Source organism: Porites lutea, chromosome 4 (assembly GCF_958299795.1).
Source record: "Porites lutea chromosome 4, jaPorLute2.1, whole genome shotgun sequence".
NCBI classification, from domain to species: domain Eukaryota; kingdom Metazoa; phylum Cnidaria; class Anthozoa; order Scleractinia; family Poritidae; genus Porites; species Porites lutea.
In genome coordinates this window covers 13,085,352-13,228,928 of record NC_133204.1, presented here as the reverse complement: position 1 = coordinate 13,228,928, position 143,577 = coordinate 13,085,352, and positions in this window count along the sequence as shown.

Genomic DNA, 143,577 nt, shown 5'->3' with positions numbered 1-143,577 from the left:
GACTGACATTTTTTAGTAGCCCGGTTTTCAAAAAACCAGGTATATATCTCCAGGGATTCACCATCCAAATGCCTCTTTCACTGTAAAAAATAAAAATGTTAGTAGGAATTGACAGTTAAGATGCAGAAAGGTCAATAATTGGAGATAATTATCTCCAGGGATTCACCATCCAAATGCCTCTTTCACTGTAAAAAATAAAAATGTTAGTAGGAATTGACAGTTAAGATGCAGAAAGGTCAATAATTGGAGATATCTACCTGGAGTTTTGAAAACCGGGTTGCCTGAAATCTTAAGTCAAGTCCAGCACATTGCAGGCAATCTTTTAAAACTTAATTTGCTTAAAGCCCTGATACTTTTAGTGTAAAAATAACAATCTCGCTCTTCAGGACTAACCACCCTCACCTCTTAACCATGGGCTTCAAATAACTTCCTGGAAGTGACAGAAATCAGTGCAAATTCCAGAAAATTTGCACGAGGGGGGCAACAGTCCGTCCCGTAGGGACGGGCTGTTGCCCCCGTTGGCCCAGATAATATTTTTTGAGGGGGGCTTCCGTCAAACTAAGTGTCATGTTGTTGCACAGACACAGGGCTATCATCTGGTATGCATTTGGGGTAGCCTGGTTAAATTCCAGGGGGGTGGGGTTGTTGTAAAGACTATGCTTTGTGCTAGAGTGCAGATTCGCTGGGTTTTTGTACCTGGGCTTACCCCTGTCTTTCAAAGCTCAATGTCTCCCTCAAATTAAGGGGGGGTTGTGTCTGGCTGGGTGTCATGTTGTTGCACAGACACAGGGCTATCATCTGGTATGCATTTGGGGTAGCCTGGTTAAATTCCAGGGGGGTGGGGTTGTTGTAAAGACTATGCTTCGTGCTAGAGTGCAGATTCGCTGGGTTTTTGTACCTGGGCTTACCCCTGTCTTTCAAAGCTCAATGTCTCCCTCAAATTAAGGGGGGGTTGTGTCTGGCTGGGTGTCATGTTGTTGCACAGACACAGGGCTATCATCTGGTTTTGCATTTGGGGTAGCCTGGTTAAATTCCAGGGGGGTGGGGTTGTTGTAAAGACTATGCTTTGTGCTAGAGTGCAGATTCGCTGGGTTTTTGTACCGGGGCTTACCCCTGTCTTTCAAAGCTCAATGTCTCCCTCAAATTAAGGAAGGGTTGTGTCTGGCTGGGTGTCATGTTGTTGCACAGACACAGGGCTATCATCTGGTATGCATTTGGGGTAGCCTGGTTAAATTCCAGGGGGGTGGGGTTGTTGTAAAGACTATGCTTTGTGCTAGAGTGCAGATTCGCTGGGTTTTTGTACCTGGGCTTACCCCTGTCTTTCAAAGCTCAATGTCTCACTCAAATTAAGGGGGGGTTGTGTCTGGCTGGGTGTCATGTTGTTGCACAGACACAGGGCTATCATCTGGTATGCATTTGGGGTAGCCTGGTTAAATTCCAGGGGGGTGGGGTTGTTGTAAAGACTATGCTTTGTGCTAGAGTGCAGATTCGCTGGGTTTTTGCACCGGGGCTTACCCCTGTCTTTCAAAGCTCAATGTCTCACTCAAATTAAGAGGGGGGTTGTGTCTGGCTGGGTGTCATGTTGTTGCACAGACACAGGGCTATCATCTGGTATGCATTTGGGGTAGCCTGGTTAAATTCCAGGGGGGTGGGGTTGTTGTAAAGACTATGCTTTGTGCTAGAGTGCAGATTCGCTGGGTTTTTGAACCTGGGCTTACCCCTGTCTTTCAAAGCTCAATGTCTCCCTCAAATTAAGGGAGGGGGTTGTGTCTGGCATGGTGTCATGTTGTTGCACAGACACAGGGCTATCATCTGGTATGCATTTGGGGTAGCCTGGTTAAATTCCAGGGGGGTGGGGTTGTTGTAAAGACTATGCTTTGTGCTAGAGGGCGGATTCGCTGAGTTTTTGTACCGGGGCTACCCCTGTCTTTCAAAGGTCAATGTCTCACTCAAATTAAGGCGGGGTTGTGTCTGGCATGGTGCCATGTTGTTGCACAGACACGGGGCTATCGTCTGGTATGCATTTGGGGTAGCCTGGTTAAATTCCAGGGGAGTGGGGTTGTTGTAAAGTTTGATGTGTTTTTGCACTCTTATGCAGTTTGTTTGTGCTGTTTGCATGCAAGCAATGACCCACCCTGTTGATAATGTTCCTAGTCAGCAAGCAGTTGAACTGCTGGTTTTAGGACTTGGTATTGTTGAGCAGTGTTGGCTTAGATTGTTTTTGGGAGACCAGCTTCAATTAAAAATGGGGTGAACTGGGGAATTGGCTTTGCAATCGGTGACACCGACACTAAAAATTGCTTCTTAAAATGCCTTATTTTCCAGATTAATGAGGAAAACTTCACTTTTGTTACTTTCAAGACAGATGATTCTATCAAATGGAAGCTCATGTATTCAATAATTTCTTTTTGGGGTGAGATTTTACTTTTCAAGTAACAAGGGCCATCAAATTAACAATCAGTGTGAGAGACTGACATTTTTTAGTAGCCCGGTTTTCAAAAAACCAGGTATATATCTCCAGGGATTCACCATCCAAATGCCTCTTTCACTGTAAAAAATAAAAATGTTAGTAGGAATTGACAGTTATGATGCAGAAAGGTCAATAATTGGAGATATCTACCTGGAGTTTTGAAAACCGGGTTGCCTGAAATCTTAAGTCAAGTCCAGCACATTGCAGGCAATCTTTTAAAACTTAATTTGCTTAAAGCCCTGATACTTTTAGTGTAAAAATAACAATCTCGCTCTTCAGGACTAACCACCCTCACCTCTTAACCATGGGCTTCAAATAACTTCCTGGAAGTGACAGAAATCAGTGCAAATTCCAGAAAATTTGCACGAGGGGGGCAACAGTCCGTCCCGTAGGGACGGGCTGTTGCCCCCGTTGGCCCAGATAATATTTTTTGAGGGGGGCTTCCGTCAAACTAAGTGTCATGTTGTTGCACAGACACAGGGCTATCATCTGGTATGCATTTGGGGTAGCCTGGTTAAATTCCAGGGGGGTGGGGTTGTTGTAAAGACTATGCTTTGTGCTAGAGTGCAGATTCGCTGGGTTTTTGTACCTGGGCTTACCCCTGTCTTTCAAAGCTCAATGTCTCCCTCAAATTAAGGGGGGGTTGTGTCTGGCTGGGTGTCATGTTGTTGCACAGACACAGGGCTATCATCTGGTATGCATTTGGGGTAGCCTGGTTAAATTCCAGGGGGGTGGGGTTGTTGTAAAGACTATGCTTCGTGCTAGAGTGCAGATTCGCTGGGTTTTTGTACCTGGGCTTACCCCTGTCTTTCAAAGCTCAATGTCTCCCTCAAATTAAGGGGGGGTTGTGTCTGGCTGGGTGTCATGTTGTTGCACAGACACAGGGCTATCATCTGGTTTTGCATTTGGGGTAGCCTGGTTAAATTCCAGGGGGGTGGGGTTGTTGTAAAGACTATGCTTTGTGCTAGAGTGCAGATTCGCTGGGTTTTTGTACCGGGGCTTACCCCTGTCTTTCAAAGCTCAATGTCTCCCTCAAATTAAGGGGGGGTTGTGTCTGGCTGGGTGTCATGTTGTTGCACAGACACAGGGCTATCATCTGGTATGCATTTGGGGTAGCCTGGTTAAATTCCAGGGGGGTGGGGTTGTTGTAAAGACTATGCTTTGTGCTAGAGTGCAGATTCGCTGGGTTTTTGTACCTGGGCTTACCCCTGTCTTTCAAAGCTCCATGTCTCACTCAAATTAAGGGGGGGTTGTGTCTGGCTGGGTGTCATGTTGTTGCACAGACACAGGGCTATCATCTGGTATGCATTTGGGGTAGCCTGGTTAAATTCCAGGGGGGTGGGGTTGTTGTAAAGACTATGCTTTGTGCTAGAGTGCAGATTCGCTGGGTTTTTGTACCGGGGCTTACCCCTGTCTTTCAAAGCTCAATGTCTCACTCAAATTAAGAGGGGGGTTGTGTCTGGCTGGGTGTCATGTTGTTGCACAGACACAGGGCTATCATCTGGTATGCATTTGGGGTAGCCTGGTTAAATTCCAGGGGGGTGGGGTTGTTGTAAAGACTATGCTTTGTGCTAGAGTGCAGATTCGCTGGGTTTTTGTACCTGGGCTTACCCCTGTCTTTCAAAGCTCAATATCTCCCTCAAATTAAGGGGGGGGGTTGTGTCTGGCATGGTGTCATGTTGTTGCACAGACACAGGGCTATCATCTGGTATGCATTTGGGGTAGCCTGGTTAAATTCCAGGGGGGTGGGGTTGTTGTAAAGACTATGCTTTGTGCTAGAGGGCGGATTCGCTGAGTTTTTGTACCGGGGCTACCCCTGTCTTTCAAAGGTCAATGTCTCACTCAAATTAAGGCGGGGTTGTGTCTGGCATGGTGCCATGTTGTTGCACAGACACGGGGCTATCGTCTGGTATGCATTTGGGGTAGCCTGGTTAAATTCCAGGGGAGTGGGGTTGTTGTAAAGTTTGATGTGTTTTTGCACTCTTATGCAGTTTGTTTGTGCTGTTTGCATGCAAGCAATGACCCACCCTGTTGATAATGTTCCTAGTCAGCAAGCAGTTGAACTGCTGGTTTTAGGACTTGGTATTGTTGAGCAGTGTTGGCTTAGATTGTTTTTGGGAGACCAGCTTCAATTAAAAATGGGGTGAACTGGGGAATTGGCTTTGCAATCGGTGACACCGACACTAAAAATTGCTTCTTAAAATGCCTTATTTTCCAGATTAATGAGGAAAACTTCACTTTTGTTACTTTCAAGACAGATGATTCTATCAAATGGAAGCTCATGTATTCAATAATTTCTTTTTGGGGTGAGATTTTACTTTTCAAGTAACAAGGGCCATCAAATTAACAATCAGTGTGAGAGACTGACATTTTTTAGTAGCCCGGTTTTCAAAAAACCAGGTATATATCTCCAGGGATTCACCATCCAAATGCCTCTTTCACTGTAAAAAATAAAAATGTTAGTAGGAATTGACAGTTAAGATGCAGAAAGGTCAATAATTGGAGATAATTATCTCCAGGGATTCACCATCCAAATGCCTCTTTCACTGTAAAAAATAAAAATGTTAGTAGGAATTGACAGTTAAGATGCAGAAAGGTCAATAATTGGAGATATCTACCTGGAGTTTTGAAAACCGGGTTGCCTGAAATCTTAAGTCAAGTCCAGCACATTGCAGGCAATCTTTTAAAACTTAATTTGCTTAAAGCCCTGATACTTTTAGTGTAAAAATAACAATCTCGCTCTTCAGGACTAACCACCCTCACCTCTTAACCATGGGCTTCAAATAACTTCCTGGAAGTGACAGAAATCAGTGCAAATTCCAGAAAATTTGCACGAGGGGGGCAACAGTCCGTCCCGTAGGGACGGGCTGTTGCCCCCGTTGGCCCAGATAATATTTTTTGAGGGGGGCTTCCGTCAAACTAAGTGTCATGTTGTTGCACAGACACAGGGCTATCATCTGGTATGCATTTGGGGTAGCCTGGTTAAATTCCAGGGGGGTGGGGTTGTTGTAAAGACTATGCTTTGTGCTAGAGTGCAGATTCGCTGGGTTTTTGTACCTGGGCTTACCCCTGTCTTTCAAAGCTCAATGTCTCCCTCAAATTAAGGGGGGGTTGTGTCTGGCTGGGTGTCATGTTGTTGCACAGACACAGGGCTATCATCTGGTATGCATTTGGGGTAGCCTGGTTAAATTCCAGGGGGGTGGGGTTGTTGTAAAGACTATGCTTCGTGCTAGAGTGCAGATTCGCTGGGTTTTTGTACCTGGGCTTACCCCTGTCTTTCAAAGCTCAATGTCTCCCTCAAATTAAGGGGGGGTTGTGTCTGGCTGGGTGTCATGTTGTTGCACAGACACAGGGCTATCATCTGGTTTTGCATTTGGGGTAGCCTGGTTAAATTCCAGGGGGGTGGGGTTGTTGTAAAGACTATGCTTTGTGCTAGAGTGCAGATTCGCTGGGTTTTTGTACCGGGGCTTACCCCTGTCTTTCAAAGCTCAATGTCTCCCTCAAATTAAGGGGGGGTTGTGTCTGGCTGGGTGTCATGTTGTTGCACAGACACAGGGCTATCATCTGGTATGCATTTGGGGTAGCCTGGTTAAATTCCAGGGGGGTGGGGTTGTTGTAAAGACTATGCTTTGTGCTAGAGTGCAGATTCGCTGGGTTTTTGTACCTGGGCTTACCCCTGTCTTTCAAAGCTCAATGTCTCACTCAAATTAAGGGGGGGTTGTGTCTGGCTGGGTGTCATGTTGTTGCACAGACACAGGGCTATCATCTGGTATGCATTTGGGGTAGCCTGGTTAAATTCCAGGGGGGTGGGGTTGTTGTAAAGACTATGCTTTGTGCTAGAGTGCAGATTCGCTGGGTTTTTGTACCGGGGCTTACCCCTGTCTTTCAAAGCTCAATGTCTCACTCAAATTAAGAGGGGGGTTGTGTCTGGCTGGGTGTCATGTTGTTGCACAGACACAGGGCTATCATCTGGTATGCATTTGGGGTAGCCTGGTTAAATTCCAGGGGGGTGGGGTTGTTGTAAAGACTATGCTTTGTGCTAGAGTGCAGATTCGCTGGGTTTTTGTACCTGGGCTTACCCCTGTCTTTCAAAGCTCAATATCTCCCTCAAATTAAGGGGGGGGGTTGTGTCTGGCATGGTGTCATGTTGTTGCACAGACACAGGGCTATCATCTGGTATGCATTTGGGGTAGCCTGGTTAAATTCCAGGGGGGTGGGGTTGTTGTAAAGACTATGCTTTGTGCTAGAGGGCGGATTCGCTGAGTTTTTGTACCGGGGCTACCCCTGTCTTTCAAAGGTCAATGTCTCACTCAAATTAAGGCGGGGTTGTGTCTGGCATGGTGCCATGTTGTTGCACAGACACGGGGCTATCGTCTGGTATGCATTTGGGGTAGCCTGGTTAAATTCCAGGGGAGTGGGGTTGTTGTAAAGTTTGATGTGTTTTTGCACTCTTATGCAGTTTGTTTGTGCTGTTTGCATGCAAGCAATGACCCACCCTGTTGATAATGTTCCTAGTCAGCAAGCAGTTGAACTGCTGGTTTTAGGACTTGGTATTGTTGAGCAGTGTTGGCTTAGATTGTTTTTGGGAGACCAGCTTCAATTAAAAATGGGGTGAACTGGGGAATTGGCTTTGCAATCGGTGACACCGACACTAAAAATTGCTTCTTAAAATGCCTTATTTTCCAGATTAATGAGGAAAACTTCACTTTTGTTACTTTCAAGACAGATGATTCTATCAAATGGAAGCTCATGTATTCAATAATTTCTTTTTGGGGTGAGATTTTACTTTTCAAGTAACAAGGGCCATCAAATTAACAATCAGTGTGAGAGACTGACATTTTTTAGTAGCCCGGTTTTCAAAAAACCAGGTATATATCTCCAGGGATTCACCATCCAAATGCCTCTTTCACTGTAAAAAATAAAAATGTTAGTAGGAATTGACAGTTAAGATGCAGAAAGGTCAATAATTGGAGATAATTATCTCCAGGGATTCACCATCCAAATGCCTCTTTCACTGTAAAAAATAAAAATGTTAGTAGGAATTGACAGTTAAGATGCAGAAAGGTCAATAATTGGAGATATCTACCTGGAGTTTTGAAAACCGGGTTGCCTGAAATCTTAAGTCAAGTCCAGCACATTGCAGGCAATCTTTTAAAACTTAATTTGCTTAAAGCCCTGATACTTTTAGTGTAAAAATAACAATCTCGCTCTTCAGGACTAACCACCCTCACCTCTTAACCATGGGCTTCAAATAACTTCCTGGAAGTGACAGAAATCAGTGCAAATTCCAGAAAATTTGCACGAGGGGGGCAACAGTCCGTCCCGTAGGGACGGGCTGTTGCCCCCGTTGGCCCAGATAATATTTTTTGAGGGGGGCTTCCGTCAAACTAAGTGTCATGTTGTTGCACAGACACAGGGCTATCATCTGGTATGCATTTGGGGTAGCCTGGTTAAATTCCAGGGGGGTGGGGTTGTTGTAAAGACTATGCTTTGTGCTAGAGTGCAGATTCGCTGGGTTTTTGTACCTGGGCTTACCCCTGTCTTTCAAAGCTCAATGTCTCCCTCAAATTAAGGGGGGGTTGTGTCTGGCTGGGTGTCATGTTGTTGCACAGACACAGGGCTATCATCTGGTATGCATTTGGGGTAGCCTGGTTAAATTCCAGGGGGGTGGGGTTGTTGTAAAGACTATGCTTTGTGCTAGAGTGCAGATTCGCTGGGTTTTTGTACCTGGGCTTACCCCTGTCTTTCAAAGCTCAATGTCTCACTCAAATTAAGGGGGGGTTGTGTCTGGCTGGGTGTCATGTTGTTGCACAGACACAGGGCTATCATCTGGTATGCATTTGGGGTAGCCTGGTTAAATTCCAGGGGGGTGGGGTTGTTGTAAAGACTATGCTTTGTGCTAGAGTGCAGATTCGCTGGGTTTTTGTACCTGGGCTTACCCCTGTCTTTCAAAGCTCAATATCTCCCTCAAATTAAGGGGGGGGTTGTGTCTGGCTGGGTGTCATGTTGTTGCACAGACACAGGGCTATCATCTGGTATGCATTTGGGGTAGCCTGGTTAAATTCCAGGGGGGTGGGGTTGTTGTAAAGACTATGCTTTGTGCTAGAGGGCGGATTCGCTGAGTTTTTGTACCGGGGCTACCCCTGTCTTTCAAAGGTCAATGTCTCACTCAAATTAAGGCGGGGTTGTGTCTGGCATGGTGCCATGTTGTTGCACAGACACGGGGCTATCGTCTGGTATGCATTTGGGGTAGCCTGGTTAAATTCCAGGGGAGTGGGGTTGTTGTAAAGTTTGATGTGTTTTTGCACTCTTATGCAGTTTGTTTGTGCTGTTTGCATGCAAGCAATGACCCACCCTGTTGATAATGTTCCTAGTCAGCAAGCAGTTGAACTGCTGGTTTTAGGACTTGGTATTGTTGAGCAGTGTTGGCTTAGATTGTTTTTGGGAGACCAGCTTCAATTAAAAATGGGGTGAACTGGGGAATTGGCTTTGCAATCGGTGACACCGACACTAAAAATTGCTTCTTAAAATGCCTTATTTTCCAGATTAATGAGGAAAACTTCACTTTTGTTACTTTCAAGACAGATGATTCTATCAAATGGAAGCTCATGTATTCAATAATTTCTTTTTGGGGTGAGATTTTACTTTTCAAGTAACAAGGGCCATCAAATTAACAATCAGTGTGAGAGACTGACATTTTTTAGTAGCCCGGTTTTCAAAAAACCAGGTATATATCTCCAGGGATTCACCATCCAAATGCCTCTTTCACTGTAAAAAATAAAAATGTTAGTAGGAATTGACAGTTATGATGCAGAAAGGTCAATAATTGGAGATATCTACCTGGAGTTTTGAAAAACGGGTTGCCTGAAATCTTAAGTCAAGTCCAGCACATTGCAGGCAATCTTTTAAAACTTAATTTGCTTAAAGCCCTGATACTTTTAGTGTAAAAATAACAATCTCGCTCTTCAGGACTAACCACCCTCACCTCTTAACCATGGGCTTCAAATAACTTCCTGGAAGTGACAGAAATCAGTGCAAATTCCAGAAAATTTGCACGAGGGGGGCAACAGTCCGTCCCGTAGGGACGGGCTGTTGCCCCCGTTGGCCCAGATAATATTTTTTGAGGGGGGCTTCCGTCAAACTAAGTGTCATGTTGTTGCACAGACACAGGGCTATCATCTGGTATGCATTTGGGGTAGCCTGGTTAAATTCCAGGGGGGTGGGGTTGTTGTAAAGACTATGCTTTGTGCTAGAGTGCAGATTCGCTGGGTTTTTGTACCTGGGCTTACCCCTGTCTTTCAAAGCTCAATGTCTCCCTCAAATTAAGGGGGGGTTGTGTCTGGCTGGGTGTCATGTTGTTGCACAGACACAGGGCTATCATCTGGTATGCATTTGGGGTAGCCTGGTTAAATTCCAGGGGGGTGGGGTTGTTGTAAAGACTATGCTTTGTGCTAGAGTGCAGATTCGCTGGGTTTTTGTACCTGGGCTTACCCCTGTCTTTCAAAGCTCAATGTCTCACTCAAATTAAGGGGGGGTTGTGTCTGGCTGGGTGTCATGTTGTTGCACAGACACAGGGCTATCATCTGGTATGCATTTGGGGTAGCCTGGTTAAATTCCAGGGGGGTGGGGTTGTTGTAAAGACTATGCTTTGTGCTAGAGTGCAGATTCGCTGGGTTTTTGTACCTGGGCTTACCACTGTCTTTCAAAGCTCAATGTCTCCCTCAAATTAAGGGGGGGGTTGTGTCTGGCTGGGTGTCATGTTGTTGCACAGACACAGGGCTATCATCTGGTATGCATTTGGGGTAGCCTGGTTAAATTCCAGGGGGGTGGGGTTGTTGTAAAGACTATGCTTTGTGCTAGAGGGCGGATTCGCTGAGTTTTTGTACCGGGGCTACCCCTGTCTTTCAAAGGTCAATGTCTCACTCAAATTAAGGCGGGGTTGTGTCTGGCATGGTGCCATGTTGTTGCACAGACACGGGGCTATCGTCTGGTATGCATTTGGGGTAGCCTGGTTAAATTCCAGGGGAGTGGGGTTGTTGTAAAGTTTGATGTGTTTTTGCACTCTTATGCAGTTTGTTTGTGCTGTTTGCATGCAAGCAATGACCCACCCTGTTGATAATGTTCCTAGTCAGCAAGCAGTTGAACTGCTGGTTTTAGGACTTGGTATTGTTGAGCAGTGTTGGCTTAGATTGTTTTTGGGAGACCAGCTTCAATTAAAAATGGGGTGAACTGGGGAATTGGCTTTGCAATCGGTGACACCGACACTAAAAATTGCTTCTTAAAATGCCTTATTTTCCAGATTAATGAGGAAAACTTCACTTTTGTTACTTTCAAGACAGATGATTCTATCAAATGGAAGCTCATGTATTCAATAATTTCTTTTTGGGGTGAGATTTTACTTTTCAAGTAACAAGGGCCATCAAATTAACAATCAGTGTGAGAGACTGACATTTTTTAGTAGCCCGGTTTTCAAAAAACCAGGTATATATCTCCAGGGATTCACCATCCAAATGCCTCTTTCACTGTAAAAAATAAAAATGTTAGTAGGAATTGACAGTTAAGATGCAGAAAGGTCAATAATTGGAGATAATTATCTCCAGGGATTCACCATCCAAATGCCTCTTTCACTGTAAAAAATAAAAATGTTAGTAGGAATTGACAGTTAAGATGCAGAAAGGTCAATAATTGGAGATATCTACCTGGAGTTTTGAAAACCGGGTTGCCTGAAATCTTAAGTCAAGTCCAGCACATTGCAGGCAATCTTTTAAAACTTAATTTGCTTAAAGCCCTGATACTTTTAGTGTAAAAATAACAATCTCGCTCTTCAGGACTAACCACCCTCACCTCTTAACCATGGGCTTCAAATAACTTCCTGGAAGTGACAGAAATCAGTGCAAATTCCAGAAAATTTGCACGAGGGGGGCAACAGTCCGTCCCGTAGGGACGGGCTGTTGCCCCCGTTGGCCCAGATAATATTTTTTGAGGGGGGCTTCCGTCAAACTAAGTGTCATGTTGTTGCACAGACACAGGGCTATCATCTGGTATGCATTTGGGGTAGCCTGGTTAAATTCCAGGGGGGTGGGGTTGTTGTAAAGACTATGCTTTGTGCTAGAGTGCAGATTCGCTGGGTTTTTGTACCTGGGCTTACCCCTGTCTTTCAAAGCTCAATGTCTCCCTCAAATTAAGAGGGGGGTTGTGTCTGGCTGGGTGTCATGTTGTTGCACAGACACAGGGCTATCATCTGGTATGCATTTGGGGTAGCCTGGTTAAATTCCAGGGGGGTGGGGTTGTTGTAAAGACTATGCTTCGTGCTAGAGTGCAGATTCGCTGGGTTTTTGTACCTGGGCTTACCCCTGTCTTTCAAAGCTCAATGTCTCCCTCAAATTAACGGGGGGTTGTGTCTGGCTGGGTGTCATGTTGTTGCACAGACACAGGGCTATCATCTGGTTTTGCATTTGGGGTAGCCTGGTTAAATTCCAGGGGGGTGGGGTTGTTGTAAAGACTATGCTTTGTGCTAGAGTGCAGATTCGCTGGGTTTTTGTACCGGGGCTTACCCCTGTCTTTCAAAGCTCAATGTCTCCCTCAAATTAAGGGGGGGTTGTGTCTGGCTGGGTGTCATGTTGTTGCACAGACACAGGGCTATCATCTGGTATGCATTTGGGGTAGCCTGGTTAAATTCCAGGGGGGTGGGGTTGTTGTAAAGACTATGCTTTGTGCTAGAGTGCAGATTCGCTGGGTTTTTGTACCTGGGCTTACCCCTGTCTTTCAAAGCTCAATGTCTCACTCAAATTAAGGGGGGGTTGTGTCTGGCTGGGTGTCATGTTGTTGCACAGACACAGGGCTATCATCTGGTATGCATTTGGGGTAGCCTGGTTAAATTCCAGGGGGGTGGGGTTGTTGTAAAGACTATGCTTTGTGCTAGAGTGCAGATTCGCTGGGTTTTTGTACCGGGGCTTACCCCTGTCTTTCAAAGCTCAATGTCTCACTCAAATTAAGAGGGGGGTTGTGTCTGGCTGGGTGTCATGTTGTTGCACAGACACAGGGCTATCATCTGGTATGCATTTGGGGTAGCCTGGTTAAATTCCAGGGGGGTGGGGTTGTTGTAAAGACTATGCTTTGTGCTAGAGTGCAGATTCGCTGGGTTTTTGTACCTGGGCTTACCCCTGTCTTTCAAAGCTCAATGTCTCACTCAAATTAAGGGGGGGTTGTGTCTGGCTGGGTGTCATGTTGTTGCACAGACACAGGGCTATCATCTGGTATGCATTTGGGGTAGCCTGGTTAAATTCCAGGGGGGTGGGGTTGTTGTAAAGACTATGCTTTGTGCTAGAGTGCAGATTCGCTGGGTTTTTGTACCTGGGCTTACCCCTGTCTTTCAAAGCTCAATGTCTCCCTCAAATTAAGGGGGGGGTTGTGTCTGGCTGGGTGTCATGTTGTTGCACAGACACAGGGCTATCATCTGGTATGCATTTGGGGTAGCCTGGTTAAATTCCAGGGGGGTGGGGTTGTTGTAAAGACTATGCTTTGTGCTAGAGGGCGGATTCGCTGAGTTTTTGTACCGGGGCTACCCCTGTCTTTCAAAGGTCAATGTCTCACTCAAATTAAGGCGGGGTTGTGTCTGGCATGGTGCCATGTTGTTGCACAGACACGGGGCTATCGTCTGGTATGCATTTGGGGTAGCCTGGTTAAATTCCAGGGGAGTGGGGTTGTTGTAAAGTTTGATGTGTTTTTGCACTCTTATGCAGTTTGTTTGTGCTGTTTGCATGCAAGCAATGACCCACCCTGTTGATAATGTTCCTAGTCAGCAAGCAGTTGAACTGCTGGTTTTAGGACTTGGTATTGTTGAGCAGTGTTGGCTTAGATTGTTTTTGGGAGACCAGCTTCAATTAAAAATGGGGTGAACTGGGGAATTGGCTTTGCAATCGGTGACACCGACACTAAAAATTGCTTCTTAAAATGCCTTATTTTCCAGATTAATGAGGAAAACTTCACTTTTGTTACTTTCAAGACAGATGATTCTATCAAATGGAAGCTCATGTATTCAATAATTTCTTTTTGGGGTGAGATTTTACTTTTCAAGTAACAAGGGCCATCAAATTAACAATCAGTGTGAGAGACTGACATTTTTTAGTAGCCCGGTTTTCAAAAAACCAGGTATATATCTCCAGGGATTCACCATCCAAATGCCTCTTTCACTGTAAAAAATAAAAATGTTAGTAGGAATTGACAGTTATGATGCAGAAAGGTCAATAATTGGAGATATCTACCTGGAGTTTTGAAAACCGGGTTGCCTGAAATCTTAAGTCAAGTCCAGCACATTGCAGGCAATCTTTTAAAACTTAATTTGCTTAAAGCCCTGATACTTTTAGTGTAAAAATAACAATCTCGCTCTTCAGGACTAACCACCCTCACCTCTTAACCATGGGCTTCAAATAACTTCCTGGAAGTGACAGAAATCAGTGCAAATTCCAGAAAATTTGCACGAGGGGGGCAACAGTCCGTCCCGTAGGGACGGGCTGTTGCCCCCGTTGGCCCAGATAATATTTTTTGAGGGGGGCTTCCGTCAAACTAAGTGTCATGTTGTTGCACAGACACAGGGCTATCATCTGGTATGCATTTGGGGTAGCCTGGTTAAATTCCAGGGGGGTGGGGTTGTTGTAAAGACTATGCTTTGTGCTAGAGTGCAGATTCGCTGGGTTTTTGTACCTGGGCTTACCCCTGTCTTTCAAAGCTCAATGTCTCCCTCAAATTAAGGGGGGGTTGTGTCTGGCTGGGTGTCATGTTGTTGCACAGACACAGGGCTATCATCTGGTATGCATTTGGGGTAGCCTGGTTAAATTCCAGGGGGGTGGGGTTGTTGTAAAGACTATGCTTTGTGCTAGAGTGCAGATTCGCTGGGTTTTTGTACCTGGGCTTACCCCTGTCTTTCAAAGCTCAATGTCTCACTCAAATTAAGGGGGGGTTGTGTCTGGCTGGGTGTCATGTTGTTGCACAGACACAGGGCTATCATCTGGTATGCATTTGGGGTAGCCTGGTTAAATTCCAGGGGGGTGGGGTTGTTGTAAAGACTATGCTTTGTGCTAGAGTGCAGATTCGCTGGGTTTTTGTACCTGGGCTTACCCCTGTCTTTCAAAGCTCAATGTCTCCCTCAAATTAAGGGGGGGGTTGTGTCTGGCTGGGTGTCATGTTGTTGCACAGACACAGGGCTATCATCTGGTATGCATTTGGGGTAGCCTGGTTAAATTCCAGGGGGGTGGGGTTGTTGTAAAGACTATGCTTTGTGCTAGAGGGCGGATTCGCTGAGTTTTTGTACCGGGGCTACCCCTGTCTTTCAAAGGTCAATGTCTCACTCAAATTAAGGCGGGGTTGTGTCTGGCATGGTGCCATGTTGTTGCACAGACACGGGGCTATCGTCTGGTATGCATTTGGGGTAGCCTGGTTAAATTCCAGGGGAGTGGGGTTGTTGTAAAGTTTGATGTGTTTTTGCACTCTTATGCAGTTTGTTTGTGCTGTTTGCATGCAAGCAATGACCCACCCTGTTGATAATGTTCCTAGTCAGCAAGCAGTTGAACTGCTGGTTTTAGGACTTGGTATTGTTGAGCAGTGTTGGCTTAGATTGTTTTTGGGAGACCAGCTTCAATTAAAAATGGGGTGAACTGGGGAATTGGCTTTGCAATCGGTGACACCGACACTAAAAATTGCTTCTTAAAATGCCTTATTTTCCAGATTAATGAGGAAAACTTCACTTTTGTTACTTTCAAGACAGATGATTCTATCAAATGGAAGCTCATGTATTCAATAATTTCTTTTTGGGGTGAGATTTTACTTTTCAAGTAACAAGGGCCATCAAATTAACAATCAGTGTGAGAGACTGACATTTTTTAGTAGCCCGGTTTTCAAAAAACCAGGTATATATCTCCAGGGATTCACCATCCAAATGCCTCTTTCACTGTAAAAAATAAAAATGTTAGTAGGAATTGACAGTTATGATGCAGAAAGGTCAATAATTGGAGATATCTACCTGGAGTTTTGAAAACCGGGTTGCCTGAAATCTTAAGTCAAGTCCAGCACATTGCAGGCAATCTTTTAAAACTTAATTTGCTTAAAGCCCTGATACTTTTAGTGTAAAAATAACAATCTCGCTCTTCAGGACTAACCACCCTCACCTCTTAACCATGGGCTTCAAATAACTTCCTGGAAGTGACAGAAATCAGTGCAAATTCCAGAAAATTTGCACGAGGGGGGCAACAGTCCGTCCCGTAGGGACGGGCTGTTGCCCCCGTTGGCCCAGATAATATTTTTTGAGGGGGGCTTCCGTCAAACTAAGTGTCATGTTGTTGCACAGACACAGGGCTATCATCTGGTATGCATTTGGGGTAGCCTGGTTAAATTCCAGGGGGGTGGGGTTGTTGTAAAGACTATGCTTTGTGCTAGAGTGCAGATTCGCTGGGTTTTTGTACCTGGGCTTACCCCTGTCTTTCAAAGCTCAATGTCTCCCTCAAATTAAGGGGGGGTTGTGTCTGGCTGGGTGTCATGTTGTTGCACAGACACAGGGCTATCATCTGGTATGCATTTGGGGTAGCCTGGTTAAATTCCAGGGGGGTGGGGTTGTTGTAAAGACTATGCTTTGTGCTAGAGTGCAGATTCGCTGGGTTTTTGTACCTGGGCTTACCCCTGTCTTTCAAAGCTCAATGTCTCACTCAAATTAAGGGGGGGTTGTGTCTGGCTGGGTGTCATGTTGTTGCACAGACACAGGGCTATCATCTGGTATGCATTTGGGGTAGCCTGGTTAAATTCCAGGGGGTGGGGTTGTTGTAAAGACTATGCTTTGTGCTAGAGTGCAGATTCGCTGGGTTTTTGTACCTGGGCTTACCCCTGTCTTTCAAAGCTCAATGTCTCCCTCAAATTAAGGGCGGGGTTGTGTCTGGCTGGGTGTCATGTTGTTGCACAGACACAGGGCTATCATCTGGTATGCATTTGGGGTAGCCTGGTTAAATTCCAGGGGGGTGGGGTTGTTGTAAAGACTATGCTTTGTGCTAGAGGGCGGATTCGCTGAGTTTTTGTACCGGGGCTACCCCTGTCTTTCAAAGGTCAATGTCTCACTCAAATTAAGGCGGGGTTGTGTCTGGCATGGTGCCATGTTGTTGCACAGACACGGGGCTATCGTCCTGGTATGCATTTGGGGTAGCCTGGTTAAATTCCAGGGGAGTGGGGTTGTTGTAAAGTTTGATGTGTTTTTGCACTCTTATGCAGTTTGTTTGTGCTGTTTGCATGCAAGCAATGACCCCACCCTGTTGATAATGTTCCTAGTCAGCAAGCAGTTGAACTGCTGGTTTTAGGACTTGGTATTGTTGAGCAGTGTTGGCTTAGATTGTTTTTGGGAGACCAGCTTCAATTAAAAATGGGGGTGAACTGGGGAATTGGCTTTGCAATCGGTGACACCGACACTAAAAATTGCTTCTTAAAATGCCTTATTTTCCAGATTAATGAGGAAAACTTCACTTTTGTTACTTTCAAGACAGATGATTCTATCAAATGGAAGCTCATGTATTCAATAATTTCTTTTTGGGGTGAGATTTTACTTTTCAAGTAACAAGGGCCATCAAATTAACAATCAGTGTGAGAGACTGACATTTTTTAGTAGCCCGGTTTTCAAAAAACCAGGTATATATCTCCAGGGATTCACCATCCAAATGCCTCTTTCACTGTAAAAAATAAAAATGTTAGTAGGAATTGACAGTTATGATGCAGAAAGGTCAATAATTGGAGATATCTACCTGGAGTTTTGAAAACCGGGTTGCCTGAAATCTTAAGTCAAGTCCAGCACATTGCAGGCAATCTTTTAAAACTTAATTTGCTTAAAGCCCTGATACTTTTAGTGTAAAAATAACAATCTCGCTCTTCAGGACTAACCACCCTCACCTCTTAACCATGGGCTTCAAATAACTTCCTGGAAGTGACAGAAATCAGTGCAAATTCCAGAAAATTTGCACGAGGGGGGCAACAGTCCGTCCCGTAGGGACGGGCTGTTGCCCCCGTTGGCCCAGATAATATTTTTTGAGGGGGGCTTCCGTCAAACTAAGTGTCATGTTGTTGCACAGACACAGGGCTATCATCTGGTATGCATTTGGGGTAGCCTGGTTAAATTCCAGGGGGGTGGGGTTGTTGTAAAGACTATGCTTTGTGCTAGAGTGCAGATTCGCTGGGTTTTTGTACCTGGGCTTACCCCTGTCTTTCAAAGCTCAATGTCTCACTCAAATTAAGGGGGGGTTGTGTCTGGCTGGGTGTCATGTTGTTGCACAGACACAGGGCTATCATCTGGTATGCATTTGGGGTAGCCTGGTTAAATTCCAGGGGGGTGGGGTTGTTGTAAAGACTATGCTTTGTGCTAGAGTGCAGATTCGCTGGGTTTTTGTACCTGGGCTTACCCCTGTCTTTCAAAGCTCAATGTCTCACTCAAATTAAGGGGGGGTTGTGTCTGGCTGGGTGTCATGTTGTTGCACAGACACAGGGCTATCATCTGGTATGCATTTGGGGTAGCCTGGTTAAATTCCAGGGGGGTGGGGTTGTTGTAAAGACTATGCTTTGTGCTAGAGTGCAGATTCGCTGGGTTTTTGTACCTGGGCTTACCCCTGTCTTTCAAAGCTCAATGTCTCCCTCAAATTAAGGGCGGGGTTGTGTCTGGCTGGGTGTCATGTTGTTGCACAGACACAGGGCTATCATCTGGTATGCATTTGGGGTAGCCTGGTTAAATTCCAGGGGGGTGGGGTTGTTGTAAAGACTATGCTTTGTGCTAGAGGGCGGATTCGCTGAGTTTTTGTACCGGGGCTACCCCTGTCTTTCAAAGGTCAATGTCTCACTCAAATTAAGGCGGGGTTGTGTCTGGCATGGTGCCATGTTGTTGCACAGACACGGGGCTATCGTCTGGTATGCATTTGGGGTAGCCTGGTTAAATTCCAGGGGAGTGGGGTTGTTGTAAAGTTTGATGTGTTTTTGCACTCTTATGCAGTTTGTTTGTGCTGTTTGCATGCAAGCAATGACCCACCCTGTTGATAATGTTCCTAGTCAGCAAGCAGTTGAACTGCTGGTTTTAGGACTTGGTATTGTTGAGCAGTGTTGGCTTAGATTGTTTTTGGGAGACCAGCTTCAATTAAAAATGGGGTGAACTGGGGAATTGGCTTTGCAATCGGTGACACCGACACTAAAAATTGCTTCTTAAAATGCCTTATTTTCCAGATTAATGAGGAAAACTTCACTTTTGTTACTTTCAAGACAGATGATTCTATCAAATGGAAGCTCATGTATTCAATAATTTCTTTTTGGGGTGAGATTTTACTTTTCAAGTAACAAGGGCCATCAAATTAACAATCAGTGTGAGAGACTGACATTTTTTAGTAGCCCGGTTTTCAAAAAACCAGGTATATATCTCCAGGGATTCACCATCCAAATGCCTCTTTCACTGTAAAAAATAAAAATGTTAGTAGGAATTGACAGTTATGATGCAGAAAGGTCAATAATTGGAGATATCTACCTGGAGTTTTGAAAACCGGGTTGCCTGAAATCTTAAGTCAAGTCCAGCACATTGCAGGCAATCTTTTAAAACTTAATTTGCTTAAAGCCCTGATACTTTTAGTGTAAAAATAACAATCTCGCTCTTCAGGACTAACCACCCTCACCTCTTAACCATGGGCTTCAAATAACTTCCTGGAAGTGACAGAAATCAGTGCAAATTCCAGAAAATTTGCACGAGGGGGGCAACAGTCCGTCCCGTAGGGACGGGCTGTTGCCCCCGTTGGCCCAGATAATATTTTTTGAGGGGGGCTTCCGTCAAACTAAGTGTCATGTTGTTGCACAGACACAGGGCTATCATCTGGTATGCATTTGGGGTAGCCTGGTTAAATTCCAGGGGGGTGGGGTTGTTGTAAAGACTATGCTTTGTGCTAGAGTGCAGATTCGCTGGGTTTTTGTACCTGGGCTTACCCCTGTCTTTCAAAGCTCAATGTCTCCCTCAAATTAAGGGGGGGTTGTGTCTGGCTGGGTGTCATGTTGTTGCACAGACACAGGGCTATCATCTGGTATGCATTTGGGGTAGCCTGGTTAAATTCCAGGGGGGTGGGGTTGTTGTAAAGACTATGCTTTGTGCTAGAGTGCAGATTCGCTGGGTTTTTGTACCTGGGCTTACCCCTGTCTTTCAAAGCTCAATGTCTCACTCAAATTAAGGGGGGGTTGTGTCTGGCTGGGTGTCATGTTGTTGCACAGACACAGGGCTATCATCTGGTATGCATTTGGGGTAGCCTGGTTAAATTCCAGGGGGGTGGGGTTGTTGTAAAGACTATGCTTTGTGCTAGAGTGCAGATTCGCTGGCTTTTTGTACCTGGGCTTACCCCTGTCTTTCAAAGCTCAATGTCTCCCTCAAATTAAGGGGGGGGTTGTGTCTGGCTGGGTGTCATGTTGTTGCACAGACACAGGGCTATCATCTGGTATGCATTTGGGGTAGCCTGGTTAAATTCCAGGGGGGTGGGGTTGTTGTAAAGACTATGCTTTGTGCTAGAGGGCGGATTCGCTGAGTTTTTGTACCGGGGCTACCCCTGTCTTTCAAAGGTCAATGTCTCACTCAAATTAAGGCGGGGTTGTGTCTGGCATGGTGCCATGTTGTTGCACAGACACGGGGCTATCGTCTGGTATGCATTTGGGGTAGCCTGGTTAAATTCCAGGGGAGTGGGGTTGTTGTAAAGTTTGATGTGTTTTTGCACTCTTATGCAGTTTGTTTGTGCTGTTTGCATGCAAGCAATGACCCACCCTGTTGATAATGTTCCTAGTCAGCAAGCAGTTGAACTGCTGGTTTTAGGACTTGGTATTGTTGAGCAGTGTTGGCTTAGATTGTTTTTGGGAGACCAGCTTCAATTAAAAATGGGGTGAACTGGGGAATTGGCTTTGCAATCGGTGACACCGACACTAAAAATTGCTTCTTAAAATGCCTTATTTTCCAGATTAATGAGGAAAACTTCACTTTTGTTACTTTCAAGACAGATGATTCTATCAAATGGAAGCTCATGTATTCAATAATTTCTTTTTGGGGTGAGATTTTACTTTTCAAGTAACAAGGGCCATCAAATTAACAATCAGTGTGAGAGACTGACATTTTTTAGTAGCCCGGTTTTCAAAAAACCAGGTATATATCTCCAGGGATTCACCATCCAAATGCCTCTTTCACTGTAAAAAATAAAAATGTTAGTAGGAATTGACAGTTATGATGCAGAAAGGTCAATAATTGGAGATATCTACCTGGAGTTTTGAAAACCGGGTTGCCTGAAATCTTAAGTCAAGTCCAGCACATTGCAGGCAATCTTTTAAAACTTAATTTGCTTAAAGCCCTGATACTTTTAGTGTAAAAATAACAATCTCGCTCTTCAGGACTAACCACCCTCACCTCTTAACCATGGGCTTCAAATAACTTCCTGGAAGTGACAGAAATCAGTGCAAATTCCAGAAAATTTGCACGAGGGGGGCAACAGTCCGTCCCGTAGGGACGGGCTGTTGCCCCCGTTGGCCCAGATAATATTTTTTGAGGGGGGCTTCCGTCAAACTAAGTGTCATGTTGTTGCACAGACACAGGGCTATCATCTGGTATGCATTTGGGGTAGCCTGGTTAAATTCCAGGGGGGTGGGGTTGTTGTAAAGACTATGCTTTGTGCTAGAGTGCAGATTCGCTGGGTTTTTGTACCTGGGCTTACCCCTGTCTTTCAAAGCTCAATGTCTCCCTCAAATTAAGGGGGGGTTGTGTCTGGCTGGGTGTCATGTTGTTGCACAGACACAGGGCTATCATCTGGTATGCATTTGGGGTAGCCTGGTTAAATTCCAGGGGGGTGGGGTTGTTGTAAAGACTATGCTTTGTGCTAGAGTGCAGATTCGCTGGGTTTTTGTACCTGGGCTTACCCCTGTCTTTCAAAGCTCAATGTCTCACTCAAATTAAGGGGGGGTTGTGTCTGGCTGGGTGTCATGTTGTTGCACAGACACAGGGCTATCATCTGGTATGCATTTGGGGTAGCCTGGTTAAATTCCAGGGGGGTGGGGTTGTTGTAAAGACTATGCTTTGTGCTAGAGTGCAGATTCGCTGGGTTTTTGTACCTGGGCTTACCCCTGTCTTTCAAAGCTCAATGTCTCCCTCAAATTAAGGGGGGGGTTGTGTCTGGCTGGGTGTCATGTTGTTGCACAGACACAGGGCTATCATCTGGTATGCATTTGGGGTAGCCTGGTTAAATTCCAGGGGGGTGGGGTTGTTGTAAAGACTATGCTTTGTGCTAGAGGGCGGATTCGCTGAGTTTTTGTACCGGGGCTACCCCTGTCTTTCAAAGGTCAATGTCTCACTCAAATTAAGGCGGGGTTGTGTCTGGCATGGTGCCATGTTGTTGCACAGACACGGGGCTATCGTCTGGTATGCATTTGGGGTAGCCTGGTTAAATTCCAGGGGAGTGGGGTTGTTGTAAAGTTTGATGTGTTTTTGCACTCTTATGCAGTTTGTTTGTGCTGTTTGCATGCAAGCAATGACCCACCCTGTTGATAATGTTCCTAGTCAGCAAGCAGTTGAACTGCTGGTTTTAGGACTTGGTATTGTTGAGCAGTGTTGGCTTAGATTGTTTTTGGGAGACCAGCTTCAATTAAAAATGGGGTGAACTGGGGAATTGGCTTTGCAATCGGTGACACCGACACTAAAAATTGCTTCTTAAAATGCCTTATTTTCCAGATTAATGAGGAAAACTTCACTTTTGTTACTTTCAAGACAGATGATTCTATCAAATGGAAGCTCATGTATTCAATAATTTCTTTTTGGGGTGAGATTTTACTTTTCAAGTAACAAGGGCCATCAAATTAACAATCAGTGTGAGAGACTGACATTTTTTAGTAGCCCGGTTTTCAAAAAACCAGGTATATATCTCCAGGGATTCACCATCCAAATGCCTCTTTCACTGTAAAAAATAAAAATGTTAGTAGGAATTGACAGTTATGATGCAGAAAGGTCAATAATTGGAGATATCTACCTGGAGTTTTGAAAACCGGGTTGCCTGAAATCTTAAGTCAAGTCCAGCACATTGCAGGCAATCTTTTAAAACTTAATTTGCTTAAAGCCCTGATACTTTTAGTGTAAAAATAACAATCTCGCTCTTCAGGACTAACCACCCTCACCTCTTAACCATGGGCTTCAAATAACTTCCTGGAAGTGACAGAAATCAGTGCAAATTCCAGAAAATTTGCACGAGGGGGGCAACAGTCCGTCCCGTAGGGACGGGCTGTTGCCCCCGTTGGCCCAGATAATATTTTTTGAGGGGGGCTTCCGTCAAACTAAGTGTCATGTTGTTGCACAGACACAGGGCTATCATCTGGTATGCATTTGGGGTAGCCTGGTTAAATTCCAGGGGGGTGGGGTTGTTGTAAAGACTATGCTTTGTGCTAGAGTGCAGATTCGCTGGGTTTTTGTACCTGGGCTTACCCCTGTCTTTCAAAGCTCAATGTCTCCCTCAAATTAAGGGGGGGTTGTGTCTGGCTGGGTGTCATGTTGTTGCACAGACACAGGGCTATCATCTGGTATGCATTTGGGGTAGCCTGGTTAAATTCCAGGGGGGTGGGGTTGTTGTAAAGACTATGCTTTGTGCTAGAGTGCAGATTCGCTGGGTTTTTGTACCTGGGCTTACCCCTGTCTTTCAAAGCTCAATGTCTCACTCAAATTAAGGGGGGGTTGTGTCTGGCTGGGTGTCATGTTGTTGCACAGACACAGGGCTATCATCTGGTATGCATTTGGGGTAGCCTGGTTAAATTCCAGGGGGGTGGGGTTGTTGTAAAGACTATGCTTTGTGCTAGAGTGCAGATTCGCTGGGTTTTTGTACCTGGGCTTACCCCTGTCTTTCAAAGCTCAATGTCTCCCTCAAATTAAGGGCGGGGTTGTGTCTGGCTGGGTGTCATGTTGTTGCACAGACACAGGGCTATCATCTGGTATGCATTTGGGGTAGCCTGGTTAAATTCCAGGGGGGTGGGGTTGTTGTAAAGACTATGCTTTGTGCTAGAGGGCGGATTCGCTGAGTTTTTGTACCGGGGCTACCCCTGTCTTTCAAAGGTCAATGTCTCACTCAAATTAAGGCGGGGTTGTGTCTGGCATGGTGCCATGTTGTTGCACAGACACGGGGCTATCGTCTGGTATGCATTTGGGGTAGCCTGGTTAAATTCCAGGGGAGTGGGGTTGTTGTAAAGTTTGATGTGTTTTTGCACTCTTATGCAGTTTGTTTGTGCTGTTTGCATGCAAGCAATGACCCACCCTGTTGATAATGTTCCTAGTCAGCAAGCAGTTGAACTGCTGGTTTTAGGACTTGGTATTGTTGAGCAGTGTTGGCTTAGATTGTTTTTGGGAGACCAGCTTCAATTAAAAATGGGGTGAACTGGGGAATTGGCTTTGCAATCGGTGACACCGACACTAAAAATTGCTTCTTAAAATGCCTTATTTTCCAGATTAATGAGGAAAACTTCACTTTTGTTACTTTCAAGACAGATGATTCTATCAAATGGAAGCTCATGTATTCAATAATTTCTTTTTGGGGTGAGATTTTACTTTTCAAGTAACAAGGGCCATCAAATTAACAATCAGTGTGAGAGACTGACATTTTTTAGTAGCCCGGTTTTCAAAAAACCAGGTATATATCTCCAGGGATTCACCATCCAAATGCCTCTTTCACTGTAAAAAATAAAAATGTTAGTAGGAATTGACAGTTATGATGCAGAAAGGTCAATAATTGGAGATATCTACCTGGAGTTTTGAAAACCGGGTTGCCTGAAATCTTAAGTCAAGTCCAGCACATTGCAGGCAATCTTTTAAAACTTAATTTGCTTAAAGCCCTGATACTTTTAGTGTAAAAATAACAATCTCGCTCTTCAGGACTAACCACCCTCACCTCTTAACCATGGGCTTCAAATAACTTCCTGGAAGTGACAGAAATCAGTGCAAATTCCAGAAAATTTGCACGAGGGGGGCAACAGTCCGTCCCGTAGGGACGGGCTGTTGCCCCCGTTGGCCCAGATAATATTTTTTGAGGGGGGCTTCCGTCAAACTAAGTGTCATGTTGTTGCACAGACACAGGGCTATCATCTGGTATGCATTTGGGGTAGCCTGGTTAAATTCCAGGGGGGTGGGGTTGTTGTAAAGACTATGCTTTGTGCTAGAGTGCAGATTCGCTGGGTTTTTGTACCTGGGCTTACCCCTGTCTTTCAAAGCTCAATGTCTCCCTCAAATTAAGGGGGGGTTGTGTCTGGCTGGGTGTCATGTTGTTGCACAGACACAGGGCTATCATCTGGTATGCATTTGGGGTAGCCTGGTTAAATTCCAGGGGGGTGGGGTTGTTGTAAAGACTATGCTTTGTGCTAGAGTGCAGATTCGCTGGGTTTTTGTACCTGGGCTTACCCCTGTCTTTCAAAGCTCAATGTCTCACTCAAATTAAGGGGGGGTTGTGTCTGGCTGGGTGTCATGTTGTTGCACAGACACAGGGCTATCATCTGGTATGCATTTGGGGTAGCCTGGTTAAATTCCAGGGGGGTGGGGTTGTTGTAAAGACTATGCTTTGTGCTAGAGTGCAGATTCGCTGGGTTTTTGTACCTGGGCTTACCCCTGTCTTTCAAAGCTCAATGTCTCCCTCAAATTAAGGGCGGGGTTGTGTCTGGCTGGGTGTCATGTTGTTGCACAGACACAGGGCTATCATCTGGTATGCATTTGGGGTAGCCTGGTTAAATTCCAGGGGGGTGGGGTTGTTGTAAAGACTATGCTTTGTGCTAGAGGGCGGATTCGCTGAGTTTTTGTACCGGGGCTACCCCTGTCTTTCAAAGGTCAATGTCTCACTCAAATTAAGGCGGGGTTGTGTCTGGCATGGTGCCATGTTGTTGCACAGACACGGGGCTATCGTCTGGTATGCATTTGGGGTAGCCTGGTTAAATTCCAGGGGAGTGGGGTTGTTGTAAAGTTTGATGTGTTTTTGCACTCTTATGCAGTTTGTTTGTGCTGTTTGCATGCAAGCAATGACCCACCCTGTTGATAATGTTCCTAGTCAGCAAGCAGTTGAACTGCTGGTTTTAGGACTTGGTATTGTTGAGCAGTGTTGGCTTAGATTGTTTTTGGGAGACCAGCTTCAATTAAAAATGGGGTGAACTGGGGAATTGGCTTTGCAATCGGTGACACCGACACTAAAAATTGCTTCTTAAAATGCCTTATTTTCCAGATTAATGAGGAAAACTTCACTTTTGTTACTTTCAAGACAGATGATTCTATCAAATGGAAGCTCATGTATTCAATAATTTCTTTTTGGGGTGAGATTTTACTTTTCAAGTAACAAGGGCCATCAAATTAACAATCAGTGTGAGAGACTGACATTTTTTAGTAGCCCGGTTTTCAAAAAACCAGGTATATATCTCCAGGGATTCACCATCCAAATGCCTCTTTCACTGTAAAAAATAAAAATGTTAGTAGGAATTGACAGTTATGATGCAGAAAGGTCAATAATTGGAGATATCTACCTGGAGTTTTGAAAACCGGGTTGCCTGAAATCTTAAGTCAAGTCCAGCACATTGCAGGCAATCTTTTAAAACTTAATTTGCTTAAAGCCCTGATACTTTTAGTGTAAAAATAACAATCTCGCTCTTCAGGACTAACCACCCTCACCTCTTAACCATGGGCTTCAAATAACTTCCTGGAAGTGACAGAAATCAGTGCAAATTCCAGAAAATTTGCACGAGGGGGGCAACAGTCCGTCCCGTAGGGACGGGCTGTTGCCCCCGTTGGCCCAGATAATATTTTTTGAGGGGGGCTTCCGTCAAACTAAGTGTCATGTTGTTGCACAGACACAGGGCTATCATCTGGTATGCATTTGGGGTAGCCTGGTTAAATTCCAGGGGGGTGGGGTTGTTGTAAAGACTATGCTTTGTGCTAGAGTGCAGATTCGCTGGGTTTTTGTACCTGGGCTTACCCCTGTCTTTCAAAGCTCAATGTCTCCCTCAAATTAAGGGGGGGTTGTGTCTGGCTGGGTGTCATGTTGTTGCACAGACACAGGGCTATCATCTGGTATGCATTTGGGGTAGCCTGGTTAAATTCCAGGGGGGTGGGGTTGTTGTAAAGACTATGCTTTGTGCTAGAGTGCAGATTCGCTGGCTTTTTGTACCTGGGCTTACCCCTGTCTTTCAAAGCTCAATGTCTCACTCAAATTAAGGGGGGGTTGTGTCTGGCTGGGTGTCATGTTGTTGCACAGACACAGGGCTATCATCTGGTATGCATTTGGGGTAGCCTGGTTAAATTCCAGGGGGGTGGGGTTGTTGTAAAGACTATGCTTTGTGCTAGAGTGCAGATTCGCTGGGTTTTTGTACCTGGGCTTACCCCTGTCTTTCAAAGCTCAATGTCTCCCTCAAATTAAGGGGGGGGTTGTGTCTGGCTGGGTGTCATGTTGTTGCACAGACACAGGGCTATCATCTGGTATGCATTTGGGGTAGCCTGGTTAAATTCCAGGGGGGTGGGGTTGTTGTAAAGACTATGCTTTGTGCTAGAGGGCGGATTCGCTGGGTTTTTGTACCGGGGCTACCCCTGTCTTTCAAAGGTCAATGTCTCACTCAAATTAAGGCGGGGTTGTGTCTGGCATGGTGCCATGTTGTTGCACAGACACGGGGCTATCGTCTGGTATGCATTTGGGGTAGCCTGGTTAAATTCCAGGGGAGTGGGGTTGTTGTAAAGTTTGATGTGTTTTTGCACTCTTATGCAGTTTGTTTGTGCTGTTTGCATGCAAGCAATGACCCACCCTGTTGATAATGTTCCTAGTCAGCAAGCAGTTGAACTGCTGGTTTTAGGACTTGGTATTGTTGAGCAGTGTTGGCTTAGATTGTTTTTGGGAGACCAGCTTCAATTAAAAATGGGGTGAACTGGGGAATTGGCTTTGCAATCGGTGACACCGACACTAAAAATTGCTTCTTAAAATGCCTTATTTTCCAGATTAATGAGGAAAACTTCACTTTTGTTACTTTCAAGACAGATGATTCTATCAAATGGAAGCTCATGTATTCAATAATTTCTTTTTGGGGTGAGATTTTACTTTTCAAGTAACAAGGGCCATCAAATTAACAATCAGTGTGAGAGACTGACATTTTTTAGTAGCCCGGTTTTCAAAAAACCAGGTATATATCTCCAGGGATTCACCATCCAAATGCCTCTTTCACTGTAAAAAATAAAAATGTTAGTAGGAATTGACAGTTATGATGCAGAAAGGTCAATAATTGGAGATATCTACCTGGAGTTTTGAAAACCGGGTTGCCTGAAATCTTAAGTCAAGTCCAGCACATTGCAGGCAATCTTTTAAAACTTAATTTGCTTAAAGCCCTGATACTTTTAGTGTAAAAATAACAATCTCGCTCTTCAGGACTAACCACCCTCACCTCTTAACCATGGGCTTCAAATAACTTCCTGGAAGTGACAGAAATCAGTGCAAATTCCAGAAAATTTGCACGAGGGGGGCAACAGTCCGTCCCGTAGGGACGGGCTGTTGCCCCCGTTGGCCCAGATAATATTTTTTGAGGGGGGCTTCCGTCAAACTAAGTGTCATGTTGTTGCACAGACACAGGGCTATCATCTGGTATGCATTTGGGGTAGCCTGGTTAAATTCCAGGGGGGTGGGGTTGTTGTAAAGACTATGCTTTGTGCTAGAGTGCAGATTCGCTGGGTTTTTGTACCTGGGCTTACCCCTGTCTTTCAAAGCTCAATGTCTCCCTCAAATTAAGGGGGGGTTGTGTCTGGCTGGGTGTCATGTTGTTGCACAGACACAGGGCTATCATCTGGTATGCATTTGGGGTAGCCTGGTTAAATTCCAGGGGGGTGGGGTTGTTGTAAAGACTATGCTTTGTGCTAGAGTGCAGATTCGCTGGGTTTTTGTACCTGGGCTTACCCCTGTCTTTCAAAGCTCAATGTCTCACTCAAATTAAGGGGGGGTTGTGTCTGGCTGGGTGTCATGTTGTTGCACAGACACAGGGCTATCATCTGGTATGCATTTGGGGTAGCCTGGTTAAATTCCAGGGGGGTGGGGTTGTTGTAAAGACTATGCTTTGTGCTAGAGTGCAGATTCGCTGGGTTTTTGTACCTGGGCTTACCCCTGTCTTTCAAAGCTCAATATCTCCCTCAAATTAAGGGGGGGGTTGTGTCTGGCTGGGTGTCATGTTGTTGCACAGACACAGGGCTATCATCTGGTATGCATTTGGGGTAGCCTGGTTAAATTCCAGGGGGGTGGGGTTGTTGTAAAGACTATGCTTTGTGCTAGAGGGCGGATTCGCTGAGTTTTTGTACCGGGGCTACCCCTGTCTTTCAAAGGTCAATGTCTCACTCAAATTAAGGCGGGGTTGTGTCTGGCATGGTGCCATGTTGTTGCACAGACACGGGGCTATCGTCTGGTATGCATTTGGGGTAGCCTGGTTAAATTCCAGGGGAGTGGGGTTGTTGTAAAGTTTGATGTGTTTTTGCACTCTTATGCAGTTTGTTTGTGCTGTTTGCATGCAAGCAATGACCCACCCTGTTGATAATGTTCCTAGTCAGCAAGCAGTTGAACTGCTGGTTTTAGGACTTGGTATTGTTGAGCAGTGTTGGCTTAGATTGTTTTTGGGAGACCAGCTTCAATTAAAAATGGGGTGAACTGGGGAATTGGCTTTGCAATCGGTGACACCGACACTAAAAATTGCTTCTTAAAATGCCTTATTTTCCAGATTAATGAGGAAAACTTCACTTTTGTTACTTTCAAGACAGATGATTCTATCAAATGGAAGCTCATGTATTCAATAATTTCTTTTTGGGGTGAGATTTTACTTTTCAAGTAACAAGGGCCATCAAATTAACAATCAGTGTGAGAGACTGACATTTTTTAGTAGCCCGGTTTTCAAAAAACCAGGTATATATCTCCAGGGATTCACCATCCAAATGCCTCTTTCACTGTAAAAAATAAAAATGTTAGTAGGAATTGACAGTTATGATGCAGAAAGGTCAATAATTGGAGATATCTACCTGGAGTTTTGAAAACCGGGTTGCCTGAAATCTTAAGTCAAGTCCAGCACATTGCAGGCAATCTTTTAAAACTTAATTTGCTTAAAGCCCTGATACTTTTAGTGTAAAAATAACAATCTCGCTCTTCAGGACTAACCACCCTCACCTCTTAACCATGGGCTTCAAATAACTTCCTGGAAGTGACAGAAATCAGTGCAAATTCCAGAAAATTTGCACGAGGGGGGCAACAGTCCGTCCCGTAGGGACGGGCTGTTGCCCCCGTTGGCCCAGATAATATTTTTTGAGGGGGGCTTCCGTCAAACTAAGTGTCATGTTGTTGCACAGACACAGGGCTATCATCTGGTATGCATTTGGGGTAGCCTGGTTAAATTCCAGGGGGGTGGGGTTGTTGTAAAGACTATGCTTTGTGCTAGAGTGCAGATTCGCTGGGTTTTTGTACCTGGGCTTACCCCTGTCTTTCAAAGCTCAATGTCTCCCTCAAATTAAGGGGGGGTTGTGTCTGGCTGGGTGTCATGTTGTTGCACAGACACAGGGCTATCATCTGGTATGCATTTGGGGTAGCCTGGTTAAATTCCAGGGGGGTGGGGTTGTTGTAAAGACTATGCTTTGTGCTAGAGTGCAGATTCGCTGGGTTTTTGTACCTGGGCTTACCCCTGTCTTTCAAAGCTCAATGTCTCACTCAAATTAAGGGGGGGTTGTGTCTGGCTGGGTGTCATGTTGTTGCACAGACACAGGGCTATCATCTGGTATGCATTTGGGGTAGCCTGGTTAAATTCCAGGGGGGTGGGGTTGTTGTAAAGACTATGCTTTGTGCTAGAGTGCAGATTCGCTGGGTTTTTGTACCTGGGCTTACCCCTGTCTTTCAAAGCTCAATGTCTCCCTCAAATTAAGGGGGGGGTTGTGTCTGGCTGGGTGTCATGTTGTTGCACAGACACAGGGCTATCATCTGGTATGCATTTGGGGTAGCCTGGTTAAATTCCAGGGGGGTGGGGTTGTTGTAAAGACTATGCTTTGTGCTAGAGGGCGGATTCGCTGAGTTTTTGTACCGGGGCTACCCCTGTCTTTCAAAGGTCAATGTCTCACTCAAATTAAGGCGGGGTTGTGTCTGGCATGGTGCCATGTTGTTGCACAGACACGGGGCTATCGTCTGGTATGCATTTGGGGTAGCCTGGTTAAATTCCAGGGGAGTGGGGTTGTTGTAAAGTTTGATGTGTTTTTGCACTCTTATGCAGTTTGTTTGTGCTGTTTGCATGCAAGCAATGACCCACCCTGTTGATAATGTTCCTAGTCAGCAAGCAGTTGAACTGCTGGTTTTAGGACTTGGTATTGTTGAGCAGTGTTGGCTTAGATTGTTTTTGGGAGACCAGCTTCAATTAAAAATGGGGTGAACTGGGGAATTGGCTTTGCAATCGGTGACACCGACACTAAAAATTGCTTCTTAAAATGCCTTATTTTCCAGATTAATGAGGAAAACTTCACTTTTGTTACTTTCAAGACAGATGATTCTATCAAATGGAAGCTCATGTATTCAATAATTTCTTTTTGGGGTGAGATTTTACTTTTCAAGTAACAAGGGCCATCAAATTAACAATCAGTGTGAGAGACTGACATTTTTTAGTAGCCCGGTTTTCAAAAAACCAGGTATATATCTCCAGGGATTCACCATCCAAATGCCTCTTTCACTGTAAAAAATAAAAATGTTAGTAGGAATTGACAGTTAAGATGCAGAAAGGTCAATAATTGGAGATAATTATCTCCAGGGATTCACCATCCAAATGCCTCTTTCACTGTAAAAAATAAAAATGTTAGTAGGAATTGACAGTTAAGATGCAGAAAGGTCAATAATTGGAGATATCTACCTGGAGTTTTGAAAACCGGGTTGCCTGAAATCTTAAGTCAAGTCCAGCACATTGCAGGCAATCTTTTAAAACTTAATTTGCTTAAAGCCCTGATACTTTTAGTGTAAAAATAACAATCTCGCTCTTCAGGACTAACCACCCTCACCTCTTAACCATGGGCTTCAAATAACTTCCTGGAAGTGACAGAAATCAGTGCAAATTCCAGAAAATTTGCACGAGGGGGGCAACAGTCCGTCCCGTAGGGACGGGCTGTTGCCCCCGTTGGCCCAGATAATATTTTTTGAGGGGGGCTTCCGTCAAACTAAGTGTCATGTTGTTGCACAGACACAGGGCTATCATCTGGTATGCATTTGGGGTAGCCTGGTTAAATTCCAGGGGGGTGGGGTTGTTGTAAAGACTATGCTTTGTGCTAGAGTGCAGATTCGCTGGGTTTTTGTACCTGGGCTTACCCCTGTCTTTCAAAGCTCAATGTCTCCCTCAAATTAAGAGGGGGGTTGTGTCTGGCTGGGTGTCATGTTGTTGCACAGACACAGGGCTATCATCTGGTATGCATTTGGGGTAGCCTGGTTAAATTCCAGGGGGGTGGGGTTGTTGTAAAGACTATGCTTCGTGCTAGAGTGCAGATTCGCTGGGTTTTTGTACCTGGGCTTACCCCTGTCTTTCAAAGCTCAATGTCTCCCTCAAATTAACGGGGGGTTGTGTCTGGCTGGGTGTCATGTTGTTGCACAGACACAGGGCTATCATCTGGTTTTGCATTTGGGGTAGCCTGGTTAAATTCCAGGGGGGTGGGGTTGTTGTAAAGACTATGCTTTGTGCTAGAGTGCAGATTCGCTGGGTTTTTGTACCGGGGCTTACCCCTGTCTTTCAAAGCTCAATGTCTCCCTCAAATTAAGGAGGGGTTGTGTCTGGCTGGGTGTCATGTTGTTGCACAGACACAGGGCTATCATCTGGTATGCATTTGGGGTAGCCTGGTTAAATTCCAGGGGGGTGGGGTTGTTGTAAAGACTATGCTTTGTGCTAGAGTGCAGATTCGCTGGGTTTTTGTACCTGGGCTTACCCCTGTCTTTCAAAGCTCAATGTCTCACTCAAATTAAGGGGGGGTTGTGTCTGGCTGGGTGTCATGTTGTTGCACAGACACAGGGCTATCATCTGGTATGCATTTGGGGTAGCCTGGTTAAATTCCAGGGGGGTGGGGTTGTTGTAAAGACTATGCTTTGTGCTAGAGTGCAGATTCGCTGGGTTTTTGTACCGGGGCTTACCCCTGTCTTTCAAAGCTCAATGTCTCACTCAAATTAAGAGGGGGGTTGTGTCTGGCTGGGTGTCATGTTGTTGCACAGACACAGGGCTATCATCTGGTATGCATTTGGGGTAGCCTGGTTAAATTCCAGGGGGGTGGGGTTGTTGTAAAGACTATGCTTTGTGCTAGAGTGCAGATTCGCTGGGTTTTTGTACCTGGGCTTACCCCTGTCTTTCAAAGCTCAATGTCTCACTCAAATTAAGGGGGGGTTGTGTCTGGCTGGGTGTCATGTTGTTGCACAGACACAGGGCTATCATCTGGTATGCATTTGGGGTAGCCTGGTTAAATTCCAGGGGGGTGGGGTTGTTGTAAAGACTATGCTTTGTGCTAGAGTGCAGATTCGCTGGGTTTTTGTACCGGGGCTTACCCCTGTCTTTCAAAGCTCAATGTCTCACTCAAATTAAGAGGGGGGTTGTGTCTGGCTGGGTGTCATGTTGTTGCACAGACACAGGGCTATCATCTGGTATGCATTTGGGGTAGCCTGGTTAAATTCCAGGGGGGTGGGGTTGTTGTAAAGACTATGCTTTGTGCTAGAGTGCAGATTCGCTGGGTTTTTGTACCTGGGCTTACCCCTGTCTTTCAAAGCTCAATGTCTCACTCAAATTAAGGGGGGGGTTGTGTCTGGCTGGGTGTCATGTTGTTGCACAGACACAGGGCTATCATCTGGTATGCATTTGGGGTAGCCTGGTTAAATTCCAGGGGGGTGGGGTTGTTGTAAAGACTATGCTTTGTGCTAGAGTGCAGATTCGCTGGGTTTTTGTACCTGGGCTTACCCCTGTCTTTCAAAGCTCAATGTCTCCCTCAAATTAAGGGGGGGGTTGTGTCTGGCTGGGTGTCATGTTGTTGCACAGATACAGGGCTATCATCTGGTATGCATTTGGGGTAGCCTGGTTAAATTCCAGGGGGGTGGGGTTGTTGTAAAGACTATGCTTTGTGCTAGAGGGCGGATTCGCTGAGTTTTTGTACCGGGGCTACCCCTGTCTTTCAAAGGTCAATGTCTCACTCAAATTAAGGCGGGGTTGTGTCTGGCATGGTGCCATGTTGTTGCACAGACACGGGGCTATCGTCTGGTATGCATTTGGGGTAGCCTGGTTAAATTCCAGGGGAGTGGGGTTGTTGTAAAGTTTGATGTGTTTTTGCACTCTTATGCAGTTTGTTTGTGCTGTTTGCATGCAAGCAATGACCCACCCTGTTGATAATGTTCCTAGTCAGCAAGCAGTTGAACTGCTGGTTTTAGGACTTGGTATTGTTGAGCAGTGTTGGCTTAGATTGTTTTTGGGAGACCAGCTTCAATTAAAAATGGGGTGAACTGGGGAATTGGCTTTGCAATCGGTGACACCGACACTAAAAATTGCTTCTTAAAATGCCTTATTTTCCAGATTAATGAGGAAAACTTCACTTTTGTTACTTTCAAGACAGATGATTCTATCAAATGGAAGCTCATGTATTCAATAATTTCTTTTTGGGGTGAGATTTTACTTTTCAAGTAACAAGGGCCATCAAATTAACAATCAGTGTGAGAGACTGACATTTTTTAGTAGCCCGGTTTTCAAAAAACCAGGTATATATCTCCAGGGATTCACCATCCAAATGCCTCTTTCACTGTAAAAAATAAAAATGTTAGTAGGAATTGACAGTTATGATGCAGAAAGGTCAATAATTGGAGATATCTACCTGGAGTTTTGAAAACCGGGTTGCCTGAAATCTTAAGTCAAGTCCAGCACATTGCAGGCAATCTTTTAAAACTTAATTTGCTTAAAGCCCTGATACTTTTAGTGTAAAAATAACAATCTCGCTCTTCAGGACTAACCACCCTCACCTCTTAACCATGGGCTTCAAATAACTTCCTGGAAGTGACAGAAATCAGTGCAAATTCCAGAAAATTTGCACGAGGGGGGCAACAGTCCGTCCCGTAGGGACGGGCTGTTGCCCCCGTTGGCCCAGATAATATTTTTTGAGGGGGGCTTCCGTCAAACTAAGTGTCATGTTGTTGCACAGACACAGGGCTATCATCTGGTATGCATTTGGGGTAGCCTGGTTAAATTCCAGGGGGGTGGGGTTGTTGTAAAGACTATGCTTTGTGCTAGAGTGCAGATTCGCTGGGTTTTTGTACCTGGGCTTACCCCTGTCTTTCAAAGCTCAATGTCTCCCTCAAATTAAGGGGGGGTTGTGTCTGGCTGGGTGTCATGTTGTTGCACAGACACAGGGCTATCATCTGGTATGCATTTGGGGTAGCCTGGTTAAATTCCAGGGGGGTGGGGTTGTTGTAAAGACTATGCTTTGTGCTAGAGTGCAGATTCGCTGGGTTTTTGTACCTGGGCTTACCCCTGTCTTTCAAAGCTCAATGTCTCACTCAAATTAAGGGGGGGTTGTGTCTGGCTGGGTGTCATGTTGTTGCACAGACACAGGGCTATCATCTGGTATGCATTTGGGGTAGCCTGGTTAAATTCCAGGGGGGTGGGGTTGTTGTAAAGACTATGCTTTGTGCTAGAGTGCAGATTCGCTGGGTTTTTGTACCTGGGCTTACCCCTGTCTTTCAAAGCTCAATGTCTCCCTCAAATTAAGGGGGGGGTTGTGTCTGGCTGGGTGTCATGTTGTTGCACAGACACAGGGCTATCATCTGGTATGCATTTGGGGTAGCCTGGTTAAATTCCAGGGGGGTGGGGTTGTTGTAAAGACTATGCTTTGTGCTAGAGGGCGGATTCGCTGAGTTTTTGTACCGGGGCTACCCCTGTCTTTCAAAGGTCAATGTCTCACTCAAATTAAGGCGGGGTTGTGTCTGGCATGGTGCCATGTTGTTGCACAGACACGGGGCTATCGTCTGGTATGCATTTGGGGTAGCCTGGTTAAATTCCAGGGGAGTGGGGTTGTTGTAAAGTTTGATGTGTTTTTGCACTCTTATGCAGTTTGTTTGTGCTGTTTGCATGCAAGCAATGACCCACCCTGTTGATAATGTTCCTAGTCAGCAAGCAGTTGAACTGCTGGTTTTAGGACTTGGTATTGTTGAGCAGTGTTGGCTTAGATTGTTTTTGGGAGACCAGCTTCAATTAAAAATGGGGTGAACTGGGGAATTGGCTTTGCAATCGGTGACACCGACACTAAAAATTGCTTCTTAAAATGCCTTATTTTCCAGATTAATGAGGAAAACTTCACTTTTGTTACTTTCAAGACAGATGATTCTATCAAATGGAAGCTCATGTATTCAATAATTTCTTTTTGGGGTGAGATTTTACTTTTCAAGTAACAAGGGCCATCAAATTAACAATCAGTGTGAGAGACTGACATTTTTTAGTAGCCCGGTTTTCAAAAAACCAGGTATATATCTCCAGGGATTCACCATCCAAATGCCTCTTTCACTGTAAAAAATAAAAATGTTAGTAGGAATTGACAGTTATGATGCAGAAAGGTCAATAATTGGAGATATCTACCTGGAGTTTTGAAAACCGGGTTGCCTGAAATCTTAAGTCAAGTCCAGCACATTGCAGGCAATCTTTTAAAACTTAATTTGCTTAAAGCCCTGATACTTTTAGTGTAAAAATAACAATCTCGCTCTTCAGGACTAACCACCCTCACCTCTTAACCATGGGCTTCAAATAACTTCCTGGAAGTGACAGAAATCAGTGCAAATTCCAGAAAATTTGCACGAGGGGGGCAACAGTCCGTCCCGTAGGGACGGGCTGTTGCCCCCGTTGGCCCAGATAATATTTTTTGAGGGGGGCTTCCGTCAAACTAAGTGTCATGTTGTTGCACAGACACAGGGCTATCATCTGGTATGCATTTGGGGTAGCCTGGTTAAATTCCAGGGGGGTGGGGTTGTTGTAAAGACTATGCTTTGTGCTAGAGTGCAGATTCGCTGGGTTTTTGTACCTGGGCTTACCCCTGTCTTTCAAAGCTCAATGTCTCCCTCAAATTAAGGGGGGGTTGTGTCTGGCTGGGTGTCATGTTGTTGCACAGACACAGGGCTATCATCTGGTATGCATTTGGGGTAGCCTGGTTAAATTCCAGGGGGGTGGGGTTGTTGTAAAGACTATGCTTTGTGCTAGAGTGCAGATTCGCTGGGTTTTTGTACCTGGGCTTACCCCTGTCTTTCAAAGCTCAATGTCTCACTCAAATTAAGGGGGGGTTGTGTCTGGCTGGGTGTCATGTTGTTGCACAGACACAGGGCTATCATCTGGTATGCATTTGGGGTAGCCTGGTTAAATTCCAGGGGGGTGGGGTTGTTGTAAAGACTATGCTTTGTGCTAGAGTGCAGATTCGCTGGGTTTTTGTACCTGGGCTTACCCCTGTCTTTCAAAGCTCAATGTCTCCCTCAAATTAAGAGGGGGGTTGTGTCTGGCTGGGTGTCATGTTGTTGCACAGACACAGGGCTATCATCTGGTATGCATTTGGGGTAGCCTGGTTAAATTCCAGGGGGGTGGGGTTGTTGTAAAGACTATGCTTTGTGCTAGAGGGCGGATTCGCTGAGTTTTTGTACCGGGGCTACCCCTGTCTTTCAAAGGTCAATGTCTCACTCAAATTAAGGCGGGGTTGTGTCTGGCATGGTGCCATGTTGTTGCACAGACACGGGGCTATCGTCTGGTATGCATTTGGGGTAGCCTGGTTAAATTCCAGGGGAGTGGGGTTGTTGTAAAGTTTGATGTGTTTTTGCACTCTTATGCAGTTTGTTTGTGCTGTTTGCATGCAAGCAATGACCCACCCTGTTGATAATGTTCCTAGTCAGCAAGCAGTTGAACTGCTGGTTTTAGGACTTGGTATTGTTGAGCAGTGTTGGCTTAGATTGTTTTTGGGAGACCAGCTTCAATTAAAAATGGGGTGAACTGGGGAATTGGCTTTGCAATCGGTGACACCGACACTAAAAATTGCTTCTTAAAATGCCTTATTTTCCAGATTAATGAGGAAAACTTCACTTTTGTTACTTTCAAGACAGATGATTCTATCAAATGGAAGCTCATGTATTCAATAATTTCTTTTTGGGGTGAGATTTTACTTTTCAAGTAACAAGGGCCATCAAATTAACAATCAGTGTGAGAGACTGACATTTTTTAGTAGCCCGGTTTTCAAAAAACCAGGTATATATCTCCAGGGATTCACCATCCAAATGCCTCTTTCACTGTAAAAAATAAAAATGTTAGTAGGAATTGACAGTTATGATGCAGAAAGGTCAATAATTGGAGATATCTACCTGGAGTTTTGAAAACCGGGTTGCCTGAAATCTTAAGTCAAGTCCAGCACATTGCAGGCAATCTTTTAAAACTTAATTTGCTTAAAGCCCTGATACTTTTAGTGTAAAAATAACAATCTCGCTCTTCAGGACTAACCACCCTCACCTCTTAACCATGGGCTTCAAATAACTTCCTGGAAGTGACAGAAATCAGTGCAAATTCCAGAAAATTTGCACGAGGGGGGCAACAGTCCGTCCCGTAGGGACGGGCTGTTGCCCCCGTTGGCCCAGATAATATTTTTTGAGGGGGGCTTCCGTCAAACTAAGTGTCATGTTGTTGCACAGACACAGGGCTATCATCTGGTATGCATTTGGGGTAGCCTGGTTAAATTCCAGGGGGGTGGGGTTGTTGTAAAGACTATGCTTTGTGCTAGAGTGCAGATTCGCTGGGTTTTTGTACCTGGGCTTACCCCTGTCTTTCAAAGCTCAATGTCTCCCTCAAATTAAGGGGGGGTTGTGTCTGGCTGGGTGTCATGTTGTTGCACAGACACAGGGCTATCATCTGGTATGCATTTGGGGTAGCCTGGTTAAATTCCAGGGGGGTGGGGTTGTTGTAAAGACTATGCTTTGTGCTAGAGTGCAGATTCGCTGGCTTTTTGTACCTGGGCTTACCCCTGTCTTTCAAAGCTCAATGTCTCACTCAAATTAAGGGGGGGTTGTGTCTGGCTGGGTGTCATGTTGTTGCACAGACACAGGGCTATCATCTGGTATGCATTTGGGGTAGCCTGGTTAAATTCCAGGGGGGTGGGGTTGTTGTAAAGACTATGCTTTGTGCTAGAGTGCAGATTCGCTGGGTTTTTGTACCTGGGCTTACCCCTGTCTTTCAAAGCTCAATGTCTCCCTCAAATTAAGGGGGGGGTTGTGTCTGGCTGGGTGTCATGTTGTTGCACAGACACAGGGCTATCATCTGGTATGCATTTGGGGTAGCCTGGTTAAATTCCAGGGGGGTGGGGTTGTTGTAAAGACTATGCTTTGTGCTAGAGGGCGGATTCGCTGGGTTTTTGTACCGGGGCTACCCCTGTCTTTCAAAGGTCAATGTCTCACTCAAATTAAGGCGGGGTTGTGTCTGGCATGGTGCCATGTTGTTGCACAGACACGGGGCTATCGTCTGGTATGCATTTGGGGTAGCCTGGTTAAATTCCAGGGGAGTGGGGTTGTTGTAAAGTTTGATGTGTTTTTGCACTCTTATGCAGTTTGTTTGTGCTGTTTGCATGCAAGCAATGACCCACCCTGTTGATAATGTTCCTAGTCAGCAAGCAGTTGAACTGCTGGTTTTAGGACTTGGTATTGTTGAGCAGTGTTGGCTTAGATTGTTTTTGGGAGACCAGCTTCAATTAAAAATGGGGTGAACTGGGGAATTGGCTTTGCAATCGGTGACACCGACACTAAAAATTGCTTCTTAAAATGCCTTATTTTCCAGATTAATGAGGAAAACTTCACTTTTGTTACTTTCAAGACAGATGATTCTATCAAATGGAAGCTCATGTATTCAATAATTTCTTTTTGGGGTGAGATTTTACTTTTCAAGTAACAAGGGCCATCAAATTAACAATCAGTGTGAGAGACTGACATTTTTTAGTAGCCCGGTTTTCAAAAAACCAGGTATATATCTCCAGGGATTCACCATCCAAATGCCTCTTTCACTGTAAAAAATAAAAATGTTAGTAGGAATTGACAGTTATGATGCAGAAAGGTCAATAATTGGAGATATCTACCTGGAGTTTTGAAAACCGGGTTGCCTGAAATCTTAAGTCAAGTCCAGCACATTGCAGGCAATCTTTTAAAACTTAATTTGCTTAAAGCCCTGATACTTTTAGTGTAAAAATAACAATCTCGCTCTTCAGGACTAACCACCCTCACCTCTTAACCATGGGCTTCAAATAACTTCCTGGAAGTGACAGAAATCAGTGCAAATTCCAGAAAATTTGCACGAGGGGGGCAACAGTCCGTCCCGTAGGGACGGGCTGTTGCCCCCGTTGGCCCAGATAATATTTTTTGAGGGGGGCTTCCGTCAAACTAAGTGTCATGTTGTTGCACAGACACAGGGCTATCATCTGGTATGCATTTGGGGTAGCCTGGTTAAATTCCAGGGGGGTGGGGTTGTTGTAAAGACTATGCTTTGTGCTAGAGTGCAGATTCGCTGGGTTTTTGTACCTGGGCTTACCCCTGTCTTTCAAAGCTCAATGTCTCCCTCAAATTAAGGGGGGGTTGTGTCTGGCTGGGTGTCATGTTGTTGCACAGACACAGGGCTATCATCTGGTATGCATTTGGGGTAGCCTGGTTAAATTCCAGGGGGGTGGGGTTGTTGTAAAGACTATGCTTTGTGCTAGAGTGCAGATTCGCTGGCTTTTTGTACCTGGGCTTACCCCTGTCTTTCAAAGCTCAATGTCTCACTCAAATTAAGGGGGGGTTGTGTCTGGCTGGGTGTCATGTTGTTGCACAGACACAGGGCTATCATCTGGTATGCATTTGGGGTAGCCTGGTTAAATTCCAGGGGGGTGGGGTTGTTGTAAAGACTATGCTTTGTGCTAGAGTGCAGATTCGCTGGGTTTTTGTACCTGGGCTTACCCCTGTCTTTCAAAGCTCAATGTCTCCCTCAAATTAAGGGGGGGGTTGTGTCTGGCTGGGTGTCATGTTGTTGCACAGACACAGGGCTATCATCTGGTATGCATTTGGGGTAGCCTGGTTAAATTCCAGGGGGGTGGGGTTGTTGTAAAGACTATGCTTTGTGCTAGAGGGCGGATTCGCTGGGTTTTTGTACCGGGGCTACCCCTGTCTTTCAAAGGTCAATGTCTCACTCAAATTAAGGCGGGGTTGTGTCTGGCATGGTGCCATGTTGTTGCACAGACACGGGGCTATCGTCTGGTATGCATTTGGGGTAGCCTGGTTAAATTCCAGGGGAGTGGGGTTGTTGTAAAGTTTGATGTGTTTTTGCACTCTTATGCAGTTTGTTTGTGCTGTTTGCATGCAAGCAATGACCCACCCTGTTGATAATGTTCCTAGTCAGCAAGCAGTTGAACTGCTGGTTTTAGGACTTGGTATTGTTGAGCAGTGTTGGCTTAGATTGTTTTTGGGAGACCAGCTTCAATTAAAAATGGGGTGAACTGGGGAATTGGCTTTGCAATCGGTGACACCGACACTAAAAATTGCTTCTTAAAATGCCTTATTTTCCAGATTAATGAGGAAAACTTCACTTTTGTTACTTTCAAGACAGATGATTCTATCAAATGGAAGCTCATGTATTCAATAATTTCTTTTTGGGGTGAGATTTTACTTTTCAAGTAACAAGGGCCATCAAATTAACAATCAGTGTGAGAGACTGACATTTTTTAGTAGCCCGGTTTTCAAAAAACCAGGTATATATCTCCAGGGATTCACCATCCAAATGCCTCTTTCACTGTAAAAAATAAAAATGTTAGTAGGAATTGACAGTTATGATGCAGAAAGGTCAATAATTGGAGATATCTACCTGGAGTTTTGAAAACCGGGTTGCCTGAAATCTTAAGTCAAGTCCAGCACATTGCAGGCAATCTTTTAAAACTTAATTTGCTTAAAGCCCTGATACTTTTAGTGTAAAAATAACAATCTCGCTCTTCAGGACTAACCACCCTCACCTCTTAACCATGGGCTTCAAATAACTTCCTGGAAGTGACAGAAATCAGTGCAAATTCCAGAAAATTTGCACGAGGGGGGCAACAGTCCGTCCCGTAGGGACGGGCTGTTGCCCCCGTTGGCCCAGATAATATTTTTTGAGGGGGGCTTCCGTCAAACTAAGTGTCATGTTGTTGCACAGACACAGGGCTATCATCTGGTATGCATTTGGGGTAGCCTGGTTAAATTCCAGGGGGGTGGGGTTGTTGTAAAGACTATGCTTTGTGCTAGAGTGCAGATTCGCTGGGTTTTTGTACCTGGGCTTACCCCTGTCTTTCAAAGCTCAATGTCTCCCTCAAATTAAGGGGGGGTTGTGTCTGGCTGGGTGTCATGTTGTTGCACAGACACAGGGCTATCATCTGGTATGCATTTGGGGTAGCCTGGTTAAATTCCAGGGGGGTGGGGTTGTTGTAAAGACTATGCTTTGTGCTAGAGTGCAGATTCGCTGGGTTTTTGTACCTGGGCTTACCCCTGTCTTTCAAAGCTCAATGTCTCACTCAAATTAAGGGGGGGTTGTGTCTGGCTGGGTGTCATGTTGTTGCACAGACACAGGGCTATCATCTGGTATGCATTTGGGGTAGCCTGGTTAAATTCCAGGGGGGTGGGGTTGTTGTAAAGACTATGCTTTGTGCTAGAGTGCAGATTCGCTGGGTTTTTGTACCTGGGCTTACCCCTGTCTTTCAAAGCTCAATGTCTCCCTCAAATTAAGGGGGGGGTTGTGTCTGGCTGGGTGTCATGTTGTTGCACAGACACAGGGCTATCATCTGGTATGCATTTGGGGTAGCCTGGTTAAATTCCAGGGGGGTGGGGTTGTTGTAAAGACTATGCTTTGTGCTAGAGGGCGGATTCGCTGAGTTTTTGTACCGGGGCTACCCCTGTCTTTCAAAGGTCAATGTCTCACTCAAATTAAGGCGGGGTTGTGTCTGGCATGGTGCCATGTTGTTGCACAGACACGGGGCTATCGTCTGGTATGCATTTGGGGTAGCCTGGTTAAATTCCAGGGGAGTGGGGTAGTTGTAAAGTTTGATGTGTTTTTGCACTCTTATGCAGTTTGTTTGTGCTGTTTGCATGCAAGCAATGACCCACCCTGTTGATAATGTTCCTAGTCAGCAAGCAGTTGAACTGCTGGTTTTAGGACTTGGTATTGTTGAGCAGTGTTGGCTTAGATTGTTTTTGGGAGACCAGCTTCAATTAAAAATGGGGTGAACTGGGGAATTGGCTTTGCAATCGGTGACACCGACACTAAAAATTGCTTCTTAAAATGCCTTATTTTCCAGATTAATGAGGAAAACTTCACTTTTGTTACTTTCAAGACAGATGATTCTATCAAATGGAAGCTCATGTATTCAATAATTTCTTTTTGGGGTGAGATTTTACTTTTCAAGTAACAAGGGCCATCAAATTAACAATCAGTGTGAGAGACTGACATTTTTTAGTAGCCCGGTTTTCAAAAAACCAGGTATATATCTCCAGGGATTCACCATCCAAATGCCTCTTTCACTGTAAAAAATAAAAATGTTAGTAGGAATTGACAGTTATGATGCAGAAAGGTCAATAATTGGAGATATCTACCTGGAGTTTTGAAAACCGGGTTGCCTGAAATCTTAAGTCAAGTCCAGCACATTGCAGGCAATCTTTTAAAACTTAATTTGCTTAAAGCCCTGATACTTTTAGTGTAAAAATAACAATCTCGCTCTTCAGGACTAACCACCCTCACCTCTTAACCATGGGCTTCAAATAACTTCCTGGAAGTGACAGAAATCAGTGCAAATTCCAGAAAATTTGCACGAGGGGGGCAACAGTCCGTCCCGTAGGGACGGGCTGTTGCCCCCGTTGGCCCAGATAATATTTTTTGAGGGGGGCTTCCGTCAAACTAAGTGTCATGTTGTTGCACAGACACAGGGCTATCATCTGGTATGCATTTGGGGTAGCCTGGTTAAATTCCAGGGGGGTGGGGTTGTTGTAAAGACTATGCTTTGTGCTAGAGTGCAGATTCGCTGGGTTTTTGTACCTGGGCTTACCCCTGTCTTTCAAAGCTCAATGTCTCCCTCAAATTAAGGGGGGGTTGTGTCTGGCTGGGTGTCATGTTGTTGCACAGACACAGGGCTATCATCTGGTATGCATTTGGGGTAGCCTGGTTAAATTCCAGGGGGGTGGGGTTGTTGTAAAGACTATGCTTTGTGCTAGAGTGCAGATTCGCTGGGTTTTTGTACCTGGGCTTACCCCTGTCTTTCAAAGCTCAATGTCTCACTCAAATTAAGGGGGGGTTGTGTCTGGCTGGGTGTCATGTTGTTGCACAGACACAGGGCTATCATCTGGTATGCATTTGGGGTAGCCTGGTTAAATTCCAGGGGGGTGGGGTTGTTGTAAAGACTATGCTTTGTGCTAGAGTGCAGATTCGCTGGGTTTTTGTACCGGGGCTTACCCCTGTCTTTCAAAGCTCAATGTCTCCCTCAAATTAAGGGGGGGGTTGTGTCTGGCTGGGTGTCATGTTGTTGCACAGACACAGGGCTATCATCTGGTATGCATTTGGGGTAGCCTGGTTAAATTCCAGGGGGGTGGGGTTGTTGTAAAGACTATGCTTTGTGCTAGAGGGCGGATTCGCTGAGTTTTTGTACCGGGGCTACCCCTGTCTTTCAAAGGTCAATGTCTCACTCAAATTAAGGCGGGGTTGTGTCTGGCATGGTGCCATGTTGTTGCACAGACACGGGGCTATCGTCTGGTATGCATTTGGGGTAGCCTGGTTAAATTCCAGGGGAGTGGGGTTGTTGTAAAGTTTGATGTGTTTTTGCACTCTTATGCAGTTTGTTTGTGCTGTTTGCATGCAAGCAATGACCCACCCTGTTGATAATGTTCCTAGTCAGCAAGCAGTTGAACTGCTGGTTTTAGGACTTGGTATTGTTGAGCAGTGTTGGCTTAGATTGTTTTTGGGAGACCAGCTTCAATTAAAAATGGGGTGAACTGGGGAATTGGCTTTGCAATCGGTGACACCGACACTAAAAATTGCTTCTTAAAATGCCTTATTTTCCAGATTAATGAGGAAAACTTCACTTTTGTTACTTTCAAGACAGATGATTCTATCAAATGGAAGCTCATGTATTCAATAATTTCTTTTTGGGGTGAGATTTTACTTTTCAAGTAACAAGGGCCATCAAATTAACAATCAGTGTGAGAGACTGACATTTTTTAGTAGCCCGGTTTTCAAAAAACCAGGTATATATCTCCAGGGATTCACCATCCAAATGCCTCTTTCACTGTAAAAAATAAAAATGTTAGTAGGAATTGACAGTTAAGATGCAGAAAGGTCAATAATTGGAGATAATTATCTCCAGGGATTCACCATCCAAATGCCTCTTTCACTGTAAAAAATAAAAATGTTAGTAGGAATTGACAGTTAAGATGCAGAAAGGTCAATAATTGGAGATATCTACCTGGAGTTTTGAAAACCGGGTTGCCTGAAATCTTAAGTCAAGTCCAGCACATTGCAGGCAATCTTTTAAAACTTAATTTGCTTAAAGCCCTGATACTTTTAGTGTAAAAATAACAATCTCGCTCTTCAGGACTAACCACCCTCACCTCTTAACCATGGGCTTCAAATAACTTCCTGGAAGTGACAGAAATCAGTGCAAATTCCAGAAAATTTGCACGAGGGGGGCAACAGTCCGTCCCGTAGGGACGGGCTGTTGCCCCCGTTGGCCCAGATAATATTTTTTGAGGGGGGCTTCCGTCAAACTAAGTGTCATGTTGTTGCACAGACACAGGGCTATCATCTGGTATGCATTTGGGGTAGCCTGGTTAAATTCCAGGGGGGTGGGGTTGTTGTAAAGACTATGCTTTGTGCTAGAGTGCAGATTCGCTGGGTTTTTGTACCTGGGCTTACCCCTGTCTTTCAAAGCTCAATGTCTCCCTCAAATTAAGGGGGGGTTGTGTCTGGCTGGGTGTCATGTTGTTGCACAGACACAGGGCTATCATCTGGTATGCATTTGGGGTAGCCTGGTTAAATTCCAGGGGGGTGGGGTTGTTGTAAAGACTATGCTTCGTGCTAGAGTGCAGATTCGCTGGGTTTTTGTACCTGGGCTTACCCCTGTCTTTCAAAGCTCAATGTCTCCCTCAAATTAAGGGGGGGTTGTGTCTGGCTGGGTGTCATGTTGTTGCACAGACACAGGGCTATCATCTGGTTTTGCATTTGGGGTAGCCTGGTTAAATTCCAGGGGGGTGGGGTTGTTGTAAAGACTATGCTTTGTGCTAGAGTGCAGATTCGCTGGGTTTTTGTACCGGGGCTTACCCCTGTCTTTCAAAGCTCAATGTCTCCCTCAAATTAAGGAAGGGTTGTGTCTGGCTGGGTGTCATGTTGTTGCACAGACACAGGGCTATCATCTGGTATGCATTTGGGGTAGCCTGGTTAAATTCCAGGGGGGTGGGGTTGTTGTAAAGACTATGCTTTGTGCTAGAGTGCAGATTCGCTGGGTTTTTGTACCTGGGCTTACCCCTGTCTTTCAAAGCTCAATGTCTCACTCAAATTAAGGGGGGGTTGTGTCTGGCTGGGTGTCATGTTGTTGCACAGACACGGGGCTATCGTCTGGTATGCATTTGGGGTAGCCTGGTTAAATTCCAGGGGAGTGGGGTTGTTGTAAAGTTTGATGTGTTTTTGCACTCTTATGCAGTTTGTTTGTGCTGTTTGCATGCAAGCAATGACCCACCCTGTTGATAATGTTCCTAGTCAGCAAGCAGTTGAACTGCTGGTTTTAGGACTTGGTATTGTTGAGCAGTGTTGGCTTAGATTGTTTTTGGGAGACCAGCTTCAATTAAAAATGGGGTGAACTGGGGAATTGGCTTTGCAATCGGTGACACCGACACTAAAAATTGCTTCTTAAAATGCCTTATTTTCCAGATTAATGAGGAAAACTTCACTTTTGTTACTTTCAAGACAGATGATTCTATCAAATGGAAGCTCATGTATTCAATAATTTCTTTTTGGGGTGAGATTTTACTTTTCAAGTAACAAGGGCCATCAAATTAACAATCAGTGTGAGAGACTGACATTTTTTAGTAGCCCGGTTTTCAAAAAACCAGGTATATATCTCCAGGGATTCACCATCCAAATGCCTCTTTCACTGTAAAAAATAAAAATGTTAGTAGGAATTGACAGTTATGATGCAGAAAGGTCAATAATTGGAGATATCTACCTGGAGTTTTGAAAACCGGGTTGCCTGAAATCTTAAGTCAAGTCCAGCACATTGCAGGCAATCTTTTAAAACTTAATTTGCTTAAAGCCCTGATACTTTTAGTGTAAAAATAACAATCTCGCTCTTCAGGACTAACCACCCTCACCTCTTAACCATGGGCTTCAAATAACTTCCTGGAAGTGACAGAAATCAGTGCAAATTCCAGAAAATTTGCACGAGGGGGGCAACAGTCCGTCCCGTAGGGACGGGCTGTTGCCCCCGTTGGCCCAGATAATATTTTTTGAGGGGGGCTTCCGTCAAACTAAGTGTCATGTTGTTGCACAGACACAGGGCTATCATCTGGTATGCATTTGGGGTAGCCTGGTTAAATTCCAGGGGGGTGGGGTTGTTGTAAAGACTATGCTTTGTGCTAGAGTGCAGATTCGCTGGGTTTTTGTACCTGGGCTTACCCCTGTCTTTCAAAGCTCAATGTCTCCCTCAAATTAAGGGGGGGTTGTGTCTGGCTGGGTGTCATGTTGTTGCACAGACACAGGGCTATCATCTGGTATGCATTTGGGGTAGCCTGGTTAAATTCCAGGGGGGTGGGGTTGTTGTAAAGACTATGCTTTGTGCTAGAGTGCAGATTCGCTGGGTTTTTGTACCTGGGCTTACCCCTGTCTTTCAAAGCTCAATGTCTCACTCAAATTAAGGGGGGGTTGTGTCTGGCTGGGTGTCATGTTGTTGCACAGACACAGGGCTATCATCTGGTATGCATTTGGGGTAGCCTGGTTAAATTCCAGGGGGGTGGGGTTGTTGTAAAGACTATGCTTTGTGCTAGAGTGCAGATTCGCTGGGTTTTTGTACCTGGGCTTACCCCTGTCTTTCAAAGCTCAATGTCTCCCTCAAATTAAGGGGGGGGTTGTGTCTGGCTGGGTGTCATGTTGTTGCACAGACACAGGGCTATCATCTGGTATGCATTTGGGGTAGCCTGGTTAAATTCCAGGGGGGTGGGGTTGTTGTAAAGACTATGCTTTGTGCTAGAGGGCGGATTCGCTGAGTTTTTGTACCGGGGCTACCCCTGTCTTTCAAAGGTCAATGTCTCACTCAAATTAAGGCGGGGTTGTGTCTGGCATGGTGCCATGTTGTTGCACAGACACGGGGCTATCGTCTGGTATGCATTTGGGGTAGCCTGGTTAAATTCCAGGGGAGTGGGGTTGTTGTAAAGTTTGATGTGTTTTTGCACTCTTATGCAGTTTGTTTGTGCTGTTTGCATGCAAGCAATGACCCACCCTGTTGATAATGTTCCTAGTCAGCAAGCAGTTGAACTGCTGGTTTTAGGACTTGGTATTGTTGAGCAGTGTTGGCTTAGATTGTTTTTGGGAGACCAGCTTCAATTAAAAATGGGGTGAACTGGGGAATTGGCTTTGCAATCGGTGACACCGACACTAAAAATTGCTTCTTAAAATGCCTTATTTTCCAGATTAATGAGGAAAACTTCACTTTTGTTACTTTCAAGACAGATGATTCTATCAAATGGAAGCTCATGTATTCAATAATTTCTTTTTGGGGTGAGATTTTACTTTTCAAGTAACAAGGGCCATCAAATTAACAATCAGTGTGAGAGACTGACATTTTTTAGTAGCCCGGTTTTCAAAAAACCAGGTATATATCTCCAGGGATTCACCATCCAAATGCCTCTTTCACTGTAAAAAATAAAAATGTTAGTAGGAATTGACAGTTATGATGCAGAAAGGTCAATAATTGGAGATATCTACCTGGAGTTTTGAAAACCGGGTTGCCTGAAATCTTAAGTCAAGTCCAGCACATTGCAGGCAATCTTTTAAAACTTAATTTGCTTAAAGCCCTGATACTTTTAGTGTAAAAATAACAATCTCGCTCTTCAGGACTAACCACCCTCACCTCTTAACCATGGGCTTCAAATAACTTCCTGGAAGTGACAGAAATCAGTGCAAATTCCAGAAAATTTGCACGAGGGGGGCAACAGTCCGTCCCGTAGGGACGGGCTGTTGCCCCCGTTGGCCCAGATAATATTTTTTGAGGGGGGCTTCCGTCAAACTAAGTGTCATGTTGTTGCACAGACACAGGGCTATCATCTGGTATGCATTTGGGGTAGCCTGGTTAAATTCCAGGGGGGTGGGGTTGTTGTAAAGACTATGCTTTGTGCTAGAGTGCAGATTCGCTGGGTTTTTGTACCTGGGCTTACCCCTGTCTTTCAAAGCTCAATGTCTCCCTCAAATTAAGGGGGGGTTGTGTCTGGCTGGGTGTCATGTTGTTGCACAGACACAGGGCTATCATCTGGTATGCATTTGGGGTAGCCTGGTTAAATTCCAGGGGGGTGGGGTTGTTGTAAAGACTATGCTTTGTGCTAGAGTGCAGATTCGCTGGGTTTTTGTACCTGGGCTTACCCCTGTCTTTCAAAGCTCAATGTCTCACTCAAATTAAGGGGGGGTTGTGTCTGGCTGGGTGTCATGTTGTTGCACAGACACAGGGCTATCATCTGGTATGCATTTGGGGTAGCCTGGTTAAATTCCAGGGGGGTGGGGTTGTTGTAAAGACTATGCTTTGTGCTAGAGTGCAGATTCGCTGGGTTTTTGTACCTGGGCTTACCCCTGTCTTTCAAAGCTCAATGTCTCCCTCAAATTAAGGGGGGGGTTGTGTCTGGCTGGGTGTCATGTTGTTGCACAGACACAGGGCTATCATCTGGTATGCATTTGGGGTAGCCTGGTTAAATTCCAGGGGGGTGGGGTTGTTGTAAAGACTATGCTTTGTGCTAGAGGGCGGATTCGCTGAGTTTTTGTACCGGGGCTACCCCTGTCTTTCAAAGGTCAATGTCTCACTCAAATTAAGGCGGGGTTGTGTCTGGCATGGTGCCATGTTGTTGCACAGACACGGGGCTATCGTCTGGTATGCATTTGGGGTAGCCTGGTTAAATTCCAGGGGAGTGGGGTTGTTGTAAAGTTTGATGTGTTTTTGCACTCTTATGCAGTTTGTTTGTGCTGTTTGCATGCAAGCAATGACCCACCCTGTTGATAATGTTCCTAGTCAGCAAGCAGTTGAACTGCTGGTTTTAGGACTTGGTATTGTTGAGCAGTGTTGGCTTAGATTGTTTTTGGGAGACCAGCTTCAATTAAAAATGGGGTGAACTGGGGAATTGGCTTTGCAATCGGTGACACCGACACTAAAAATTGCTTCTTAAAATGCCTTATTTTCCAGATTAATGAGGAAAACTTCACTTTTGTTACTTTCAAGACAGATGATTCTATCAAATGGAAGCTCATGTATTCAATAATTTCTTTTTGGGGTGAGATTTTACTTTTCAAGTAACAAGGGCCATCAAATTAACAATCAGTGTGAGAGACTGACATTTTTTAGTAGCCCGGTTTTCAAAAAACCAGGTATATATCTCCAGGGATTCACCATCCAAATGCCTCTTTCACTGTAAAAAATAAAAATGTTAGTAGGAATTGACAGTTATGATGCAGAAAGGTCAATAATTGGAGATATCTACCTGGAGTTTTGAAAACCGGGTTGCCTGAAATCTTAAGTCAAGTCCAGCACATTGCAGGCAATCTTTTAAAACTTAATTTGCTTAAAGCCCTGATACTTTTAGTGTAAAAATAACAATCTCGCTCTTCAGGACTAACCACCCTCACCTCTTAACCATGGGCTTCAAATAACTTCCTGGAAGTGACAGAAATCAGTGCAAATTCCAGAAAATTTGCACGAGGGGGGCAACAGTCCGTCCCGTAGGGACGGGCTGTTGCCCCCGTTGGCCCAGATAATATTTTTTGAGGGGGGCTTCCGTCAAACTAAGTGTCATGTTGTTGCACAGACACAGGGCTATCATCTGGTATGCATTTGGGGTAGCCTGGTTAAATTCCAGGGGGGTGGGGTTGTTGTAAAGACTATGCTTTGTGCTAGAGTGCAGATTCGCTGGGTTTTTGTACCTGGGCTTACCCCTGTCTTTCAAAGCTCAATGTCTCCCTCAAATTAAGGGGGGGTTGTGTCTGGCTGGGTGTCATGTTGTTGCACAGACACAGGGCTATCATCTGGTATGCATTTGGGGTAGCCTGGTTAAATTCCAGGGGGGTGGGGTTGTTGTAAAGACTATGCTTTGTGCTAGAGTGCAGATTCGCTGGGTTTTTGTACCTGGGCTTACCCCTGTCTTTCAAAGCTCAATGTCTCACTCAAATTAAGGGGGGGTTGTGTCTGGCTGGGTGTCATGTTGTTGCACAGACACAGGGCTATCATCTGGTATGCATTTGGGGTAGCCTGGTTAAATTCCAGGGGGGTGGGGTTGTTGTAAAGACTATGCTTTGTGCTAGAGTGCAGATTCGCTGGGTTTTTGTACCTGGGCTTACCCCTGTCTTTCAAAGCTCAATGTCTCCCTCAAATTAAGGGGGGGGTTGTGTCTGGCTGGGTGTCATGTTGTTGCACAGACACAGGGCTATCATCTGGTATGCATTTGGGGTAGCCTGGTTAAATTCCAGGGGGGTGGGGTTGTTGTAAAGACTATGCTTTGTGCTAGAGTGCAGATTCGCTGGGTTTTTGTACCTGGGCTTACCCCTGTCTTTCAAAGCTCAATGTCTCACTCAAATTAAGGGGGGGTTGTGTCTGGCTGGGTGTCATGTTGTTGCACAGACACAGGGCTATCATCTGGTATGCATTTGGGGTAGCCTGGTTAAATTCCAGGGGGGTGGGGTTGTTGTAAAGACTATGCTTTGTGCTAGAGTGCAGATTCGCTGGGTTTTTGTACCTGGGCTTACCCCTGTCTTTCAAAGCTCAATGTCTCCCTCAAATTAAGGGGGGGGTTGTGTCTGGCTGGGTGTCATGTTGTTGCACAGACACAGGGCTATCATCTGGTATGCATTTGGGGTAGCCTGGTTAAATTCCAGGGGGGTGGGGTTGTTGTAAAGACTATGCTTTGTGCTAGAGGGCGGATTCGCTGAGTTTTTGTACCGGGGCTACCCCTGTCTTTCAAAGGTCAATGTCTCACTCAAATTAAGGCGGGGTTGTGTCTGGCATGGTGCCATGTTGTTGCACAGACACGGGGCTATCGTCTGGTATGCATTTGGGGTAGCCTGGTTAAATTCCAGGGGAGTGGGGTTGTTGTAAAGTTTGATGTGTTTTTGCACTCTTATGCAGTTTGTTTGTGCTGTTTGCATGCAAGCAATGACCCACCCTGTTGATAATGTTCCTAGTCAGCAAGCAGTTGAACTGCTGGTTTTAGGACTTGGTATTGTTGAGCAGTGTTGGCTTAGATTGTTTTTGGGAGACCAGCTTCAATTAAAAATGGGGTGAACTGGGGAATTGGCTTTGCAATCGGTGACACCGACACTAAAAATTGCTTCTTAAAATGCCTTATTTTCCAGATTAATGAGGAAAACTTCACTTTTGTTACTTTCAAGACAGATGATTCTATCAAATGGAAGCTCATGTATTCAATAATTTCTTTTTGGGGTGAGATTTTACTTTTCAAGTAACAAGGGCCATCAAATTAACAATCAGTGTGAGAGACTGACATTTTTTAGTAGCCCGGTTTTCAAAAAACCAGGTATATATCTCCAGGGATTCACCATCCAAATGCCTCTTTCACTGTAAAAAATAAAAATGTTAGTAGGAATTGACAGTTATGATGCAGAAAGGTCAATAATTGGAGATATCTACCTGGAGTTTTGAAAACCGGGTTGCCTGAAATCTTAAGTCAAGTCCAGCACATTGCAGGCAATCTTTTAAAACTTAATTTGCTTAAAGCCCTGATACTTTTAGTGTAAAAATAACAATCTCGCTCTTCAGGACTAACCACCCTCACCTCTTAACCATGGGCTTCAAATAACTTCCTGGAAGTGACAGAAATCAGTGCAAATTCCAGAAAATTTGCACGAGGGGGGCAACAGTCCGTCCCGTAGGGACGGGCTGTTGCCCCCGTTGGCCCAGATAATATTTTTTGAGGGGGGCTTCCGTCAAACTAAGTGTCATGTTGTTGCACAGACACAGGGCTATCATCTGGTATGCATTTGGGGTAGCCTGGTTAAATTCCAGGGGGGTGGGGTTGTTGTAAAGACTATGCTTTGTGCTAGAGTGCAGATTCGCTGGGTTTTTGTACCTGGGCTTACCCCTGTCTTTCAAAGCTCAATGTCTCCCTCAAATTAAGGGGGGGTTGTGTCTGGCTGGGTGTCATGTTGTTGCACAGACACAGGGCTATCATCTGGTATGCATTTGGGGTAGCCTGGTTAAATTCCAGGGGGGTGGGGTTGTTGTAAAGACTATGCTTTGTGCTAGAGTGCAGATTCGCTGGGTTTTTGTACCTGGGCTTACCCCTGTCTTTCAAAGCTCAATGTCTCACTCAAATTAAGGGGGGGTTGTGTCTGGCTGGGTGTCATGTTGTTGCACAGACACAGGGCTATCATCTGGTATGCATTTGGGGTAGCCTGGTTAAATTCCAGGGGGGTGGGGTTGTTGTAAAGACTATGCTTTGTGCTAGAGTGCAGATTCGCTGGGTTTTTGTACCGGGGCTTACCCCTGTCTTTCAAAGCTCAATGTCTCCCTCAAATTAAGGGGGGGGTTGTGTCTGGCTGGGTGTCATGTTGTTGCACAGACACAGGGCTATCATCTGGTATGCATTTGGGGTAGCCTGGTTAAATTCCAGGGGGGTGGGGTTGTTGTAAAGACTATGCTTTGTGCTAGAGGGCGGATTCGCTGAGTTTTTGTACCGGGGCTACCCCTGTCTTTCAAAGGTCAATGTCTCACTCAAATTAAGGCGGGGTTGTGTCTGGCATGGTGCCATGTTGTTGCACAGACACGGGGCTATCGTCTGGTATGCATTTGGGGTAGCCTGGTTAAATTCCAGGGGAGTGGGGTTGTTGTAAAGTTTGATGTGTTTTTGCACTCTTATGCAGTTTGTTTGTGCTGTTTGCATGCAAGCAATGACCCACCCTGTTGATAATGTTCCTAGTCAGCAAGCAGTTGAACTGCTGGTTTTAGGACTTGGTATTGTTGAGCAGTGTTGGCTTAGATTGTTTTTGGGAGACCAGCTTCAATTAAAAATGGGGTGAACTGGGGAATTGGCTTTGCAATCGGTGACACCGACACTAAAAATTGCTTCTTAAAATGCCTTATTTTCCAGATTAATGAGGAAAACTTCACTTTTGTTACTTTCAAGACAGATGATTCTATCAAATGGAAGCTCATGTATTCAATAATTTCTTTTTGGGGTGAGATTTTACTTTTCAAGTAACAAGGGCCATCAAATTAACAATCAGTGTGAGAGACTGACATTTTTTAGTAGCCCGGTTTTCAAAAAACCAGGTATATATCTCCAGGGATTCACCATCCAAATGCCTCTTTCACTGTAAAAAATAAAAATGTTAGTAGGAATTGACAGTTAAGATGCAGAAAGGTCAATAATTGGAGATAATTATCTCCAGGGATTCACCATCCAAATGCCTCTTTCACTGTAAAAAATAAAAATGTTAGTAGGAATTGACAGTTATGATGCAGAAAGGTCAATAATTGGAGATATCTACCTGGAGTTTTGAAAACCGGGTTGCCTGAAATCTTAAGTCAAGTCCAGCACATTGCAGGCAATCTTTTAAAACTTAATTTGCTTAAAGCCCTGATACTTTTAGTGTAAAAATAACAATCTCGCTCTTCAGGACTAACCACCCTCACCTCTTAACCATGGGCTTCAAATAACTTCCTGGAAGTGACAGAAATCAGTGCAAATTCCAGAAAATTTGCACGAGGGGGGCAACAGTCCGTCCCGTAGGGACGGGCTGTTGCCCCCGTTGGCCCAGATAATATTTTTTGAGGGGGGCTTCCGTCAAACTAAGTGTCATGTTGTTGCACAGACACAGGGCTATCATCTGGTATGCATTTGGGGTAGCCTGGTTAAATTCCAGGGGGGTGGGGTTGTTGTAAAGACTATGCTTTGTGCTAGAGTGCAGATTCGCTGGGTTTTTGTACCTGGGCTTACCCCTGTCTTTCAAAGCTCAATGTCTCCCTCAAATTAAGGGGGGGTTGTGTCTGGCTGGGTGTCATGTTGTTGCACAGACACAGGGCTATCATCTGGTATGCATTTGGGGTAGCCTGGTTAAATTCCAGGGGGGTGGGGTTGTTGTAAAGACTATGCTTTGTGCTAGAGTGCAGATTCGCTGGCTTTTTGTACCTGGGCTTACCCCTGTCTTTCAAAGCTCAATGTCTCACTCAAATTAAGGGGGGGTTGTGTCTGGCTGGGTGTCATGTTGTTGCACAGACACAGGGCTATCATCTGGTATGCATTTGGGGTAGCCTGGTTAAATTCCAGGGGGGTGGGGTTGTTGTAAAGACTATGCTTTGTGCTAGAGTGCAGATTCGCTGGGTTTTTGTACCTGGGCTTACCCCTGTCTTTCAAAGCTCAATGTCTCCCTCAAATTAAGGGGGGGGTTGTGTCTGGCTGGGTGTTATGTTGTTGCACAGACACAGGGCTATCATCTGGTATGCATTTGGGGTAGCCTGGTTAAATTCCAGGGGGGTGGGGTTGTTGTAAAGACTATGCTTTGTGCTAGAGGGCGGATTCGCTGGGTTTTTGTACCGGGGCTACCCCTGTCTTTCAAAGGTCAATGTCTCACTCAAATTAAGGCGGGGTTGTGTCTGGCATGGTGCCATGTTGTTGCACAGACACGGGGCTATCGTCTGGTATGCATTTGGGGTAGCCTGGTTAAATTCCAGGGGAGTGGGGTTGTTGTAAAGTTTGATGTGTTTTTGCACTCTTATGCAGTTTGTTTGTGCTGTTTGCATGCAAGCAATGACCCACCCTGTTGATAATGTTCCTAGTCAGCAAGCAGTTGAACTGCTGGTTTTAGGACTTGGTATTGTTGAGCAGTGTTGGCTTAGATTGTTTTTGGGAGACCAGCTTCAATTAAAAATGGGGTGAACTGGGGAATTGGCTTTGCAATCGGTGACACCGACACTAAAAATTGCTTCTTAAAATGCCTTATTTTCCAGATTAATGAGGAAAACTTCACTTTTGTTACTTTCAAGACAGATGATTCTATCAAATGGAAGCTCATGTATTCAATAATTTCTTTTTGGGGTGAGATTTTACTTTTCAAGTAACAAGGGCCATCAAATTAACAATCAGTGTGAGAGACTGACATTTTTTAGTAGCCCGGTTTTCAAAAAACCAGGTATATATCTCCAGGGATTCACCATCCAAATGCCTCTTTCACTGTAAAAAATAAAAATGTTAGTAGGAATTGACAGTTAAGATGCAGAAAGGTCAATAATTGGAGATAATTATCTCCAGGGATTCACCATCCAAATGCCTCTTTCACTGTAAAAAATAAAAATGTTAGTAGGAATTGACAGTTAAGATGCAGAAAGGTCAATAATTGGAGATATCTACCTGGAGTTTTGAAAACCGGGTTGCCTGAAATCTTAAGTCAAGTCCAGCACATTGCAGGCAATCTTTTAAAACTTAATTTGCTTAAAGCCCTGATACTTTTAGTGTAAAAATAACAATCTCGCTCTTCAGGACTAACCACCCTCACCTCTTAACCATGGGCTTCAAATAACTTCCTGGAAGTGACAGAAATCAGTGCAAATTCCAGAAAATTTGCACGAGGGGGGCAACAGTCCGTCCCGTAGGGACGGGCTGTTGCCCCCGTTGGCCCAGATAATATTTTTTGAGGGGGGCTTCCGTCAAACTAAGTGTCATGTTGTTGCACAGACACAGGGCTATCATCTGGTATGCATTTGGGGTAGCCTGGTTAAATTCCAGGGGGGTGGGGTTGTTGTAAAGACTATGCTTTGTGCTAGAGTGCAGATTCGCTGGGTTTTTGTACCTGGGCTTACCCCTGTCTTTCAAAGCTCAATGTCTCCCTCAAATTAAGGGGGGGTTGTGTCTGGCTGGGTGTCATGTTGTTGCACAGACACAGGGCTATCATCTGGTATGCATTTGGGGTAGCCTGGTTAAATTCCAGGGGGGTGGGGTTGTTGTAAAGACTATGCTTTGTGCTAGAGTGCAGATTCGCTGGCTTTTTGTACCTGGGCTTACCCCTGTCTTTCAAAGCTCAATGTCTCACTCAAATTAAGGGGGGGTTGTGTCTGGCTGGGTGTCATGTTGTTGCACAGACACAGGGCTATCATCTGGTATGCATTTGGGGTAGCCTGGTTAAATTCCAGGGGGGTGGGGTTGTTGTAAAGACTATGCTTTGTGCTAGAGTGCAGATTCGCTGGGTTTTTGTACCTGGGCTTACCCCTGTCTTTCAAAGCTCAATATCTCCCTCAAATTAAGGGGGGGGTTGTGTCTGGCTGGGTGTTATGTTGTTGCACAGACACAGGGCTATCATCTGGTATGCATTTGGGGTAGCCTGGTTAAATTCCAGGGGGGTGGGGTTGTTGTAAAGACTATGCTTTGTGCTAGAGGGCGGATTCGCTGGGTTTTTGTACCGGGGCTACCCCTGTCTTTCAAAGGTCAATGTCTCACTCAAATTAAGGCGGGGTTGTGTCTGGCATGGTGCCATGTTGTTGCACAGACACGGGGCTATCGTCTGGTATGCATTTGGGGTAGCCTGGTTAAATTCCAGGGGAGTGGGGTTGTTGTAAAGTTTGATGTGTTTTTGCACTCTTATGCAGTTTGTTTGTGCTGTTTGCATGCAAGCAATGACCCACCCTGTTGATAATGTTCCTAGTCAGCAAGCAGTTGAACTGCTGGTTTTAGGACTTGGTATTGTTGAGCAGTGTTGGCTTAGATTGTTTTTGGGAGACCAGCTTCAATTAAAAATGGGGTGAACTGGGGAATTGGCTTTGCAATCGGTGACACCGACACTAAAAATTGCTTCTTAAAATGCCTTATTTTCCAGATTAATGAGGAAAACTTCACTTTTGTTACTTTCAAGACAGATGATTCTATCAAATGGAAGCTCATGTATTCAATAATTTCTTTTTGGGGTGAGATTTTACTTTTCAAGTAACAAGGGCCATCAAATTAACAATCAGTGTGAGAGACTGACATTTTTTAGTAGCCCGGTTTTCAAAAAACCAGGTATATATCTCCAGGGATTCACCATCCAAATGCCTCTTTCACTGTAAAAAATAAAAATGTTAGTAGGAATTGACAGTTAAGATGCAGAAAGGTCAATAATTGGAGATAATTATCTCCAGGGATTCACCATCCAAATGCCTCTTTCACTGTAAAAAATAAAAATGTTAGTAGGAATTGACAGTTAAGATGCAGAAAGGTCAATAATTGGAGATATCTACCTGGAGTTTTGAAAACCGGGTTGCCTGAAATCTTAAGTCAAGTCCAGCACATTGCAGGCAATCTTTTAAAACTTAATTTGCTTAAAGCCCTGATACTTTTAGTGTAAAAATAACAATCTCGCTCTTCAGGACTAACCACCCTCACCTCTTAACCATGGGCTTCAAATAACTTCCTGGAAGTGACAGAAATCAGTGCAAATTCCAGAAAATTTGCACGAGGGGGGCAACAGTCCGTCCCGTAGGGACGGGCTGTTGCCCCCGTTGGCCCAGATAATATTTTTTGAGGGGGGCTTCCGTCAAACTAAGTGTCATGTTGTTGCACAGACACAGGGCTATCATCTGGTATGCATTTGGGGTAGCCTGGTTAAATTCCAGGGGGGTGGGGTTGTTGTAAAGACTATGCTTTGTGCTAGAGTGCAGATTCGCTGGGTTTTTGTACCTGGGCTTACCCCTGTCTTTCAAAGCTCAATGTCTCCCTCAAATTAAGGGGGGGTTGTGTCTGGCTGGGTGTCATGTTGTTGCACAGACACAGGGCTATCATCTGGTATGCATTTGGGGTAGCCTGGTTAAATTCCAGGGGGGTGGGGTTGTTGTAAAGACTATGCTTCGTGCTAGAGTGCAGATTCGCTGGGTTTTTGTACCTGGGCTTACCCCTGTCTTTCAAAGCTCAATGTCTCCCTCAAATTAAGGGGGGGTTGTGTCTGGCTGGGTGTCATGTTGTTGCACAGACACAGGGCTATCATCTGGTTTTGCATTTGGGGTAGCCTGGTTAAATTCCAGGGGGGTGGGGTTGTTGTAAAGACTATGCTTTGTGCTAGAGTGCAGATTCGCTGGGTTTTTGTACCGGGGCTTACCCCTGTCTTTCAAAGCTCAATGTCTCCCTCAAATTAAGGGGGGGTTGTGTCTGGCTGGGTGTCATGTTGTTGCACAGACACAGGGCTATCATCTGGTATGCATTTGGGGTAGCCTGGTTAAATTCCAGGGGGGTGGGGTTGTTGTAAAGACTATGCTTTGTGCTAGAGTGCAGATTCGCTGGGTTTTTGTACCTGGGCTTACCCCTGTCTTTCAAAGCTCAATGTCTCACTCAAATTAAGGGGGGGTTGTGTCTGGCTGGGTGTCATGTTGTTGCACAGACACAGGGCTATCATCTGGTATGCATTTGGGGTAGCCTGGTTAAATTCCAGGGGGGTGGGGTTGTTGTAAAGACTATGCTTTGTGCTAGAGTGCAGATTCGCTGGGTTTTTGTACCGGGGCTTACCCCTGTCTTTCAAAGCTCAATGTCTCACTCAAATTAAGAGGGGGGTTGTGTCTGGCTGGGTGTCATGTTGTTGCACAGACACAGGGCTATCATCTGGTATGCATTTGGGGTAGCCTGGTTAAATTCCAGGGGGGTGGGGTTGTTGTAAAGACTATGCTTTGTGCTAGAGTGCAGATTCGCTGGGTTTTTGTACCTGGGCTTACCCCTGTCTTTCAAAGCTCAATATCTCCCTCAAATTAAGGGGGGGGGTTGTGTCTGGCATGGTGTCATGTTGTTGCACAGACACAGGGCTATCATCTGGTATGCATTTGGGGTAGCCTGGTTAAATTCCAGGGGGGTGGGGTTGTTGTAAAGACTATGCTTTGTGCTAGAGGGCGGATTCGCTGAGTTTTTGTACCGGGGCTACCCCTGTCTTTCAAAGGTCAATGTCTCACTCAAATTAAGGCGGGGTTGTGTCTGGCATGGTGCCATGTTGTTGCACAGACACGGGGCTATCGTCTGGTATGCATTTGGGGTAGCCTGGTTAAATTCCAGGGGAGTGGGGTTGTTGTAAAGTTTGATGTGTTTTTGCACTCTTATGCAGTTTGTTTGTGCTGTTTGCATGCAAGCAATGACCCACCCTGTTGATAATGTTCCTAGTCAGCAAGCAGTTGAACTGCTGGTTTTAGGACTTGGTATTGTTGAGCAGTGTTGGCTTAGATTGTTTTTGGGAGACCAGCTTCAATTAAAAATGGGGTGAACTGGGGAATTGGCTTTGCAATCGGTGACACCGACACTAAAAATTGCTTCTTAAAATGCCTTATTTTCCAGATTAATGAGGAAAACTTCACTTTTGTTACTTTCAAGACAGATGATTCTATCAAATGGAAGCTCATGTATTCAATAATTTCTTTTTGGGGTGAGATTTTACTTTTCAAGTAACAAGGGCCATCAAATTAACAATCAGTGTGAGAGACTGACATTTTTTAGTAGCCCGGTTTTCAAAAAACCAGGTATATATCTCCAGGGATTCACCATCCAAATGCCTCTTTCACTGTAAAAAATAAAAATGTTAGTAGGAATTGACAGTTATGATGCAGAAAGGTCAATAATTGGAGATATCTACCTGGAGTTTTGAAAACCGGGTTGCCTGAAATCTTAAGTCAAGTCCAGCACATTGCAGGCAATCTTTTAAAACTTAATTTGCTTAAAGCCCTGATACTTTTAGTGTAAAAATAACAATCTCGCTCTTCAGGACTAACCACCCTCACCTCTTAACCATGGGCTTCAAATAACTTCCTGGAAGTGACAGAAATCAGTGCAAATTCCAGAAAATTTGCACGAGGGGGGCAACAGTCCGTCCCGTAGGGACGGGCTGTTGCCCCCGTTGGCCCAGATAATATTTTTTGAGGGGGGCTTCCGTCAAACTAAGTGTCATGTTGTTGCACAGACACAGGGCTATCATCTGGTATGCATTTGGGGTAGCCTGGTTAAATTCCAGGGGGGTGGGGTTGTTGTAAAGACTATGCTTTGTGCTAGAGTGCAGATTCGCTGGGTTTTTGTACCTGGGCTTACCCCTGTCTTTCAAAGCTCAATGTCTCCCTCAAATTAAGGGGGGGTTGTGTCTGGCTGGGTGTCATGTTGTTGCACAGACACAGGGCTATCATCTGGTATGCATTTGGGGTAGCCTGGTTAAATTCCAGGGGGGTGGGGTTGTTGTAAAGACTATGCTTTGTGCTAGAGTGCAGATTCGCTGGGTTTTTGTACCTGGGCTTACCCCTGTCTTTCAAAGCTCAATGTCTCACTCAAATTAAGGGGGGGTTGTGTCTGGCTGGGTGTCATGTTGTTGCACAGACACAGGGCTATCATCTGGTATGCATTTGGGGTAGCCTGGTTAAATTCCAGGGGGGTGGGGTTGTTGTAAAGACTATGCTTTGTGCTAGAGTGCAGATTCGCTGGGTTTTTGTACCTGGGCTTACCCCTGTCTTTCAAAGCTCAATATCTCCCTCAAATTAAGGGGGGGGTTGTGTCTGGCTGGGTGTCATGTTGTTGCACAGACACAGGGCTATCATCTGGTATGCATTTGGGGTAGCCTGGTTAAATTCCAGGGGGGTGGGGTTGTTGTAAAGACTATGCTTTGTGCTAGAGGGCGGATTCGCTGAGTTTTTGTACCGGGGCTACCCCTGTCTTTCAAAGGTCAATGTCTCACTCAAATTAAGGCGGGGTTGTGTCTGGCATGGTGCCATGTTGTTGCACAGACACGGGGCTATCGTCTGGTATGCATTTGGGGTAGCCTGGTTAAATTCCAGGGGAGTGGGGTTGTTGTAAAGTTTGATGTGTTTTTGCACTCTTATGCAGTTTGTTTGTGCTGTTTGCATGCAAGCAATGACCCACCCTGTTGATAATGTTCCTAGTCAGCAAGCAGTTGAACTGCTGGTTTTAGGACTTGGTATTGTTGAGCAGTGTTGGCTTAGATTGTTTTTGGGAGACCAGCTTCAATTAAAAATGGGGTGAACTGGGGAATTGGCTTTGCAATCGGTGACACCGACACTAAAAATTGCTTCTTAAAATGCCTTATTTTCCAGATTAATGAGGAAAACTTCACTTTTGTTACTTTCAAGACAGATGATTCTATCAAATGGAAGCTCATGTATTCAATAATTTCTTTTTGGGGTGAGATTTTACTTTTCAAGTAACAAGGGCCATCAAATTAACAATCAGTGTGAGAGACTGACATTTTTTAGTAGCCCGGTTTTCAAAAAACCAGGTATATATCTCCAGGGATTCACCATCCAAATGCCTCTTTCACTGTAAAAAATAAAAATGTTAGTAGGAATTGACAGTTATGATGCAGAAAGGTCAATAATTGGAGATATCTACCTGGAGTTTTGAAAACCGGGTTGCCTGAAATCTTAAGTCAAGTCCAGCACATTGCAGGCAATCTTTTAAAACTTAATTTGCTTAAAGCCCTGATACTTTTAGTGTAAAAATAACAATCTCGCTCTTCAGGACTAACCACCCTCACCTCTTAACCATGGGCTTCAAATAACTTCCTGGAAGTGACAGAAATCAGTGCAAATTCCAGAAAATTTGCACGAGGGGGGCAACAGTCCGTCCCGTAGGGACGGGCTGTTGCCCCCGTTGGCCCAGATAATATTTTTTGAGGGGGGCTTCCGTCAAACTAAGTGTCATGTTGTTGCACAGACACAGGGCTATCATCTGGTATGCATTTGGGGTAGCCTGGTTAAATTCCAGGGGGGTGGGGTTGTTGTAAAGACTATGCTTTGTGCTAGAGTGCAGATTCGCTGGGTTTTTGTACCTGGGCTTACCCCTGTCTTTCAAAGCTCAATGTCTCCCTCAAATTAAGGGGGGGTTGTGTCTGGCTGGGTGTCATGTTGTTGCACAGACACAGGGCTATCATCTGGTATGCATTTGGGGTAGCCTGGTTAAATTCCAGGGGGGTGGGGTTGTTGTAAAGACTATGCTTTGTGCTAGAGTGCAGATTCGCTGGGTTTTTGTACCTGGGCTTACCCCTGTCTTTCAAAGCTCAATGTCTCACTCAAATTAAGGGGGGGTTGTGTCTGGCTGGGTGTCATGTTGTTGCACAGACACAGGGCTATCATCTGGTATGCATTTGGGGTAGCCTGGTTAAATTCCAGGGGGGTGGGGTTGTTGTAAAGACTATGCTTTGTGCTAGAGTGCAGATTCGCTGGGTTTTTGTACCTGGGCTTACCCCTGTCTTTCAAAGCTCAATGTCTCCCTCAAATTAAGGGGGGGGTTGTGTCTGGCTGGGTGTCATGTTGTTGCACAGACACAGGGCTATCATCTGGTATGCATTTGGGGTAGCCTGGTTAAATTCCAGGGGGGTGGGGTTGTTGTAAAGACTATGCTTTGTGCTAGAGGGCGGATTCGCTGAGTTTTTGTACCGGGGCTACCCCTGTCTTTCAAAGGTCAATGTCTCACTCAAATTAAGGCGGGGTTGTGTCTGGCATGGTGCCATGTTGTTGCACAGACACGGGGCTATCGTCTGGTATGCATTTGGGGTAGCCTGGTTAAATTCCAGGGGAGTGGGGTTGTTGTAAAGTTTGATGTGTTTTTGCACTCTTATGCAGTTTGTTTGTGCTGTTTGCATGCAAGCAATGACCCACCCTGTTGATAATGTTCCTAGTCAGCAAGCAGTTGAACTGCTGGTTTTAGGACTTGGTATTGTTGAGCAGTGTTGGCTTAGATTGTTTTTGGGAGACCAGCTTCAATTAAAAATGGGGTGAACTGGGGAATTGGCTTTGCAATCGGTGACACCGACACTAAAAATTGCTTCTTAAAATGCCTTATTTTCCAGATTAATGAGGAAAACTTCACTTTTGTTACTTTCAAGACAGATGATTCTATCAAATGGAAGCTCATGTATTCAATAATTTCTTTTTGGGGTGAGATTTTACTTTTCAAGTAACAAGGGCCATCAAATTAACAATCAGTGTGAGAGACTGACATTTTTTAGTAGCCCGGTTTTCAAAAAACCAGGTATATATCTCCAGGGATTCACCATCCAAATGCCTCTTTCACTGTAAAAAATAAAAATGTTAGTAGTAATTGACAGTTAAGATGCAGAAAGGTCAATAATTGGAGATAATTATCTCCAGGGATTCACCATCCAAATGCCTCTTTCACTGTAAAAAATAAAAATGTTAGTAGGAATTGACAGTTAAGATGCAGAAAGGTCAATAATTGGAGATATCTACCTGGAGTTTTGAAAACCGGGTTGCCTGAAATCTTAAGTCAAGTCCAGCACATTGCAGGCAATCTTTTAAAACTTAATTTGCTTAAAGCCCTGATACTTTTAGTGTAAAAATAACAATCTCGCTCTTCAGGACTAACCACCCTCACCTCTTAACCATGGGCTTCAAATAACTTCCTGGAAGTGACAGAAATCAGTGCAAATTCCAGAAAATTTGCACGAGGGGGGCAACAGTCCGTCCCGTAGGGACGGGCTGTTGCCCCCGTTGGCCCAGATAATATTTTTTGAGGGGGGCTTCCGTCAAACTAAGTGTCATGTTGTTGCACAGACACAGGGCTATCATCTGGTATGCATTTGGGGTAGCCTGGTTAAATTCCAGGGGGGTGGGGTTGTTGTAAAGACTATGCTTTGTGCTAGAGTGCAGATTCGCTGGGTTTTTGTACCTGGGCTTACCCCTGTCTTTCAAAGCTCAATGTCTCCCTCAAATTAAGAGGGGGGTTGTGTCTGGCTGGGTGTCATGTTGTTGCACAGACACAGGGCTATCATCTGGTATGCATTTGGGGTAGCCTGGTTAAATTCCAGGGGGGTGGGGTTGTTGTAAAGACTATGCTTCGTGCTAGAGTGCAGATTCGCTGGGTTTTTGTACCTGGGCTTACCCCTGTCCTTCAAAGCTCAATGTCTCCCTCAAATTAACGGGGGGTTGTGTCTGGCTGGGTGTCATGTTGTTGCACAGACACAGGGCTATCATCTGGTTTTGCATTTGGGGTAGCCTGGTTAAATTCCAGGGGGGTGGGGTTGTTGTAAAGACTATGCTTTGTGCTAGAGTGCAGATTCGCTGGGTTTTTGTACCGGGGCTTACCCCTGTCTTTCAAAGCTCAATGTCTCCCTCAAATTAAGGGGGGGTTGTGTCTGGCTGGGTGTCATGTTGTTGCACAGACACAGGGCTATCATCTGGTATGCATTTGGGGTAGCCTGGTTAAATTCCAGGGGGGTGGGGTTGTTGTAAAGACTATGCTTTGTGCTAGAGTGCAGATTCGCTGGGTTTTTGTACCTGGGCTTACCCCTGTCTTTCAAAGCTCAATGTCTCACTCAAATTAAGGGGGGGTTGTGTCTGGCTGGGTGTCATGTTGTTGCACAGACACAGGGCTATCATCTGGTATGCATTTGGGGTAGCCTGGTTAAATTCCAGGGGGGTGGGGTTGTTGTAAAGACTATGCTTTGTGCTAGAGTGCAGATTCGCTGGGTTTTTGTACCGGGGCTTACCCCTGTCTTTCAAAGCTCAATGTCTCACTCAAATTAAGAGGGGGGTTGTGTCTGGCTGGGTGTCATGTTGTTGCACAGACACAGGGCTATCATCTGGTATGCATTTGGGGTAGCCTGGTTAAATTCCAGGGGGGTGGGGTTGTTGTAAAGACTATGCTTTGTGCTAGAGTGCAGATTCGCTGGGTTTTTGTACCTGGGCTTACCCCTGTCTTTCAAAGCTCAATGTCTCACTCAAATTAAGGGGGGGTTGTGTCTGGCTGGGTGTCATGTTGTTGCACAGACACAGGGCTATCATCTGGTATGCATTTGGGGTAGCCTGGTTAAATTCCAGGGGGGTGGGGTTGTTGTAAAGACTATGCTTTGTGCTAGAGTGCAGATTCGCTGGGTTTTTGTACCTGGGCTTACCCCTGTCTTTCAAAGCTCAATGTCTCCCTCAAATTAAGGGGGGGGTTGTGTCTGGCTGGGTGTCATGTTGTTGCACAGACACAGGGCTATCATCTGGTATGCATTTGGGGTAGCCTGGTTAAATTCCAGGGGGGTGGGGTTGTTGTAAAGACTATGCTTTGTGCTAGAGGGCGGATTCGCTGAGTTTTTGTACCGGGGCTACCCCTGTCTTTCAAAGGTCAATGTCTCACTCAAATTAAGGCGGGGTTGTGTCTGGCATGGTGCCATGTTGTTGCACAGACACGGGGCTATCGTCTGGTATGCATTTGGGGTAGCCTGGTTAAATTCCAGGGGAGTGGGGTTGTTGTAAAGTTTGATGTGTTTTTGTACTCTTATGCAGTTTGTTTGTGCTGTTTGCATGCAAGCAATGACCCACCCTGTTGATAATGTTCCTAGTCAGCAAGCAGTTGAACTGCTGGTTTTAGGACTTGGTATTGTTGAGCAGTGTTGGCTTAGATTGTTTTTGGGAGACCAGCTTCAATTAAAAATGGGGTGAACTGGGGAATTGGCTTTGCAATCGGTGACACCGACACTAAAAATTGCTTCTTAAAATGCCTTATTTTCCAGATTAATGAGGAAAACTTCACTTTTGTTACTTTCAAGACAGATGATTCTATCAAATGGAAGCTCATGTATTCAATAATTTCTTTTTGGGGTGAGATTTTACTTTTCAAGTAACAAGGGCCATCAAATTAACAATCAGTGTGAGAGACTGACATTTTTTAGTAGCCCGGTTTTCAAAAAACCAGGTATATATCTCCAGGGATTCACCATCCAAATGCCTCTTTCACTGTAAAAAATAAAAATGTTAGTAGGAATTGACAGTTATGATGCAGAAAGGTCAATAATTGGAGATATCTACCTGGAGTTTTGAAAACCGGGTTGCCTGAAATCTTAAGTCAAGTCCAGCACATTGCAGGCAATCTTTTAAAACTTAATTTGCTTAAAGCCCTGATACTTTTAGTGTAAAAATAACAATCTCGCTCTTCAGGACTAACCACCCTCACCTCTTAACCATGGGCTTCAAATAACTTCCTGGAAGTGACAGAAATCAGTGCAAATTCCAGAAAATTTGCACGAGGGGGGCAACAGTCCGTCCCGTAGGGACGGGCTGTTGCCCCCGTTGGCCCAGATAATATTTTTTGAGGGGGGCTTCCGTCAAACTAAGTGTCATGTTGTTGCACAGACACAGGGCTATCATCTGGTATGCATTTGGGGTAGCCTGGTTAAATTCCAGGGGGGTGGGGTTGTTGTAAAGACTATGCTTTGTGCTAGAGTGCAGATTCGCTGGGTTTTTGTACCTGGGCTTACCCCTGTCTTTCAAAGCTCAATGTCTCCCTCAAATTAAGGGGGGGTTGTGTCTGGCTGGGTGTCATGTTGTTGCACAGACACAGGGCTATCATCTGGTATGCATTTGGGGTAGCCTGGTTAAATTCCAGGGGGGTGGGGTTGTTGTAAAGACTATGCTTTGTGCTAGAGTGCAGATTCGCTGGGTTTTTGTACCTGGGCTTACCCCTGTCTTTCAAAGCTCAATGTCTCCCTCAAATTAAGGGCGGGGTTGTGTCTGGCTGGGTGTCATGTTGTTGCACAGACACAGGGCTATCATCTGGTATGCATTTGGGGTAGCCTGGTTAAATTCCAGGGGGGTGGGGTTGTTGTAAAGACTATGCTTTGTGCTAGAGGGCGGATTCGCTGAGTTTTTGTACCGGGGCTACCCCTGTCTTTCAAAGGTCAATGTCTCACTCAAATTAAGGCGGGGTTGTGTCTGGCATGGTGCCATGTTGTTGCACAGACACGGGGCTATCGTCTGGTATGCATTTGGGGTAGCCTGGTTAAATTCCAGGGGAGTGGGGTTGTTGTAAAGTTTGATGTGTTTTTGCACTCTTATGCAGTTTGTTTGTGCTGTTTGCATGCAAGCAATGACCCACCCTGTTGATAATGTTCCTAGTCAGCAAGCAGTTGAACTGCTGGTTTTAGGACTTGGTATTGTTGAGCAGTGTTGGCTTAGATTGTTTTTGGGAGACCAGCTTCAATTAAAAATGGGGTGAACTGGGGAATTGGCTTTGCAATCGGTGACACCGACACTAAAAATTGCTTCTTAAAATGCCTTATTTTCCAGATTAATGAGGAAAACTTCACTTTTGTTACTTTCAAGACAGATGATTCTATCAAATGGAAGCTCATGTATTCAATAATTTCTTTTTGGGGTGAGATTTTACTTTTCAAGTAACAAGGGCCATCAAATTAACAATCAGTGTGAGAGACTGACATTTTTTAGTAGCCCGGTTTTCAAAAAACCAGGTATATATCTCCAGGGATTCACCATCCAAATGCCTCTTTCACTGTAAAAAATAAAAATGTTAGTAGGAATTGACAGTTATGATGCAGAAAGGTCAATAATTGGAGATATCTACCTGGAGTTTTGAAAACCGGGTTGCCTGAAATCTTAAGTCAAGTCCAGCACATTGCAGGCAATCTTTTAAAACTTAATTTGCTTAAAGCCCTGATACTTTTAGTGTAAAAATAACAATCTCGCTCTTCAGGACTAACCACCCTCACCTCTTAACCATGGGCTTCAAATAACTTCCTGGAAGTGACAGAAATCAGTGCAAATTCCAGAAAATTTGCACGAGGGGGGCAACAGTCCGTCCCGTAGGGACGGGCTGTTGCCCCCGTTGGCCCAGATAATATTTTTTGAGGGGGGCTTCCGTCAAACTAAGTGTCATGTTGTTGCACAGACACAGGGCTATCATCTGGTATGCATTTGGGGTAGCCTGGTTAAATTCCAGGGGGGTGGGGTTGTTGTAAAGACTATGCTTTGTGCTAGAGTGCAGATTCGCTGGGTTTTTGTACCTGGGCTTACCCCTGTCTTTCAAAGCTCAATGTCTCCCTCAAATTAAGGGGGGGTTGTGTCTGGCTGGGTGTCATGTTGTTGCACAGACACAGGGCTATCATCTGGTATGCATTTGGGGTAGCCTGGTTAAATTCCAGGGGGGTGGGGTTGTTGTAAAGACTATGCTTTGTGCTAGAGTGCAGATTCGCTGGCTTTTTGTACCTGGGCTTACCCCTGTCTTTCAAAGCTCAATGTCTCACTCAAATTAAGGGGGGGTTGTGTCTGGCTGGGTGTCATGTTGTTGCACAGACACAGGGCTATCATCTGGTATGCATTTGGGGTAGCCTGGTTAAATTCCAGGGGGGTGGGGTTGTTGTAAAGACTATGCTTTGTGCTAGAGTGCAGATTCGCTGGGTTTTTGTACCTGGGCTTACCCCTGTCTTTCAAAGCTCAATGTCTCCCTCAAATTAAGGGGGGGGTTGTGTCTGGCTGGGTGTCATGTTGTTGCACAGACACAGGGCTATCATCTGGTATGCATTTGGGGTAGCCTGGTTAAATTCCAGGGGGGTGGGGTTGTTGTAAAGACTATGCTTTGTGCTAGAGGGCGGATTCGCTGGGTTTTTGTACCGGGGCTACCCCTGTCTTTCAAAGGTCAATGTCTCACTCAAATTAAGGCGGGGTTGTGTCTGGCATGGTGCCATGTTGTTGCACAGACACGGGGCTATCGTCTGGTATGCATTTGGGGTAGCCTGGTTAAATTCCAGGGGAGTGGGGTTGTTGTAAAGTTTGATGTGTTTTTGCACTCTTATGCAGTTTGTTTGTGCTGTTTGCATGCAAGCAATGACCCACCCTGTTGATAATGTTCCTAGTCAGCAAGCAGTTGAACTGCTGGTTTTAGGACTTGGTATTGTTGAGCAGTGTTGGCTTAGATTGTTTTTGGGAGACCAGCTTCAATTAAAAATGGGGTGAACTGGGGAATTGGCTTTGCAATCGGTGACACCGACACTAAAAATTGCTTCTTAAAATGCCTTATTTTCCAGATTAATGAGGAAAACTTCACTTTTGTTACTTTCAAGACAGATGATTCTATCAAATGGAAGCTCATGTATTCAATAATTTCTTTTTGGGGTGAGATTTTACTTTTCAAGTAACAAGGGCCATCAAATTAACAATCAGTGTGAGAGACTGACATTTTTTAGTAGCCCGGTTTTCAAAAAACCAGGTATATATCTCCAGGGATTCACCATCCAAATGCCTCTTTCACTGTAAAAAATAAAAATGTTAGTAGGAATTGACAGTTATGATGCAGAAAGGTCAATAATTGGAGATATCTACCTGGAGTTTTGAAAACCGGGTTGCCTGAAATCTTAAGTCAAGTCCAGCACATTGCAGGCAATCTTTTAAAACTTAATTTGCTTAAAGCCCTGATACTTTTAGTGTAAAAATAACAATCTCGCTCTTCAGGACTAACCACCCTCACCTCTTAACCATGGGCTTCAAATAACTTCCTGGAAGTGACAGAAATCAGTGCAAATTCCAGAAAATTTGCACGAGGGGGGCAACAGTCCGTCCCGTAGGGACGGGCTGTTGCCCCCGTTGGCCCAGATAATATTTTTTGAGGGGGGCTTCCGTCAAACTAAGTGTCATGTTGTTGCACAGACACAGGGCTATCATCTGGTATGCATTTGGGGTAGCCTGGTTAAATTCCAGGGGGGTGGGGTTGTTGTAAAGACTATGCTTTGTGCTAGAGTGCAGATTCGCTGGGTTTTTGTACCTGGGCTTACCCCTGTCTTTCAAAGCTCAATGTCTCCCTCAAATTAAGGGGGGGTTGTGTCTGGCTGGGTGTCATGTTGTTGCACAGACACAGGGCTATCATCTGGTATGCATTTGGGGTAGCCTGGTTAAATTCCAGGGGGGTGGGGTTGTTGTAAAGACTATGCTTTGTGCTAGAGTGCAGATTCGCTTGGTTTTTGTACCTGGGCTTACCCCTGTCTTTCAAAGCTCAATGTCTCACTCAAATTAAGGGGGGGTTGTGTCTGGCTGGGTGTCATGTTGTTGCACAGACACAGGGCTATCATCTGGTATGCATTTGGGGTAGCCTGGTTAAATTCCAGGGGGGTGGGGTTGTTGTAAAGACTATGCTTTGTGCTAGAGTGCAGATTCGCTGGGTTTTTGTACCTGGGCTTACCCCTGTCTTTCAAAGCTCAATATCTCCCTCAAATTAAGGGGGGGGTTGTGTCTGGCTGGGTGTCATGTTGTTGCACAGACACAGGGCTATCATCTGGTATGCATTTGGGGTAGCCTGGTTAAATTCCAGGGGGGTGGGGTTGTTGTAAAGACTATGCTTTGTGCTAGAGGGCGGATTCGCTGAGTTTTTGTACCGGGGCTACCCCTGTCTTTCAAAGGTCAATGTCTCACTCAAATTAAGGCGGGGTTGTGTCTGGCATGGTGCCATGTTGTTGCACAGACACGGGGCTATCGTCTGGTATGCATTTGGGGTAGCCTGGTTAAATTCCAGGGGAGTGGGGTTGTTGTAAAGTTTGATGTGTTTTTGCACTCTTATGCAGTTTGTTTGTGCTGTTTGCATGCAAGCAATGACCCACCCTGTTGATAATGTTCCTAGTCAGCAAGCAGTTGAACTGCTGGTTTTAGGACTTGGTATTGTTGAGCAGTGTTGGCTTAGATTGTTTTTGGGAGACCAGCTTCAATTAAAAATGGGGTGAACTGGGGAATTGGCTTTGCAATCGGTGACACCGACACTAAAAATTGCTTCTTAAAATGCCTTATTTTCCAGATTAATGAGGAAAACTTCACTTTTGTTACTTTCAAGACAGATGATTCTATCAAATGGAAGCTCATGTATTCAATAATTTCTTTTTGGGGTGAGATTTTACTTTTCAAGTAACAAGGGCCATCAAATTAACAATCAGTGTGAGAGACTGACATTTTTTAGTAGCCCGGTTTTCAAAAAACCAGGTATATATCTCCAGGGATTCACCATCCAAATGCCTCTTTCACTGTAAAAAATAAAAATGTTAGTAGGAATTGACAGTTATGATGCAGAAAGGTCAATAATTGGAGATATCTACCTGGAGTTTTGAAAACCGGGTTGCCTGAAATCTTAAGTCAAGTCCAGCACATTGCAGGCAATCTTTTAAAACTTAATTTGCTTAAAGCCCTGATACTTTTAGTGTAAAAATAACAATCTCGCTCTTCAGGACTAACCACCCTCACCTCTTAACCATGGGCTTCAAATAACTTCCTGGAAGTGACAGAAATCAGTGCAAATTCCAGAAAATTTGCACGAGGGGGGCAACAGTCCGTCCCGTAGGGACGGGCTGTTGCCCCCGTTGGCCCAGATAATATTTTTTGAGGGGGGCTTCCGTCAAACTAAGTGTCATGTTGTTGCACAGACACAGGGCTATCATCTGGTATGCATTTGGGGTAGCCTGGTTAAATTCCAGGGGGGTGGGGTTGTTGTAAAGACTATGCTTTGTGCTAGAGTGCAGATTCGCTGGGTTTTTGTACCTGGGCTTACCCCTGTCTTTCAAAGCTCAATGTCTCCCTCAAATTAAGGGGGGGTTGTGTCTGGCTGGGTGTCATGTTGTTGCACAGACACAGGGCTATCATCTGGTATGCATTTGGGGTAGCCTGGTTAAATTCCAGGGGGGTGGGGTTGTTGTAAAGACTATGCTTTGTGCTAGAGTGCAGATTCGCTGGGTTTTTGTACCTGGGCTTACCCCTGTCTTTCAAAGCTCAATGTCTCCCTCAAATTAAGGGGGGGGTTGTGTCTGGCTGGGTGTCATGTTGTTGCACAGACACAGGGCTATCATCTGGTATGCATTTGGGGTAGCCTGGTTAAATTCCAGGGGGGTGGGGTTGTTGTAAAGACTATGCTTTGTGCTAGAGTGCAGATTCGCTGGGTTTTTGTACCTGGGCTTACCCCTGTCTTTCAAAGCTCAATGTCTCCCTCAAATTAAGGGGGGGGTTGTGTCTGGCTGGGTGTCATGTTGTTGCACAGACACAGGGCTATCATCTGGTATGCATTTGGGGTAGCCTGGTTAAATTCCAGGGGGGTGGGGTTGTTGTAAAGACTATGCTTTGTGCTAGAGGGCGGATTCGCTGAGTTTTTGTACCGGGGCTACCCCTGTCTTTCAAAGGTCAATGTCTCACTCAAATTAAGGCGGGGTTGTGTCTGGCATGGTGCCATGTTGTTGCACAGACACGGGGCTATCGTCTGGTATGCATTTGGGGTAGCCTGGTTAAATTCCAGGGGAGTGGGGTTGTTGTAAAGTTTGATGTGTTTTTGCACTCTTATGCAGTTTGTTTGTGCTGTTTGCATGCAAGCAATGACCCACCCTGTTGATAATGTTCCTAGTCAGCAAGCAGTTGAACTGCTGGTTTTAGGACTTGGTATTGTTGAGCAGTGTTGGCTTAGATTGTTTTTGGGAGACCAGCTTCAATTAAAAATGGGGTGAACTGGGGAATTGGCTTTGCAATCGGTGACACCGACACTAAAAATTGCTTCTTAAAATGCCTTATTTTCCAGATTAATGAGGAAAACTTCACTTTTGTTACTTTCAAGACAGATGATTCTATCAAATGGAAGCTCATGTATTCAATAATTTCTTTTTGGGGTGAGATTTTACTTTTCAAGTAACAAGGGCCATCAAATTAACAATCAGTGTGAGAGACTGACATTTTTTAGTAGCCCGGTTTTCAAAAAACCAGGTATATATCTCCAGGGATTCACCATCCAAATGCCTCTTTCACTGTAAAAAATAAAAATGTTAGTAGGAATTGACAGTTAAGATGCAGAAAGGTCAATAATTGGAGATAATTATCTCCAGGGATTCACCATCCAAATGCCTCTTTCACTGTAAAAAATAAAAATGTTAGTAGGAATTGACAGTTAAGATGCAGAAAGGTCAATAATTGGAGATATCTACCTGGAGTTTTGAAAACCGGGTTGCCTGAAATCTTAAGTCAAGTCCAGCACATTGCAGGCAATCTTTTAAAACTTAATTTGCTTAAAGCCCTGATACTTTTAGTGTAAAAATAACAATCTCGCTCTTCAGGACTAACCACCCTCACCTCTTAACCATGGGCTTCAAATAACTTCCTGGAAGTGACAGAAATCAGTGCAAATTCCAGAAAATTTGCACGAGGGGGGCAACAGTCCGTCCCGTAGGGACGGGCTGTTGCCCCCGTTGGCCCAGATAATATTTTTTGAGGGGGGCTTCCGTCAAACTAAGTGTCATGTTGTTGCACAGACACAGGGCTATCATCTGGTATGCATTTGGGGTAGCCTGGTTAAATTCCAGGGGGGTGGGGTTGTTGTAAAGACTATGCTTTGTGCTAGAGTGCAGATTCGCTGGGTTTTTGTACCTGGGCTTACCCCTGTCTTTCAAAGCTCAATGTCTCCCTCAAATTAAGAGGGGGGTTGTGTCTGGCTGGGTGTCATGTTGTTGCACAGACACAGGGCTATCATCTGGTATGCATTTGGGGTAGCCTGGTTAAATTCCAGGGGGGTGGGGTTGTTGTAAAGACTATGCTTCGTGCTAGAGTGCAGATTCGCTGGGTTTTTGTACCTGGGCTTACCCCTGTCTTTCAAAGCTCAATGTCTCCCTCAAATTAACGGGGGGTTGTGTCTGGCTGGGTGTCATGTTGTTGCACAGACACAGGGCTATCATCTGGTTTTGCATTTGGGGTAGCCTGGTTAAATTCCAGGGGGGTGGGGTTGTTGTAAAGACTATGCTTTGTGCTAGAGTGCAGATTCGCTGGGTTTTTGTACCGGGGCTTACCCCTGTCTTTCAAAGCTCAATGTCTCCCTCAAATTAAGGGGGGGTTGTGTCTGGCTGGGTGTCATGTTGTTGCACAGACACAGGGCTATCATCTGGTATGCATTTGGGGTAGCCTGGTTAAATTCCAGGGGGGTGGGGTTGTTGTAAAGACTATGCTTTGTGCTAGAGTGCAGATTCGCTGGGTTTTTGTACCTGGGCTTACCCCTGTCTTTCAAAGCTCAATGTCTCACTCAAATTAAGGGGGGGTTGTGTCTGGCTGGGTGTCATGTTGTTGCACAGACACAGGGCTATCATCTGGTATGCATTTGGGGTAGCCTGGTTAAATTCCAGGGGGGTGGGGTTGTTGTAAAGACTATGCTTTGTGCTAGAGTGCAGATTCGCTGGGTTTTTGTACCGGGGCTTACCCCTGTCTTTCAAAGCTCAATGTCTCACTCAAATTAAGAGGGGGGTTGTGTCTGGCTGGGTGTCATGTTGTTGCACAGACACAGGGCTATCATCTGGTATGCATTTGGGGTAGCCTGGTTAAATTCCAGGGGGGTGGGGTTGTTGTAAAGACTATGCTTTGTGCTAGAGTGCAGATTCGCTGGGTTTTTGTACCTGGGCTTACCCCTGTCTTTCAAAGCTCAATGTCTCACTCAAATTAAGGGGGGGTTGTGTCTGGCTGGGTGTCATGTTGTTGCACAGACACAGGGCTATCATCTGGTATGCATTTGGGGTAGCCTGGTTAAATTCCAGGGGGGTGGGGTTGTTGTAAAGACTATGCTTTGTGCTAGAGTGCAGATTCGCTGGGTTTTTGTACCTGGGCTTACCCCTGTCTTTCAAAGCTCAATGTCTCCCTCAAATTAAGGGGGGGGTTGTGTCTGGCTGGGTGTCATGTTGTTGCACAGATACAGGGCTATCATCTGGTATGCATTTGGGGTAGCCTGGTTAAATTCCAGGGGGGTGGGGTTGTTGTAAAGACTATGCTTTGTGCTAGAGGGCGGATTCGCTGAGTTTTTGTACCGGGGCTACCCCTGTCTTTCAAAGGTCAATGTCTCACTCAAATTAAGGCGGGGTTGTGTCTGGCATGGTGCCATGTTGTTGCACAGACACGGGGCTATCGTCTGGTATGCATTTGGGGTAGCCTGGTTAAATTCCAGGGGAGTGGGGTTGTTGTAAAGTTTGATGTGTTTTTGCACTCTTATGCAGTTTGTTTGTGCTGTTTGCATGCAAGCAATGACCCACCCTGTTGATAATGTTCCTAGTCAGCAAGCAGTTGAACTGCTGGTTTTAGGACTTGGTATTGTTGAGCAGTGTTGGCTTAGATTGTTTTTGGGAGACCAGCTTCAATTAAAAATGGGGTGAACTGGGGAATTGGCTTTGCAATCGGTGACACCGACACTAAAAATTGCTTCTTAAAATGCCTTATTTTCCAGATTAATGAGGAAAACTTCACTTTTGTTACTTTCAAGACAGATGATTCTATCAAATGGAAGCTCATGTATTCAATAATTTCTTTTTGGGGTGAGATTTTACTTTTCAAGTAACAAGGGCCATCAAATTAACAATCAGTGTGAGAGACTGACATTTTTTAGTAGCCCGGTTTTCAAAAAACCAGGTATATATCTCCAGGGATTCACCATCCAAATGCCTCTTTCACTGTAAAAAATAAAAATGTTAGTAGGAATTGACAGTTATGATGCAGAAAGGTCAATAATTGGAGATATCTACCTGGAGTTTTGAAAACCGGGTTGCCTGAAATCTTAAGTCAAGTCCAGCACATTGCAGGCAATCTTTTAAAACTTAATTTGCTTAAAGCCCTGATACTTTTAGTGTAAAAATAACAATCTCGCTCTTCAGGACTAACCACCCTCACCTCTTAACCATGGGCTTCAAATAACTTCCTGGAAGTGACAGAAATCAGTGCAAATTCCAGAAAATTTGCACGAGGGGGGCAACAGTCCGTCCCGTAGGGACGGGCTGTTGCCCCCGTTGGCCCAGATAATATTTTTTGAGGGGGGCTTCCGTCAAACTAAGTGTCATGTTGTTGCACAGACACAGGGCTATCATCTGGTATGCATTTGGGGTAGCCTGGTTAAATTCCAGGGGGGTGGGGTTGTTGTAAAGACTATGCTTTGTGCTAGAGTGCAGATTCGCTGGGTTTTTGTACCTGGGCTTACCCCTGTCTTTCAAAGCTCAATGTCTCCCTCAAATTAAGGGGGGGTTGTGTCTGGCTGGGTGTCATGTTGTTGCACAGACACAGGGCTATCATCTGGTATGCATTTGGGGTAGCCTGGTTAAATTCCAGGGGGGTGGGGTTGTTGTAAAGACTATGCTTTGTGCTAGAGTGCAGATTCGCTGGGTTTTTGTACCTGGGCTTACCCCTGTCTTTCAAAGCTCAATGTCTCACTCAAATTAAGGGGGGGTTGTGTCTGGCTGGGTGTCATGTTGTTGCACAGACACAGGGCTATCATCTGGTATGCATTTGGGGTAGCCTGGTTAAATTCCAGGGGGGTGGGGTTGTTGTAAAGACTATGCTTTGTGCTAGAGTGCAGATTCGCTGGGTTTTTGTACCTGGGCTTACCCCTGTCTTTCAAAGCTCAATGTCTCCCTCAAATTAAGGGGGGGGTTGTGTCTGGCTGGGTGTCATGTTGTTGCACAGACACAGGGCTATCATCTGGTATGCATTTGGGGTAGCCTGGTTAAATTCCAGGGGGGTGGGGTTGTTGTAAAGACTATGCTTTGTGCTAGAGGGCGGATTCGCTGAGTTTTTGTACCGGGGCTACCCCTGTCTTTCAAAGGTCAATGTCTCACTCAAATTAAGGCGGGGTTGTGTCTGGCATGGTGCCATGTTGTTGCACAGACACGGGGCTATCGTCTGGTATGCATTTGGGGTAGCCTGGTTAAATTCCAGGGGAGTGGGGTTGTTGTAAAGTTTGATGTGTTTTTGCACTCTTATGCAGTTTGTTTGTGCTGTTTGCATGCAAGCAATGACCCACCCTGTTGATAATGTTCCTAGTCAGCAAGCAGTTGAACTGCTGGTTTTAGGACTTGGTATTGTTGAGCAGTGTTGGCTTAGATTGTTTTTGGGAGACCAGCTTCAATTAAAAATGGGGTGAACTGGGGAATTGGCTTTGCAATCGGTGACACCGACACTAAAAATTGCTTCTTAAAATGCCTTATTTTCCAGATTAATGAGGAAAACTTCACTTTTGTTACTTTCAAGACAGATGATTCTATCAAATGGAAGCTCATGTATTCAATAATTTCTTTTTGGGGTGAGATTTTACTTTTCAAGTAACAAGGGCCATCAAATTAACAATCAGTGTGAGAGACTGACATTTTTTAGTAGCCCGGTTTTCAAAAAACCAGGTATATATCTCCAGGGATTCACCATCCAAATGCCTCTTTCACTGTAAAAAATAAAAATGTTAGTAGGAATTGACAGTTATGATGCAGAAAGGTCAATAATTGGAGATATCTACCTGGAGTTTTGAAAACCGGGTTGCCTGAAATCTTAAGTCAAGTCCAGCACATTGCAGGCAATCTTTTAAAACTTAATTTGCTTAAAGCCCTGATACTTTTAGTGTAAAAATAACAATCTCGCTCTTCAGGACTAACCACCCTCACCTCTTAACCATGGGCTTCAAATAACTTCCTGGAAGTGACAGAAATCAGTGCAAATTCCAGAAAATTTGCACGAGGGGGGCAACAGTCCGTCCCGTAGGGACGGGCTGTTGCCCCCGTTGGCCCAGATAATATTTTTTGAGGGGGGCTTCCGTCAAACTAAGTGTCATGTTGTTGCACAGACACAGGGCTATCATCTGGTATGCATTTGGGGTAGCCTGGTTAAATTCCAGGGGGGTGGGGTTGTTGTAAAGACTATGCTTTGTGCTAGAGTGCAGATTCGCTGGGTTTTTGTACCTGGGCTTACCCCTGTCTTTCAAAGCTCAATGTCTCCCTCAAATTAAGGGGGGGTTGTGTCTGGCTGGGTGTCATGTTGTTGCACAGACACAGGGCTATCATCTGGTATGCATTTGGGGTAGCCTGGTTAAATTCCAGGGGGGTGGGGTTGTTGTAAAGACTATGCTTTGTGCTAGAGTGCAGATTCGCTGGGTTTTTGTACCTGGGCTTACCCCTGTCTTTCAAAGCTCAATGTCTCACTCAAATTAAGGGGGGGTTGTGTCTGGCTGGGTGTCATGTTGTTGCACAGACACAGGGCTATCATCTGGTATGCATTTGGGGTAGCCTGGTTAAATTCCAGGGGGGTGGGGTTGTTGTAAAGACTATGCTTTGTGCTAGAGTGCAGATTCGCTGGGTTTTTGTACCTGGGCTTACCCCTGTCTTTCAAAGCTCAATGTCTCCCTCAAATTAAGGGGGGGGTTGTGTCTGGCTGGGTGTCATGTTGTTGCACAGACACAGGGCTATCATCTGGTATGCATTTGGGGTAGCCTGGTTAAATTCCAGGGGGGTGGGGTTGTTGTAAAGACTATGCTTTGTGCTAGAGGGCGGATTCGCTGAGTTTTTGTACCGGGGCTACCCCTGTCTTTCAAAGGTCAATGTCTCACTCAAATTAAGGCGGGGTTGTGTCTGGCATGGTGCCATGTTGTTGCACAGACACGGGGCTATCGTCTGGTATGCATTTGGGGTAGCCTGGTTAAATTCCAGGGGAGTGGGGTTGTTGTAAAGTTTGATGTGTTTTTGCACTCTTATGCAGTTTGTTTGTGCTGTTTGCATGCAAGCAATGACCCACCCTGTTGATAATGTTCCTAGTCAGCAAGCAGTTGAACTGCTGGTTTTAGGACTTGGTATTGTTGAGCAGTGTTGGCTTAGATTGTTTTTGGGAGACCAGCTTCAATTAAAAATGGGGTGAACTGGGGAATTGGCTTTGCAATCGGTGACACCGACACTAAAAATTGCTTCTTAAAATGCCTTATTTTCCAGATTAATGAGGAAAACTTCACTTTTGTTACTTTCAAGACAGATGATTCTATCAAATGGAAGCTCATGTATTCAATAATTTCTTTTTGGGGTGAGATTTTACTTTTCAAGTAACAAGGGCCATCAAATTAACAATCAGTGTGAGAGACTGACATTTTTTAGTAGCCCGGTTTTCAAAAAACCAGGTATATATCTCCAGGGATTCACCATCCAAATGCCTCTTTCACTGTAAAAAATAAAAATGTTAGTAGGAATTGACAGTTATGATGCAGAAAGGTCAATAATTGGAGATATCTACCTGGAGTTTTGAAAACCGGGTTGCCTGAAATCTTAAGTCAAGTCCAGCACATTGCAGGCAATCTTTTAAAACTTAATTTGCTTAAAGCCCTGATACTTTTAGTGTAAAAATAACAATCTCGCTCTTCAGGACTAACCACCCTCACCTCTTAACCATGGGCTTCAAATAACTTCCTGGAAGTGACAGAAATCAGTGCAAATTCCAGAAAATTTGCACGAGGGGGGCAACAGTCCGTCCCGTAGGGACGGGCTGTTGCCCCCGTTGGCCCAGATAATATTTTTTGAGGGGGGCTTCCGTCAAACTAAGTGTCATGTTGTTGCACAGACACAGGGCTATCATCTGGTATGCATTTGGGGTAGCCTGGTTAAATTCCAGGGGGGTGGGGTTGTTGTAAAGACTATGCTTTGTGCTAGAGTGCAGATTCGCTGGGTTTTTGTACCTGGGCTTACCCCTGTCTTTCAAAGCTCAATGTCTCCCTCAAATTAAGGGGGGGTTGTGTCTGGCTGGGTGTCATGTTGTTGCACAGACACAGGGCTATCATCTGGTATGCATTTGGGGTAGCCTGGTTAAATTCCAGGGGGGTGGGGTTGTTGTAAAGACTATGCTTTGTGCTAGAGTGCAGATTCGCTGGCTTTTTGTACCTGGGCTTACCCCTGTCTTTCAAAGCTCAATGTCTCACTCAAATTAAGGGGGGGTTGTGTCTGGCTGGGTGTCATGTTGTTGCACAGACACAGGGCTATCATCTGGTATGCATTTGGGGTAGCCTGGTTAAATTCCAGGGGGGTGGGGTTGTTGTAAAGACTATGCTTTGTGCTAGAGTGCAGATTCGCTGGGTTTTTGTACCTGGGCTTACCCCTGTCTTTCAAAGCTCAATGTCTCCCTCAAATTAAGGGGGGGGTTGTGTCTGGCTGGGTGTCATGTTGTTGCACAGACACAGGGCTATCATCTGGTATGCATTTGGGGTAGCCTGGTTAAATTCCAGGGGGGTGGGGTTGTTGTAAAGACTATGCTTTGTGCTAGAGGGCGGATTCGCTGGGTTTTTGTACCGGGGCTACCCCTGTCTTTCAAAGGTCAATGTCTCACTCAAATTAAGGCGGGGTTGTGTCTGGCATGGTGCCATGTTGTTGCACAGACACGGGGCTATCGTCTGGTATGCATTTGGGGTAGCCTGGTTAAATTCCAGGGGAGTGGGGTTGTTGTAAAGTTTGATGTGTTTTTGCACTCTTATGCAGTTTGTTTGTGCTGTTTGCATGCAAGCAATGACCCACCCTGTTGATAATGTTCCTAGTCAGCAAGCAGTTGAACTGCTGGTTTTAGGACTTGGTATTGTTGAGCAGTGTTGGCTTAGATTGTTTTTGGGAGACCAGCTTCAATTAAAAATGGGGTGAACTGGGGAATTGGCTTTGCAATCGGTGACACCGACACTAAAAATTGCTTCTTAAAATGCCTTATTTTCCAGATTAATGAGGAAAACTTCACTTTTGTTACTTTCAAGACAGATGATTCTATCAAATGGAAGCTCATGTATTCAATAATTTCTTTTTGGGGTGAGATTTTACTTTTCAAGTAACAAGGGCCATCAAATTAACAATCAGTGTGAGAGACTGACATTTTTTAGTAGCCCGGTTTTCAAAAAACCAGGTATATATCTCCAGGGATTCACCATCCAAATGCCTCTTTCACTGTAAAAAATAAAAATGTTAGTAGGAATTGACAGTTATGATGCAGAAAGGTCAATAATTGGAGATATCTACCTGGAGTTTTGAAAACCGGGTTGCCTGAAATCTTAAGTCAAGTCCAGCACATTGCAGGCAATCTTTTAAAACTTAATTTGCTTAAAGCCCTGATACTTTTAGTGTAAAAATAACAATCTCGCTCTTCAGGACTAACCACCCTCACCTCTTAACCATGGGCTTCAAATAACTTCCTGGAAGTGACAGAAATCAGTGCAAATTCCAGAAAATTTGCACGAGGGGGGCAACAGTCCGTCCCGTAGGGACGGGCTGTTGCCCCCGTTGGCCCAGATAATATTTTTTGAGGGGGGCTTCCGTCAAACTAAGTGTCATGTTGTTGCACAGACACAGGGCTATCATCTGGTATGCATTTGGGGTAGCCTGGTTAAATTCCAGGGGGGTGGGGTTGTTGTAAAGACTATGCTTTGTGCTAGAGTGCAGATTCGCTGGGTTTTTGTACCTGGGCTTACCCCTGTCTTTCAAAGCTCAATGTCTCCCTCAAATTAAGGGGGGGTTGTGTCTGGCTGGGTGTCATGTTGTTGCACAGACACAGGGCTATCATCTGGTATGCATTTGGGGTAGCCTGGTTAAATTCCAGGGGGGTGGGGTTGTTGTAAAGACTATGCTTTGTGCTAGAGTGCAGATTCGCTGGGTTTTTGTACCTGGGCTTACCCCTGTCTTTCAAAGCTCAATGTCTCACTCAAATTAAGGGGGGGTTGTGTCTGGCTGGGTGTCATGTTGTTGCACAGACACAGGGCTATCATCTGGTATGCATTTGGGGTAGCCTGGTTAAATTCCAGGGGGGTGGGGTTGTTGTAAAGACTATGCTTTGTGCTAGAGTGCAGATTCGCTGGGTTTTTGTACCTGGGCTTACCCCTGTCTTTCAAAGCTCAATGTCTCCCTCAAATTAAGGGGGGGGTTGTGTCTGGCTGGGTGTCATGTTGTTGCACAGACACAGGGCTATCATCTGGTATGCATTTGGGGTAGCCTGGTTAAATTCCAGGGGGGTGGGGTTGTTGTAAAGACTATGCTTTGTGCTAGAGGGCGGATTCGCTGAGTTTTTGTACCGGGGCTACCCCTGTCTTTCAAAGGTCAATGTCTCACTCAAATTAAGGCGGGGTTGTGTCTGGCATGGTGCCATGTTGTTGCACAGACACGGGGCTATCGTCTGGTATGCATTTGGGGTAGCCTGGTTAAATTCCAGGGGAGTGGGGTTGTTGTAAAGTTTGATGTGTTTTTGCACTCTTATGCAGTTTGTTTGTGCTGTTTGCATGCAAGCAATGACCCACCCTGTTGATAATGTTCCTAGTCAGCAAGCAGTTGAACTGCTGGTTTTAGGACTTGGTATTGTTGAGCAGTGTTGGCTTAGATTGTTTTTGGGAGACCAGCTTCAATTAAAAATGGGGTGAACTGGGGAATTGGCTTTGCAATCGGTGACACCGACACTAAAAATTGCTTCTTAAAATGCCTTATTTTCCAGATTAATGAGGAAAACTTCACTTTTGTTACTTTCAAGACAGATGATTCTATCAAATGGAAGCTCATGTATTCAATAATTTCTTTTTGGGGTGAGATTTTACTTTTCAAGTAACAAGGGCCATCAAATTAACAATCAGTGTGAGAGACTGACATTTTTTAGTAGCCCGGTTTTCAAAAAACCAGGTATATATCTCCAGGGATTCACCATCCAAATGCCTCTTTCACTGTAAAAAATAAAAATGTTAGTAGGAATTGACAGTTATGATGCAGAAAGGTCAATAATTGGAGATATCTACCTGGAGTTTTGAAAACCGGGTTGCCTGAAATCTTAAGTCAAGTCCAGCACATTGCAGGCAATCTTTTAAAACTTAATTTGCTTAAAGCCCTGATACTTTTAGTGTAAAAATAACAATCTCGCTCTTCAGGACTAACCACCCTCACCTCTTAACCATGGGCTTCAAATAACTTCCTGGAAGTGACAGAAATCAGTGCAAATTCCAGAAAATTTGCACGAGGGGGGCAACAGTCCGTCCCGTAGGGACGGGCTGTTGCCCCCGTTGGCCCAGATAATATTTTTTGAGGGGGGCTTCCGTCAAACTAAGTGTCATGTTGTTGCACAGACACAGGGCTATCATCTGGTATGCATTTGGGGTAGCCTGGTTAAATTCCAGGGGGGTGGGGTTGTTGTAAAGACTATGCTTTGTGCTAGAGTGCAGATTCGCTGGGTTTTTGTACCTGGGCTTACCCCTGTCTTTCAAAGCTCAATGTCTCCCTCAAATTAAGGGGGGGTTGTGTCTGGCTGGGTGTCATGTTGTTGCACAGACACAGGGCTATCATCTGGTATGCATTTGGGGTAGCCTGGTTAAATTCCAGGGGGGTGGGGTTGTTGTAAAGACTATGCTTTGTGCTAGAGTGCAGATTCGCTGGCTTTTTGTACCTGGGCTTACCCCTGTCTTTCAAAGCTCAATGTCTCACTCAAATTAAGGGGGGGTTGTGTCTGGCTGGGTGTCATGTTGTTGCACAGACACAGGGCTATCATCTGGTATGCATTTGGGGTAGCCTGGTTAAATTCCAGGGGGGTGGGGTTGTTGTAAAGACTATGCTTTGTGCTAGAGTGCAGATTCGCTGGGTTTTTGTACCTGGGCTTACCCCTGTCTTTCAAAGCTCAATGTCTCCCTCAAATTAAGGGGGGGGTTGTGTCTGGCTGGGTGTCATGTTGTTGCACAGACACAGGGCTATCATCTGGTATGCATTTGGGGTAGCCTGGTTAAATTCCAGGGGGGTGGGGTTGTTGTAAAGACTATGCTTTGTGCTAGAGGGCGGATTCGCTGGGTTTTTGTACCGGGGCTACCCCTGTCTTTCAAAGGTCAATGTCTCACTCAAATTAAGGCGGGGTTGTGTCTGGCATGGTGCCATGTTGTTGCACAGACACGGGGCTATCGTCTGGTATGCATTTGGGGTAGCCTGGTTAAATTCCAGGGGAGTGGGGTTGTTGTAAAGTTTGATGTGTTTTTGCACTCTTATGCAGTTTGTTTGTGCTGTTTGCATGCAAGCAATGACCCACCCTGTTGATAATGTTCCTAGTCAGCAAGCAGTTGAACTGCTGGTTTTAGGACTTGGTATTGTTGAGCAGTGTTGGCTTAGATTGTTTTTGGGAGACCAGCTTCAATTAAAAATGGGGTGAACTGGGGAATTGGCTTTGCAATCGGTGACACCGACACTAAAAATTGCTTCTTAAAATGCCTTATTTTCCAGATTAATGAGGAAAACTTCACTTTTGTTACTTTCAAGACAGATGATTCTATCAAATGGAAGCTCATGTATTCAATAATTTCTTTTTGGGGTGAGATTTTACTTTTCAAGTAACAAGGGCCATCAAATTAACAATCAGTGTGAGAGACTGACATTTTTTAGTAGCCCGGTTTTCAAAAAACCAGGTATATATCTCCAGGGATTCACCATCCAAATGCCTCTTTCACTGTAAAAAATAAAAATGTTAGTAGGAATTGACAGTTATGATGCAGAAAGGTCAATAATTGGAGATATCTACCTGGAGTTTTGAAAACCGGGTTGCCTGAAATCTTAAGTCAAGTCCAGCACATTGCAGGCAATCTTTTAAAACTTAATTTGCTTAAAGCCCTGATACTTTTAGTGTAAAAATAACAATCTCGCTCTTCAGGACTAACCACCCTCACCTCTTAACCATGGGCTTCAAATAACTTCCTGGAAGTGACAGAAATCAGTGCAAATTCCAGAAAATTTGCACGAGGGGGGCAACAGTCCGTCCCGTAGGGACGGGCTGTTGCCCCCGTTGGCCCAGATAATATTTTTTGAGGGGGGCTTCCGTCAAACTAAGTGTCATGTTGTTGCACAGACACAGGGCTATCATCTGGTATGCATTTGGGGTAGCCTGGTTAAATTCCAGGGGGGTGGGGTTGTTGTAAAGACTATGCTTTGTGCTAGAGTGCAGATTCGCTGGGTTTTTGTACCTGGGCTTACCCCTGTCTTTCAAAGCTCAATGTCTCCCTCAAATTAAGGGGGGGTTGTGTCTGGCTGGGTGTCATGTTGTTGCACAGACACAGGGCTATCATCTGGTATGCATTTGGGGTAGCCTGGTTAAATTCCAGGGGGGTGGGGTTGTTGTAAAGACTATGCTTTGTGCTAGAGTGCAGATTCGCTGGGTTTTTGTACCTGGGCTTACCCCTGTCTTTCAAAGCTCAATGTCTCACTCAAATTAAGGGGGGGTTGTGTCTGGCTGGGTGTCATGTTGTTGCACAGACACAGGGCTATCATCTGGTATGCATTTGGGGTAGCCTGGTTAAATTCCAGGGGGGTGGGGTTGTTGTAAAGACTATGCTTTGTGCTAGAGTGCAGATTCGCTGGGTTTTTGTACCTGGGCTTACCCCTGTCTTTCAAAGCTCAATGTCTCCCTCAAATTAAGGGGGGGGTTGTGTCTGGCTGGGTGTCATGTTGTTGCACAGACACAGGGCTATCATCTGGTATGCATTTGGGGTAGCCTGGTTAAATTCCAGGGGGGTGGGGTTGTTGTAAAGACTATGCTTTGTGCTAGAGGGCGGATTCGCTGAGTTTTTGTACCGGGGCTACCCCTGTCTTTCAAAGGTCAATGTCTCACTCAAATTAAGGCGGGGTTGTGTCTGGCATGGTGCCATGTTGTTGCACAGACACGGGGCTATCGTCTGGTATGCATTTGGGGTAGCCTGGTTAAATTCCAGGGGAGTGGGGTTGTTGTAAAGTTTGATGTGTTTTTGCACTCTTATGCAGTTTGTTTGTGCTGTTTGCATGCAAGCAATGACCCACCCTGTTGATAATGTTCCTAGTCAGCAAGCAGTTGAACTGCTGGTTTTAGGACTTGGTATTGTTGAGCAGTGTTGGCTTAGATTGTTTTTGGGAGACCAGCTTCAATTAAAAATGGGGTGAACTGGGGAATTGGCTTTGCAATCGGTGACACCGACACTAAAAATTGCTTCTTAAAATGCCTTATTTTCCAGATTAATGAGGAAAACTTCACTTTTGTTACTTTCAAGACAGATGATTCTATCAAATGGAAGCTCATGTATTCAATAATTTCTTTTTGGGGTGAGATTTTACTTTTCAAGTAACAAGGGCCATCAAATTAACAATCAGTGTGAGAGACTGACATTTTTTAGTAGCCCGGTTTTCAAAAAACCAGGTATATATCTCCAGGGATTCACCATCCAAATGCCTCTTTCACTGTAAAAAATAAAAATGTTAGTAGGAATTGACAGTTATGATGCAGAAAGGTCAATAATTGGAGATATCTACCTGGAGTTTTGAAAACCGGGTTGCCTGAAATCTTAAGTCAAGTCCAGCACATTGCAGGCAATCTTTTAAAACTTAATTTGCTTAAAGCCCTGATACTTTTAGTGTAAAAATAACAATCTCGCTCTTCAGGACTAACCACCCTCACCTCTTAACCATGGGCTTCAAATAACTTCCTGGAAGTGACAGAAATCAGTGCAAATTCCAGAAAATTTGCACGAGGGGGGCAACAGTCCGTCCCGTAGGGACGGGCTGTTGCCCCCGTTGGCCCAGATAATATTTTTTGAGGGGGGCTTCCGTCAAACTAAGTGTCATGTTGTTGCACAGACACAGGGCTATCATCTGGTATGCATTTGGGGTAGCCTGGTTAAATTCCAGGGGGGTGGGGTTGTTGTAAAGACTATGCTTTGTGCTAGAGTGCAGATTCGCTGGGTTTTTGTACCTGGGCTTACCCCTGTCTTTCAAAGCTCAATGTCTCCCTCAAATTAAGGGGGGGTTGTGTCTGGCTGGGTGTCATGTTGTTGCACAGACACAGGGCTATCATCTGGTATGCATTTGGGGTAGCCTGGTTAAATTCCAGGGGGGTGGGGTTGTTGTAAAGACTATGCTTTGTGCTAGAGTGCAGATTCGCTGGGTTTTTGTACCTGGGCTTACCCCTGTCTTTCAAAGCTCAATGTCTCACTCAAATTAAGGGGGGGTTGTGTCTGGCTGGGTGTCATGTTGTTGCACAGACACAGGGCTATCATCTGGTATGCATTTGGGGTAGCCTGGTTAAATTCCAGGGGGGTGGGGTTGTTGTAAAGACTATGCTTTGTGCTAGAGTGCAGATTCGCTGGGTTTTTGTACCGGGGCTTACCCCTGTCTTTCAAAGCTCAATGTCTCCCTCAAATTAAGGGGGGGGTTGTGTCTGGCTGGGTGTCATGTTGTTGCACAGACACAGGGCTATCATCTGGTATGCATTTGGGGTAGCCTGGTTAAATTCCAGGGGGGTGGGGTTGTTGTAAAGACTATGCTTTGTGCTAGAGGGCGGATTCGCTGAGTTTTTGTACCGGGGCTACCCCTGTCTTTCAAAGGTCAATGTCTCACTCAAATTAAGGCGGGGTTGTGTCTGGCATGGTGCCATGTTGTTGCACAGACACGGGGCTATCGTCTGGTATGCATTTGGGGTAGCCTGGTTAAATTCCAGGGGAGTGGGGTTGTTGTAAAGTTTGATGTGTTTTTGCACTCTTATGCAGTTTGTTTGTGCTGTTTGCATGCAAGCAATGACCCACCCTGTTGATAATGTTCCTAGTCAGCAAGCAGTTGAACTGCTGGTTTTAGGACTTGGTATTGTTGAGCAGTGTTGGCTTAGATTGTTTTTGGGAGACCAGCTTCAATTAAAAATGGGGTGAACTGGGGAATTGGCTTTGCAATCGGTGACACCGACACTAAAAATTGCTTCTTAAAATGCCTTATTTTCCAGATTAATGAGGAAAACTTCACTTTTGTTACTTTCAAGACAGATGATTCTATCAAATGGAAGCTCATGTATTCAATAATTTCTTTTTGGGGTGAGATTTTACTTTTCAAGTAACAAGGGCCATCAAATTAACAATCAGTGTGAGAGACTGACATTTTTTAGTAGCCCGGTTTTCAAAAAACCAGGTATATATCTCCAGGGATTCACCATCCAAATGCCTCTTTCACTGTAAAAAATAAAAATGTTAGTAGGAATTGACAGTTAAGATGCAGAAAGGTCAATAATTGGAGATAATTATCTCCAGGGATTCACCATCCAAATGCCTCTTTCACTGTAAAAAATAAAAATGTTAGTAGGAATTGACAGTTAAGATGCAGAAAGGTCAATAATTGGAGATATCTACCTGGAGTTTTGAAAACCGGGTTGCCTGAAATCTTAAGTCAAGTCCAGCACATTGCAGGCAATCTTTTAAAACTTAATTTGCTTAAAGCCCTGATACTTTTAGTGTAAAAATAACAATCTCGCTCTTCAGGACTAACCACCCTCACCTCTTAACCATGGGCTTCAAATAACTTCCTGGAAGTGACAGAAATCAGTGCAAATTCCAGAAAATTTGCACGAGGGGGGCAACAGTCCGTCCCGTAGGGACGGGCTGTTGCCCCCGTTGGCCCAGATAATATTTTTTGAGGGGGGCTTCCGTCAAACTAAGTGTCATGTTGTTGCACAGACACAGGGCTATCATCTGGTATGCATTTGGGGTAGCCTGGTTAAATTCCAGGGGGGTGGGGTTGTTGTAAAGACTATGCTTTGTGCTAGAGTGCAGATTCGCTGGGTTTTTGTACCTGGGCTTACCCCTGTCTTTCAAAGCTCAATGTCTCCCTCAAATTAAGGGGGGGTTGTGTCTGGCTGGGTGTCATGTTGTTGCACAGACACAGGGCTATCATCTGGTATGCATTTGGGGTAGCCTGGTTAAATTCCAGGGGGGTGGGGTTGTTGTAAAGACTATGCTTCGTGCTAGAGTGCAGATTCGCTGGGTTTTTGTACCTGGGCTTACCCCTGTCTTTCAAAGCTCAATGTCTCCCTCAAATTAAGGGGGGGTTGTGTCTGGCTGGGTGTCATGTTGTTGCACAGACACAGGGCTATCATCTGGTTTTGCATTTGGGGTAGCCTGGTTAAATTCCAGGGGGGTGGGGTTGTTGTAAAGACTATGCTTTGTGCTAGAGTGCAGATTCGCTGGGTTTTTGTACCGGGGCTTACCCCTGTCTTTCAAAGCTCAATGTCTCCCTCAAATTAAGGAAGGGTTGTGTCTGGCTGGGTGTCATGTTGTTGCACAGACACAGGGCTATCATCTGGTATGCATTTGGGGTAGCCTGGTTAAATTCCAGGGGGGTGGGGTTGTTGTAAAGACTATGCTTTGTGCTAGAGTGCAGATTCGCTGGGTTTTTGTACCTGGGCTTACCCCTGTCTTTCAAAGCTCAATGTCTCACTCAAATTAAGGGGGGGTTGTGTCTGGCTGGGTGTCATGTTGTTGCACAGACACAGGGCTATCATCTGGTATGCATTTGGGGTAGCCTGGTTAAATTCCAGGGGGGTGGGGTTGTTGTAAAGACTATGCTTTGTGCTAGAGTGCAGATTCGCTGGGTTTTTGCACCGGGGCTTACCCCTGTCTTTCAAAGCTCAATGTCTCACTCAAATTAAGAGGGGGGTTGTGTCTGGCTGGGTGTCATGTTGTTGCACAGACACAGGGCTATCATCTGGTATGCATTTGGGGTAGCCTGGTTAAATTCCAGGGGGGTGGGGTTGTTGTAAAGACTATGCTTTGTGCTAGAGTGCAGATTCGCTGGGTTTTTGTACCTGGGCTTACCCCTGTCTTTCAAAGCTCAATGTCTCCCTCAAATTAAGGGGGGGGGTTGTGTCTGGCATGGTGTCATGTTGTTGCACAGACACAGGGCTATCATCTGGTATGCATTTGGGGTAGCCTGGTTAAATTCCAGGGGGGTGGGGTTGTTGTAAAGACTATGCTTTGTGCTAGAGGGCGGATTCGCTGAGTTTTTGTACCGGGGCTACCCCTGTCTTTCAAAGGTCAATGTCTCACTCAAATTAAGGCGGGGTTGTGTCTGGCATGGTGCCATGTTGTTGCACAGACACGGGGCTATCGTCTGGTATGCATTTGGGGTAGCCTGGTTAAATTCCAGGGGAGTGGGGTTGTTGTAAAGTTTGATGTGTTTTTGCACTCTTATGCAGTTTGTTTGTGCTGTTTGCATGCAAGCAATGACCCACCCTGTTGATAATGTTCCTAGTCAGCAAGCAGTTGAACTGCTGGTTTTAGGACTTGGTATTGTTGAGCAGTGTTGGCTTAGATTGTTTTTGGGAGACCAGCTTCAATTAAAAATGGGGTGAACTGGGGAATTGGCTTTGCAATCGGTGACACCGACACTAAAAATTGCTTCTTAAAATGCCTTATTTTCCAGATTAATGAGGAAAACTTCACTTTTGTTACTTTCAAGACAGATGATTCTATCAAATGGAAGCTCATGTATTCAATAATTTCTTTTTGGGGTGAGATTTTACTTTTCAAGTAACAAGGGCCATCAAATTAACAATCAGTGTGAGAGACTGACATTTTTTAGTAGCCCGGTTTTCAAAAAACCAGGTATATATCTCCAGGGATTCACCATCCAAATGCCTCTTTCACTGTAAAAAATAAAAATGTTAGTAGGAATTGACAGTTATGATGCAGAAAGGTCAATAATTGGAGATATCTACCTGGAGTTTTGAAAACCGGGTTGCCTGAAATCTTAAGTCAAGTCCAGCACATTGCAGGCAATCTTTTAAAACTTAATTTGCTTAAAGCCCTGATACTTTTAGTGTAAAAATAACAATCTCGCTCTTCAGGACTAACCACCCTCACCTCTTAACCATGGGCTTCAAATAACTTCCTGGAAGTGACAGAAATCAGTGCAAATTCCAGAAAATTTGCACGAGGGGGGCAACAGTCCGTCCCGTAGGGACGGGCTGTTGCCCCCGTTGGCCCAGATAATATTTTTTGAGGGGGGCTTCCGTCAAACTAAGTGTCATGTTGTTGCACAGACACAGGGCTATCATCTGGTATGCATTTGGGGTAGCCTGGTTAAATTCCAGGGGGGTGGGGTTGTTGTAAAGACTATGCTTTGTGCTAGAGTGCAGATTCGCTGGGTTTTTGTACCTGGGCTTACCCCTGTCTTTCAAAGCTCAATGTCTCCCTCAAATTAAGGGGGGGTTGTGTCTGGCTGGGTGTCATGTTGTTGCACAGACACAGGGCTATCATCTGGTATGCATTTGGGGTAGCCTGGTTAAATTCCAGGGGGGTGGGGTTGTTGTAAAGACTATGCTTTGTGCTAGAGTGCAGATTCGCTGGGTTTTTGTACCTGGGCTTACCCCTGTCTTTCAAAGCTCAATGTCTCACTCAAATTAAGGGGGGGTTGTGTCTGGCTGGGTGTCATGTTGTTGCACAGACACAGGGCTCTCATCTGGTATGCATTTGGGGTAGCCTGGTTAAATTCCAGGGGGGTGGGGTTGTTGTAAAGACTATGCTTTGTGCTAGAGTGCAGATTCGCTGGGTTTTTGTACCTGGGCTTACCCCTGTCTTTCAAAGCTCAATGTCTCCCTCAAATTAAGGGGGGGGTTGTGTCTGGCTGGGTGTCATGTTGTTGCACAGACACAGGGCTATCATCTGGTATGCATTTGGGGTAGCCTGGTTAAATTCCAGGGGGGTGGGGTTGTTGTAAAGACTATGCTTTGTGCTAGAGTGCAGATTCGCTGGGTTTTTGTACCTGGGCTTACCCCTGTCTTTCAAAGCTCAATGTCTCACTCAAATTAAGGGGGGGTTGTGTCTGGCTGGGTGTCATGTTGTTGCACAGACACAGGGCTATCATCTGGTATGCATTTGGGGTAGCCTGGTTAAATTCCAGGGGGGTGGGGTTGTTGTAAAGACTATGCTTTGTGCTAGAGTGCAGATTCGCTGGGTTTTTGTACCGGGGCTTACCCCTGTCTTTCAAAGCTCAATGTCTCACTCAAATTAAGAGGGGGGTTGTGTCTGGCTGGGTGTCATGTTGTTGCACAGACACAGGGCTATCATCTGGTATGCATTTGGGGTAGCCTGGTTAAATTCCAGGGGGGTGGGGTTGTTGTAAAGACTATGCTTTGTGCTAGAGTGCAGATTCGCTGGGTTTTTGTACCTGGGCTTACCCCTGTCTTTCAAAGCTCAATGTCTCACTCAAATTAAGGGGGGGTTGTGTCTGGCTGGGTGTCATGTTGTTGCACAGACACAGGGCTATCATCTGGTATGCATTTGGGGTAGCCTGGTTAAATTCCAGGGGGGTGGGGTTGTTGTAAAGACTATGCTTTGTGCTAGAGTGCAGATTCGCTGGGTTTTTGTACCTGGGCTTACCCCTGTCTTTCAAAGCTCAATGTCTCCCTCAAATTAAGGGGGGGGTTGTGTCTGGCTGGGTGTCATGTTGTTGCACAGACACAGGGCTATCATCTGGTATGCATTTGGGGTAGCCTGGTTAAATTCCAGGGGGGTGGGGTTGTTGTAAAGACTATGCTTTGTGCTAGAGGGCGGATTCGCTGAGTTTTTGTACCGGGGCTACCCCTGTCTTTCAAAGGTCAATGTCTCACTCAAATTAAGGCGGGGTTGTGTCTGGCATGGTGCCATGTTGTTGCACAGACACGGGGCTATCGTCTGGTATGCATTTGGGGTAGCCTGGTTAAATTCCAGGGGAGTGGGGTTGTTGTAAAGTTTGATGTGTTTTTGCACTCTTATGCAGTTTGTTTGTGCTGTTTGCATGCAAGCAATGACCCACCCTGTTGATAATGTTCCTAGTCAGCAAGCAGTTGAACTGCTGGTTTTAGGACTTGGTATTGTTGAGCAGTGTTGGCTTAGATTGTTTTTGGGAGACCAGCTTCAATTAAAAATGGGGTGAACTGGGGAATTGGCTTTGCAATCGGTGACACCGACACTAAAAATTGCTTCTTAAAATGCCTTATTTTCCAGATTAATGAGGAAAACTTCACTTTTGTTACTTTCAAGACAGATGATTCTATCAAATGGAAGCTCATGTATTCAATAATTTCTTTTTGGGGTGAGATTTTACTTTTCAAGTAACAAGGGCCATCAAATTAACAATCAGTGTGAGAGACTGACATTTTTTAGTAGCCCGGTTTTCAAAAAACCAGGTATATATCTCCAGGGATTCACCATCCAAATGCCTCTTTCACTGTAAAAAATAAAAATGTTAGTAGGAATTGACAGTTATGATGCAGAAAGGTCAATAATTGGAGATATCTACCTGGAGTTTTGAAAACCGGGTTGCCTGAAATCTTAAGTCAAGTCCAGCACATTGCAGGCAATCTTTTAAAACTTAATTTGCTTAAAGCCCTGATACTTTTAGTGTAAAAATAACAATCTCGCTCTTCAGGACTAACCACCCTCACCTCTTAACCATGGGCTTCAAATAACTTCCTGGAAGTGACAGAAATCAGTGCAAATTCCAGAAAATTTGCACGAGGGGGGCAACAGTCCGTCCCGTAGGGACGGGCTGTTGCCCCCGTTGGCCCAGATAATATTTTTTGAGGGGGGCTTCCGTCAAACTAAGTGTCATGTTGTTGCACAGACACAGGGCTATCATCTGGTATGCATTTGGGGTAGCCTGGTTAAATTCCAGGGGGGTGGGGTTGTTGTAAAGACTATGCTTTGTGCTAGAGTGCAGATTCGCTGGGTTTTTGTACCTGGGCTTACCCCTGTCTTTCAAAGCTCAATGTCTCACTCAAATTAAGGGGGGGTTGTGTCTGGCTGGGTGTCATGTTGTTGCACAGACACAGGGCTATCATCTGGTATGCATTTGGGGTAGCCTGGTTAAATTCCAGGGGGGTGGGGTTGTTGTAAAGACTATGCTTTGTGCTAGAGTGCAGATTCGCTGGGTTTTTGCACCGGGGCTTACCCCTGTCTTTCAAAGCTCAATGTCTCACTCAAATTAAGAGGGGGGTTGTGTCTGGCTGGGTGTCATGTTGTTGCACAGACACAGGGCTATCATCTGGTATGCATTTGGGGTAGCCTGGTTAAATTCCAGGGGGGTGGGGTTGTTGTAAAGACTATGCTTTGTGCTAGAGTGCAGATTCGCTGGGTTTTTGTACCTGGGCTTACCCCTGTCTTTCAAAGCTCAATGTCTCCCTCAAATTAAGGGGGGGGGTTGTGTCTGGCATGGTGTCATGTTGTTGCACAGACACAGGGCTATCATCTGGTATGCATTTGGGGTAGCCTGGTTAAATTCCAGGGGGGTGGGGTTGTTGTAAAGACTATGCTTTGTGCTAGAGGGCGGATTCGCTGAGTTTTTGTACCGGGGCTACCCCTGTCTTTCAAAGGTCAATGTCTCACTCAAATTAAGGCGGGGTTGTGTCTGGCATGGTGCCATGTTGTTGCACAGACACGGGGCTATCGTCTGGTATGCATTTGGGGTAGCCTGGTTAAATTCCAGGGGAGTGGGGTTGTTGTAAAGTTTGATGTGTTTTTGCACTCTTATGCAGTTTGTTTGTGCTGTTTGCATGCAAGCAATGACCCACCCTGTTGATAATGTTCCTAGTCAGCAAGCAGTTGAACTGCTGGTTTTAGGACTTGGTATTGTTGAGCAGTGTTGGCTTAGATTGTTTTTGGGAGACCAGCTTCAATTAAAAATGGGGTGAACTGGGGAATTGGCTTTGCAATCGGTGACACCGACACTAAAAATTGCTTCTTAAAATGCCTTATTTTCCAGATTAATGAGGAAAACTTCACTTTTGTTACTTTCAAGACAGATGATTCTATCAAATGGAAGCTCATGTATTCAATAATTTCTTTTTGGGGTGAGATTTTACTTTTCAAGTAACAAGGGCCATCAAATTAACAATCAGTGTGAGAGACTGACATTTTTTAGTAGCCCGGTTTTCAAAAAACCAGGTATATATCTCCAGGGATTCACCATCCAAATGCCTCTTTCACTGTAAAAAATAAAAATGTTAGTAGGAATTGACAGTTATGATGCAGAAAGGTCAATAATTGGAGATATCTACCTGGAGTTTTGAAAACCGGGTTGCCTGAAATCTTAAGTCAAGTCCAGCACATTGCAGGCAATCTTTTAAAACTTAATTTGCTTAAAGCCCTGATACTTTTAGTGTAAAAATAACAATCTCGCTCTTCAGGACTAACCACCCTCACCTCTTAACCATGGGCTTCAAATAACTTCCTGGAAGTGACAGAAATCAGTGCAAATTCCAGAAAATTTGCACGAGGGGGGCAACAGTCCGTCCCGTAGGGACGGGCTGTTGCCCCCGTTGGCCCAGATAATATTTTTTGAGGGGGGCTTCCGTCAAACTAAGTGTCATGTTGTTGCACAGACACAGGGCTATCATCTGGTATGCATTTGGGGTAGCCTGGTTAAATTCCAGGGGGGTGGGGTTGTTGTAAAGACTATGCTTTGTGCTAGAGTGCAGATTCGCTGGGTTTTTGTACCTGGGCTTACCCCTGTCTTTCAAAGCTCAATGTCTCCCTCAAATTAAGGGGGGGTTGTGTCTGGCTGGGTGTCATGTTGTTGCACAGACACAGGGCTATCATCTGGTATGCATTTGGGGTAGCCTGGTTAAATTCCAGGGGGGTGGGGTTGTTGTAAAGACTATGCTTTGTGCTAGAGTGCAGATTCGCTGGGTTTTTGTACCTGGGCTTACCCCTGTCTTTCAAAGCTCAATGTCTCACTCAAATTAAGGGGGGGTTGTGTCTGGCTGGGTGTCATGTTGTTGCACAGACACAGGGCTATCATCTGGTATGCATTTGGGGTAGCCTGGTTAAATTCCAGGGGGGTGGGGTTGTTGTAAAGACTATGCTTTGTGCTAGAGTGCAGATTCGCTGGGTTTTTGTACCTGGGCTTACCCCTGTCTTTCAAAGCTCAATGTCTCCCTCAAATTAAGGGGGGGGTTGTGTCTGGCTGGGTGTCATGTTGTTGCACAGACACAGGGCTATCATCTGGTATGCATTTGGGGTAGCCTGGTTAAATTCCAGGGGGGTGGGGTTGTTGTAAAGACTATGCTTTGTGCTAGAGTGCAGATTCGCTGGGTTTTTGTACCTGGGCTTACCCCTGTCTTTCAAAGCTCAATGTCTCACTCAAATTAAGGGGGGGTTGTGTCTGGCTGGGTGTCATGTTGTTGCACAGACACAGGGCTATCATCTGGTATGCATTTGGGGTAGCCTGGTTAAATTCCAGGGGGGTGGGGTTGTTGTAAAGACTATGCTTTGTGCTAGAGTGCAGATTCGCTGGGTTTTTGTACCGGGGCTTACCCCTGTCTTTCAAAGCTCAATGTCTCACTCAAATTAAGAGGGGGGTTGTGTCTGGCTGGGTGTCATGTTGTTGCACAGACACAGGGCTATCATCTGGTATGCATTTGGGGTAGCCTGGTTAAATTCCAGGGGGGTGGGGTTGTTGTAAAGACTATGCTTTGTGCTAGAGTGCAGATTCGCTGGGTTTTTGTACCTGGGCTTACCCCTGTCTTTCAAAGCTCAATGTCTCACTCAAATTAAGGGGGGGTTGTGTCTGGCTGGGTGTCATGTTGTTGCACAGACACAGGGCTATCATCTGGTATGCATTTGGGGTAGCCTGGTTAAATTCCAGGGGGGTGGGGTTGTTGTAAAGACTATGCTTTGTGCTAGAGTGCAGATTCGCTGGGTTTTTGTACCTGGGCTTACCCCTGTCTTTCAAAGCTCAATGTCTCCCTCAAATTAAGGGGGGGGTTGTGTCTGGCTGGGTGTCATGTTGTTGCACAGACACAGGGCTATCATCTGGTATGCATTTGGGGTAGCCTGGTTAAATTCCAGGGGGGTGGGGTTGTTGTAAAGACTATGCTTTGTGCTAGAGGGCGGATTCGCTGAGTTTTTGTACCGGGGCTACCCCTGTCTTTCAAAGGTCAATGTCTCACTCAAATTAAGGCGGGGTTGTGTCTGGCATGGTGCCATGTTGTTGCACAGACACGGGGCTATCGTCTGGTATGCATTTGGGGTAGCCTGGTTAAATTCCAGGGGAGTGGGGTTGTTGTAAAGTTTGATGTGTTTTTGCACTCTTATGCAGTTTGTTTGTGCTGTTTGCATGCAAGCAATGACCCACCCTGTTGATAATGTTCCTAGTCAGCAAGCAGTTGAACTGCTGGTTTTAGGACTTGGTATTGTTGAGCAGTGTTGGCTTAGATTGTTTTTGGGAGACCAGCTTCAATTAAAAATGGGGTGAACTGGGGAATTGGCTTTGCAATCGGTGACACCGACACTAAAAATTGCTTCTTAAAATGCCTTATTTTCCAGATTAATGAGGAAAACTTCACTTTTGTTACTTTCAAGACAGATGATTCTATCAAATGGAAGCTCATGTATTCAATAATTTCTTTTTGGGGTGAGATTTTACTTTTCAAGTAACAAGGGCCATCAAATTAACAATCAGTGTGAGAGACTGACATTTTTTAGTAGCCCGGTTTTCAAAAAACCAGGTATATATCTCCAGGGATTCACCATCCAAATGCCTCTTTCACTGTAAAAAATAAAAATGTTAGTAGGAATTGACAGTTATGATGCAGAAAGGTCAATAATTGGAGATATCTACCTGGAGTTTTGAAAACCGGGTTGCCTGAAATCTTAAGTCAAGTCCAGCACATTGCAGGCAATCTTTTAAAACTTAATTTGCTTAAAGCCCTGATACTTTTAGTGTAAAAATAACAATCTCGCTCTTCAGGACTAACCACCCTCACCTCTTAACCATGGGCTTCAAATAACTTCCTGGAAGTGACAGAAATCAGTGCAAATTCCAGAAAATTTGCACGAGGGGGGCAACAGTCCGTCCCGTAGGGACGGGCTGTTGCCCCCGTTGGCCCAGATAATATTTTTTGAGGGGGGCTTCCGTCAAACTAAGTGTCATGTTGTTGCACAGACACAGGGCTATCATCTGGTATGCATTTGGGGTAGCCTGGTTAAATTCCAGGGGGGTGGGGTTGTTGTAAAGACTATGCTTTGTGCTAGAGTGCAGATTCGCTGGGTTTTTGTACCTGGGCTTACCCCTGTCTTTCAAAGCTCAATGTCTCCCTCAAATTAAGGGGGGGTTGTGTCTGGCTGGGTGTCATGTTGTTGCACAGACACAGGGCTATCATCTGGTATGCATTTGGGGTAGCCTGGTTAAATTCCAGGGGGGTGGGGTTGTTGTAAAGACTATGCTTTGTGCTAGAGTGCAGATTCGCTGGGTTTTTGTACCTGGGCTTACCCCTGTCTTTCAAAGCTCAATGTCTCACTCAAATTAAGGGGGGGTTGTGTCTGGCTGGGTGTCATGTTGTTGCACAGACACAGGGCTATCATCTGGTATGCATTTGGGGTAGCCTGGTTAAATTCCAGGGGGGTGGGGTTGTTGTAAAGACTATGCTTTGTGCTAGAGTGCAGATTCGCTGGGTTTTTGTACCTGGGCTTACCCCTGTCTTTCAAAGCTCAATGTCTCCCTCAAATTAAGGGCGGGGTTGTGTCTGGCTGGGTGTCATGTTGTTGCACAGACACAGGGCTATCATCTGGTATGCATTTGGGGTAGCCTGGTTAAATTCCAGGGGGGTGGGGTTGTTGTAAAGACTATGCTTTGTGCTAGAGGGCGGATTCGCTGAGTTTTTGTACCGGGGCTACCCCTGTCTTTCAAAGGTCAATGTCTCACTCAAATTAAGGCGGGGTTGTGTCTGGCATGGTGCCATGTTGTTGCACAGACACGGGGCTATCGTCTGGTATGCATTTGGGGTAGCCTGGTTAAATTCCAGGGGAGTGGGGTTGTTGTAAAGTTTGATGTGTTTTTGCACTCTTATGCAGTTTGTTTGTGCTGTTTGCATGCAAGCAATGACCCACCCTGTTGATAATGTTCCTAGTCAGCAAGCAGTTGAACTGCTGGTTTTAGGACTTGGTATTGTTGAGCAGTGTTGGCTTAGATTGTTTTTGGGAGACCAGCTTCAATTAAAAATGGGGTGAACTGGGGAATTGGCTTTGCAATCGGTGACACCGACACTAAAAATTGCTTCTTAAAATGCCTTATTTTCCAGATTAATGAGGAAAACTTCACTTTTGTTACTTTCAAGACAGATGATTCTATCAAATGGAAGCTCATGTATTCAATAATTTCTTTTTGGGGTGAGATTTTACTTTTCAAGTAACAAGGGCCATCAAATTAACAATCAGTGTGAGAGACTGACATTTTTTAGTAGCCCGGTTTTCAAAAAACCAGGTATATATCTCCAGGGATTCACCATCCAAATGCCTCTTTCACTGTAAAAAATAAAAATGTTAGTAGGAATTGACAGTTATGATGCAGAAAGGTCAATAATTGGAGATATCTACCTGGAGTTTTGAAAACCGGGTTGCCTGAAATCTTAAGTCAAGTCCAGCACATTGCAGGCAATCTTTTAAAACTTAATTTGCTTAAAGCCCTGATACTTTTAGTGTAAAAATAACAATCTCGCTCTTCAGGACTAACCACCCTCACCTCTTAACCATGGGCTTCAAATAACTTCCTGGAAGTGACAGAAATCAGTGCAAATTCCAGAAAATTTGCACGAGGGGGGCAACAGTCCGTCCCGTAGGGACGGGCTGTTGCCCCCGTTGGCCCAGATAATATTTTTTGAGGGGGGCTTCCGTCAAACTAAGTGTCATGTTGTTGCACAGACACAGGGCTATCATCTGGTATGCATTTGGGGTAGCCTGGTTAAATTCCAGGGGGGTGGGGTTGTTGTAAAGACTATGCTTTGTGCTAGAGTGCAGATTCGCTGGGTTTTTGTACCTGGGCTTACCCCTGTCTTTCAAAGCTCAATGTCTCCCTCAAATTAAGGGGGGGTTGTGTCTGGCTGGGTGTCATGTTGTTGCACAGACACAGGGCTATCATCTGGTATGCATTTGGGGTAGCCTGGTTAAATTCCAGGGGGGTGGGGTTGTTGTAAAGACTATGCTTTGTGCTAGAGTGCAGATTCGCTGGCTTTTTGTACCTGGGCTTACCCCTGTCTTTCAAAGCTCAATGTCTCACTCAAATTAAGGGGGGGTTGTGTCTGGCTGGGTGTCATGTTGTTGCACAGACACAGGGCTATCATCTGGTATGCATTTGGGGTAGCCTGGTTAAATTCCAGGGGGGTGGGGTTGTTGTAAAGACTATGCTTTGTGCTAGAGTGCAGATTCGCTGGGTTTTTGTACCTGGGCTTACCCCTGTCTTTCAAAGCTCAATGTCTCCCTCAAATTAAGGGGGGGGTTGTGTCTGGCTGGGTGTCATGTTGTTGCACAGACACAGGGCTATCATCTGGTATGCATTTGGGGTAGCCTGGTTAAATTCCAGGGGGGTGGGGTTGTTGTAAAGACTATGCTTTGTGCTAGAGGGCGGATTCGCTGGGTTTTTGTACCGGGGCTACCCCTGTCTTTCAAAGGTCAATGTCTCACTCAAATTAAGGCGGGGTTGTGTCTGGCATGGTGCCATGTTGTTGCACAGACACGGGGCTATCGTCTGGTATGCATTTGGGGTAGCCTGGTTAAATTCCAGGGGAGTGGGGTTGTTGTAAAGTTTGATGTGTTTTTGCACTCTTATGCAGTTTGTTTGTGCTGTTTGCATGCAAGCAATGACCCACCCTGTTGATAATGTTCCTAGTCAGCAAGCAGTTGAACTGCTGGTTTTAGGACTTGGTATTGTTGAGCAGTGTTGGCTTAGATTGTTTTTGGGAGACCAGCTTCAATTAAAAATGGGGTGAACTGGGGAATTGGCTTTGCAATCGGTGACACCGACACTAAAAATTGCTTCTTAAAATGCCTTATTTTCCAGATTAATGAGGAAAACTTCACTTTTGTTACTTTCAAGACAGATGATTCTATCAAATGGAAGCTCATGTATTCAATAATTTCTTTTTGGGGTGAGATTTTACTTTTCAAGTAACAAGGGCCATCAAATTAACAATCAGTGTGAGAGACTGACATTTTTTAGTAGCCCGGTTTTCAAAAAACCAGGTATATATCTCCAGGGATTCACCATCCAAATGCCTCTTTCACTGTAAAAAATAAAAATGTTAGTAGGAATTGACAGTTATGATGCAGAAAGGTCAATAATTGGAGATATCTACCTGGAGTTTTGAAAACCGGGTTGCCTGAAATCTTAAGTCAAGTCCAGCACATTGCAGGCAATCTTTTAAAACTTAATTTGCTTAAAGCCCTGATACTTTTAGTGTAAAAATAACAATCTCGCTCTTCAGGACTAACCACCCTCACCTCTTAACCATGGGCTTCAAATAACTTCCTGGAAGTGACAGAAATCAGTGCAAATTCCAGAAAATTTGCACGAGGGGGGCAACAGTCCGTCCCGTAGGGACGGGCTGTTGCCCCCGTTGGCCCAGATAATATTTTTTGAGGGGGGCTTCCGTCAAACTAAGTGTCATGTTGTTGCACAGACACAGGGCTATCATCTGGTATGCATTTGGGGTAGCCTGGTTAAATTCCAGGGGGGTGGGGTTGTTGTAAAGACTATGCTTTGTGCTAGAGTGCAGATTCGCTGGGTTTTTGTACCTGGGCTTACCCCTGTCTTTCAAAGCTCAATGTCTCCCTCAAATTAAGGGGGGGTTGTGTCTGGCTGGGTGTCATGTTGTTGCACAGACACAGGGCTATCATCTGGTATGCATTTGGGGTAGCCTGGTTAAATTCCAGGGGGGTGGGGTTGTTGTAAAGACTATGCTTTGTGCTAGAGTGCAGATTCGCTGGCTTTTTGTACCTGGGCTTACCCCTGTCTTTCAAAGCTCAATGTCTCACTCAAATTAAGGGGGGGTTGTGTCTGGCTGGGTGTCATGTTGTTGCACAGACACAGGGCTATCATCTGGTATGCATTTGGGGTAGCCTGGTTAAATTCCAGGGGGGTGGGGTTGTTGTAAAGACTATGCTTTGTGCTAGAGTGCAGATTCGCTGGGTTTTTGTACCTGGGCTTACCCCTGTCTTTCAAAGCTCAATGTCTCCCTCAAATTAAGGGGGGGGTTGTGTCTGGCTGGGTGTCATGTTGTTGCACAGACACAGGGCTATCATCTGGTATGCATTTGGGGTAGCCTGGTTAAATTCCAGTGGGGTGGGGTTGTTGTAAAGACTATGCTTTGTGCTAGAGGGCGGATTCGCTGGGTTTTTGTACCGGGGCTACCCCTGTCTTTCAAAGGTCAATGTCTCACTCAAATTAAGGCGGGGTTGTGTCTGGCATGGTGCCATGTTGTTGCACAGACACGGGGCTATCGTCTGGTATGCATTTGGGGTAGCCTGGTTAAATTCCAGGGGAGTGGGGTTGTTGTAAAGTTTGATGTGTTTTTGCACTCTTATGCAGTTTGTTTGTGCTGTTTGCATGCAAGCAATGACCCACCCTGTTGATAATGTTCCTAGTCAGCAAGCAGTTGAACTGCTGGTTTTAGGACTTGGTATTGTTGAGCAGTGTTGGCTTAGATTGTTTTTGGGAGACCAGCTTCAATTAAAAATGGGGTGAACTGGGGAATTGGCTTTGCAATCGGTGACACCGACACTAAAAATTGCTTCTTAAAATGCCTTATTTTCCAGATTAATGAGGAAAACTTCACTTTTGTTACTTTCAAGACAGATGATTCTATCAAATGGAAGCTCATGTATTCAATAATTTCTTTTTGGGGTGAGATTTTACTTTTCAAGTAACAAGGGCCATCAAATTAACAATCAGTGTGAGAGACTGACATTTTTTAGTAGCCCGGTTTTCAAAAAACCAGGTATATATCTCCAGGGATTCACCATCCAAATGCCTCTTTCACTGTAAAAAATAAAAATGTTAGTAGGAATTGACAGTTATGATGCAGAAAGGTCAATAATTGGAGATATCTACCTGGAGTTTTGAAAACCGGGTTGCCTGAAATCTTAAGTCAAGTCCAGCACATTGCAGGCAATCTTTTAAAACTTAATTTGCTTAAAGCCCTGATACTTTTAGTGTAAAAATAACAATCTCGCTCTTCAGGACTAACCACCCTCACCTCTTAACCATGGGCTTCAAATAACTTCCTGGAAGTGACAGAAATCAGTGCAAATTCCAGAAAATTTGCACGAGGGGGGCAACAGTCCGTCCCGTAGGGACGGGCTGTTGCCCCCGTTGGCCCAGATAATATTTTTTGAGGGGGGCTTCCGTCAAACTAAGTGTCATGTTGTTGCACAGACACAGGGCTATCATCTGGTATGCATTTGGGGTAGCCTGGTTAAATTCCAGGGGGGTGGGGTTGTTGTAAAGACTATGCTTTGTGCTAGAGTGCAGATTCGCTGGGTTTTTGTACCTGGGCTTACCCCTGTCTTTCAAAGCTCAATGTCTCCCTCAAATTAAGGGGGGGTTGTGTCTGGCTGGGTGTCATGTTGTTGCACAGACACAGGGCTATCATCTGGTATCCATTTGGGGTAGCCTGGTTAAATTCCAGGGGGGTGGGGTTGTTGTAAAGACTATGCTTTGTGCTAGAGTGCAGATTCGCTGGGTTTTTGTACCTGGGCTTACCCCTGTCTTTCAAAGCTCAATGTCTCACTCAAATTAAGGGGGGGTTGTGTCTGGCTGGGTGTCATGTTGTTGCACAGACACAGGGCTATCATCTGGTATGCATTTGGGGTAGCCTGGTTAAATTCCAGGGGGGTGGGGTTGTTGTAAAGACTATGCTTTGTGCTAGAGTGCAGATTCGCTGGGTTTTTGTACCTGGGCTTACCCCTGTCTTTCAAAGCTCAATGTCTCCCTCAAATTAAGGGGGGGGTTGTGTCTGGCTGGGTGTCATGTTGTTGCACAGACACAGGGCTATCATCTGGTATGCATTTGGGGTAGCCTGGTTAAATTCCAGGGGGGTGGGGTTGTTGTAAAGACTATGCTTTGTGCTAGAGGGCGGATTCGCTGAGTTTTTGTACCGGGGCTACCCCTGTCTTTCAAAGGTCAATGTCTCACTCAAATTAAGGCGGGGTTGTGTCTGGCATGGTGCCATGTTGTTGCACAGACACGGGGCTATCGTCTGGTATGCATTTGGGGTAGCCTGGTTAAATTCCAGGGGAGTGGGGTTGTTGTAAAGTTTGATGTGTTTTTGCACTCTTATGCAGTTTGTTTGTGCTGTTTGCATGCAAGCAATGACCCACCCTGTTGATAATGTTCCTAGTCAGCAAGCAGTTGAACTGCTGGTTTTAGGACTTGGTATTGTTGAGCAGTGTTGGCTTAGATTGTTTTTGGGAGACCAGCTTCAATTAAAAATGGGGTGAACTGGGGAATTGGCTTTGCAATCGGTGACACCGACACTAAAAATTGCTTCTTAAAATGCCTTATTTTCCAGATTAATGAGGAAAACTTCACTTTTGTTACTTTCAAGACAGATGATTCTATCAAATGGAAGCTCATGTATTCAATAATTTCTTTTTGGGGTGAGATTTTACTTTTCAAGTAACAAGGGCCATCAAATTAACAATCAGTGTGAGAGACTGACATTTTTTAGTAGCCCGGTTTTCAAAAAACCAGGTATATATCTCCAGGGATTCACCATCCAAATGCCTCTTTCACTGTAAAAAATAAAAATGTTAGTAGGAATTGACAGTTATGATGCAGAAAGGTCAATAATTGGAGATATCTACCTGGAGTTTTGAAAACCGGGTTGCCTGAAATCTTAAGTCAAGTCCAGCACATTGCAGGCAATCTTTTAAAACTTAATTTGCTTAAAGCCCTGATACTTTTAGTGTAAAAATAACAATCTCGCTCTTCAGGACTAACCACCCTCACCTCTTAACCATGGGCTTCAAATAACTTCCTGGAAGTGACAGAAATCAGTGCAAATTCCAGAAAATTTGCACGAGGGGGGCAACAGTCCGTCCCGTAGGGACGGGCTGTTGCCCCCGTTGGCCCAGATAATATTTTTTGAGGGGGGCTTCCGTCAAACTAAGTGTCATGTTGTTGCACAGACACAGGGCTATCATCTGGTATGCATTTGGGGTAGCCTGGTTAAATTCCAGGGGGGTGGGGTTGTTGTAAAGACTATGCTTTGTGCTAGAGTGCAGATTCGCTGGGTTTTTGTACCTGGGCTTACCCCTGTCTTTCAAAGCTCAATGTCTCCCTCAAATTAAGGGGGGGTTGTGTCTGGCTGGGTGTCATGTTGTTGCACAGACACAGGGCTATCATCTGGTATGCATTTGGGGTAGCCTGGTTAAATTCCAGGGGGGTGGGGTTGTTGTAAAGACTATGCTTTGTGCTAGAGTGCAGATTCGCTGGCTTTTTGTACCTGGGCTTACCCCTGTCTTTCAAAGCTCAATGTCTCACTCAAATTAAGGGGGGGTTGTGTCTGGCTGGGTGTCATGTTGTTGCACAGACACAGGGCTATCATCTGGTATGCATTTGGGGTAGCCTGGTTAAATTCCAGGGGGGTGGGGTTGTTGTAAAGACTATGCTTTGTGCTAGAGTGCAGATTCGCTGGGTTTTTGTACCTGGGCTTACCCCTGTCTTTCAAAGCTCAATGTCTCCCTCAAATTAAGGGGGGGGTTGTGTCTGGCTGGGTGTCATGTTGTTGCACAGACACAGGGCTATCATCTGGTATGCATTTGGGGTAGCCTGGTTAAATTCCAGGGGGGTGGGGTTGTTGTAAAGACTATGCTTTGTGCTAGAGGGCGGATTCGCTGGGTTTTTGTACCGGGGCTACCCCTGTCTTTCAAAGGTCAATGTCTCACTCAAATTAAGGCGGGGTTGTGTCTGGCATGGTGCCATGTTGTTGCACAGACACGGGGCTATCGTCTGGTATGCATTTGGGGTAGCCTGGTTAAATTCCAGGGGAGTGGGGTTGTTGTAAAGTTTGATGTGTTTTTGCACTCTTATGCAGTTTGTTTGTGCTGTTTGCATGCAAGCAATGACCCACCCTGTTGATAATGTTCCTAGTCAGCAAGCAGTTGAACTGCTGGTTTTAGGACTTGGTATTGTTGAGCAGTGTTGGCTTAGATTGTTTTTGGGAGACCAGCTTCAATTAAAAATGGGGTGAACTGGGGAATTGGCTTTGCAATCGGTGACACCGACACTAAAAATTGCTTCTTAAAATGCCTTATTTTCCAGATTAATGAGGAAAACTTCACTTTTGTTACTTTCAAGACAGATGATTCTATCAAATGGAAGCTCATGTATTCAATAATTTCTTTTTGGGGTGAGATTTTACTTTTCAAGTAACAAGGGCCATCAAATTAACAATCAGTGTGAGAGACTGACATTTTTTAGTAGCCCGGTTTTCAAAAAACCAGGTATATATCTCCAGGGATTCACCATCCAAATGCCTCTTTCACTGTAAAAAATAAAAATGTTAGTAGGAATTGACAGTTATGATGCAGAAAGGTCAATAATTGGAGATATCTACCTGGAGTTTTGAAAACCGGGTTGCCTGAAATCTTAAGTCAAGTCCAGCACATTGCAGGCAATCTTTTAAAACTTAATTTGCTTAAAGCCCTGATACTTTTAGTGTAAAAATAACAATCTCGCTCTTCAGGACTAACCACCCTCACCTCTTAACCATGGGCTTCAAATAACTTCCTGGAAGTGACAGAAATCAGTGCAAATTCCAGAAAATTTGCACGAGGGGGGCAACAGTCCGTCCCGTAGGGACGGGCTGTTGCCCCCGTTGGCCCAGATAATATTTTTTGAGGGGGGCTTCCGTCAAACTAAGTGTCATGTTGTTGCACAGACACAGGGCTATCATCTGGTATGCATTTGGGGTAGCCTGGTTAAATTCCAGGGGGGTGGGGTTGTTGTAAAGACTATGCTTTGTGCTAGAGTGCAGATTCGCTGGGTTTTTGTACCTGGGCTTACCCCTGTCTTTCAAAGCTCAATGTCTCCCTCAAATTAAGGGGGGGTTGTGTCTGGCTGGGTGTCATGTTGTTGCACAGACACAGGGCTATCATCTGGTATGCATTTGGGGTAGCCTGGTTAAATTCCAGGGGGGTGGGGTTGTTGTAAAGACTATGCTTTGTGCTAGAGTGCAGATTCGCTGGCTTTTTGTACCTGGGCTTACCCCTGTCTTTCAAAGCTCAATGTCTCACTCAAATTAAGGGGGGGTTGTGTCTGGCTGGGTGTCATGTTGTTGCACAGACACAGGGCTATCATCTGGTATGCATTTGGGGTAGCCTGGTTAAATTCCAGGGGGGTGGGGTTGTTGTAAAGACTATGCTTTGTGCTAGAGTGCAGATTCGCTGGGTTTTTGTACCTGGGCTTACCCCTGTCTTTCAAAGCTCAATGTCTCCCTCAAATTAAGGGGGGGGTTGTGTCTGGCTGGGTGTCATGTTGTTGCACAGACACAGGGCTATCATCTGGTATGCATTTGGGGTAGCCTGGTTAAATTCCAGGGGGGTGGGGTTGTTGTAAAGACTATGCTTTGTGCTAGAGGGCGGATTCGCTGGGTTTTTGTACCGGGGCTACCCCTGTCTTTCAAAGGTCAATGTCTCACTCAAATTAAGGCGGGGTTGTGTCTGGCATGGTGCCATGTTGTTGCACAGACACGGGGCTATCGTCTGGTATGCATTTGGGGTAGCCTGGTTAAATTCCAGGGGAGTGGGGTTGTTGTAAAGTTTGATGTGTTTTTGCACTCTTATGCAGTTTGTTTGTGCTGTTTGCATGCAAGCAATGACCCACCCTGTTGATAATGTTCCTAGTCAGCAAGCAGTTGAACTGCTGGTTTTAGGACTTGGTATTGTTGAGCAGTGTTGGCTTAGATTGTTTTTGGGAGACCAGCTTCAATTAAAAATGGGGTGAACTGGGGAATTGGCTTTGCAATCGGTGACACCGACACTAAAAATTGCTTCTTAAAATGCCTTATTTTCCAGATTAATGAGGAAAACTTCACTTTTGTTACTTTCAAGACAGATGATTCTATCAAATGGAAGCTCATGTATTCAATAATTTCTTTTTGGGGTGAGATTTTACTTTTCAAGTAACAAGGGCCATCAAATTAACAATCAGTGTGAGAGACTGACATTTTTTAGTAGCCCGGTTTTCAAAAAACCAGGTATATATCTCCAGGGATTCACCATCCAAATGCCTCTTTCACTGTAAAAAATAAAAATGTTAGTAGGAATTGACAGTTATGATGCAGAAAGGTCAATAATTGGAGATATCTACCTGGAGTTTTGAAAACCGGGTTGCCTGAAATCTTAAGTCAAGTCCAGCACATTGCAGGCAATCTTTTAAAACTTAATTTGCTTAAAGCCCTGATACTTTTAGTGTAAAAATAACAATCTCGCTCTTCAGGACTAACCACCCTCACCTCTTAACCATGGGCTTCAAATAACTTCCTGGAAGTGACAGAAATCAGTGCAAATTCCAGAAAATTTGCACGAGGGGGGCAACAGTCCGTCCCGTAGGGACGGGCTGTTGCCCCCGTTGGCCCAGATAATATTTTTTGAGGGGGGCTTCCGTCAAACTAAGTGTCATGTTGTTGCACAGACACAGGGCTATCATCTGGTATGCATTTGGGGTAGCCTGGTTAAATTCCAGGGGGGTGGGGTTGTTGTAAAGACTATGCTTTGTGCTAGAGTGCAGATTCGCTGGGTTTTTGTACCTGGGCTTACCCCTGTCTTTCAAAGCTCAATGTCTCCCTCAAATTAAGGGGGGGTTGTGTCTGGCTGGGTGTCATGTTGTTGCACAGACACAGGGCTATCATCTGGTATGCATTTGGGGTAGCCTGGTTAAATTCCAGGGGGGTGGGGTTGTTGTAAAGACTATGCTTTGTGCTAGAGTGCAGATTCGCTGGGTTTTTGTACCTGGGCTTACCCCTGTCTTTCAAAGCTCAATGTCTCACTCAAATTAAGGGGGGGTTGTGTCTGGCTGGGTGTCATGTTGTTGCACAGACACAGGGCTATCATCTGGTATGCATTTGGGGTAGCCTGGTTAAATTCCAGGGGGGTGGGGTTGTTGTAAAGACTATGCTTTGTGCTAGAGTGCAGATTCGCTGGGTTTTTGTACCTGGGCTTACCCCTGTCTTTCAAAGCTCAATGTCTCACTCAAATTAAGGGGGGGTTGTGTCTGGCTGGGTGTCATGTTGTTGCACAGACACAGGGCTATCATCTGGTATGCATTTGGGGTAGCCTGGTTAAATTCCAGGGGGGTGGGGTTGTTGTAAAGACTATGCTTTGTGCTAGAGTGCAGATTCGCTGGGTTTTTGTACCTGGGCTTACCCCTGTCTTTCAAAGCTCAATGTCTCCCTCAAATTAAGGGGGGGGTTGTGTCTGGCTGGGTGTCATGTTGTTGCACAGACACAGGGCTATCATCTGGTATGCATTTGGGGTAGCCTGGTTAAATTCCAGGGGGGTGGGGTTGTTGTAAAGACTATGCTTTGTGCTAGAGGGCGGATTCGCTGAGTTTTTGTACCGGGGCTACCCCTGTCTTTCAAAGGTCAATGTCTCACTCAAATTAAGGCGGGGTTGTGTCTGGCATGGTGCCATGTTGTTGCACAGACACGGGGCTATCGTCTGGTATGCATTTGGGGTAGCCTGGTTAAATTCCAGGGGAGTGGGGTTGTTGTAAAGTTTGATGTGTTTTTGCACTCTTATGCAGTTTGTTTGTGCTGTTTGCATGCAAGCAATGACCCACCCTGTTGATAATGTTCCTAGTCAGCAAGCAGTTGAACTGCTGGTTTTAGGACTTGGTATTGTTGAGCAGTGTTGGCTTAGATTGTTTTTGGGAGACCAGCTTCAATTAAAAATGGGGTGAACTGGGGAATTGGCTTTGCAATCGGTGACACCGACACTAAAAATTGCTTCTTAAAATGCCTTATTTTCCAGATTAATGAGGAAAACTTCACTTTTGTTACTTTCAAGACAGATGATTCTATCAAATGGAAGCTCATGTATTCAATAATTTCTTTTTGGGGTGAGATTTTACTTTTCAAGTAACAAGGGCCATCAAATTAACAATCAGTGTGAGAGACTGACATTTTTTAGTAGCCCGGTTTTCAAAAAACCAGGTATATATCTCCAGGGATTCACCATCCAAATGCCTCTTTCACTGTAAAAAATAAAAATGTTAGTAGGAATTGACAGTTATGATGCAGAAAGGTCAATAATTGGAGATATCTACCTGGAGTTTTGAAAACCGGGTTGCCTGAAATCTTAAGTCAAGTCCAGCACATTGCAGGCAATCTTTTAAAACTTAATTTGCTTAAAGCCCTGATACTTTTAGTGTAAAAATAACAATCTCGCTCTTCAGGACTAACCACCCTCACCTCTTAACCATGGGCTTCAAATAACTTCCTGGAAGTGACAGAAATCAGTGCAAATTCCAGAAAATTTGCACGAGGGGGGCAACAGTCCGTCCCGTAGGGACGGGCTGTTGCCCCCGTTGGCCCAGATAATATTTTTTGAGGGGGGCTTCCGTCAAACTAAGTGTCATGTTGTTGCACAGACACAGGGCTATCATCTGGTATGCATTTGGGGTAGCCTGGTTAAATTCCAGGGGGGTGGGGTTGTTGTAAAGACTATGCTTTGTGCTAGAGTGCAGATTCGCTGGGTTTTTGTACCTGGGCTTACCCCTGTCTTTCAAAGCTCAATGTCTCCCTCAAATTAAGGGGGGGTTGTGTCTGGCTGGGTGTCATGTTGTTGCACAGACACAGGGCTATCATCTGGTATGCATTTGGGGTAGCCTGGTTAAATTCCAGGGGGGTGGGGTTGTTGTAAAGACTATGCTTTGTGCTAGAGTGCAGATTCGCTGGGTTTTTGTACCTGGGCTTACCCCTGTCTTTCAAAGCTCAATGTCTCACTCAAATTAAGGGGGGGTTGTGTCTGGCTGGGTGTCATGTTGTTGCACAGACACAGGGCTATCATCTGGTATGCATTTGGGGTAGCCTGGTTAAATTCCAGGGGGGTGGGGTTGTTGTAAAGACTATGCTTTGTGCTAGAGTGCAGATTCGCTTGGTTTTTGTACCGGGGCTTACCCCTGTCTTTCAAAGCTCAATGTCTCCCTCAAATTAAGGGGGGGGTTGTGTCTGGCTGGGTGTCATGTTGTTGCACAGACACAGGGCTATCATCTGGTATGCATTTGGGGTAGCCTGGTTAAATTCCAGGGGGGTGGGGTTGTTGTAAAGACTATGCTTTGTGCTAGAGGGCGGATTCGCTGAGTTTTTGTACCGGGGCTACCCCTGTCTTTCAAAGGTCAATGTCTCACTCAAATTAAGGCGGGGTTGTGTCTGGCATGGTGCCATGTTGTTGCACAGACACGGGGCTATCGTCTGGTATGCATTTGGGGTAGCCTGGTTAAATTCCAGGGGAGTGGGGTTGTTGTAAAGTTTGATGTGTTTTTGCACTCTTATGCAGTTTGTTTGTGCTGTTTGCATGCAAGCAATGACCCACCCTGTTGATAATGTTCCTAGTCAGCAAGCAGTTGAACTGCTGGTTTTAGGACTTGGTATTGTTGAGCAGTGTTGGCTTAGATTGTTTTTGGGAGACCAGCTTCAATTAAAAATGGGGTGAACTGGGGAATTGGCTTTGCAATCGGTGACACCGACACTAAAAATTGCTTCTTAAAATGCCTTATTTTCCAGATTAATGAGGAAAACTTCACTTTTGTTACTTTCAAGACAGATGATTCTATCAAATGGAAGCTCATGTATTCAATAATTTCTTTTTGGGGTGAGATTTTACTTTTCAAGTAACAAGGGCCATCAAATTAACAATCAGTGTGAGAGACTGACATTTTTTAGTAGCCCGGTTTTCAAAAAACCAGGTATATATCTCCAGGGATTCACCATCCAAATGCCTCTTTCACTGTAAAAAATAAAAATGTTAGTAGGAATTGACAGTTAAGATGCAGAAAGGTCAATAATTGGAGATAATTATCTCCAGGGATTCACCATCCAAATGCCTCTTTCACTGTAAAAAATAAAAATGTTAGTAGGAATTGACAGTTAAGATGCAGAAAGGTCAATAATTGGAGATATCTACCTGGAGTTTTGAAAACCGGGTTGCCTGAAATCTTAAGTCAAGTCCAGCACATTGCAGGCAATCTTTTAAAACTTAATTTGCTTAAAGCCCTGATACTTTTAGTGTAAAAATAACAATCTCGCTCTTCAGGACTAACCACCCTCACCTCTTAACCATGGGCTTCAAATAACTTCCTGGAAGTGACAGAAATCAGTGCAAATTCCAGAAAATTTGCACGAGGGGGGCAACAGTCCGTCCCGTAGGGACGGGCTGTTGCCCCCGTTGGCCCAGATAATATTTTTTGAGGGGGGCTTCCGTCAAACTAAGTGTCATGTTGTTGCACAGACACAGGGCTATCATCTGGTATGCATTTGGGGTAGCCTGGTTAAATTCCAGGGGGGTGGGGTTGTTGTAAAGACTATGCTTTGTGCTAGAGTGCAGATTCGCTGGGTTTTTGTACCTGGGCTTACCCCTGTCTTTCAAAGCTCAATGTCTCCCTCAAATTAAGGGGGGGTTGTGTCTGGCTGGGTGTCATGTTGTTGCACAGACACAGGGCTATCATCTGGTATGCATTTGGGGTAGCCTGGTTAAATTCCAGGGGGGTGGGGTTGTTGTAAAGACTATGCTTTGTGCTAGAGTGCAGATTCGCTGGCTTTTTGTACCTGGGCTTACCCCTGTCTTTCAAAGCTCAATGTCTCACTCAAATTAAGGGGGGGTTGTGTCTGGCTGGGTGTCATGTTGTTGCACAGACACAGGGCTATCATCTGGTATGCATTTGGGGTAGCCTGGTTAAATTCCAGGGGGGTGGGGTTGTTGTAAAGACTATGCTTTGTGCTAGAGTGCAGATTCGCTGGGTTTTTGTACCTGGGCTTACCCCTGTCTTTCAAAGCTCAATGTCTCCCTCAAATTAAGGGGGGGGTTGTGTCTGGCTGGGTGTCATGTTGTTGCACAGACACAGGGCTATCATCTGGTATGCATTTGGGGTAGCCTGGTTAAATTCCAGGGGGGTGGGGTTGTTGTAAAGACTATGCTTTGTGCTAGAGGGCGGATTCGCTGGGTTTTTGTACCGGGGCTACCCCTGTCTTTCAAAGGTCAATGTCTCACTCAAATTAAGGCGGGGTTGTGTCTGGCATGGTGCCATGTTGTTGCACAGACACGGGGCTATCGTCTGGTATGCATTTGGGGTAGCCTGGTTAAATTCCAGGGGAGTGGGGTTGTTGTAAAGTTTGATGTGTTTTTGCACTCTTATGCAGTTTGTTTGTGCTGTTTGCATGCAAGCAATGACCCACCCTGTTGATAATGTTCCTAGTCAGCAAGCAGTTGAACTGCTGGTTTTAGGACTTGGTATTGTTGAGCAGTGTTGGCTTAGATTGTTTTTGGGAGACCAGCTTCAATTAAAAATGGGGTGAACTGGGGAATTGGCTTTGCAATCGGTGACACCGACACTAAAAATTGCTTCTTAAAATGCCTTATTTTCCAGATTAATGAGGAAAACTTCACTTTTGTTACTTTCAAGACAGATGATTCTATCAAATGGAAGCTCATGTATTCAATAATTTCTTTTTGGGGTGAGATTTTACTTTTCAAGTAACAAGGGCCATCAAATTAACAATCAGTGTGAGAGACTGACATTTTTTAGTAGCCCGGTTTTCAAAAAACCAGGTATATATCTCCAGGGATTCACCATCCAAATGCCTCTTTCACTGTAAAAAATAAAAATGTTAGTAGGAATTGACAGTTAAGATGCAGAAAGGTCAATAATTGGAGATAATTATCTCCAGGGATTCACCATCCAAATGCCTCTTTCACTGTAAAAAATAAAAATGTTAGTAGGAATTGACAGTTAAGATGCAGAAAGGTCAATAATTGGAGATATCTACCTGGAGTTTTGAAAACCGGGTTGCCTGAAATCTTAAGTCAAGTCCAGCACATTGCAGGCAATCTTTTAAAACTTAATTTGCTTAAAGCCCTGATACTTTTAGTGTAAAAATAACAATCTCGCTCTTCAGGACTAACCACCCTCACCTCTTAACCATGGGCTTCAAATAACTTCCTGGAAGTGACAGAAATCAGTGCAAATTCCAGAAAATTTGCACGAGGGGGGCAACAGTCCGTCCCGTAGGGACGGGCTGTTGCCCCCGTTGGCCCAGATAATATTTTTTGAGGGGGGCTTCCGTCAAACTAAGTGTCATGTTGTTGCACAGACACAGGGCTATCATCTGGTATGCATTTGGGGTAGCCTGGTTAAATTCCAGGGGGGTGGGGTTGTTGTAAAGACTATGCTTTGTGCTAGAGTGCAGATTCGCTGGGTTTTTGTACCTGGGCTTACCCCTGTCTTTCAAAGCTCAATGTCTCCCTCAAATTAAGGGGGGGTTGTGTCTGGCTGGGTGTCATGTTGTTGCACAGACACAGGGCTATCATCTGGTATGCATTTGGGGTAGCCTGGTTAAATTCCAGGGGGGTGGGGTTGTTGTAAAGACTATGCTTCGTGCTAGAGTGCAGATTCGCTGGGTTTTTGTACCTGGGCTTACCCCTGTCTTTCAAAGCTCAATGTCTCCCTCAAATTAAGGGGGGGTTGTGTCTGGCTGGGTGTCATGTTGTTGCACAGACACAGGGCTATCATCTGGTTTTGCATTTGGGGTAGCCTGGTTAAATTCCAGGGGGGTGGGGTTGTTGTAAAGACTATGCTTTGTGCTAGAGTGCAGATTCGCTGGGTTTTTGTACCGGGGCTTACCCCTGTCTTTCAAAGCTCAATGTCTCCCTCAAATTAAGGGGGGGTTGTGTCTGGCTGGGTGTCATGTTGTTGCACAGACACAGGGCTATCATCTGGTATGCATTTGGGGTAGCCTGGTTAAATTCCAGGGGGGTGGGGTTGTTGTAAAGACTATGCTTTGTGCTAGAGTGCAGATTCGCTGGGTTTTTGTACCTGGGCTTACCCCTGTCTTTCAAAGCTCAATGTCTCACTCAAATTAAGGGGGGGTTGTGTCTGGCTGGGTGTCATGTTGTTGCACAGACACAGGGCTATCATCTGGTATGCATTTGGGGTAGCCTGGTTAAATTCCAGGGGGGTGGGGTTGTTGTAAAGACTATGCTTTGTGCTAGAGTGCAGATTCGCTGGGTTTTTGTACCTGGGCTTACCCCTGTCTTTCAAAGCTCAATATCTCCCTCAAATTAAGGGGGGGGGTTGTGTCTGGCATGGTGTCATGTTGTTGCACAGACACAGGGCTATCATCTGGTATGCATTTGGGGTAGCCTGGTTAAATTCCAGGGGGGTGGGGTTGTTGTAAAGACTATGCTTTGTGCTAGAGGGCGGATTCGCTGAGTTTTTGTACCGGGGCTACCCCTGTCTTTCAAAGGTCAATGTCTCACTCAAATTAAGGCGGGGTTGTGTCTGGCATGGTGCCATGTTGTTGCACAGACACGGGGCTATCGTCTGGTATGCATTTGGGGTAGCCTGGTTAAATTCCAGGGGAGTGGGGTTGTTGTAAAGTTTGATGTGTTTTTGCACTCTTATGCAGTTTGTTTGTGCTGTTTGCATGCAAGCAATGACCCACCCTGTTGATAATGTTCCTAGTCAGCAAGCAGTTGAACTGCTGGTTTTAGGACTTGGTATTGTTGAGCAGTGTTGGCTTAGATTGTTTTTGGGAGACCAGCTTCAATTAAAAATGGGGTGAACTGGGGAATTGGCTTTGCAATCGGTGACACCGACACTAAAAATTGCTTCTTAAAATGCCTTATTTTCCAGATTAATGAGGAAAACTTCACTTTTGTTACTTTCAAGACAGATGATTCTATCAAATGGAAGCTCATGTATTCAATAATTTCTTTTTGGGGTGAGATTTTACTTTTCAAGTAACAAGGGCCATCAAATTAACAATCAGTGTGAGAGACTGACATTTTTTAGTAGCCCGGTTTTCAAAAAACCAGGTATATATCTCCAGGGATTCACCATCCAAATGCCTCTTTCACTGTAAAAAATAAAAATGTTAGTAGGAATTGACAGTTATGATGCAGAAAGGTCAATAATTGGAGATATCTACCTGGAGTTTTGAAAACCGGGTTGCCTGAAATCTTAAGTCAAGTCCAGCACATTGCAGGCAATCTTTTAAAACTTAATTTGCTTAAAGCCCTGATACTTTTAGTGTAAAAATAACAATCTCGCTCTTCAGGACTAACCACCCTCACCTCTTAACCATGGGCTTCAAATAACTTCCTGGAAGTGACAGAAATCAGTGCAAATTCCAGAAAATTTGCACGAGGGGGGCAACAGTCCGTCCCGTAGGGACGGGCTGTTGCCCCCGTTGGCCCAGATAATATTTTTTGAGGGGGGCTTCCGTCAAACTAAGTGTCATGTTGTTGCACAGACACAGGGCTATCATCTGGTATGCATTTGGGGTAGCCTGGTTAAATTCCAGGGGGGTGGGGTTGTTGTAAAGACTATGCTTTGTGCTAGAGTGCAGATTCGCTGGGTTTTTGTACCTGGGCTTACCCCTGTCTTTCAAAGCTCAATGTCTCCCTCAAATTAAGGGGGGGTTGTGTCTGGCTGGGTGTCATGTTGTTGCACAGACACAGGGCTATCATCTGGTATGCATTTGGGGTAGCCTGGTTAAATTCCAGGGGGGTGGGGTTGTTGTAAAGACTATGCTTTGTGCTAGAGTGCAGATTCGCTGGGTTTTTGTACCTGGGCTTACCCCTGTCTTTCAAAGCTCAATGTCTCACTCAAATTAAGGGGGGGTTGTGTCTGGCTGGGTGTCATGTTGTTGCACAGACACAGGGCTATCATCTGGTATGCATTTGGGGTAGCCTGGTTAAATTCCAGGGGGGTGGGGTTGTTGTAAAGACTATGCTTTGTGCTAGAGTGCAGATTCGCTGGGTTTTTGTACCTGGGCTTACCCCTGTCTTTCAAAGCTCAATATCTCCCTCAAATTAAGGGGGGGGTTGTGTCTGGCTGGGTGTCATGTTGTTGCACAGACACAGGGCTATCATCTGGTATGCATTTGGGGTAGCCTGGTTAAATTCCAGGGGGGTGGGGTTGTTGTAAAGACTATGCTTTGTGCTAGAGGGCGGATTCGCTGAGTTTTTGTACCGGGGCTACCCCTGTCTTTCAAAGGTCAATGTCTCACTCAAATTAAGGCGGGGTTGTGTCTGGCATGGTGCCATGTTGTTGCACAGACACGGGGCTATCGTCTGGTATGCATTTGGGGTAGCCTGGTTAAATTCCAGGGGAGTGGGGTTGTTGTAAAGTTTGATGTGTTTTTGCACTCTTATGCAGTTTGTTTGTGCTGTTTGCATGCAAGCAATGACCCACCCTGTTGATAATGTTCCTAGTCAGCAAGCAGTTGAACTGCTGGTTTTAGGACTTGGTATTGTTGAGCAGTGTTGGCTTAGATTGTTTTTGGGAGACCAGCTTCAATTAAAAATGGGGTGAACTGGGGAATTGGCTTTGCAATCGGTGACACCGACACTAAAAATTGCTTCTTAAAATGCCTTATTTTCCAGATTAATGAGGAAAACTTCACTTTTGTTACTTTCAAGACAGATGATTCTATCAAATGGAAGCTCATGTATTCAATAATTTCTTTTTGGGGTGAGATTTTACTTTTCAAGTAACAAGGGCCATCAAATTAACAATCAGTGTGAGAGACTGACATTTTTTAGTAGCCCGGTTTTCAAAAAACCAGGTATATATCTCCAGGGATTCACCATCCAAATGCCTCTTTCACTGTAAAAAATAAAAATGTTAGTAGGAATTGACAGTTATGATGCAGAAAGGTCAATAATTGGAGATATCTACCTGGAGTTTTGAAAACCGGGTTGCCTGAAATCTTAAGTCAAGTCCAGCACATTGCAGGCAATCTTTTAAAACTTAATTTGCTTAAAGCCCTGATACTTTTAGTGTAAAAATAACAATCTCGCTCTTCAGGACTAACCACCCTCACCTCTTAACCATGGGCTTCAAATAACTTCCTGGAAGTGACAGAAATCAGTGCAAATTCCAGAAAATTTGCACGAGGGGGGCAACAGTCCGTCCCGTAGGGACGGGCTGTTGCCCCCGTTGGCCCAGATAATATTTTTTGAGGGGGGCTTCCGTCAAACTAAGTGTCATGTTGTTGCACAGACACAGGGCTATCATCTGGTATGCATTTGGGGTAGCCTGGTTAAATTCCAGGGGGGTGGGGTTGTTGTAAAGACTATGCTTTGTGCTAGAGTGCAGATTCGCTGGGTTTTTGTACCTGGGCTTACCCCTGTCTTTCAAAGCTCAATGTCTCCCTCAAATTAAGGGGGGGTTGTGTCTGGCTGGGTGTCATGTTGTTGCACAGACACAGGGCTATCATCTGGTATGCATTTGGGGTAGCCTGGTTAAATTCCAGGGGGGTGGGGTTGTTGTAAAGACTATGCTTTGTGCTAGAGTGCAGATTCGCTGGGTTTTTGTACCTGGGCTTACCCCTGTCTTTCAAAGCTCAATGTCTCACTCAAATTAAGGGGGGGTTGTGTCTGGCTGGGTGTCATGTTGTTGCACAGACACAGGGCTATCATCTGGTATGCATTTGGGGTAGCCTGGTTAAATTCCAGGGGGGTGGGGTTGTTGTAAAGACTATGCTTTGTGCTAGAGTGCAGATTCGCTGGGTTTTTGTACCTGGGCTTACCCCTGTCTTTCAAAGCTCAATGTCTCCCTCAAATTAAGGGGGGGGTTGTGTCTGGCTGGGTGTCATGTTGTTGCACAGACACAGGGCTATCATCTGGTATGCATTTGGGGTAGCCTGGTTAAATTCCAGGGGGGTGGGGTTGTTGTAAAGACTATGCTTTGTGCTAGAGGGCGGATTCGCTGAGTTTTTGTACCGGGGCTACCCCTGTCTTTCAAAGGTCAATGTCTCACTCAAATTAAGGCGGGGTTGTGTCTGGCATGGTGCCATGTTGTTGCACAGACACGGGGCTATCGTCTGGTATGCATTTGGGGTAGCCTGGTTAAATTCCAGGGGAGTGGGGTTGTTGTAAAGTTTGATGTGTTTTTGCACTCTTATGCAGTTTGTTTGTGCTGTTTGCATGCAAGCAATGACCCACCCTGTTGATAATGTTCCTAGTCAGCAAGCAGTTGAACTGCTGGTTTTAGGACTTGGTATTGTTGAGCAGTGTTGGCTTAGATTGTTTTTGGGAGACCAGCTTCAATTAAAAATGGGGTGAACTGGGGAATTGGCTTTGCAATCGGTGACACCGACACTAAAAATTGCTTCTTAAAATGCCTTATTTTCCAGATTAATGAGGAAAACTTCACTTTTGTTACTTTCAAGACAGATGATTCTATCAAATGGAAGCTCATGTATTCAATAATTTCTTTTTGGGGTGAGATTTTACTTTTCAAGTAACAAGGGCCATCAAATTAACAATCAGTGTGAGAGACTGACATTTTTTAGTAGCCCGGTTTTCAAAAAACCAGGTATATATCTCCAGGGATTCACCATCCAAATGCCTCTTTCACTGTAAAAAATAAAAATGTTAGTAGGAATTGACAGTTAAGATGCAGAAAGGTCAATAATTGGAGATAATTATCTCCAGGGATTCACCATCCAAATGCCTCTTTCACTGTAAAAAATAAAAATGTTAGTAGGAATTGACAGTTAAGATGCAGAAAGGTCAATAATTGGAGATATCTACCTGGAGTTTTGAAAACCGGGTTGCCTGAAATCTTAAGTCAAGTCCAGCACATTGCAGGCAATCTTTTAAAACTTAATTTGCTTAAAGCCCTGATACTTTTAGTGTAAAAATAACAATCTCGCTCTTCAGGACTAACCACCCTCACCTCTTAACCATGGGCTTCAAATAACTTCCTGGAAGTGACAGAAATCAGTGCAAATTCCAGAAAATTTGCACGAGGGGGGCAACAGTCCGTCCCGTAGGGACGGGCTGTTGCCCCCGTTGGCCCAGATAATATTTTTTGAGGGGGGCTTCCGTCAAACTAAGTGTCATGTTGTTGCACAGACACAGGGCTATCATCTGGTATGCATTTGGGGTAGCCTGGTTAAATTCCAGGGGGGTGGGGTTGTTGTAAAGACTATGCTTTGTGCTAGAGTGCAGATTCGCTGGGTTTTTGTACCTGGGCTTACCCCTGTCTTTCAAAGCTCAATGTCTCCCTCAAATTAAGAGGGGGGTTGTGTCTGGCTGGGTGTCATGTTGTTGCACAGACACAGGGCTATCATCTGGTATGCATTTGGGGTAGCCTGGTTAAATTCCAGGGGGGTGGGGTTGTTGTAAAGACTATGCTTCGTGCTAGAGTGCAGATTCGCTGGGTTTTTGTACCTGGGCTTACCCCTGTCTTTCAAAGCTCAATGTCTCCCTCAAATTAACGGGGGGTTGTGTCTGGCTGGGTGTCATGTTGTTGCACAGACACAGGGCTATCATCTGGTTTTGCATTTGGGGTAGCCTGGTTAAATTCCAGGGGGGTGGGGTTGTTGTAAAGACTATGCTTTGTGCTAGAGTGCAGATTCGCTGGGTTTTTGTACCGGGGCTTACCCCTGTCTTTCAAAGCTCAATGTCTCCCTCAAATTAAGGGGGGGTTGTGTCTGGCTGGGTGTCATGTTGTTGCACAGACACAGGGCTATCATCTGGTATGCATTTGGGGTAGCCTGGTTAAATTCCAGGGGGGTGGGGTTGTTGTAAAGACTATGCTTTGTGCTAGAGTGCAGATTCGCTGGGTTTTTGTACCTGGGCTTACCCCTGTCTTTCAAAGCTCAATGTCTCACTCAAATTAAGGGGGGGTTGTGTCTGGCTGGGTGTCATGTTGTTGCACAGACACAGGGCTATCATCTGGTATGCATTTGGGGTAGCCTGGTTAAATTCCAGGGGGGTGGGGTTGTTGTAAAGACTATGCTTTGTGCTAGAGTGCAGATTCGCTGGGTTTTTGTACCGGGGCTTACCCCTGTCTTTCAAAGCTCAATGTCTCACTCAAATTAAGAGGGGGGTTGTGTCTGGCTGGGTGTCATGTTGTTGCACAGACACAGGGCTATCATCTGGTATGCATTTGGGGTAGCCTGGTTAAATTCCAGGGGGGTGGGGTTGTTGTAAAGACTATGCTTTGTGCTAGAGTGCAGATTCGCTGGGTTTTTGTACCTGGGCTTACCCCTGTCTTTCAAAGCTCAATGTCTCACTCAAATTAAGGGGGGGTTGTGTCTGGCTGGGTGTCATGTTGTTGCACAGACACAGGGCTATCATCTGGTATGCATTTGGGGTAGCCTGGTTAAATTCCAGGGGGGTGGGGTTGTTGTAAAGACTATGCTTTGTGCTAGAGTGCAGATTCGCTGGGTTTTTGTACCTGGGCTTACCCCTGTCTTTCAAAGCTCAATGTCTCCCTCAAATTAAGGGGGGGGTTGTGTCTGGCTGGGTGTCATGTTGTTGCACAGACACAGGGCTATCATCTGGTATGCATTTGGGGTAGCCTGGTTAAATTCCAGGGGGGTGGGGTTGTTGTAAAGACTATGCTTTGTGCTAGAGGGCGGATTCGCTGAGTTTTTGTACCGGGGCTACCCCTGTCTTTCAAAGGTCAATGTCTCACTCAAATTAAGGCGGGGTTGTGTCTGGCATGGTGCCATGTTGTTGCACAGACACGGGGCTATCGTCTGGTATGCATTTGGGGTAGCCTGGTTAAATTCCAGGGGAGTGGGGTTGTTGTAAAGTTTGATGTGTTTTTGCACTCTTATGCAGTTTGTTTGTGCTGTTTGCATGCAAGCAATGACCCACCCTGTTGATAATGTTCCTAGTCAGCAAGCAGTTGAACTGCTGGTTTTAGGACTTGGTATTGTTGAGCAGTGTTGGCTTAGATTGTTTTTGGGAGACCAGCTTCAATTAAAAATGGGGTGAACTGGGGAATTGGCTTTGCAATCGGTGACACCGACACTAAAAATTGCTTCTTAAAATGCCTTATTTTCCAGATTAATGAGGAAAACTTCACTTTTGTTACTTTCAAGACAGATGATTCTATCAAATGGAAGCTCATGTATTCAATAATTTCTTTTTGGGGTGAGATTTTACTTTTCAAGTAACAAGGGCCATCAAATTAACAATCAGTGTGAGAGACTGACATTTTTTAGTAGCCCGGTTTTCAAAAAACCAGGTATATATCTCCAGGGATTCACCATCCAAATGCCTCTTTCACTGTAAAAAATAAAAATGTTAGTAGGAATTGACAGTTATGATGCAGAAAGGTCAATAATTGGAGATATCTACCTGGAGTTTTGAAAACCGGGTTGCCTGAAATCTTAAGTCAAGTCCAGCACATTGCAGGCAATCTTTTAAAACTTAATTTGCTTAAAGCCCTGATACTTTTAGTGTAAAAATAACAATCTCGCTCTTCAGGACTAACCACCCTCACCTCTTAACCATGGGCTTCAAATAACTTCCTGGAAGTGACAGAAATCAGTGCAAATTCCAGAAAATTTGCACGAGGGGGGCAACAGTCCGTCCCGTAGGGACGGGCTGTTGCCCCCGTTGGCCCAGATAATATTTTTTGAGGGGGGCTTCCGTCAAACTAAGTGTCATGTTGTTGCACAGACACAGGGCTATCATCTGGTATGCATTTGGGGTAGCCTGGTTAAATTCCAGGGGGGTGGGGTTGTTGTAAAGACTATGCTTTGTGCTAGAGTGCAGATTCGCTGGGTTTTTGTACCTGGGCTTACCCCTGTCTTTCAAAGCTCAATGTCTCCCTCAAATTAAGGGGGGGTTGTGTCTGGCTGGGTGTCATGTTGTTGCACAGACACAGGGCTATCATCTGGTATGCATTTGGGGTAGCCTGGTTAAATTCCAGGGGGGTGGGGTTGTTGTAAAGACTATGCTTTGTGCTAGAGTGCAGATTCGCTGGGTTTTTGTACCTGGGCTTACCCCTGTCTTTCAAAGCTCAATGTCTCACTCAAATTAAGGGGGGGTTGTGTCTGGCTGGGTGTCATGTTGTTGCACAGACACAGGGCTATCATCTGGTATGCATTTGGGGTAGCCTGGTTAAATTCCAGGGGGGTGGGGTTGTTGTAAAGACTATGCTTTGTGCTAGAGTGCAGATTCGCTGGGTTTTTGTACCTGGGCTTACCCCTGTCTTTCAAAGCTCAATGTCTCCCTCAAATTAAGGGGGGGGTTGTGTCTGGCTGGGTGTCATGTTGTTGCACAGACACAGGGCTATCATCTGGTATGCATTTGGGGTAGCCTGGTTAAATTCCAGGGGGGTGGGGTTGTTGTAAAGACTATGCTTTGTGCTAGAGGGCGGATTCGCTGAGTTTTTGTACCGGGGCTACCCCTGTCTTTCAAAGGTCAATGTCTCACTCAAATTAAGGCGGGGTTGTGTCTGGCATGGTGCCATGTTGTTGCACAGACACGGGGCTATCGTCTGGTATGCATTTGGGGTAGCCTGGTTAAATTCCAGGGGAGTGGGGTTGTTGTAAAGTTTGATGTGTTTTTGCACTCTTATGCAGTTTGTTTGTGCTGTTTGCATGCAAGCAATGACCCACCCTGTTGATAATGTTCCTAGTCAGCAAGCAGTTGAACTGCTGGTTTTAGGACTTGGTATTGTTGAGCAGTGTTGGCTTAGATTGTTTTTGGGAGACCAGCTTCAATTAAAAATGGGGTGAACTGGGGAATTGGCTTTGCAATCGGTGACACCGACACTAAAAATTGCTTCTTAAAATGCCTTATTTTCCAGATTAATGAGGAAAACTTCACTTTTGTTACTTTCAAGACAGATGATTCTATCAAATGGAAGCTCATGTATTCAATAATTTCTTTTTGGGGTGAGATTTTACTTTTCAAGTAACAAGGGCCATCAAATTAACAATCAGTGTGAGAGACTGACATTTTTTAGTAGCCCGGTTTTCAAAAAACCAGGTATATATCTCCAGGGATTCACCATCCAAATGCCTCTTTCACTGTAAAAAATAAAAATGTTAGTAGGAATTGACAGTTATGATGCAGAAAGGTCAATAATTGGAGATATCTACCTGGAGTTTTGAAAACCGGGTTGCCTGAAATCTTAAGTCAAGTCCAGCACATTGCAGGCAATCTTTTAAAACTTAATTTGCTTAAAGCCCTGATACTTTTAGTGTAAAAATAACAATCTCGCTCTTCAGGACTAACCACCCTCACCTCTTAACCATGGGCTTCAAATAACTTCCTGGAAGTGACAGAAATCAGTGCAAATTCCAGAAAATTTGCACGAGGGGGGCAACAGTCCGTCCCGTAGGGACGGGCTGTTGCCCCCGTTGGCCCAGATAATATTTTTTGAGGGGGGCTTCCGTCAAACTAAGTGTCATGTTGTTGCACAGACACAGGGCTATCATCTGGTATGCATTTGGGGTAGCCTGGTTAAATTCCAGGGGGGTGGGGTTGTTGTAAAGACTATGCTTTGTGCTAGAGTGCAGATTCGCTGGGTTTTTGTACCTGGGCTTACCCCTGTCTTTCAAAGCTCAATGTCTCCCTCAAATTAAGGGGGGGTTGTGTCTGGCTGGGTGTCATGTTGTTGCACAGACACAGGGCTATCATCTGGTATGCATTTGGGGTAGCCTGGTTAAATTCCAGGGGGGTGGGGTTGTTGTAAAGACTATGCTTTGTGCTAGAGTGCAGATTCGCTGGGTTTTTGTACCTGGGCTTACCCCTGTCTTTCAAAGCTCAATGTCTCACTCAAATTAAGGGGGGGTTGTGTCTGGCTGGGTGTCATGTTGTTGCACAGACACAGGGCTATCATCTGGTATGCATTTGGGGTAGCCTGGTTAAATTCCAGGGGGGTGGGGTTGTTGTAAAGACTATGCTTTGTGCTAGAGTGCAGATTCGCTGGGTTTTTGTACCTGGGCTTACCCCTGTCTTTCAAAGCTCAATGTCTCCCTCAAATTAAGGGCGGGGTTGTGTCTGGCTGGGTGTCATGTTGTTGCACAGACACAGGGCTATCATCTGGTATGCATTTGGGGTAGCCTGGTTAAATTCCAGGGGGGTGGGGTTGTTGTAAAGACTATGCTTTGTGCTAGAGGGCGGATTCGCTGAGTTTTTGTACCGGGGCTACCCCTGTCTTTCAAAGGTCAATGTCTCACTCAAATTAAGGCGGGGTTGTGTCTGGCATGGTGCCATGTTGTTGCACAGACACGGGGCTATCGTCTGGTATGCATTTGGGGTAGCCTGGTTAAATTCCAGGGGAGTGGGGTTGTTGTAAAGTTTGATGTGTTTTTGCACTCTTATGCAGTTTGTTTGTGCTGTTTGCATGCAAGCAATGACCCACCCTGTTGATAATGTTCCTAGTCAGCAAGCAGTTGAACTGCTGGTTTTAGGACTTGGTATTGTTGAGCAGTGTTGGCTTAGATTGTTTTTGGGAGACCAGCTTCAATTAAAAATGGGGTGAACTGGGGAATTGGCTTTGCAATCGGTGACACCGACACTAAAAATTGCTTCTTAAAATGCCTTATTTTCCAGATTAATGAGGAAAACTTCACTTTTGTTACTTTCAAGACAGATGATTCTATCAAATGGAAGCTCATGTATTCAATAATTTCTTTTTGGGGTGAGATTTTACTTTTCAAGTAACAAGGGCCATCAAATTAACAATCAGTGTGAGAGACTGACATTTTTTAGTAGCCCGGTTTTCAAAAAACCAGGTATATATCTCCAGGGATTCACCATCCAAATGCCTCTTTCACTGTAAAAAATAAAAATGTTAGTAGGAATTGACAGTTATGATGCAGAAAGGTCAATAATTGGAGATATCTACCTGGAGTTTTGAAAACCGGGTTGCCTGAAATCTTAAGTCAAGTCCAGCACATTGCAGGCAATCTTTTAAAACTTAATTTGCTTAAAGCCCTGATACTTTTAGTGTAAAAATAACAATCTCGCTCTTCAGGACTAACCACCCTCACCTCTTAACCATGGGCTTCAAATAACTTCCTGGAAGTGACAGAAATCAGTGCAAATTCCAGAAAATTTGCACGAGGGGGGCAACAGTCCGTCCCGTAGGGACGGGCTGTTGCCCCCGTTGGCCCAGATAATATTTTTTGAGGGGGGCTTCCGTCAAACTAAGTGTCATGTTGTTGCACAGACACAGGGCTATCATCTGGTATGCATTTGGGGTAGCCTGGTTAAATTCCAGGGGGGTGGGGTTGTTGTAAAGACTATGCTTTGTGCTAGAGTGCAGATTCGCTGGGTTTTTGTACCTGGGCTTACCCCTGTCTTTCAAAGCTCAATGTCTCCCTCAAATTAAGAGGGGGTTGTGTCTGGCTGGGTGTCATGTTGTTGCACAGACACAGGGCTATCATCTGGTATGCATTTGGGGTAGCCTGGTTAAATTCCAGGGGGGTGGGGTTGTTGTAAAGACTATGCTTTGTGCTAGAGTGCAGATTCGCTGGCTTTTTGTACCTGGGCTTACCCCTGTCTTTCAAAGCTCAATGTCTCACTCAAATTAAGGGGGGGTTGTGTCTGGCTGGGTGTCATGTTGTTGCACAGACACAGGGCTATCATCTGGTATGCATTTGGGGTAGCCTGGTTAAATTCCAGGGGGGTGGGGTTGTTGTAAAGACTATGCTTTGTGCTAGAGTGCAGATTCGCTGGGTTTTTGTACCTGGGCTTACCCCTGTCTTTCAAAGCTCAATGTCTCCCTCAAATTAAGGGGGGGGTTGTGTCTGGCTGGGTGTCATGTTGTTGCACAGACACAGGGCTATCATCTGGTATGCATTTGGGGTAGCCTGGTTAAATTCCAGGGGGGTGGGGTTGTTGTAAAGACTATGCTTTGTGCTAGAGGGCGGATTCGCTGGGTTTTTGTACCGGGGCTACCCCTGTCTTTCAAAGGTCAATGTCTCACTCAAATTAAGGCGGGGTTGTGTCTGGCATGGTGCCATGTTGTTGCACAGACACGGGGCTATCGTCTGGTATGCATTTGGGGTAGCCTGGTTAAATTCCAGGGGAGTGGGGTTGTTGTAAAGTTTGATGTGTTTTTGCACTCTTATGCAGTTTGTTTGTGCTGTTTGCATGCAAGCAATGACCCACCCTGTTGATAATGTTCCTAGTCAGCAAGCAGTTGAACTGCTGGTTTTAGGACTTGGTATTGTTGAGCAGTGTTGGCTTAGATTGTTTTTGGGAGACCAGCTTCAATTAAAAATGGGGTGAACTGGGGAATTGGCTTTGCAATCGGTGACACCGACACTAAAAATTGCTTCTTAAAATGCCTTATTTTCCAGATTAATGAGGAAAACTTCACTTTTGTTACTTTCAAGACAGATGATTCTATCAAATGGAAGCTCATGTATTCAATAATTTCTTTTTGGGGTGAGATTTTACTTTTCAAGTAACAAGGGCCATCAAATTAACAATCAGTGTGAGAGACTGACATTTTTTAGTAGCCCGGTTTTCAAAAAACCAGGTATATATCTCCAGGGATTCACCATCCAAATGCCTCTTTCACTGTAAAAAATAAAAATGTTAGTAGGAATTGACAGTTATGATGCAGAAAGGTCAATAATTGGAGATATCTACCTGGAGTTTTGAAAACCGGGTTGCCTGAAATCTTAAGTCAAGTCCAGCACATTGCAGGCAATCTTTTAAAACTTAATTTGCTTAAAGCCCTGATACTTTTAGTGTAAAAATAACAATCTCGCTCTTCAGGACTAACCACCCTCACCTCTTAACCATGGGCTTCAAATAACTTCCTGGAAGTGACAGAAATCAGTGCAAATTCCAGAAAATTTGCACGAGGGGGGCAACAGTCCGTCCCGTAGGGACGGGCTGTTGCCCCCGTTGGCCCAGATAATATTTTTTGAGGGGGGCTTCCGTCAAACTAAGTGTCATGTTGTTGCACAGACACAGGGCTATCATCTGGTATGCATTTGGGGTAGCCTGGTTAAATTCCAGGGGGGTGGGGTTGTTGTAAAGACTATGCTTTGTGCTAGAGTGCAGATTCGCTGGGTTTTTGTACCTGGGCTTACCCCTGTCTTTCAAAGCTCAATGTCTCCCTCAAATTAAGGGGGGGTTGTGTCTGGCTGGGTGTCATGTTGTTGCACAGACACAGGGCTATCATCTGGTATGCATTTGGGGTAGCCTGGTTAAATTCCAGGGGGGTGGGGTTGTTGTAAAGACTATGCTTTGTGCTAGAGTGCAGATTCGCTGGGTTTTTGTACCTGGGCTTACCCCTGTCTTTCAAAGCTCAATGTCTCACTCAAATTAAGGGGGGGTTGTGTCTGGCTGGGTGTCATGTTGTTGCACAGACACAGGGCTATCATCTGGTATGCATTTGGGGTAGCCTGGTTAAATTCCAGGGGGGTGGGGTTGTTGTAAAGACTATGCTTTGTGCTAGAGTGCAGATTCGCTGGGTTTTTGTACCTGGGCTTACCCCTGTCTTTCAAAGCTCAATGTCTCCCTCAAATTAAGGGGGGGGTTGTGTCTGGCTGGGTGTCATGTTGTTGCACAGACACAGGGCTATCATCTGGTATGCATTTGGGGTAGCCTGGTTAAATTCCAGGGGGGTGGGGTTGTTGTAAAGACTATGCTTTGTGCTAGAGGGCGGATTCGCTGAGTTTTTGTACCGGGGCTACCCCTGTCTTTCAAAGGTCAATGTCTCACTCAAATTAAGGCGGGGTTGTGTCTGGCATGGTGCCATGTTGTTGCACAGACACGGGGCTATCGTCTGGTATGCATTTGGGGTAGCCTGGTTAAATTCCAGGGGAGTGGGGTTGTTGTAAAGTTTGATGTGTTTTTGCACTCTTATGCAGTTTGTTTGTGCTGTTTGCATGCAAGCAATGACCCACCCTGTTGATAATGTTCCTAGTCAGCAAGCAGTTGAACTGCTGGTTTTAGGACTTGGTATTGTTGAGCAGTGTTGGCTTAGATTGTTTTTGGGAGACCAGCTTCAATTAAAAATGGGGTGAACTGGGGAATTGGCTTTGCAATCGGTGACACCGACACTAAAAATTGCTTCTTAAAATGCCTTATTTTCCAGATTAATGAGGAAAACTTCACTTTTGTTACTTTCAAGACAGATGATTCTATCAAATGGAAGCTCATGTATTCAATAATTTCTTTTTGGGGTGAGATTTTACTTTTCAAGTAACAAGGGCCATCAAATTAACAATCAGTGTGAGAGACTGACATTTTTTAGTAGCCCGGTTTTCAAAAAACCAGGTATATATCTCCAGGGATTCACCATCCAAATGCCTCTTTCACTGTAAAAAATAAAAATGTTAGTAGGAATTGACAGTTATGATGCAGAAAGGTCAATAATTGGAGATATCTACCTGGAGTTTTGAAAACCGGGTTGCCTGAAATCTTAAGTCAAGTCCAGCACATTGCAGGCAATCTTTTAAAACTTAATTTGCTTAAAGCCCTGATACTTTTAGTGTAAAAATAACAATCTCGCTCTTCAGGACTAACCACCCTCACCTCTTAACCATGGGCTTCAAATAACTTCCTGGAAGTGACAGAAATCAGTGCAAATTCCAGAAAATTTGCACGAGGGGGGCAACAGTCCGTCCCGTAGGGACGGGCTGTTGCCCCCGTTGGCCCAGATAATATTTTTTGAGGGGGGCTTCCGTCAAACTAAGTGTCATGTTGTTGCACAGACACAGGGCTATCATCTGGTATGCATTTGGGGTAGCCTGGTTAAATTCCAGGGGGGTGGGGTTGTTGTAAAGACTATGCTTTGTGCTAGAGTGCAGATTCGCTGGGTTTTTGTACCTGGGCTTACCCCTGTCTTTCAAAGCTCAATGTCTCCCTCAAATTAAGGGGGGGTTGTGTCTGGCTGGGTGTCATGTTGTTGCACAGACACAGGGCTATCATCTGGTATGCATTTGGGGTAGCCTGGTTAAATTCCAGGGGGGTGGGGTTGTTGTAAAGACTATGCTTTGTGCTAGAGTGCAGATTCGCTGGCTTTTTGTACCTGGGCTTACCCCTGTCTTTCAAAGCTCAATGTCTCACTCAAATTAAGGGGGGGTTGTGTCTGGCTGGGTGTCATGTTGTTGCACAGACACAGGGCTATCATCTGGTATGCATTTGGGGTAGCCTGGTTAAATTCCAGGGGGGTGGGGTTGTTGTAAAGACTATGCTTTGTGCTAGAGTGCAGATTCGCTGGGTTTTTGTACCTGGGCTTACCCCTGTCTTTCAAAGCTCAATGTCTCCCTCAAATTAAGGGGGGGGTTGTGTCTGGCTGGGTGTCATGTTGTTGCACAGACACAGGGCTATCATCTGGTATGCATTTGGGGTAGCCTGGTTAAATTCCAGGGGGGTGGGGTTGTTGTAAAGACTATGCTTTGTGCTAGAGGGCGGATTCGCTGGGTTTTTGTACCGGGGCTACCCCTGTCTTTCAAAGGTCAATGTCTCACTCAAATTAAGGCGGGGTTGTGTCTGGCATGGTGCCATGTTGTTGCACAGACACGGGGCTATCGTCTGGTATGCATTTGGGGTAGCCTGGTTAAATTCCAGGGGAGTGGGGTTGTTGTAAAGTTTGATGTGTTTTTGCACTCTTATGCAGTTTGTTTGTGCTGTTTGCATGCAAGCAATGACCCACCCTGTTGATAATGTTCCTAGTCAGCAAGCAGTTGAACTGCTGGTTTTAGGACTTGGTATTGTTGAGCAGTGTTGGCTTAGATTGTTTTTGGGAGACCAGCTTCAATTAAAAATGGGGTGAACTGGGGAATTGGCTTTGCAATCGGTGACACCGACACTAAAAATTGCTTCTTAAAATGCCTTATTTTCCAGATTAATGAGGAAAACTTCACTTTTGTTACTTTCAAGACAGATGATTCTATCAAATGGAAGCTCATGTATTCAATAATTTCTTTTTGGGGTGAGATTTTACTTTTCAAGTAACAAGGGCCATCAAATTAACAATCAGTGTGAGAGACTGACATTTTTTAGTAGCCCGGTTTTCAAAAAACCAGGTATATATCTCCAGGGATTCACCATCCAAATGCCTCTTTCACTGTAAAAAATAAAAATGTTAGTAGGAATTGACAGTTATGATGCAGAAAGGTCAATAATTGGAGATATCTACCTGGAGTTTTGAAAACCGGGTTGCCTGAAATCTTAAGTCAAGTCCAGCACATTGCAGGCAATCTTTTAAAACTTAATTTGCTTAAAGCCCTGATACTTTTAGTGTAAAAATAACAATCTCGCTCTTCAGGACTAACCACCCTCACCTCTTAACCATGGGCTTCAAATAACTTCCTGGAAGTGACAGAAATCAGTGCAAATTCCAGAAAATTTGCACGAGGGGGGCAACAGTCCGTCCCGTAGGGACGGGCTGTTGCCCCCGTTGGCCCAGATAATATTTTTTGAGGGGGGCTTCCGTCAAACTAAGTGTCATGTTGTTGCACAGACACAGGGCTATCATCTGGTATGCATTTGGGGTAGCCTGGTTAAATTCCAGGGGGGTGGGGTTGTTGTAAAGACTATGCTTTGTGCTAGAGTGCAGATTCGCTGGGTTTTTGTACCTGGGCTTACCCCTGTCTTTCAAAGCTCAATGTCTCCCTCAAATTAAGGGGGGGTTGTGTCTGGCTGGGTGTCATGTTGTTGCACAGACACAGGGCTATCATCTGGTATGCATTTGGGGTAGCCTGGTTAAATTCCAGGGGGGTGGGGTTGTTGTAAAGACTATGCTTTGTGCTAGAGGGCGGATTCGCTGAGTTTTTGTACCGGGGCTACCCCTGTCTTTCAAAGGTCAATGTCTCACTCAAATTAAGGCGGGGTTGTGTCTGGCATGGTGCCATGTTGTTGCACAGACACGGGGCTATCGTCTGGTATGCATTTGGGGTAGCCTGGTTAAATTCCAGGGGAGTGGGGTTGTTGTAAAGTTTGATGTGTTTTTGCACTCTTATGCAGTTTGTTTGTGCTGTTTGCATGCAAGCAATGACCCACCCTGTTGATAATGTTCCTAGTCAGCAAGCAGTTGAACTGCTGGTTTTAGGACTTGGTATTGTTGAGCAGTGTTGGCTTAGATTGTTTTTGGGAGACCAGCTTCAATTAAAAATGGGGTGAACTGGGGAATTGGCTTTGCAATCGGTGACACCGACACTAAAAATTGCTTCTTAAAATGCCTTATTTTCCAGATTAATGAGGAAAACTTCACTTTTGTTACTTTCAAGACAGATGATTCTATCAAATGGAAGCTCATGTATTCAATAATTTCTTTTTGGGGTGAGATTTTACTTTTCAAGTAACAAGGGCCATCAAATTAACAATCAGTGTGAGAGACTGACATTTTTTAGTAGCCCGGTTTTCAAAAAACCAGGTATATATCTCCAGGGATTCACCATCCAAATGCCTCTTTCACTGTAAAAAATAAAAATGTTAGTAGGAATTGACAGTTATGATGCAGAAAGGTCAATAATTGGAGATATCTACCTGGAGTTTTGAAAACCGGGTTGCCTGAAATCTTAAGTCAAGTCCAGCACATTGCAGGCAATCTTTTAAAACTTAATTTGCTTAAAGCCCTGATACTTTTAGTGTAAAAATAACAATCTCGCTCTTCAGGACTAACCACCCTCACCTCTTAACCATGGGCTTCAAATAACTTCCTGGAAGTGACAGAAATCAGTGCAAATTCCAGAAAATTTGCACGAGGGGGGCAACAGTCCGTCCCGTAGGGACGGGCTGTTGCCCCCGTTGGCCCAGATAATATTTTTTGAGGGGGGCTTCCGTCAAACTAAGTGTCATGTTGTTGCACAGACACAGGGCTATCATCTGGTATGCATTTGGGGTAGCCTGGTTAAATTCCAGGGGGGTGGGGTTGTTGTAAAGACTATGCTTTGTGCTAGAGTGCAGATTCGCTGGGTTTTTGTACCTGGGCTTACCCCTGTCTTTCAAAGCTCAATGTCTCCCTCAAATTAAGGGGGGGTTGTGTCTGGCTGGGTGTCATGTTGTTGCACAGACACAGGGCTATCATCTGGTATGCATTTGGGGTAGCCTGGTTAAATTCCAGGGGGGTGGGGTTGTTGTAAAGACTATGCTTTGTGCTAGAGTGCAGATTCGCTGGCTTTTTGTACCTGGGCTTACCCCTGTCTTTCAAAGCTCAATGTCTCACTCAAATTAAGGGGGGGTTGTGTCTGGCTGGGTGTCATGTTGTTGCACAGACACAGGGCTATCATCTGGTATGCATTTGGGGTAGCCTGGTTAAATTCCAGGGGGGTGGGGTTGTTGTAAAGACTATGCTTTGTGCTAGAGTGCAGATTCGCTGGGTTTTTGTACCTGGGCTTACCCCTGTCTTTCAAAGCTCAATGTCTCCCTCAAATTAAGGGGGGGGTTGTGTCTGGCTGGGTGTCATGTTGTTGCACAGACACAGGGCTATCATCTGGTATGCATTTGGGGTAGCCTGGTTAAATTCCAGGGGGGTGGGGTTGTTGTAAAGACTATGCTTTGTGCTAGAGGGCGGATTCGCTGGGTTTTTGTACCGGGGCTACCCCTGTCTTTCAAAGGTCAATGTCTCACTCAAATTAAGGCGGGGTTGTGTCTGGCATGGTGCCATGTTGTTGCACAGACACGGGGCTATCGTCTGGTATGCATTTGGGGTAGCCTGGTTAAATTCCAGGGGAGTGGGGTTGTTGTAAAGTTTGATGTGTTTTTGCACTCTTATGCAGTTTGTTTGTGCTGTTTGCATGCAAGCAATGACCCACCCTGTTGATAATGTTCCTAGTCAGCAAGCAGTTGAACTGCTGGTTTTAGGACTTGGTATTGTTGAGCAGTGTTGGCTTAGATTGTTTTTGGGAGACCAGCTTCAATTAAAAATGGGGTGAACTGGGGAATTGGCTTTGCAATCGGTGACACCGACACTAAAAATTGCTTCTTAAAATGCCTTATTTTCCAGATTAATGAGGAAAACTTCACTTTTGTTACTTTCAAGACAGATGATTCTATCAAATGGAAGCTCATGTATTCAATAATTTCTTTTTGGGGTGAGATTTTACTTTTCAAGTAACAAGGGCCATCAAATTAACAATCAGTGTGAGAGACTGACATTTTTTAGTAGCCCGGTTTTCAAAAAACCAGGTATATATCTCCAGGGATTCACCATCCAAATGCCTCTTTCACTGTAAAAAATAAAAATGTTAGTAGGAATTGACAGTTATGATGCAGAAAGGTCAATAATTGGAGATATCTACCTGGAGTTTTGAAAACCGGGTTGCCTGAAATCTTAAGTCAAGTCCAGCACATTGCAGGCAATCTTTTAAAACTTAATTTGCTTAAAGCCCTGATACTTTTAGTGTAAAAATAACAATCTCGCTCTTCAGGACTAACCACCCTCACCTCTTAACCATGGGCTTCAAATAACTTCCTGGAAGTGACAGAAATCAGTGCAAATTCCAGAAAATTTGCACGAGGGGGGCAACAGTCCGTCCCGTAGGGACGGGCTGTTGCCCCCGTTGGCCCAGATAATATTTTTTGAGGGGGGCTTCCGTCAAACTAAGTGTCATGTTGTTGCACAGACACAGGGCTATCATCTGGTATGCATTTGGGGTAGCCTGGTTAAATTCCAGGGGGGTGGGGTTGTTGTAAAGACTATGCTTTGTGCTAGAGTGCAGATTCGCTGGGTTTTTGTACCTGGGCTTACCCCTGTCTTTCAAAGCTCAATGTCTCCCTCAAATTAAGGGGGGGTTGTGTCTGGCTGGGTGTCATGTTGTTGCACAGACACAGGGCTATCATCTGGTATGCATTTGGGGTAGCCTGGTTAAATTCCAGGGGGGTGGGGTTGTTGTAAAGACTATGCTTTGTGCTAGAGTGCAGATTCGCTGGGTTTTTGTACCTGGGCTTACCCCTGTCTTTCAAAGCTCAATGTCTCACTCAAATTAAGGGGGGGTTGTGTCTGGCTGGGTGTCATGTTGTTGCACAGACACAGGGCTATCATCTGGTATGCATTTGGGGTAGCCTGGTTAAATTCCAGGGGGGTGGGGTTGTTGTAAAGACTATGCTTTGTGCTAGAGTGCAGATTCGCTGGGTTTTTGTACCTGGGCTTACCCCTGTCTTTCAAAGCTCAATGTCTCCCTCAAATTAAGGGGGGGGTTGTGTCTGGCTGGGTGTCATGTTGTTGCACAGACACAGGGCTATCATCTGGTATGCATTTGGGGTAGCCTGGTTAAATTCCAGGGGGGTGGGGTTGTTGTAAAGACTATGCTTTGTGCTAGAGGGCGGATTCGCTGAGTTTTTGTACCGGGGCTACCCCTGTCTTTCAAAGGTCAATGTCTCACTCAAATTAAGGCGGGGTTGTGTCTGGCATGGTGCCATGTTGTTGCACAGACACGGGGCTATCGTCTGGTATGCATTTGGGGTAGCCTGGTTAAATTCCAGGGGAGTGGGGTTGTTGTAAAGTTTGATGTGTTTTTGCACTCTTATGCAGTTTGTTTGTGCTGTTTGCATGCAAGCAATGACCCACCCTGTTGATAATGTTCCTAGTCAGCAAGCAGTTGAACTGCTGGTTTTAGGACTTGGTATTGTTGAGCAGTGTTGGCTTAGATTGTTTTTGGGAGACCAGCTTCAATTAAAAATGGGGTGAACTGGGGAATTGGCTTTGCAATCGGTGACACCGACACTAAAAATTGCTTCTTAAAATGCCTTATTTTCCAGATTAATGAGGAAAACTTCACTTTTGTTACTTTCAAGACAGATGATTCTATCAAATGGAAGCTCATGTATTCAATAATTTCTTTTTGGGGTGAGATTTTACTTTTCAAGTAACAAGGGCCATCAAATTAACAATCAGTGTGAGAGACTGACATTTTTTAGTAGCCCGGTTTTCAAAAAACCAGGTATATATCTCCAGGGATTCACCATCCAAATGCCTCTTTCACTGTAAAAAATAAAAATGTTAGTAGGAATTGACAGTTATGATGCAGAAAGGTCAATAATTGGAGATATCTACCTGGAGTTTTGAAAACCGGGTTGCCTGAAATCTTAAGTCAAGTCCAGCACATTGCAGGCAATCTTTTAAAACTTAATTTGCTTAAAGCCCTGATACTTTTAGTGTAAAAATAACAATCTCGCTCTTCAGGACTAACCACCCTCACCTCTTAACCATGGGCTTCAAATAACTTCCTGGAAGTGACAGAAATCAGTGCAAATTCCAGAAAATTTGCACGAGGGGGGCAACAGTCCGTCCCGTAGGGACGGGCTGTTGCCCCCGTTGGCCCAGATAATATTTTTTGAGGGGGGCTTCCGTCAAACTAAGTGTCATGTTGTTGCACAGACACAGGGCTATCATCTGGTATGCATTTGGGGTAGCCTGGTTAAATTCCAGGGGGGTGGGGTTGTTGTAAAGACTATGCTTTGTGCTAGAGTGCAGATTCGCTGGGTTTTTGTACCTGGGCTTACCCCTGTCTTTCAAAGCTCAATGTCTCCCTCAAATTAAGGGGGGGTTGTGTCTGGCTGGGTGTCATGTTGTTGCACAGACACAGGGCTATCATCTGGTATGCATTTGGGGTAGCCTGGTTAAATTCCAGGGGGGTGGGGTTGTTGTAAAGACTATGCTTTGTGCTAGAGTGCAGATTCGCTGGGTTTTTGTACCTGGGCTTACCCCTGTCTTTCAAAGCTCAATGTCTCACTCAAATTAAGGGGGGGTTGTGTCTGGCTGGGTGTCATGTTGTTGCACAGACACAGGGCTATCATCTGGTATGCATTTGGGGTAGCCTGGTTAAATTCCAGGGGGGTGGGGTTGTTGTAAAGACTATGCTTTGTGCTAGAGTGCAGATTCGCTGGGTTTTTGTACCGGGGCTTACCCCTGTCTTTCAAAGCTCAATGTCTCCCTCAAATTAAGGGGGGGGTTGTGTCTGGCTGGGTGTCATGTTGTTGCACAGACACAGGGCTATCATCTGGTATGCATTTGGGGTAGCCTGGTTAAATTCCAGGGGGGTGGGGTTGTTGTAAAGACTATGCTTTGTGCTAGAGGGCGGATTCGCTGAGTTTTTGTACCGGGGCTACCCCTGTCTTTCAAAGGTCAATGTCTCACTCAAATTAAGGCGGGGTTGTGTCTGGCATGGTGCCATGTTGTTGCACAGACACGGGGCTATCGTCTGGTATGCATTTGGGGTAGCCTGGTTAAATTCCAGGGGAGTGGGGTTGTTGTAAAGTTTGATGTGTTTTTGCACTCTTATGCAGTTTGTTTGTGCTGTTTGCATGCAAGCAATGACCCACCCTGTTGATAATGTTCCTAGTCAGCAAGCAGTTGAACTGCTGGTTTTAGGACTTGGTATTGTTGAGCAGTGTTGGCTTAGATTGTTTTTGGGAGACCAGCTTCAATTAAAAATGGGGTGAACTGGGGAATTGGCTTTGCAATCGGTGACACCGACACTAAAAATTGCTTCTTAAAATGCCTTATTTTCCAGATTAATGAGGAAAACTTCACTTTTGTTACTTTCAAGACAGATGATTCTATCAAATGGAAGCTCATGTATTCAATAATTTCTTTTTGGGGTGAGATTTTACTTTTCAAGTAACAAGGGCCATCAAATTAACAATCAGTGTGAGAGACTGACATTTTTTAGTAGCCCGGTTTTCAAAAAACCAGGTATATATCTCCAGGGATTCACCATCCAAATGCCTCTTTCACTGTAAAAAATAAAAATGTTAGTAGGAATTGACAGTTAAGATGCAGAAAGGTCAATAATTGGAGATAATTATCTCCAGGGATTCACCATCCAAATGCCTCTTTCACTGTAAAAAATAAAAATGTTAGTAGGAATTGACAGTTAAGATGCAGAAAGGTCAATAATTGGAGATATCTACCTGGAGTTTTGAAAACCGGGTTGCCTGAAATCTTAAGTCAAGTCCAGCACATTGCAGGCAATCTTTTAAAACTTAATTTGCTTAAAGCCCTGATACTTTTAGTGTAAAAATAACAATCTCGCTCTTCAGGACTAACCACCCTCACCTCTTAACCATGGGCTTCAAATAACTTCCTGGAAGTGACAGAAATCAGTGCAAATTCCAGAAAATTTGCACGAGGGGGGCAACAGTCCGTCCCGTAGGGACGGGCTGTTGCCCCCGTTGGCCCAGATAATATTTTTTGAGGGGGGCTTCCGTCAAACTAAGTGTCATGTTGTTGCACAGACACAGGGCTATCATCTGGTATGCATTTGGGGTAGCCTGGTTAAATTCCAGGGGGGTGGGGTTGTTGTAAAGACTATGCTTTGTGCTAGAGTGCAGATTCGCTGGGTTTTTGTACCTGGGCTTACCCCTGTCTTTCAAAGCTCAATGTCTCCCTCAAATTAAGGGGGGGTTGTGTCTGGCTGGGTGTCATGTTGTTGCACAGACACAGGGCTATCATCTGGTATGCATTTGGGGTAGCCTGGTTAAATTCCAGGGGGGTGGGGTTGTTGTAAAGACTATGCTTCGTGCTAGAGTGCAGATTCGCTGGGTTTTTGTACCTGGGCTTACCCCTGTCTTTCAAAGCTCAATGTCTCCCTCAAATTAAGGGGGGGTTGTGTCTGGCTGGGTGTCATGTTGTTGCACAGACACAGGGCTATCATCTGGTTTTGCATTTGGGGTAGCCTGGTTAAATTCCAGGGGGGTGGGGTTGTTGTAAAGACTATGCTTTGTGCTAGAGTGCAGATTCGCTGGGTTTTTGTACCGGGGCTTACCCCTGTCTTTCAAAGCTCAATGTCTCCCTCAAATTAAGGAAGGGTTGTGTCTGGCTGGGTGTCATGTTGTTGCACAGACACAGGGCTATCATCTGGTATGCATTTGGGGTAGCCTGGTTAAATTCCAGGGGGGTGGGGTTGTTGTAAAGACTATGCTTTGTGCTAGAGTGCAGATTCGCTGGGTTTTTGTACCTGGGCTTACCCCTGTCTTTCAAAGCTCAATGTCTCACTCAAATTAAGGGGGGGTTGTGTCTGGCTGGGTGTCATGTTGTTGCACAGACACAGGGCTATCATCTGGTATGCATTTGGGGTAGCCTGGTTAAATTCCAGGGGGGTGGGGTTGTTGTAAAGACTATGCTTTGTGCTAGAGTGCAGATTCGCTGGGTTTTTGCACCGGGGCTTACCCCTGTCTTTCAAAGCTCAATGTCTCACTCAAATTAAGAGGGGGGTTGTGTCTGGCTGGGTGTCATGTTGTTGCACAGACACAGGGCTATCATCTGGTATGCATTTGGGGTAGCCTGGTTAAATTCCAGGGGGGTGGGGTTGTTGTAAAGACTATGCTTTGTGCTAGAGTGCAGATTCGCTGGGTTTTTGTACCTGGGCTTACCCCTGTCTTTCAAAGCTCAATGTCTCCCTCAAATTAAGGGGGGGGGTTGTGTCTGGCATGGTGTCATGTTGTTGCACAGACACAGGGCTATCATCTGGTATGCATTTGGGGTAGCCTGGTTAAATTCCAGGGGGGTGGGGTTGTTGTAAAGACTATGCTTTGTGCTAGAGGGCGGATTCGCTGAGTTTTTGTACCGGGGCTACCCCTGTCTTTCAAAGGTCAATGTCTCACTCAAATTAAGGCGGGGTTGTGTCTGGCATGGTGCCATGTTGTTGCACAGACACGGGGCTATCGTCTGGTATGCATTTGGGGTAGCCTGGTTAAATTCCAGGGGAGTGGGGTTGTTGTAAAGTTTGATGTGTTTTTGCACTCTTATGCAGTTTGTTTGTGCTGTTTGCATGCAAGCAATGACCCACCCTGTTGATAATGTTCCTAGTCAGCAAGCAGTTGAACTGCTGGTTTTAGGACTTGGTATTGTTGAGCAGTGTTGGCTTAGATTGTTTTTGGGAGACCAGCTTCAATTAAAAATGGGGTGAACTGGGGAATTGGCTTTGCAATCGGTGACACCGACACTAAAAATTGCTTCTTAAAATGCCTTATTTTCCAGATTAATGAGGAAAACTTCACTTTTGTTACTTTCAAGACAGATGATTCTATCAAATGGAAGCTCATGTATTCAATAATTTCTTTTTGGGGTGAGATTTTACTTTTCAAGTAACAAGGGCCATCAAATTAACAATCAGTGTGAGAGACTGACATTTTTTAGTAGCCCGGTTTTCAAAAAACCAGGTATATATCTCCAGGGATTCACCATCCAAATGCCTCTTTCACTGTAAAAAATAAAAATGTTAGTAGGAATTGACAGTTATGATGCAGAAAGGTCAATAATTGGAGATATCTACCTGGAGTTTTGAAAACCGGGTTGCCTGAAATCTTAAGTCAAGTCCAGCACATTGCAGGCAATCTTTTAAAACTTAATTTGCTTAAAGCCCTGATACTTTTAGTGTAAAAATAACAATCTCGCTCTTCAGGACTAACCACCCTCACCTCTTAACCATGGGCTTCAAATAACTTCCTGGAAGTGACAGAAATCAGTGCAAATTCCAGAAAATTTGCACGAGGGGGGCAACAGTCCGTCCCGTAGGGACGGGCTGTTGCCCCCGTTGGCCCAGATAATATTTTTTGAGGGGGGCTTCCGTCAAACTAAGTGTCATGTTGTTGCACAGACACAGGGCTATCATCTGGTATGCATTTGGGGTAGCCTGGTTAAATTCCAGGGGGGTGGGGTTGTTGTAAAGACTATGCTTTGTGCTAGAGTGCAGATTCGCTGGGTTTTTGTACCTGGGCTTACCCCTGTCTTTCAAAGCTCAATGTCTCCCTCAAATTAAGGGGGGGTTGTGTCTGGCTGGGTGTCATGTTGTTGCACAGACACAGGGCTATCATCTGGTATGCATTTGGGGTAGCCTGGTTAAATTCCAGGGGGGTGGGGTTGTTGTAAAGACTATGCTTTGTGCTAGAGTGCAGATTCGCTGGGTTTTTGTACCTGGGCTTACCCCTGTCTTTCAAAGCTCAATGTCTCACTCAAATTAAGGGGGGGTTGTGTCTGGCTGGGTGTCATGTTGTTGCACAGACACAGGGCTATCATCTGGTATGCATTTGGGGTAGCCTGGTTAAATTCCAGGGGGGTGGGGTTGTTGTAAAGACTATGCTTTGTGCTAGAGTGCAGATTCGCTGGGTTTTTGTACCTGGGCTTACCCCTGTCTTTCAAAGCTCAATGTCTCCCTCAAATTAAGGGGGGGGTTGTGTCTGGCTGGGTGTCATGTTGTTGCACAGACACAGGGCTATCATCTGGTATGCATTTGGGGTAGCCTGGTTAAATTCCAGGGGGGTGGGGTTGTTGTAAAGACTATGCTTTGTGCTAGAGGGCGGATTCGCTGAGTTTTTGTACCGGGGCTACCCCTGTCTTTCAAAGGTCAATGTCTCACTCAAATTAAGGCGGGGTTGTGTCTGGCATGGTGCCATGTTGTTGCACAGACACGGGGCTATCGTCTGGTATGCATTTGGGGTAGCCTGGTTAAATTCCAGGGGAGTGGGGTTGTTGTAAAGTTTGATGTGTTTTTGCACTCTTATGCAGTTTGTTTGTGCTGTTTGCATGCAAGCAATGACCCACCCTGTTGATAATGTTCCTAGTCAGCAAGCAGTTGAACTGCTGGTTTTAGGACTTGGTATTGTTGAGCAGTGTTGGCTTAGATTGTTTTTGGGAGACCAGCTTCAATTAAAAATGGGGTGAACTGGGGAATTGGCTTTGCAATCGGTGACACCGACACTAAAAATTGCTTCTTAAAATGCCTTATTTTCCAGATTAATGAGGAAAACTTCACTTTTGTTACTTTCAAGACAGATGATTCTATCAAATGGAAGCTCATGTATTCAATAATTTCTTTTTGGGGTGAGATTTTACTTTTCAAGTAACAAGGGCCATCAAATTAACAATCAGTGTGAGAGACTGACATTTTTTAGTAGCCCGGTTTTCAAAAAACCAGGTATATATCTCCAGGGATTCACCATCCAAATGCCTCTTTCACTGTAAAAAATAAAAATGTTAGTAGGAATTGACAGTTATGATGCAGAAAGGTCAATAATTGGAGATATCTACCTGGAGTTTTGAAAACCGGGTTGCCTGAAATCTTAAGTCAAGTCCAGCACATTGCAGGCAATCTTTTAAAACTTAATTTGCTTAAAGCCCTGATACTTTTAGTGTAAAAATAACAATCTCGCTCTTCAGGACTAACCACCCTCACCTCTTAACCATGGGCTTCAAATAACTTCCTGGAAGTGACAGAAATCAGTGCAAATTCCAGAAAATTTGCACGAGGGGGGCAACAGTCCGTCCCGTAGGGACGGGCTGTTGCCCCCGTTGGCCCAGATAATATTTTTTGAGGGGGGCTTCCATCAAACTAAGTGTCATGTTGTTGCACAGACACAGGGCTATCATCTGGTATGCATTTGGGGTAGCCTGGTTAAATTCCAGGGGGGTGGGGTTGTTGTAAAGACTATGCTTTGTGCTAGAGTGCAGATTCGCTGGGTTTTTGTACCTGGGCTTACCCCTGTCTTTCAAAGCTCAATGTCTCCCTCAAATTAAGGGGGGGTTGTGTCTGGCTGGGTGTCATGTTGTTGCACAGACACAGGGCTATCATCTGGTATGCATTTGGGGTAGCCTGGTTAAATTCCAGGGGGGTGGGGTTGTTGTAAAGACTATGCTTTGTGCTAGAGTGCAGATTCGCTGGGTTTTTGTACCTGGGCTTACCCCTGTCTTTCAAAGCTCAATGTCTCACTCAAATTAAGGGGGGGTTGTGTCTGGCTGGGTGTCATGTTGTTGCACAGACACAGGGCTATCATCTGGTATGCATTTGGGGTAGCCTGGTTAAATTCCAGGGGGGTGGGGTTGTTGTAAAGACTATGCTTTGTGCTAGAGTGCAGATTCGCTGGGTTTTTGTACCTGGGCTTACCCCTGTCTTTCAAAGCTCAATGTCTCCCTCAAATTAAGGGGGGGGTTGTGTCTGGCTGGGTGTCATGTTGTTGCACAGACACAGGGCTATCATCTGGTATGCATTTGGGGTAGCCTGGTTAAATTCCAGGGGGGTGGGGTTGTTGTAAAGACTATGCTTTGTGCTAGAGGGCGGATTCGCTGAGTTTTTGTACCGGGGCTACCCCTGTCTTTCAAAGGTCAATGTCTCACTCAAATTAAGGCGGGGTTGTGTCTGGCATGGTGCCATGTTGTTGCACAGACACGGGGCTATCGTCTGGTATGCATTTGGGGTAGCCTGGTTAAATTCCAGGGGAGTGGGGTTGTTGTAAAGTTTGATGTGTTTTTGCACTCTTATGCAGTTTGTTTGTGCTGTTTGCATGCAAGCAATGACCCACCCTGTTGATAATGTTCCTAGTCAGCAAGCAGTTGAACTGCTGGTTTTAGGACTTGGTATTGTTGAGCAGTGTTGGCTTAGATTGTTTTTGGGAGACCAGCTTCAATTAAAAATGGGGTGAACTGGGGAATTGGCTTTGCAATCGGTGACACCGACACTAAAAATTGCTTCTTAAAATGCCTTATTTTCCAGATTAATGAGGAAAACTTCACTTTTGTTACTTTCAAGACAGATGATTCTATCAAATGGAAGCTCATGTATTCAATAATTTCTTTTTGGGGTGAGATTTTACTTTTCAAGTAACAAGGGCCATCAAATTAACAATCAGTGTGAGAGACTGACATTTTTTAGTAGCCCGGTTTTCAAAAAACCAGGTATATATCTCCAGGGATTCACCATCCAAATGCCTCTTTCACTGTAAAAAATAAAAATGTTAGTAGGAATTGACAGTTAAGATGCAGAAAGGTCAATAATTGGAGATAATTATCTCCAGGGATTCACCATCCAAATGCCTCTTTCACTGTAAAAAATAAAA